Source organism: Eptesicus fuscus, chromosome 3 (assembly GCF_027574615.1).
Source record: "Eptesicus fuscus isolate TK198812 chromosome 3, DD_ASM_mEF_20220401, whole genome shotgun sequence".
Classification (NCBI taxonomy): domain Eukaryota; kingdom Metazoa; phylum Chordata; class Mammalia; order Chiroptera; family Vespertilionidae; genus Eptesicus; species Eptesicus fuscus.
This window is the reverse complement of record NC_072475.1, coordinates 107,201,913-107,346,091: the sequence shown is the minus strand read 5'-3', so window position 1 is coordinate 107,346,091 and position 144,179 is coordinate 107,201,913. Positions and strand designations below refer to the sequence as shown.

The following is a 144,179-nucleotide window of genomic DNA, read 5'->3' as shown; positions in this document are numbered from 1 at the left end:
TGTAAATGTTCCACAGCATTTTTATCCATTTATCTACTGATGGGCACTTTGGCTGTTTCCAAATCTTAGCTATTATAAATAACACTGCTATGAACATATGGGTGTATATATTCTTTTTTTATAAATCTTTAATGCTGAGAGTATTACAGATGCCCCCTTTCCCTCCCCATTGCCCCCCTACACTGGGTTCCCACCGCACCCCAAGCCTTCACCATCCTATTGTCTGTGTCCATAAGCAGTGCATATATGAATATAAATTCTTTGGTTAATCTCTTCCCAACCCTCCTCCCCCCTTCCTTCTGAGATTCATAGGTCTCTTCCATGTTTCCATGCCTGTGGTTCTATTTTATTCATCAGTTTATTTTGTTCGTTAGATTCCTTACTCCTTTATTTGGATTTTTAGATTCAATTGTTGATAGATATGTATTTATTGCCATTTTATTTTTCATATTTCTTCCTCCTCCTCCTCCTCCTCCTCCTCCTCCTCCTCCTCCTCTTTCTCCTCCTCCTCCTCTTCTTCTTCTTCTTCTTCCCCTGCTTCTTCTTCTTCCCTTGCTGCTGCTGCTGCTGCTGCTGCTTCTTCTTCTTCTTCTTCTTCTTCTTCTTCTTCTTCTTCTTCTTCTTCTTCTTCTTCTTCTTCTTCCCCTGCTTCTTCTTCTTCTCTTCCTGCTTTTCTCTTGCTGCTTTTAAGATTCTCTCTTTGTCTTTAACCCTTGTCATTTTAATTCTGATGTGTCTTGGTGTGGGCCTCTTTGAGTTCCTTATTTGGGACTCTCTGTGCTTCCTTGACTTGCAAGTCTATTTCTTTTACCAGGCAGGGGAAATTTCATGTCATTATTTCTTCATATAGGTTTTCAATATCTTGCTTTCTCTCTTTTCCTTCTAGCAACACCATAATGCAAATGTTGGTACTCTTGAAGTTGTCCCAGAGTCTCCTTACACTCTCTTCATATTTTTTAGAATATTTTTCTTTATGCTCATCTAGTTGGGTGTTTTTTGCTTCCTCATATTCCAAATAGTTTATTTGATTCTTGGAATCCTCTACTCTACTGTTGAATCCCTGTAAATTATTCTTTATTTGAGTTAGTGTATATTTAATTTCTGACTGGTCCTTTTTCATGTCTTTGAAATTCTAAGATCCTTGAAAGTCTAACTAAATCGTTTGAAGCTCTGATTAAGATAATTGAGCAACCTTATAGCCCTTATTTTAAACTCTGTATCCAGTAGTTTGCCTGCTTCCATTTCATTTTGTTCTTTTTCTGGAGATTTCTTCTATTCTTTCATTTGTAATATGTTTCTTTGTATCCACATTTTTTACTGCTTTCTTGTGTTCGTTTCTATGTATTAGGTAGAGCTACTATGTCTCCTAGAATTGTAGAGTGCCCTTGTGTAGTAGGTTTCCTGTATGACCCAGTGGCTCAGCCTCCCGAGTCACCTAAACTGAGCATTCTAGGTGTGCCCTTGTGTGGGCTGTGTGCAGAGTCTTATTGTAGTTGAGACTTGATTTCTGTTGGCATCACTGGGAGGAATTGGCCTCTAGGCCAACTGGCCATGAGGACCAGCTTCTGTGCAGGAGACAACCCTGTGGAGCAAGACTTGCTTCAGGGAGGCTTTGGTGCTTACTGAGTCTGCCTCTTGAGAATGTCACTCGTGGATGTGTAAAGTTGTAATCTGATATGGTTTGAACTTGTCCACAAGGTGCACTGATTCTGGGGCTTCCTGGGAGGTGCAAAGTCAGCCACTGCCTGGGGCCATCTGGTAGGAGCTACAGAGCTTGGGAGTGCCCAGGCAAGGCCAAGCTGTCTTAGGCCTCTTATTGATAGGTATGGAGTACATTGACAGTAGCTGTTGCTTGTTTAAGAGATTTTAGGAAAGTCTTATGTGAACACCACATTCATTTGCGGCTAGGATTCAAGATCTGGAAAAGGGGCTGTGCACAAATGGATATACTAGACAAGAAATATAAATTTAGAAGGCATGGGGAAGCCAGATGGAGGCTTCACTTTAGTGGAGAAGCTCCCTGAATCTCTGGACCCATCAGCTTTTTACTTACTAGAATACACATTTGCCCTTTAGCAAAGCAAACAGGCATATCAATGGTAAGGTTTGGTAAACAATAAAAGGATTATCAGGTTAGGGAAATGCCTTCAGCCATTCAGCCAGCAACAGGCAATATTATGCTGATTTTCAGCCCTGCTGAATATCAAAGTCCATTAGCCTTCTAAAGGACTTTTTGCATCATATCATGCTAACTACTTGTTGGTCTTAGCCTCAGCAGTCTTAAGCCTGAGCCAGGACAGGCCATTCATATGGAAAAGCCACTGCAAACAGCTTGCCCAGAGCTGAAAATTGGATTTGGGGAGGGAGGGTCTCAGAGAATCACCAGTGTGAGCCAGGCTGATGGAAATTCAGATATGGTTGCCAGCCAGCTCTATGACAGGGGATGTCTTAGGATAGTAACAATGAAACCTGCAAGCACCCCTGTCTGTAAGAAAGCCACTCCTGAGTTATTGCTCTGATGCCAGACAATCCAGTTCCTCCCCATATATCCCTGGATTCTCCCCCTTTCCCCCTCCAAGCCATTGCCTCAGTGCTGGAGCTCAGAGGGTGTGGGTCCATGTAAGTTTGTGAGCAGGCCCTTTAAGAGGAACTGCCTGGGTCTCTCTACAACAGCCTCTGTGTCACTCAGCCAAAATTCCTGCTGGTTTTTACAACCCAAAGTTATGGGGACTTCTCTTCTCTGGAACCCTGGACTGGGAGTCTGGGGATGGGCTGGGACCCCTTGCTCCTCACTGAAGGCCTTCACAGCCAAGATATCCATCCTGATTGAAAAAGATGAGTTCCGAGCTCCCAACCTTCCTACCAACTCCATGTGCTTTCTTCTTTACTTCTCTAGATGTAGGACTTCCTTTCAGGCAGTTCTAAATGATGGTTGTTCTGTATTTTAGTTGTAAATTTGATATGGCTGTGGGAGGTGGTGAGTACTGGTGTTTACCTATGCTGCCATCTTGGTTCTCTGCATATATTGTTTCTGATTGGTTTTTCAGGAATCTTAGGATATATTCCTACAAGAGGGATCAATGAGTCAAACGACAGTTTCATTTTTAACTTTTTGATGAAATGCCACACTGTTTTCCATAGTATTTGTACCACTCTACATTCTCACCAGAAATGTACTTTTCTCCACACCCTCAGCAGCAGCATTTGTTTATTGATTTATTATATATATATATATATATATATATATAGTCTAAAGTTTTACGTATGTCTCCTTTTTCCCTAATTGACCCCCCCCCCCCCCGCAGCCATTCACAAGCAGGCAAGCCCCCACTGCTCCAATGTCTGTGTCCATTGGTTATGCTAATATGCATGCATACAAGTCCTTTGGTTGCTCTCTAACCTAAGGTGACCAGATTTTAACATTGGTAAAGCGGGACACCATTGACCTGGGGTGGGGGGGGAGGGGGGGTTCTTGATTAAAAATTTGGTCTATATGGAGCGACAAAAATTTTCATAGAACGCAAAAATAGTATTTTAATATATTTTTTTAAAATTTCAACATAAGTACAATTTACAAATATAATAAATAAAAAATTATGTATAGTATTATTTTATTCTTTGGCATATTTCTCATTTGAGTGAATTTTTTTTAGTAGATTGCTGTCGTTGTTTAAAAGGTCATGAATTTGCCGTAACGTAATTCGTAAGTGTCACTTTCAAGGCCGGCACTAGACTTTTTGCCGCCACTATAAAATATAAATAATACGAGTACTGTCTGCTAAATTCAAGAAAATTTATGTATTTATGAAATAAATAAATAAATTACTTACCTAAATTATCTGAATAGCTGATTTGTAATGACATCACTTGTTTAACTAGCTTACTAGCACGCAGTACGATGTGTATCGTCTGAGAGACAGTTTCAAAATGTTTTCGTCGTTGCCAATCCCAAAAAAATGCCATTGTTCATTAAGTCCAAACAATGATGGTCGAATTCTAACAACTGATCAACAATGCAAACTTTGATAAGCAGTTCTCGATAATCAGTTCTCAACAATTATTTGTTATTATTAAAGTTTAACATTATAAAATTAACAAAAATAATATAAAACTCATATCCTGGCTAAATAGCCACATGGCTGCTGAAAACTGTATATTCCCTTCCCGTTCTCCCGCCATACCCTAGCTTGTCATGCATTCTTTCCAAACATCGGGACTTTTTAAAAATGCCACGGGACCCGGGACAAATTGTTAAAAATCGGGACTGTCCCGCCAAAAGCGGGATGTCTGGTCACCTTACTCTAACGGCACCTCCCCTGCCATTTGTCTCTGGATCTATTCTTGTTCATCAAATTACATTGATCATTATATCACACATATGAGTGAGACCATGTGGTATTTCTTTTTCTCTGACTGACTTATTTTGCTCAGCATAATGCTCTCCAGTTCCATCCATGCTATTGCAAATGGTAAAAGTTCCTTCTTTTTTATAGTGGCATACTATTCCATTGTGTAAATGTACCACAGTTTTTTAATCCACTCACGGGCTGATGGGCATTTAGGTTGTTTCCAAATCTTAGCTATTGTAAACTGTGCTGTTATGAACATAGGGGTGCATATATCCTTTCTGATTGGTGTTTCTGATTTCTTGGGATATATTCCTAGAAGTGAGATTCATGGGTCAAATGGAAGTTCCATTTTTAACTTTTTGAGGAAACTCCATACTGTTCTCCACAGTGGCTGCACCAGTCTGCATTCCCACCAGCAGTGCACAAGGATTCTTTTTCTCCACATCCTCGCCAAACTTGTTGTTAGTTGATTTGTTGATGATAGCCATTCTGATAGGTATGAGGTGGTATCTCATTGTTGTTTTGATTTGCATCTTTCAGATGATTAGTGACTTTGAGCATATTTTCATATGTCTCTTGGCCTTCTGTATGTCCTCTTTCAAAAAGTGTCTATTTAGGTCCTTTGTGTGTTTTTTTATTGGATGTTTATCTTCCTTTTGTTAAGTTGCATGAGTTCTCTGTAAATGTTGGAGATTAAATCCTTATCAGAGATAGCATTGGCAAATATGTTCTCCCATGCAGTGGGCTTTCTTGTTGTTTTGTTGATGATTTCTATTGCTGTGCAGAAGCTTTTTATTTTTATGTAGCCCCATTTGTTTATTTTCTCTTTAGTCTCCATTGCCCTAGGATCTGTGTCTGTAAAGATATTGCTACAACATATGTCTAATATTTTGCTGCCTATGGAGTCTTGTGGGATTTTTATGGTTTCCCATCTAATGTTTAAGTCCTTTATCCATTTTGAGTTTGTTTTTGTGTATGGTGTAAGTTAGTGATCTAGTTTCATTTTTTTTTTGCATGTATCTGACCAAATTTCCCAGCAACATTTATTGAAGAGACTGTCTTGACTCCATTGTATGCTCTTGCCTTCTTTGTCAAATATTAATTGAGAATAATAGCTTCTGTTCTGTTCCATTGGTCTATATGTCTGTTCTTGTGCCAATACCAGGCAGTTTTGAGAACCGTGGCTTGGTTATATAGCTTGATATCTGGTATTTTGATCCCTCCAACTTTGTTCTTCTTTCTCAGGATTGCTGTGCTTATTCTTATTTTATTCCAGATGAAGTTTTGGAGAGTTTGTTCTAGATCTTTGAAATATGCCGTTGATATTTTAATGGGGATTGCATTGAATCTGTATATTGCTTTGGATAGTATGGACATTTTAATGATGTTGATTCTACCAATCCATGAACATGGCATGTTCTTCCATTTACTTATGTCTTCCTCTATCTCTTTTTTCAATGTCCTGTAGTTTTCCGCGTATAGATCTTTTACCTCCTTAGTTAAGTTTATTCTTAGGTATCCTAATTTTTTTGGTGCAATGGTAAATGGGATTGTTTTTATCTTTCTGTGAGTTCATTATTGGTGTATAAAAAGGCCATAGTTTTCTGGGTGTTAATTTTGTATCCTGCTCCATTACCAAATTCACTTATTAGATCTAGTAGTTTTTTTATGGAGTCTTTAGGGTTTTCTATGTATAGTATCATGTCATCTGCGAATAAGAACAGTTTTACGTCCTCTTTTCCAATTTGGATGCCTTTTATTTTTTCTTCTTGTCTAATCACTATGGCTAGCACTTCCAGTACTATATCGAACAGTAATGGTAAAAATGGGCATCCGTGTCTTGTTCCTGTTCTTAGGGGAAATAGATTCAGTTTTTGCCCATTGAGTATGATGTTGGCTGTGGGTTTGTCATATAAGGCTTTTATTATGTTGAGGTATGATCCCTCTATTCCCACTTTGCTGAGAGTTTTTATCAAGAAAGGGGGTTGGATTTTCTCAAATGCTTTTTCTGCAATTGATATGATTATGTGATTTTTGTCTCTCAATTTGTTTATGTGATGTATCCCATTTATTGATTTGTGGATATTGTACCATCCTTGCATCCCTGGAATAAATCCCATTTGTTCATGGTGTATGATCTTTCTAATGTAATTTTTTTGGTGCAATGGTAAATGGGATTGTTTTTTTCAGTTCTCTTTCTGTGAGTTCATTATTGGTGTATAAAAAGGCCATAGAATGGCCTTTTTATACACCAATAATGCTGAATCTGACTACTTTCACTGTGTCCCAGTAGTCACGTTGAAGACACCACTGACTACCCAAACACGGTCTAGTGTGTTCTTAGGTGCCACACTGACTGGCTCCAGGACAGACTTGTTATTCTATGTCTTGCCATCACTGCTGGCCAAGAGTATGGGTTAGGGTTAGGGTTAGAATTAGGGTTAGGGTTAGGGTTAGGGTTTGGTGCAATGGTAAACAATCCCATTTATCATTGCACCAAAAAAATTAGGATACCTAGGAATAAACTTAACTAAGGAGGTAAAAGATGTATACGCGGAAAACTATAGGACATTGAAAAAAGAGATAGAGGAAGACATAAGTAAATGGAAGAACATGCCATGTTCATGGATTGGTAAATCAACATCATTAAAATGTCCATACTACCCAAATGTCCATACTAACCCTAACCCTCACCCTAACCCTAACCCTAACCCTAACCCATACTCTTGGCCTGAATCTGATTTGCTAGAATTTTGTTGAAGATTTTAGCATCTATGTTCATCAAGGACATTGGCCTGTAGTTCTCTTTTTTGTGATGTCTTTATCTGATTTTTGGAATTAAGGTAACGCTGGCTTGATAGAAAGAACTTGGCAGTGTTCCTTCCTCTTGAATTTTTTGGAATAGTCTAAGGAGGATATGTTTTAGTTCTTCTTTGAATGCTTGGTAGAACTCCCCTGTAAAGCCATCTGGACCAAAGCTTTTGTGTGCTGGAATATTTTTTATCACTGCTTCAGTTTCTTCAGAAGTTATCTGCCTATTCAAGTTTTTTTATTCTTCCTGATTGAGTTTTGGGAGCTTGTATTTTTCTAAGAATATGTCCATTTCATCTAGGTTGTCCATTTTGTTGGAATAAAGTTGTTCATATTATATTTTTATAATCCTTTTTATTTCTGTGGGTCAGTTGTTACTTCACCTCTTTCATTTCTAATTTTGTTTATTTGGTTCCTCTCTCTTTGCTTCTTGGTGAGCCTGGTTGGAGGTTCATCAATTTTGTTTATCCTTTCAAAGAACCAGCTCTTGGTTTTGTTGATCTATTATATACTTTTCTTTTTCTTTTTCTTTTCTTTCTTTTTTTTTTTTTTTGTCTCTATGTTGTTTATTTCCACTCTGATCTTTATTATTTCCTTCCTTCTGCTTATGCTTGGCTTTTCTTGTTACTCTCTGGCTAACTCTTTAAAATGTAGGGTTAGATAATTTATTATAATTTTTTCTAGGTTTTTTTAAATAGGTCTGTAGAGCAATGAACTTCCCTCTCAAGACTACTTTCACTGTGTCCCATAATTTTGGATTGTTGTGTTTTCATTGTTGTTTGTCGCCATGATGCTTTTTATTTCTTCTTTGATCTCATTGGTAATCCAATATTGTTTAATAGCATGCTATTTAGCCTCCAGATGTTTGATTTTTTCATTTTTTTAATTGTAGCTGATTTCTAATTTTATGCCATTGTAATCTGAGAAGATGCTTGATATGATTTCTATCTTCTTGAATTTGAAGAGACTGACTGTGTCCATCTTTGAAAATGACTCATGTGTACTTGAGAAGAACATATATTCTGTGGCTTTGGGGTGAAATTTTCTGAAGATGTCATTGAATTCCATCTGATCTAGTGAATCATTTAGGATTGATGTTTCTTTGCTGATTTTTTGTTTAGAGGATTTGTCCAATGGTGTTAGTGGTGTATTAAAGTCCCCTAATATGACTGTATTGCTATCAATATCTCCCTTGATATCCTCCAGAAGTTTTTCTTATGTATTTGGGTGCTCCTGTATGGGTGCATGTATGTTTACCAGAGTTATATCTTCTTATTATTCTTTTAATATATTTTATTGATTGTTTACAGAGAGTAAGGGAAAGGGATAGAGAGTAAGAAACATCGATGAGAGAGAAACATCGATCAGCTGCCTCCTGCACACCCCCTACTGGGGATGTGCCCACAACCAAGGTACATGCCCTTGACCAGAATCGAACCTGGGACTCTTCAGTCCACAGGCAGATGCTCTATCCACTGAGCCAAACTAGTTATGGCCAGAGTTATATCTTCTTATTGAATTGCTCCCTTTAGTATTATGAAGTGGCCTTCATTATCTCTTGCTATGGCCTTCACTTTGAGGTCTAATTTGTCAGATATAAATATTGCTACCCCAGCTTTTTTATTTTCATTTCAATTCACCTGAAAAACCTTTTTCCATCCCTTCACTATCAGTTTGTGTGAGTCCTTTGTTCTGAGGTGGGTCTCCTGTAGACAGAAGATATATTGGTCATGTTTTCTTATCCACTCAGCTACCCTATGTCTTTTGATTGGAGCATTTAATCCATTTACATTTTAAGTTATTATTGATAGGTACTTGTTTGTTGCCATTTTTATTCTTTATGCCTGTGTTCCTTTTCCCCTTCCTATTTCTTCTTTTTATAGCAGTCCCTTTAGCATTTCTTGCATTGCTGGTTTGGTGGTAATAAACTCCCTTAGTCCTTTTTTGTCTGTGAAGCTCCTGATTTCACCCTCAACTTTGATTGATAGCCTTGCTGGGTACAGTATTCTTGGATTCAGACCCTTGCTTTGCATGACTTTGTGTATTTCATTCCATTCCCTTCTGGTCTGATGTGTTTCTGTTGAGAAATCAGTCGATAGTCTGATGGGAGATCCCTTGTAGGTAACTTTCTTTCTCTCTCTGGCAGCCTTTAAGATTCTTACTTTGTCATTGGTGTTTGGCAATTTAATTATAATGTGTCTTGGTGTCGGTCTTTTGGGGTTCACCTTGTTTGGGACTCTGTGTGCTTCTTGGACTTGTGTGAGTTTTTTCTTCTTCCCAATATCAGGGAAGTTTTCTGTCATTTCTTCAAACAGGTTTTCTATTCCTTGCTCAGCTTCCTCTCCTTCTGGCACCCCTATTATGTGGATGTTGTTTCATTTCCTGTTGTCCTAAAGCTCCCTCAGAGTCTCCTCTGTCTTTTTAAGTAATTTTTCCAGTTGATGCTCTGCTTGGGTACTTTTCCTACCTTGTCTTCTAGCTCACTGATGTGGTCCTCGGCTTCTTCTAGTCTACTGTTGATGCTTTTTATTGTGTTCTTTATTGCAGCAATGTCACTTTTTATTTCTTGGTTCTTCTTCATTTCCTCTTGGTTCTTACACATATTATTGAATTTGTCTTCCATCCTTTTTAGCATCCTTATGACCATTGATCTGAATTCTTTCTCTGACATATTGCTTGCCTTTTGTGTACTTCCTTTTCCAGTGATTCCTCCTTTTCTTTTGTATGCAGTCTGTTTCTTTATCTCCCCATGGTCACGCCTCTCAGGGTGACTGGTTATGTAGCTTTCTCTCTCCTGCGTTGACTTAAAGGCACAAAATACAACATGACAAGACACAACACAGAAGGAACAAAACACAAATGTATTCACAATACCAATAACCCCAAATAAAAGTGACCACCAGAGAAAAGAGAATTAGGGTAGAGAAAATAGTTAAAAAATTATATTGAGAAAAGGAAAACATGTAAGAGAGAAAAGAAAAAGAACAAAAAAGAAGGGGGAAAAATACGCATATGGAGAGAAAACTCCAAAAAACCATCAACTAATCCAAAAAATGGAAAACAACAAATACCCAGAGATTAATGCAAACAACAAACAACAACTAATCCAAAAAATGCAAACAACAAACAACAAACACCCAAACAACAAACACCCAGATGAATCTGAGGAGGCAGAGCTCTCTCTAGGCAATCTCTGACCTTTCTGTCCATGGATTGTCTCACCAGCTGTGTTTAATTCACCAATTCCAGGTGGATATTATTTGATTCAGCTGTTCCTTCTATCTGCTCTGTGAGAAGGCGCAGGACCCATCCTCGTATTCAGCACCACTTTGTCTTCCCCTGGACAAACTTTTTAGGCACCTGCGGCCAGGGAGGCTGGAGTCTCAGTGTTCGTGGGTTCGCAGCTGATGCAGCTGGTCCCTGGGCATTGTGGTTGTAGGATCCCAGGAGGTATCCAAGATCTCCTGGGTTGACGGTATGGCTGGGTTTCCGATCACAGCCGCTCTCCCCTTCACGATGGCAAAGTCTCTGTGGCAGAGCCGGCCACTCCAGGAGAGATTTCACCAGTAGTTGAGGCTGCCTGGCCAGGGGAACCTGGTCTTCCAGTCCCCAACAGACCTGTGGAATATAGCTGTCCCTCACTCGTAAATACAGACACTCCCACACATCCACACACTCTCCTTTTGCTCTCTCACTCACACACTATCTTGCAATCTGATGTCCTGTCAGCCACCATCTTGGATCTTTATTTATTTATTTATTGTAGCCATTCTGGCAGGTGTGAAGTGATACCTCATTGTTGTTTTAACTTGCATCTCTTTGATGATCAGTGATGTTGAGCATTTTTTCATATGTCTATTAGCCATCCATATGTCCTCTCTGGAAAAGTTTCTATTCAGGTCCTTTGTCCATTTTTATTGAGTTGTTTGTCTTCTTGGTGTTGAGTTGTAAGAGTTCTTTATACTTTCTGGAAATTATCTCCTTATCAGATGTATCCTTGGCAAATATGTTCTCCCATATAGTAGGCTCCATTTTCATTTTTTTGATGGTTTCTTTTGCTGTGCAGAAACTTTTTATTTTGGTGTAGTCCCATTTGTTTATTTTTTCCTTTGATTCTCATGCCCTAGGAGATGTATTGGTACATGAGATGTATGAGATTTTGCTCCCTATGTTTTCTTCTAGGATTTTTATGATTTCACAGCACATTTAAGACTTTTATCCATTTTGGTTTTATTCTTGTATATGGTGTAAGTTGGTGATCTACTTTCATATTTTTCCATGTACCTGTCCAATTTTCCCAATACCATTTATTAAAGATTCTATCATTATTCCATTGTATGCTCTTGCCTCCTTTGTCAAATATTAATTGACCATAATGGTGTGGGTGATTTCTGGGTCTCTGTTCTATTCCATTGGTCTATATGCCTGTTCTTGTGCCACCAGCAGGCTGTTTTTATTACAATGGCTTTGTACTATAACTTGACATTTGATATTGTGATCCCTCCAATTTTGTTCTTTTTTCTTAAGATTTCTAAGGCTATTCGGGGTCTTTTTTGGTTCCATATATATTTTTGGAGTATTTTTTCTTGATCTGTGAAATGTCCTTGGTATTTTAATAGGGATTTCATTGAATCTATAGATTGCTTTGGGCAATATGGACATTTTAATGATGTCAATTCTTCCAATCCATGAACATAGTATATGCTTCCACTTGTTTGTATCTTCCTCTATTTCCTTTTTCAATGTCCTATAGTTTTCTGAGTACAGGTCTTTTACCTGCTTACTTAAATTTATTCCTTGGTACCATTTTTGTTGGTGGTGTTGCAATGGTAAATAGGATTGCTTTTTTAGTTTCTCTTTATGAGACTTCATTATTAGTATATAAAAATGCCAGTGATTTCTGGGTGTTCATTTTGTATCCTGGTACATTGCCAAATTCATTTATTAAACCTATAGGTTTTTTGGTGGAGTCTGTAGGGTTTTTTATGTACAATATCATGTCAATTAAATATTAACAGCTTTACTTCCTCCTTTCCAATTAGGATGCCTTTATTTTTCTTCTTGTCTGATTGCAGTGGCTAGCACTTCCAGCACTATGTTGAATATGAGTGGTGAAGGCAAACATCCTTGTCTTGATCCTGATCTTAAGGAAAACACTTTTAGTTTTTGCCTACTGAGTATGATGTTGGCTATAGGTTTGTCACATATGGCCTTTATTATGTTGAGGTTAAAATCCCTCTATTCCTACTTTGCTAAAAATCTTTATCATAAATGGGTGCTGGGGATTTTGTCAAATAATTTTTTCTGTGTCTATTGATAGGATCATGTGATTTTTATCCTTCATTTTGTTTATATGATGTATGACATTTATTGATTTGTGAATATTGTACCAGTCTTGCATCCCCAAAATAAATCCCACTTGGTCATGGTATATGATCTTTTCAATGTATTGCTCAATCAGATTTACTAATATTTTGTTGAGTAGTATAGCATCTATGTTCATCAGGGATATTGGCCTGTAATTTTCTTCCTTTGTAGTGTTTTATTCTGGTTTTGGGATTCGAATAATGATGGCCTCATAAAAAGATATTGTAAGTTGTCCTTCCTCTTCAGTTTTATGGGATAGTTTGAGGAGTATAAGTGTTAGTTCTCCTTTGAATTTTTGGTAAAACTTGCCTGTGAAGCTATCCAGTCCAAGATTTTTGGTTGATGGGAGTTTTCTTCATTACTGCTTCAATTTCATTATTGTTATCAACCTATTCAGGTTTTCTGATTCTTCCTGATTAGATTTTGTAAGATTTTATTTTTCTAGAAATTTGTCCATTTAGCCCAGATTGTCCATTTCATTGGCATATAGTTGTTCATAGTATTTGCTTACAATCCTTTGTATTTGTGATGTCAGTTGTTATATCGCCTCTTTCATTTCTGAATTTATTTCTTTGGGTACTCTGTTTCTTGATGCGTCTAGTTAAAAGGTACATCAATTTTGTTTATATTTTCAAAGAACCAGCTCTTGACTTCATTGATCTTTTGTACTTTTTTTTTTTTGTCTCTATGCCATGTATTTCTGCTCTGATCTTTATTATTTCCTTCCTTCTACCTACCTTGGATTTCCTTGTTGTTCTAATTCTAATTCTTTTAGTTGTAGGGTTAGATTGTTTATTTGAGTTTTTTCTTGTTAATTGAGGTAGGCCTGCAATGCTATAAACTTCTTTCTAAGGACTGCTTTTGCTGTGTGCCATAGATTTAGGATTGTTGTGTGTTCATTTTCATTTGTTTCTAGAAAGTTTTTTATTTCTTCATTGATCTCATTGATAACCCATTCATTGTTTAATAACATGCTATTTAGCCTCCATGTGTTTGAATGCTTTGAGGGGTTTTTTAATTATTATTATTAAAGTTGATCTGTAGTTTCATCCCATTGTGATCTGAAAAGATGCTTGGTATGATTTCTATCATCTTGAATTTGTTATGACTTATTTTGTGTCCTAAAGTATGATCTATCTTTGAAAATGTTCTATGAGCACTTGAGAAGAGTGTTATATTCTGTCACTTTGGGTTGGAATGTGCTATAAATATCTACTAAATCCATCTGATCTTGTGTGTCATTTAAGATTTCTATTTCCTTGTTAATTTTTTTGTCTGGAAGATCTATCCAGTGAAGTCAGTGAAGTGTAAAAATCTCCTATTATGACTGTTTTGTCACTCTCTCCCTTAAAGTCCACCAAAAGGTTGGTTTTTTAAAAATATATATTTATGTGCTCCTATATTGGATACATATATGTTTACAAGTGTTATATTTTCTTGTTGGAGCGATCCCTTTAATATTATGTGGCAAACTTTTTGTCTCTTCTTATAGACTTTTTTTGAAGTTTATTTTGTGAGATATGAGTATTGCTACCCCAGCTTTCTTTATATTTTCATTTCCATTGGTATAGAATATTTTTTCCATCCTTTAACTTTCAGTCTGTGTGAATCTTTTGTTCTGAGATGGATCTCTTGTAGACAGCATATATATGGGTCATGTTTCCTTAACCATTTAGGTACCTTATATCTTTTGGAGCATTTTTATTTAATGTTATTATTGATTATTGATAGGTGCTTATTTATTGCCATTTTTTTCTTCAGACCTGTTCCTCTCTCTCTTCATCTCAATTTCTTCATCTTAAAGTAGTCCTTATATCATTTCTTGCAAAGCTGATTTGGTGGTAATGTACTCCTTTAGGTTTTTTGTTGTTTGTTTTTTTGTTTGTTTGGGTTTTTTTTGTTTTGTGTGTGTGTTTTGTTGGTTTTTGCTGGGAAGCTCTTTATTTCACCTTACTTCATGCCAATCCTTTCTGGCGTGAAGGGTTTTGTTGAGAAATCAGCTGATAGTCTAATGGAAGCTTCTTTGTAGGTAACTTTTTGACTCTCTCTTGCTGCTCTTAAGATTCTTCCTTTGTCTTTAACGTTTGTCATTTTAATTATGATATGTCTTAGGATGGGTCTTTTGGGGTTAATCTTGATTGGGATTCTGTGCTTCCTGTACTTGTGTGACATTTTCCTTCACTGGGTTTAGGAAGTGTTCTGTCATTATTTCTTTAAAGTTTCTCTATTCTTGCTCACTCTCTTTTCCTTCAGATACCCCTATGATGTGAATATTGTTACCCTTCATGTTATCCCAAAGTTCCCTTAAGATATCCCCCAAATTTTAGTTCTTTTTTCTTTCTGCTGCTGTAATTGGGTGTTTTTTCTATCTTGTCTTCTAAGTCATTGTTTCGATCTTCCTTTCAATAAAGTTTTGATTCCAGTGTATTCTTGATATCTGATATGGTATTCTTTATTTATGACTGGTTCTTGTTTGTAGTTTCTATTTTCTTTTTCATGCTATTGTAGATCCCACTAAGATTCTTGCAATTCTCACAAAGTTCCTGAGCATCCATATAACTATTACTTAGAACTCAAGCTGATAAATTGCTTGCCCCCATTTCATTTAGCTCTTTTTCTAGGGATTCCTCCTTTTGTTCATTTTGGAGTTATTTGTATTCCCATTTTAGCTATCTCTTTGTGTTTGTTTCTATGTATCAAATGGAACTGCTATGCCTCACAGTCTTCATGTGGTGGCCTTATGTAGTAAGTGTCCTGTGAGACCCTGTGGAGCATTCTCCTTGCTTTCCTGAGCTGGATGTTCTAAGAATGTTCCTTATGTACATTACATGGGCCCTCCTATTGTAATTGGGTCTTGATTTCTCTTGGCCCATTCATGTGTGGGATTAACCCTCAAACTGGATGTCTGTGAGGCTCAACCTGACCATGCCATTCAAGTTGTTGTACAGGTACTGACAGAATAAAACAAACCAAAAGAAAAAAATGAGACAATAAAAGTAAACTAACAACAACATCAACAAAAAGTGTAATAATAGAAAAATAAAAATAATAATAAAAGTCAAAAAAGAATAAGAGGAGAAAATATATGAAAGGAAAGAAGAAAATAAGAAAAAGAAAGATAATGGAGAAACATATATCTTAGGAAGAGAAAAATCAGGAAAAAAGTATAAGAAAAGAAAAAAGGAAGAAAATGGAATTAGAAAAGAAAAGAGGAAAATGTGAAATATTAAGGAAAAAGAAGAAACGGGGGAAAAAATAACCAACACAAAAAAATAAAATAAAATAAAAATAAGGAAAGAAAAAAGTGAAGCTTATTAGTTCCTGCTCCAATGCTGTCCAAAGCCACCCACTTGGTCTGCAGGTTCCTGGCGTCTAGCAACCTGGCCATGGCTAGAAGCTATCCACAGTATGTTGTTGCCTCTTCTGGGCTTGGCTACACCTGGAAAGAAACAAACTGTACTCCAAGGCTGGTTTTTACCAGCAGAGGGACCAGGAGAGGGTCAGCAAATGTTCCAAAGCTCCCCATGATCTATCTCCACCTGCCTCCCCCTGCTCATCAGTTGCTGGGCTTAGATACTGAAAAGGCTTAGTCTCTGAAAGAGCCTCTGGTGGAATCAGGAATATGGGATTACTAGATTTCCATGAAGGGGGAAAGGAGGTTCAGTTCAGGGAAGATGGTGGGTGCTTTTCCCCACCCTGAGCCACAGGTCTGAGTCTGCCCTGAATTTTTCCCTGACCTCAGCAGGGAAGAGCCCCTAGTAGTCAAGGGAATGGAGCCTATGAAGCCCAGGGGTTGGGTCTGCTGGAGGCTGGTAATGGGAGGGATGTTTCTATTTTATTTCCCATGAGGTTCCCTGGAAAGTGAGGGGAATGGCCACATCCCAAAGCAAGTCACTGACAACCCCTAAGCCTGTCCAGCCTTCTAAGCCCCAGCCTATGCTGCTGCCTCCTCAGCTGGGCTTAAAATGTCGGGTGGGGTGAGGAGGTTTCCAGAGGGCTGGGTCAGAAGAATGCTGGAGGGTGTGGGTAATTCCTTTTCCCCAGGCTGATGCCACTTAGAGTGGATTGATTGTTCCTCCTAAGAAAAAAGGCTGCTGTTATACCTAAGGATGGTCTAGTACTGGGCTCCTGGTGGCTGCTCCCACATGCCTCTCCCCAATGCCAGCCACCCTAGACTCTCCTCAGATGACTCCAGTCCTCACTTCCCTCCCTCTGCTGGCATCTGGGTGAGTGTCTACAAACAAAAGTTTTGCACAGTTCGACCTTTAAGTGGATGGCTTCAACTCCAGTGGACTCCACCTCTCCTTGGCAGATAATAACCCCATCACCTTTCACAGCTGGATGCTACATGGGTGTGTATTCCTAGCTCTAGGAGCTCCAGGATGGTGAACCCAATCTGGGGACTAGTCTTCTCACCTCTCAGAGGTAACCTCCTGCAGCCAAGGTATCCCTCAGTACCCTCAGCCTTCTACCCCTTTTGAGACTCTGCCCTTCCTATCAGTCTCAATGTGGCTTTTGCAGTCCTCGGTTAAAAATCTCCCCTTCAGATAGTCTCCAGTTTGTATTTCAGGGTGATTGTTCTCAAATTTAGCTTCAACTTTCAGCTTGGTTCTGGGGATCACTGTGAGCAAGATACCCCCATTCCACTGCCATCTTGAACCCTTGTACATACGATCTTGAAGTCTAGTGCAGAGAGATGTGCCTATCAGGAAGGATAATGCAAGTCAGGGAAGCATTCATTTTTTTCACCCTTGGATTTGAATAACCAAAAAAATTAATTCATATTTCCCTCAGACCACCTCAGTTATTTATCACCTGGTGTCATAATTTTCTGTTTTCTCATCCATCTTTCCCACCACAGTCCCAGCTCAGCAAAGGCAAGTACTGTATCTTATTTAGGATCGTCAAAAGCCTAGGACAATGCTTGGCCCTCAAGCAATCAATAACCTAAGTAAGTATTCAGTAGAAACAGAGGAATAAAAGTAGTTAACTGTGTTGTATCAACACCCTTACCCTTCAGAGACTTACCCTTCCATGCTTTCAATTGCTGCCATTTGTACCTTTTTCCCAGATCAGTAAAAGGTTAAGTGTAAATCCCAAAGAAAGGCTGGGTCAGAAGATTCAGAGACCATGGCCAAGTGAGGATTAGGACTGAGGAAGAAGGTTCTAGAAACACTGAGTGAAATTAACTTATCCCCAACAACAATATATTTTGCTTTTCTCCTTTGCCAATTTATTTAATGAAGAAGATAGCACTAAAAACATAGTATTGTCAGGGAACTGGCAGCTGAAGACAGACAGGGTGTACCAGAAGAGGCCACTCTCACCACAGATACTTAATTTATTGAATGGATGCCCACAGTGGTGCCAACAAAGAAAGCACAGCATTCTTTCTGAAAGGGCTCATAATTACCCCAGCCAAGCAAGAAGGAAAAGGACAAACACTAAGGGTGAAAAATTAGTAGAGAAGAATGCCCAGGGCAATCACCATGCTCCCTGGCCACTGTGCTCTGGAAGTAGAGCTTTATATTGCTCTTAAAAGATGATTTACCTCCTCACTTAAGCTTTGAAAGAAAATCCTAAAGAGAAACTATACCAGTCCACATTCTGGCCTGCATTAACCCTTCTCTCTGCATTGCCTTTCAACTCTTTTTATTCCCACTGGTAATTTCATTCTAGGGCTAGACCAAACCAGAAGGTTTGGAGACATGTGCCAGAGATCAGTAGTATTAGGAGTTAGCATTATACTTTGTAGGGGAAGAACACTTTTGTTCTCCGTGATACCCCCTGAAGACTGCCTGGGCTTCTGAGCAGTGGAAGCAGATGAACCCTGTCTCTGCCTTCACCCTCCCTTGGGACAGTTAGACTGATGGTCTGAACTGTGGGAGAGGTAGAACTTTGATTCTTCTCTTCTCTGATGGCTGCCACCGCACACAACTGATCAGAGATAGGGGGTGATACCCCATCTCATCGTGTCCCCCAAAGTCCTATCTTCCCCCAGACCAGCTCTATTTGGGGATTTCAAAAATGCACCCTTCTCCTATGTATTACTCTCCAATTCCAACTCCATTGTTCTACCTGGGCTCCTAAGTGTATCCCTGTTCTAGTCCTGGTCCCTTATCAGCCCTGCACATTGTATTAGAGTTCCCTTCCTGGAAAAAGATTCAGCCCCTGACTACTTCAACCTCACTGCCCACCATTCACCCCATTACTTATTCCTGGTAGACTGGCCTCTATGTTGTTTCTTGAGCATTACTGTGCTCCTACTTCATGGCCTTTGCACTTGTGGTTCCCTGTGTCTAGAATTATATTCTCCCAGATACCCAATGATTCATTCTCTCACTTTATTCAGGGTTATGCCCTAATATCATGCCTTCCCTAATCACTAGCACCTGCCACACTGCTCTCTAGTCTCTTACACTGCTTAACTTTCCTTCATAGCACTCATTACTCCCTGATGTAGTTATATAGCTGATGGTTTGTTTTTGTCAGGTACATGAGGGAAGAAACTTACTAGTAGTTCTATCTCATCCACAATTGTATTTGCAGCACCTGACACACTGGATGTTCCCAATAAATATTTGTTTAATTCGATAATTAAAACATAACTTTCATCTGCTTAGTTCCCTCCTCCATCCCCTCAGGTAATTCTTCATTCACTCCAGAATTAAACCAAATTCTATGGCATGACATTCAAGGCTTGTGATTTGAATCTCTCCTCCTTTTCTGGCCTTATCTCCTGTCACACACACATACATACATGCAATGTACCCTAAACTCCAGTCAAACTTAGTAGCTCCTGCCTCTGTTCCATCATCAGTTATTGAAATCTTCCTAACCTCTCCAAAACCTGACATGCTATCTCCCCACAGTGAAGACTGTATTCTCCCTCCTTTCCCAGCCATTGGTAGCTCTCTGTCCTTTGATATCAGTTATGCATCTCTTATATGATGTCCTGTGTTACAAATTATTTCTCCATTTAACTTTCTCTACAGTAGACAAGGTGTAGGAACTGGATATTCACTCTTTTAACACCGATCATAGAACAGGGGTCTCAAACTCAAACACCCACAGAAGCTAGGCACAAAATAGGTGAGGTAATGGGTATTAATAGTCTGCTCGGACTGTCGTAACAAAATACCACAGACTTAACAGAACCTAACTCTCTCATAGTTCTAAAGGTTGAAAGTCCACAATCATGGTGCCATCAGGTGGGTCTTTGGGAGAGCTCTGGTCCTGGCTTACAGAGGGTTGCCTTCTCACTGCAGCCTCACATGGCCTTTCCTCTTCCTCTGTGCACGCATGGAGGGAGAGCTCTCTGGTGTTTATTCCTCTTCTTATAAGAACACCGGTCCTATGGGATTAGGGCTCCCCTTATGACCTCATTTAACCTTAATTACCTCCTTAAAGGCCCTATCTCCAAATATAGTCGCATTGGGGTCTAGGGCTTCAAAATACAAATTTAGGGGGACACAATTCAGTCCATAACAATGGGCAAGATGGTTACTTAGGAGAACCAGAGGGCAGTACCCCTCCATTCAGGGGCACTACACTCAGTCCCAGCACTTGGCCCAGGCCTGGCATGAGAGCCTAATATTCCCCAGAGTTCAGAATCTGAACGAAGCTGGAAATCAGAATAATTTGGGAGGTGAAATCTCTTAATTTTAAAATGTCAGTAATTAATTAAAATATATTTCTAACTACGTGAACAAAACAAACTCTGCCTGCAGGCAGGATTCTGCCTAGGGACCAAGAATTGTCAGTTTCCTGAATTCCAAGGAAGTACTGGGCCCATGCAGCGCCTTATGAAGTGCTCTGTGAGGAAATGGCTCACCAATGCATGTGCCATTGTTTGGGAAACCCTGAAATTAAAATGATATGGTGGGCAAAAGTCAAACTTCTGTCATACAAAGACTCCTATTCCTCCCCTCTCCCCGTCTTGTCCGGCCACTAACAAGCTGCTGCTGTCACTGCCTGCCTCTCTGTTTCCATCTCCCTGACCCAGCTGTGCAGGCCTGGGCTAAGCTTCCCTGCTGCTGGGTCTAGTTCAGAGGTCTGCAATTACTGGGGGACAGAGGGACTGGGTCAATTCAAAGGAAAGCCACAGAGTGGTTAGAGGTCTGAGAAATAAAGATCAGGACAGGTTAAACGAACCAAGGTAATTATGTTTAGAGGCCAAAGGGTTACAGGGTTAGCTAGCAATGGTTTTCAAGTATATAAAGGCTTGTGCCTAGGAAAGTAATGAGCTGTTCTCCTGAGAACAGAACAAACAGACTCCAAATGCAGCATGGGGATTTGTAAGGACTTTATATTTGAATGGAGCTTTACAAGGGAAAGTTTTTTTCATTCATTATCTCTCTCTTCTGCCTGTAACATTCTGTGATTCTAAAGAAAGTTGTGTTAGAAATGTTAATGAAAGAATGAGCTGTATAGCAAAAGACTTGCATCTACATGAGAATATGGTAATGTGATGTTCTCAAAAGAATGTAAATTTCGCCCTAACCAGTTTGACTCAGTGGATAGAGTGTCAGCCTTCGGACTCAAGGGTCCCAGGTTCTATTTTGGTCAAGGGCATGTACTTTGGTTGTAGGCACATCTCCAGTGGGGGGTGTGCAGGAAGCAGCTGATGGATGTTTCTCTCTCATCGATGTTTCTAACTCTCTCTCCCTCTCCCTGCCTCTCTGTAAAAAATCAATAAAATATATATTTTTAAAAGAATGTAAATTTCTGCATTTACCTATGACATTCATTTCATACAGAAAGCAACTGAAACCCAAAGACTCTGGTAACATGCTCAAGGCCATAGAGGGCTATAAACAGCCATATTTTCCCCACTGCACACTTTCCAGTAACATACCAAGAAAGCTAGTTTTTCTCCAATAAATGAGGAAGGATGATAAACATATAATAATTACATAGTTATTATATATAAACAAACAACCTCTCCCCTTTCTATCACTTATCAAAATTATTTCTTTATTCTAATATCACCTAATTATATTTTTCTTTTTGTTGAACTTTTAAAGGCTCTTAGTATCACAGTTTAATCAGACTAATTATTATTAATAAGAACAAGAATAATTGGTAACATTAAAAAAAACAAACTTTATCAAAATGGTTTAAAAAGGGGAGGGTAGCCCATTAAATTATAGGCCATAAATTGTTACTGGATATCTGGAGTCAGGGATGTCCAGGAATCATCAAGGCTGACACATGTGAAGAGGATTTACTGGAGACCATGACTTTGGAAATAGCTAAAGGGGCAACTTATCTTCTTGCTATTGTTTCTTCTAGTGCTTTATGCTCAGTGCTGTCAGTCATGCTCAGTGCTGTTGGTAATGCTCAGAACCTTCAGTAATGCTCAGTGCCATCGGCCATGCTCAGTGCTGTAGGTCATGCTCAGTGCTGTAGGTCATGCTCAGTGCCATTGGTCATGCTCAGTGCTGTAGGTCATGCTCAGTGACATTGGTCATGCTCAGTGCTGTAGGTTATGCTCAGTGCTGTAGGTCATGCTCAGTGCTGTAGGTCATGCTCAGTGCCTTCGGCCATGCTCAGTGCTGTAGGTCATGCTCAGTGCTGTAGGCCATGCTCAGTGCTGTAGGCCATGCTCAGTGCTGTAGGTCATGCTCAGTGCTGTAGGTCATGCTCAGTGCTGTAGGCCATGCTCAGTGCTGTAGGTCATGCTCAGTGCCATTGGCCATGCTCAGTGCTGTAGGCCATGCTCAGTGCTGTAGGTCATGCTCAGTGCTGTAGGCCATGCTCAGTGCTGTAGGTCATGCTCAGTGCCATTGGCCATGCTCAGGGCCTTCGGTTATGCTCAGTGCTGTAGGCCATGCTCAGTGCTGTAGGTCATGCTCAGTGCCATTGGCCATGCTCAGTGCTGTAGGCCATGCTCAGTGCTGTAGGCCATGCTCAGTGCTGTAGGTCATGCTCAGTGCTGTAGGCCATGCTCAGTGCTGTAGGTCATGCTCAGTGCTGTAGGTCAAGCTCAGTGCTGTAGGTCATGCTCAGTGCTGTAGGCCATGCTCAGTGCTGTAGGCCATGCTCAGTGCTGTAGGTCAAGCTCAGTGCTGTAGGCCATGCTCAGTGCTGTAGGTCATGCTCAGTGCTGTAGGCCATGCTCAGTGCTGTAGGTCATGCTCAGTGCTGTAGGTCATGCTCAGTGCTGTAGGCCATGCTCAGTGCTGTAGGTCAAGCTCAGTGCTGTAGGTCATGCTCAGTGCTGTAGGTCATGCTCAGTGCTGTAGGCCATGCTCAGTGCTGTAGGCCATGCTCAGTGCTGTAGGCCATGCTCAGTGCTGTAGGTCATGCTCAGTGCTGTAGGTCATGCTCAGTGCTGTAGGTCATGCTCAGTGCTGTAGGCCAAGCTCAGTGCTGTAGGTCATGCTCAGTGCTGTAGGCCATGCTCAGTGCTGTAGGCCATGCTCAGTGCTGTAGGCCATGCTCAGTGCTGTAGGTCATGCTCAGTGCTGTAGGTCATGCTCAGTGCTGTAGGTCAAGCTCAGTGCTGTAGGTCATGCTCAGTGCTGTAGGCCATGCTCAGTGCTGTAGGCCATGCTCAGTGCTGTAGGCCATGCTCAGTGCTGTAGGTCATGCTCAGTGCTGTAGGTCAAGCTCAGTGCTGTAGGTCATGCTCAGTGCTGTAGGTCATGCTCAGTGCTGTAGGTCATGCTCAGTGCTGTAGGTTATGCTCAGTGCTGTAGGCCATGCTCAGTGCTGTAGGTCATGCTCAGTGCTGTAGGTCATGCTCAGTGCTGTAGGTCATGCTCAGTGCTGTAGGTCATGCTCAGTGCTGTAGGCCATGCTCAGTGCTGTAGGTCATGCTCAGTGCTGTAGGTCATGCTCAGTGCTGTAGGTCATGCTCAGTGCTGTAGGTTATGCTCAGTGCTGTAGGCCATGATCAGTGCTGTAGGTCATGCTCAGTGCTGTAGGCCATGCTCAGTGCTGTAGGTCATGCTCAGTGCTGTCAGTCATGCTCAGTGCCATTGGCCATGCTCAGTGCCTTAGGTCATGCTCAGTGCTGTAGGCCATGCTCAGTGCTGTAGGTCATGCTCAGTGCTGTCAGTCATGCTCAGTGCCATTGGCCATGCTCAGTGCTGTAGGTCATGCTCAGTGCTGTAGGTCATGCTCAGTGCTGTCAGTCATGCTCAGTGCCATTGGCCATGCTCAGTGCTGTAGGTCATGCTCAGTGCTGTAGGTCATGCTCAGTGCTGTAGGTCATGCTCAGTGCTGTAGGTCAAGCTCAGTGCTGTAGGTCATGCTCAGTGCTGTAGGCCATGCTCAGTGCTGTAGGCCATGCTCAGTGCTGTAGGCCATGCTCAGTGCTGTAGGCCATGCTCAGTGCTGTAGGCCATGCTCAGTGCTGTAGGTCATGCTCAGTGCTGTAGGTCATGCTCAGTGCTGTAGGTCATGCTCAGTGCTGTAGGTCATGCTCAGTGACATTGGTCATGCTCAGTGCTGTAGGTCATGCTCAGTGCTGTAGGTCATGCTCAGTGCTGTAGGCCATGCTCAGTGCTGTAGGCCATGCTCAGTGCTGTAGGTCATGCTCAGTGCTGTAGGTCATGCTCAGTGCTGTAGGTCATGCTCAGTGCTGTAGGTCATGCTCAGTGCTGTAGGCCATGCTCAGTGCTGTAGGTCATGCTCAGTGCTGTAGGTCATGCTCAGTGCTGTAGGTTATGCTCAGTGCTGTAGGCCATGCTCAGTGCTGTAGGTCATGCTCAGTGCTGTAGGCCATGCTCAGTGCTGTAGGCCATGCTCAGTGCTGTAGGTCATGCTCAGTGCCATTGGCCATGCTCAGTGCTGTAGGTCATGCTCAGTGCTGTAGGCCATGCTCAGTGCTGTAGGCCATGCTCAGTGCTGTAGGTCATGCTCAGTGCTGTAGGTCATGCTCAGTGCTGTAGGTCATGCTCAGTGCTGTAGGTCATGCTCAGTGCTGTAGGCCATGCTCAGTGCTGTAGGTCATGCTCAGTGCCATTGGCCATGCTCAGTGCTGTAGGTCAAGCTCAGTGCTGTAGGTCATGCTCAGTGCTGTAGGCCATGCTCAGTGCTGTAGGCCATGCTCAGTGCTGTAGGCCATGCTCAGTGCTGTAGGCCATGCTCAGTGCTGTAGGCCATGCTCAGTGCTGTAGGCCATGCTCAGTGCTGTAGGCCATGCTCAGTGCTGTAGGTCATGCTCAGTGCTGTAGGTCATGCTCAGTGCTGTAGGTCATGCTCAGTGCTGTAGGTCATGCTCAGTGCTGTAGGCCATGCTCAGTGCCTTCGGCCATGCTCAGTGCTGTAGGCCATGCTCAGTGCTGTAGGCCATGCTCAGTGCTGTAGGCCATGCTCAGTGCTGTAGGCCATGCTCAGTGCTGTAGGTCATGCTCAGTGCTGTAGGCCATGCTCAGTGCTGTAGGTCATGCTCAGTGCTGTAGGTCATGCTCAGTGCTGTAGGTCATGATCAGTGCTGTAGGTTATGCTCGGTGCTTATGTTTTGAACTGGCTTGAACAGCATAAAAATGGGGATGAGGACATTGAATCCATGTTTTATGAGTAGAGATTAAATTGCTTATTAGGAATTCTGTCACAGAAATGTGGTACCAAACAAGCTTAAGTTCAACTCGGACCTGCCACTTGCTGTGAAAACTTAGCCAAGAAATGCCATCCCTAAAATAAGGATAAGAATATCAACCCCCAATGTTTTTGTAAGAATTAATTTACATAAGATGCATAACACAAATAGTAACTTTAGTACATATTAAGTTTTTGACAGGTGGTAACAATTATTACCATTAAAATAACAACAACATTTTCACTCTCTGTAATCTTCTCAAATGCACATCTCTACATTCCAGTCAACCAGACTTACCTTGGAAGGGTGTCGACATCTGCAACCTGGAATACTGTGGCAAAGGCAGCCCAGGAACTAACTCAGAGATTGTCCTTGCAGCGTCTTCCACTGAGACACAGAGGTGTGTTCAGTGTATCCTGAGCAATCTGCTCTTTCTATCTCCTCCCACCACTTGGTGTCCTGAGTCTTCCTCCTACTGACAGCAAACCCACTCACCTGCACCATCCTCTGCCCCACACCAAAGTTACTCTTCTCACCCTCTCCTCTTTAATCAAAACTCTTTTTTCTTTCAAGATTGGGATATTTGCTTTGTGCTAAGACAAAACCATCAGCAGTTTTCACATCAGTCAACTGAGAGAATGAATGAAAAGCTCCTAACTGTACTAGACACTCAGGAGGCCTCAGTTATGGGAGTTCTCAACCCTCACCTGTGAAATGAGAATTCTGAACAAGGTTACCTCTAAATTCCTGGGATTCCACAGAAATGCATAGCCTAGTGCAGGGGTGGGGAACATCCAGCCCTTGGGCTGTATAAGGCCCACAAAATCATTTGGTCTGGCCCTGCTAAGGCATTAGGGGTGAGTTAATTAAATGTTTGACCAAATATAGCAGGCTAATTTTTAAGTTGATAATTTTGTATGGCCCTCAAATGATGTTATAAATATCCATATGGCCCTTAGCAGAAAAAAGGTTCCCCACCCCTGGTAGTGTAAACCCAGAGTATATTTGCATGCTGGTAGGACAGCTTTTGTAAGCACTCCCACACCTACCCAACTCATCTCCAAGTGATAGACCAGGTGATACTTAAAGATACTGGGGAAACTGGACCACCACCCCAGTGCATACCCAAAGGCCAAAACAATATGAAGCTCCTTAACACCCACAGCTGAATGGTGGCTGGCCCTGCCCTGCACACAAACATGGCGAGAGATTTAAAATTAGGTTTACTGCTGCTTAAGAATGTTTATGGACAGTCTCAGGAATCATCGGTCAAAGTCATCCTGGAGGGACCCTTTGATCAGCAGCTGTACCTTGAGATATCAGAGGCATGATGGGCTTTTTGAGAAAACTCTAAGAATAGCCCAGGCACCCAGGCTTCTGGTAGCACCTGCTGTGCTCAGGCTGCATGGCCCGACCTGCAGAGGGCACTTGCCATGAAGGTACGTTTGGAATGTGAGGTTGGTTTGTCAAACAGAGGACTGTCCATAGGACTGATGGCTCCATCAGAGCCCAGTAATGGAATTATGTGCCCCGATACATAGCTGGTAATTATACTCTCTATGGATCACTTCAGGCAGCAATAAGACAAAATGCTTTATAATGTACTCATTCATTTCAATACAGTCAGTAGTGATGTTAGAAAGTGCTTCATATCAAGAAAAACTGAACTGCATTTGAAAAGGAGAAAGTGTTTTCTTACAGGGATTATTTTGGAGAAGCAAATGAATGTGCATGAGACACTTCACTAAATCATAAGTCAGTTTGGCAGGTGATCCTCAGATGCTCCTGCCAATAATGGGGATTGGAGCAACTGAAGAAGTGGAAACAAATGAGTTACAGGTGAGCCTTATTTTTATATCTGGTCTCATTTGCATTATTACAGGCTATATCAAATATATTTCAAAGTGTGTAGTAGGTCATCTAAATAAATAGATTTAGAGTTTCTAGAAAGAATCAGGTATTTATTTGATGGGCAGCTTAAGGGAGAAAAGGTGGTTCCCAGGTTGTCCTCTCAGAGACTCGGCAGGTTCCAGGTACATCCCTCTGATCCAAAGCTGTTTTGCTCCTCTCTCCCAGAGAAAAGGTAAGTCACATGAGGTTGGGGGTGGTGGACTCCCAGTAAGGTCGACAACACTGAGACAACAGCACAGAGAAGGGGGCTGTCCTAGAAGAGGCTGCTAGGATGCTTGTATAGAAGGTAAACACATGAAGGTTCTGAGCTAAATCCTGCCAGTCACCATCAAGTGTGTCTCTTCTAGATGATCCATGTTTAAAACTAGCTCATCACATTTCTCCTTCTCCTTTCCCCAAATTAGCTACTTGTTTTAACCTTCCTGTTTCATTCATTTCATTAACATATATTTATTTGAAAACCTACTATGTGCCAGGTACTATATTAGGTGATGAGTTAAAAATGAAAGAGTCTTGGTCCATATACCCTTACATTCCTGGAGAAAAAAAGAACCAAACAAATAACTAAATACATGATATACTGTCATTGAGGAAACATGCAATGAAGGTAAACCAAGCAGGTAAGGGGAAAAGAGGGATGGACTAGTCAGAAAAGGCCACTCTAATGAAGCTACTTGAACAATCTCTATAGCTTAATCCTTCTGTCTCTGTGTACCTACAAGAACTTTGGGAGAGAGCAATATTTTCATAGTGTATTGATTGAAAATCCCAATGTTTACAAAGGTAGCATAAGTAAGCAGGGAGGGACAAGTAGGGACTGAAAGTGAAGAAGCAAGCCAGGTAGATACCAGGGGAGGAATGTTTTGGACAGAGGAATTGGCAAGTGTATAGGTTTTGAAGTGGGATTATGCGTCTTGTTCCAGGATCAGCCAGGAGATATGTGTGATGGGAAAAGAGTGGGCAAGATATGTGAGGGGCAGGGCACGTCCCTCAGCTCTTCTTCCCTTCCAGGTTGGAAACTGCAGTTAAATGCAGTTATCTTTTACTCCTCCCATACTTTCCTTGATCCAGCTATACTCAGTTATATTTTCTAAAGAATGATTCTCTGAAATCACTCTCCCTGCTTCTCCCTCCTCTCATCTGAATTCAGGCTCCACTCACTTGATGCTTGGATTACTCAAGAGCCTCCTAACTGGTCTTTCAGCCTGTTGCAGCTTCTATTGCTTTAATCGCTTTACTCTGAGTTCCCAGATTAATCTTCTTAGAGCATTGCTTTTATCATGCCTTTTTCTCCCTCGCATAAAAATGGTTTAGCATTACCTGTAGGTTAAAGCAGAAGCTCCTTAACCTGTGCCTCACCTATCCCTGCATCAATCTGGCCTAAACTCCATTGTTCTGTAACTCTGTCCCACCCTCTCAACATCCACCCATTCTGCCATACTCTATGTCCTCGCTCTCACCCTTGAAGTCCAGCCCAAGACCCATGTTAACCTACTCTGAGTGGCCCAACCCAAACCAAATGTCTCCTCTGTTGAACAGCTGGTGGACTAAGTCATTTATATCTCCATCCAATTTAGTGCTTATTATATAGCAATATAGAAGGCCCACTGTTCTTTCTTTAGTCTTGGCTCACCAATTAGTCTAAATTCATTGAGGGCAAGAACCACATCTTCTACATCCTGTATATCATTTGATGCCATTTACGTACCAGCCATAACTCATACAATATGTGAACAATATATATTAACAAAGAGGGATTTCTGGGTTGTCAGGAATTGAACTGGGTAAGAAAAATGAAATACAATTGATCATATTGTATCTACAAAGCCCTCCTTTTTCTGCAGACAAAACGTCTTTTCAGTGCAAGTCATATTCTTCTTTCTAGGAGGGATGGTAAGCTCAGCCACATGGTCACAAAAATCTTACTTTGTTCACCCCCTATATTCAGTAACTGGCTATCTAATCAGGTATCTCACATATTTATGTTAAGCACTGAGTGTATGTAACTACAAACTCTCTAGAGAAACACCATCAATGTGGTAGACCAAATGTGAGAAATGTGCACATCTCCATGGGCCAACAACCGCTAATGCTATTACATCTGAGGAGCCAATGTCAAGGCTGGGCAGCAGCAATGTTTTGGCTACATAGAAAGCTCACATGGGTGCCAGTGAAAACACAGGCAAAGTTTATAAAGCCTGCATGGTTATGGGGAGAATTTAAAAACACATTCTTAAATAGAAAGTTTTCCAACAAGAAGCTAAAATGAAATTATTTTCACCTTTAGGTGCCTGATGGCCCTGCAGAGTTTTGTCCAATGGAACTGAACTATCTGGACAGTGCTTTATATGCATTCTTTGAAGTTAATACCTGCCAGCTCCTTTGAAGTCCTATCCTTCAAAATAATGGTATTTCCTTCTTTTGTACCACAATGTACCAAATGTACCAAAAAAGGTGAAGGGATAAAGGAAAAAATAACTCCTATCCTTCAAAATAATATTATTTCCTTCTTTTTTATGGCCAAATAGTATCATTGTGTAAATGTACCACAGACGGTTTTTTTTATCCACTCATCTACTGATGGACACTTGAGTTGCTTCCAAATCTTAGCTTTTGTAAATGATGCTGCAATGAACATAGGGGTGCATGTATTCTTTCGAATTAGTGTTTTGGATTTCTTCAGATATATTCCCAGAAGGGGATTCACTGGGTCTTAAGGTCGTTCAAATTTATTTTTTTTTTTTTGAAGTAACTCCATACTGCTTTCCACAGTGACTGCATCAATCTGCATTCCCATCTACAGTGCATATGGGTTCCGTTTCTCCACATCCTCACCAACACTTGTTTATTTATTGATGATAGTCATTCTGACAGGTGTGAGGTGATATCTTATTGTGGTTTTAATTTGCATTTCTCTGATGATTAATGATGTTGAGCATATTTTATATGTCTATGGACATCCGTAAGTCCTCTTTGGAAAAGTGTCTATTCAGATCCTTTGCACATTTTTAAGTTAGATTGTTTATTTTTAGTGTTGAGTTTTGTAAGTTCTTTATACATTTCGTATATTAACCCCTTACCAGATATATCCTTGGCAAATATATTCTCCCATTCAGTGAATTATCTGTCATTTTGTTGATGGTTTTCTTTGCTATGCAAAATCTCTTTAGTTTGATGTAGTCTCATTTAACAAACAAAATAGAAATAGGCTCATAGAACAGAGAATAGACTGACAGATGCAACAAGAGAGGGGATTTTGAAGGCTGGGTAAAAAAGGTGAAGGGATTAAGGAAAAAAACAAAACTCATAGACACAAACAACAGTATGGAAATTACAAGAGGAAAAGGGGGAGGTAGGAGAGGGTAAAGGAGAGATAAATGGTGGTGGAAAAGACTTTTTGTTTGTTTATTTGTTTCTATTATATCTATTCCATAATTCTCATTACATTTACCACTCACTCTATACCACAACTATGAACTTTTCCACAGGCATTTAACATTGATTTTGCACCATATTTGGATAAAAACATCCTCATTCCCCAATTACTGAAGTTAAGACTATTTTTTTTACTTTCTCCTACTTGCTCTCTCAGTTTTATCCCACGTCTATCTCCATTTCTACATACAAACATATGCCCTCCACCCTGAACACAGATCCTCAATAGGTTGACAAGATAAGTCATAAAATGTAGGAACTTCTGGGAAAGCTATCCACTATTCATAGCTAGCAAGCAGTTTTAATTTTAAAAAGTTGATTAGTCTCAACTATTCTTAAAGTCCTGGTTTCAGCAACTCTTCAAAGAACTTGCTTATAATCAGTCTGTTTGGCAGGAAATTATGAAGAGAATTTGTAAATTTAATTGCTGTTATTGGTAAATGTGATAACATTTAAACACCATAAAATGATGTGACTAAATATCTTAATATTAAAGTATTAATAGTGGGAAGGCAAGTTTAGCTCTAAGTTATCTGAAGCAATCCCAAAATGGTACGACTAAAATGCCAATAGGAAAATTGGAATAAATAATTAAGAATATCTTCCACAAGTGAGATTCAGAAAGAGTAGGCCATTATTTATGTCAAGATTTTTGGAGTAAAAATATCTGATCAATTCAGACACTTTCAGATTATGTACCTGCAAAGTCCAAGTCACTTATAAAAACATTTCCTTACTAATAATCATCCCTTTCTTTTTTTAAAATAAATCTTTATTGTTCAGATTATTACAATTGTTCCTCTTTTTTCACCCATAGCTCCCCTCCACCCAGTTCCCTCCACACCCTCTGCCCTTACTCCACCCCCCCCCGCACTGTCCTCAACCATAGATGTACGATTTTTGTCCACTCTCTTCCCGCACCCCCACACCCCTTTCTCCCGAGAATTGTCAGTCCACTCCCTTTCTATGTCCCTGATTCTATTATATTCACCAGTTTATTCTGTTTATCAGATTTTTTATTCACTTGATTTTTAGATTCACTTGTTGATAGGTATGTATTTGTTGTTCATAATTTTTATCTTTACCTTTTTCTTCTTCTTCCTCTTCTTACAGAATACCTTTCAGCATTTCATATAATACAGGTTTGGTGGTCATTAACTCCTTTAGCTTTTTCTTGTCTGTGAAGCTCTTTATCTGACCTTCAATTCTGAATGATAGCTTTGCTGGGTAGAGTAATCTTGGCTGTTGGTTCTTGCTATTCATCACTTTGAATATTTCTTGCCACTCCCGTCTGGCCTGCATAGTTTCTGTTGAGAAATCAGCTGACAGTCGTATGGGTGATCCCTTGTAGGTAACTAACTGTTTTTCTCTTGTTGCTTTTAATATTCTCTCTTTGTCTTTTGCTCTTGGCATTGTAATTATGATGTGCCTTGGTGTGGTCCTCTTTGGATTCCTCTTGTTTGGGGTTCTCTGCACTTCCTGGACTTGTAAGTCTATTTCTTTCACCAGGTGGGGCAAGTTTTCTGTCATTATTTCTTCAAATAGGTTTTCAGTATCTTGCTCTCTCTCTACTTCTGGCACCCCCACAATTCTGATGTTGGTACGCTTGAAGTTGTCCCAGAGGCTCCTTACACTATCTTCATATTTTTGGATTCTTTTTTCTTTTCCACTTGGGTGTTTTCTGCTTCTTTGTATTTCAAATCTTTGACTTGATTCTTGGGATCCTCTAGTCTGCTGTTGGATCTCTGTACATTATTTTTTATTTCATTCAGTGTATGCTTAATTTCTAGTTGGTCCTTTTTCATATCCTTGAGGGTTTCGCTAAATTTATCGGCCTTTTCTAGAAAATTCTTATAACCGTGGTTTTGAACTCTATATCGTCGTTTGCTTTCCTCCATTTCTGTCATTTGTGACTTGTTTGTCTCCGCATTTTGGCTGCTTCCCTGAGTTGATAGAGTGACTTTGTGTGCTAGGTGTCCTATAGGGCCCAGTGGCTCAGCCTCCCCAGTTACCTGAGGTGGACACTCTTGGTGCACCCCTTTGTGGGCTGTGTACACAGTCTTGTTGTAGTTAACCCTTGATTGTTGTTGGTATCACTGGGAGGAATTGACCTCTAGGCCAATTGGCTGTGAGGATCAGCTGTGTCTACACTGGGAGAACTTCTGTGCTGGAGACAACCTTATGAGACAAGACTTGCAAAATTGCAAAAGCCTCTGTGCTCAGCTTGGATGGGGCGGAGTCTCAGGGTGGAGCAGACAACAATGGCTTCCTATCAGCCCTGCCCTATGAGGCCCCTGGGTCTTAGTGTCCCGTGGTAATCGCTGCAAGCACCTCTGAGAGAAAGCCGCCCTGGAGTTTCACACTGCCAGACAGTCCAGTTTCTCCCCAAATGAGTCTGGGTCCCCAGAGTCTCACCTGCAACTGGAGTTCAGAGCAGCCGGGAGCTTTTGTCTCCCTCCCGATTGAGAAAGCCAGCCACGTACTCAGTTGCCAGCCCTCTCTGCGCGCGCGCCTCCATACCTCTGCCTTCCACAGTTCCTCTGAGTTTCAGTGTGCTTTTCTCTTTCCTGACAGTCCAGTTTCTCCCCGAATGAGTCTGGGTCCCCAGAGTCTTGGCCAGAACTGGAGTTCAGAGCAGTTGGGAGCTTTTGTCTCCCTCCTGATTGAGAAAGCCAGCCACGTATTCAGTTGCCACGTACTCCGTGTGCGCGCCTCTGTACCTCTGCCTTCCACAGTTCCTCTGAGTCTCAGTGTGCTTTTCTCTTTTCTTCTAGTTGTAGAATTTCTACTCAGCCAACCTCCTGTGGTTCTGGATGATGTCCATTTTGTCTTTTAGTTGTAGTTTTGAAATTGTTGTGCAAGGCAGCAGTTTAGGTGTTTACCTATGCCACCATCTTGGTTTCTCCAGAAGGAGACTTTGATGAGACTTGACTTGGGGTGGTGAACACACAATACAATATACAGATGTCATATTATAAAATTGTACTTGAAACATATATAATTTTATTAATCAATGTCACACTAATAAATTCAAAAAGAAAAAAGGGTGATAAATTAAAAATAAAAGGCAGAATACTGTGACACCATTAACATCACTAGAACATGAACTATATTAACACATGGAAAAACAAAAATTTTAATGACAGTAACAAAATATAGAATGTACAGGGATTTTAAGAATATCAAAAAGACTATATATACTTTGAGAAAAAGTAGGATGTAAAACCTGAATACTATAAACTTGTCCTTATTTTTACCCTATCAAGCATTTTATTTTGAATTAAAATTCAATTCAAATAAAAAAGTTTTTCTTTAAAAAATAAATTAAAAATAAGAGATGCAGGAGTCCTGTATTCCATTCATATTTTACCTAGTTTCAGCAACATCAGGCACTTGAAGGAAAGTGGAGGGTGGAGTTGGGTGGGTGCAAATCAACTTCCAGCTGGTTGTCCTGCCTCATTTTCCACCTCCCTTTATCCCTAAAAAGCCAGGCTGCCCTGGTTACACCATGCATGAGGTGACACAAATAAACCCTGCTCATATGGAAAGTAGGCAAAGGCCTCACCAGCCCTGGTATACTTGTGCCTGATATCCTCCAGGTATTCCCACTGGCTAAAGCCTGCAATTCCATCATCACAAACTGTATAATCTCCATAGTTTCCTTCCTTTTCTGTGAACCTGTAAGGATTTTTGAGGAAACATAATACTTTAAGCTGTCATTTATACCTTATGCAACGGTTGAAATGCTAGTGTTCACTGGGACAGGCAGGGCTAGGAGGGGACTGAAGCAAATAGTTTTCCTCAGTCCCCTGCTGAGTGGAATCATGCAACATGGGCCCAGAGCTACCCGACTTCTGATTTTCCAAGAGATGCCAGAACTCCAGATTTTAAGTAAAATCTCCCAGTTTCTTTTTAATGTTGGCAACTAACTCTGATTTGTTAAAAATTGTACAGAGCAGACCAAACCCACCTGCAGGCCAGAGGTGAAACACATTAGCAAGCTTGCCTCATTACAGTGCATAAAAGGTAAGCCAGGTAACCTGGTGACTAAGGCGAGAAACGATGGGGTGGCTTCACGGAGAAAGGTCTGAAGTGAGAAGCTTTGCCTAGGTGGGCTCTGCAGCCACTCACCTGGGCACCAACCTGCAGAGAGAAGGAGCCTCAGAAGGGCCTCTAAGCAGCAGCTTTGTCCATCCCCAGCTACTTCTCTGCCCTCCAATCGAGGCACATAATGATGTCCCTGAACACATTTAAACATCTATAAACTATAAACTCCAGCTATAACAGTATAAAGATGAATATGATCCAGGCTAAATGATATTTACATATTTTTTCTGATTTAAGAACAAAACAAAACATTTTCTTGGGCCCTAAAAGTGACATGGTCTCTAGGCCCTGTGCCTAGGATATAAAGCAGGCCCTCCCTCCGGCTCAGCAGCTCTTGGCTTAACCACTGGGTGAAAACACTTGGTGACCAGCTACTAGTGAGAGTCACTATAAAAATGGCAAATCAGTGGTCACGTTGGGAGGTAGTCATGTGGACATTATTGTGGACATTAGCCCAGGCCTTAGAAGCAGACCGCATAGGTTCAAGTCTTAGCACTGCTGCTTACAGTCTAAGTGATGTCAGGCAGGGCACTTACCCTCTCGGTGGCTACATCTCCTCTCCCTGAAACAGGAATATAATAGTAACTACCTGAGGATTGCTGTGAGGGTCAAATGAGGTAATATATGTAAAGAGCTTAGAAAAGTGCCTGGCAAAAGTAAGAAATAAATGTTAGCTATCACCATCACTTTATCCTGTTATGTCCCCACAACTCACTGGTTTTATGGTTGTGAATATTGATAACAATTATCATTAACATGTAAAAACTCTTGAAGAACCAAATACTGTCGAGTCAGAAAGCAATAGCTTCATCATGAATTCCTAAAGGTGCTTAGCTGCTGAAATTCAAGAGACAGATTACTGTCTATGGAGGCTTGTCTTGACTCGTTTTTATTTATGTCTTATGTTCCTTCTATCAGCTGATGTCCTCCTTTTGTCTATAAAAGAAATTCAAAGTTGAGACTGGAGATTAGAAACTTATCCATGGATTATGTTTTATATTCTAACTAGAGGCCTGGTGCACAGATTCGTGCACCGGTGAGGTCCCTCAGCCTGGCCTGCACCCTCTTGCAATCTGGGACCCCTTGGGGGATATTGGACTGCAGGAATCAGGCTGAAACTGGCAGTCCAACATTCCCCAAGGGATATAGTAGTGTTTAAAGTGGCAGGCTGCTGGGGAGGAGGCCACACCACTCTGGTCATTCCGGCCCCACTGCCCCTGCCACTGCTGCCGTACGGCAAGCTTGCTGCATTGAGTGTCTGCCCCCTGGTGGTCAGTGCATGAACAACTGGTCAACCGGTGGTTCAGTCGCTTAGGCTTTCATATATACAGAAGATATGTGATATTTTAATAAATATTCCTTGCATTCATCAAGGGCATAGCAGCTTTCACAGCACTGGACCATTATAGAATGATATAATATACATTAGAAGAAGCTGAAAACAAGAAAGAATTTTAGAAAACTTCATTCCACTGGGAGGACCAAGTGTCAATCTTTCTTTCCATACTGGGATAATTATCCACAATAATTTCTGTGTGACCCTCAGAATTGTAGAGCAAGAAGGAGCCTCTCAATTGTCCTTATTTCAGAAGACACCAAGGCCTAGAGAATTCAGTCGTTTCCTTGAGGTCATGTTGGTTAGTCTCAGCTCTTTCTCTGTTTGCCCCTGCACCTGTCATCATTTTGCATATATTGTTTATTCTGAGTTCTTTTGGATGAGCCCATGTCTCTAATGCTAGAATTGTTGCAGCTAAAGACAGTTATAAACTTTTGTGTAAATTTTATATTTCTTTTGGTAGAAGAAGAAAATAGTTGGTGCCCCAAAAATGTTGTTGAATGAATGAGTTTTTTAAGCTTTCACTTCATACAATCTTGTGACCTCACTGTTAAATTTTTCACCATTTTATAATGTAAAAGAGAAGGGAAACCCTCACATACTGCCATATTCTCAGCCTACATAGAGTCCATATGGTTCATGACCACATGTGGTCCATGTGTTATAAAGACATGAAGTATTTCTATTTCTAAGTATTTAAAGGTTATATTAAAATGAGTGTTGCTTAATTTCAAAAGAGCTGACAAAGATGTATCCAAAGCCACATGATTTGATGATTCCTGAAGACAAGATGAGGGAGGTCCTGTGGAATTGTGGGCTAAGCTGAGCCTGTATTCCTTCCTCTCTCTACAGAATATAGTTTTAAGGCTCAAAACTGCAAAAATACATATTCTCATCTAATCTGGAGGTAATAGCACAACTTTAAATCTCCTACATCAGCCAAGAACAAATTCATTTTTCTAGACACATCTTTACTATAGCATAATAGTCCCCTTTCCAAAAAATCAGCAAAAATCTCCTGAACACTTGCAAAATACTTTATAATCAGTAATTCCTCCAAATGCACTGTTATCTCATTTTATAATAAAGATACTCAATAAAGTTAGAGGTATATTATGGACTTTTATATAACTCAAGTTATATTCTGTTATTGAGTCCAGTGAACCATGCTGTGTTCCTAATGTTCAAATAGACATCTGGATCTTTCTCTGGGACAAATAAACCAATTGGTTGCATCTAAAATAGCTGCTTTGTTAAAAATCAGAGTCATTTATAGACAGAATGGTTATTTCCTTATAGCAAAAGAACAAAACCTATTCCTAACCTATGCTCACATATGCCGTTCAGTGCTATGGCTCAAATGCAATTCCTGAACATAAGCCACGTCAGCATTAAATGTTGAATACAGGCTAATATATTGGCCCTTTTAACTGGATTATTAAGTCCATTATCATTTAATGAAACAATTTTAACTTTAGCCACAAAAACACTCACAATGCCTTTCCATCAACTCCCTAAAGGCGAAACAACATAAATGCAAAAGAAAAGTAACTGAAGCTTCGCTAAGTGCAGATGATTTTCAAAGGACAGGTTAAGTCCTGAATTTCTGTCTCAGTGCAGTCCACATTTGAATTTTTACTACAAAGATAAATCCAAACTGGCAATTACCCTTTGCTAACCCTACCAAATAATGTCAGCATGAAAACACTTGCATTCTTCTTACTACAATGTAATGTATATAGACTTAACTAACATAATTTTACAAACAGTCTTAGTAATCCATTTCAAAATTATACTGTGAAATATTATATTTTAAAATATCATGTTAATAATTTTCTCTTTACAGCAGTCTCAAGTAAGATTATATCTACTTTGGCTTGAATGATTAAGATACAGAAACCAAAGTCCCTTACAGAGATCCAACTGTCACATTGCCAGAGAGCTACATATGAAACACAAATCAGATTGTTCATTCAGTGGTTTTTTTTTACTTCAACACATACACTAGTTTAAACTTAGGTTTGTTCTGAATCTTAAGCCTGAATACTTTAAAAATGTATTTTTCCCCAAGGCCTATTTTAAATATTCTAAGAAAATTAAAATTGACTCCCTTATCAAGATTTTTAAAAATTAGCATATTTTTATTCATGTTTCTTAGTGTGATGCTACTATCTAGACAACTGTATTGATTTAACAATTCTATATCTACTAGAGGCCCGGTACACAAAAATTCGTGCACTCAGGGGGTCCCTCAGCTCAGACTGCGCCCTCTCGCAGTCTAGGACCCCTCAGGGGATGTCCAATTGACGGCTTAGGCCCGCTCCCCTAAGCACTGCCACGGAGGCGGAAGAGGCTCCTGCCACTGCCGCTGTGGTGGCCAGCCATGAGCCAGCTTCTGGCTGAGCAGCCCTCCCCCTGTGGAAGCGCACAGGGGCAGCTCCTGCATTGAGCATGTGCTCTCTGGTGGTCAGCTCACGTCTTAGCAACTGTTAGTTCCCTGCCATTAGGGTCAATTTGCATATTACCCTTTTATTATATAGGAATCCTCCCAAATCTGATCCCTTTGAAAAAAGCTCTCCCTCAATATATATTTTTTAAGCTACAAACATCCATGATTTATAGTCATGTTTTTGGTAAACTTACTTAATAACCTAATGATTAAAAATAAGTCATATTTTTTAAACATCTTTCTTCAAAGACCTCATAGAACAGCTTCAGGGATTTGGATACCTTTGAGAAACCTGCACATCTAAAGGAGTTAGTGGGACTGTAGTCGAGGCACTGAACACCTGCCCGGCAGTTGCAGAAGTTGTAGATGTACCACAGTGGGAAGCAGCTTTCCTCGGACTTCAAAGCAAACAGCAGTTAATTATGCGGCTTTCAGGAGCAGCATGGACTTACTATTAGGGGAGTATTCATGGGCATCTCCACAAGTAAACATCAGCTTATGTCACTGTTTAGCTTGGATCGCATTTTAAAGAAATGCTTAAGGTCTCTGCTTGGTTCAATTCAAATTAGTCTAAGAGTTTTCCCAGATGGTTTCTCAGCACAAGCTTATTTCTTACCCCAGAGCCTGAGCTTAGCCCTCACCTCAGAGCATGCTATTTTCATATATGCAAGCTCCACTTTTTTTAAGTTACATTTATTTAATTTTATTGTTTAAAGTATTACAAATAGTAGTACATATATCTCCTTTTTCCCCTATTGACCTTTCCCCGACATCCACTACCCACCAGCACATGCCCTCACCCCTCCCCCCGCCAGTGTCTTGCGTCCATTGGTTATGTTTATATGCATGCATACAAGTCCTTTGGTTGATCTCTCACCTCCCCTCAACAATCCTCCCCAGCCTTCCCGATGTAGTTTGACAGTCTGTCCGATGCTTCTCTGTCCCTGTATCTATTTTTGTTCATCAGTTTATAATGTTCTTTTTTATCCATTGAGTGAGGTCATGTGGTATTTTTATTTCACTGACTGGCTTATTTCACTTAGCATAATGCTTTCCAGTTCCATCCACACTGTTGCAAATGGTAAGAATTCCTTCTTTCTTATGGCAGCATAGTATTCCATTGTGTAGATGTACCATAGTTTTCTAATCCACTCATCTGATGTTGGGCACTTAGGCTGTTTCTAAATATTAGCTATTGTAAATTGTGCTGCTATGAACATTGGGGTGCATATATCCTTTCTGATTGGTGTTTGTTTTCTTGGGAATTATTCCTAGAAGTGGTATTACTGGGTCAAATGGCAGTTCCATTTTTAATTTTTTGAAGAAACACCATACTGTTTTCCACAGTGGCTGCACCAGTCTGCATTCCCACCAGCAATGAAGGAGGGTACCTTTTTCTCCTCATCCTCTCTAGCACTTGTCGTTTGTTGCTTTGTTGATGATAGCCATTCTGACAGGTGTAAGATGGTACCTCATTGTTGTTTTGATTTGCATCTCTCGGATGATTAGTGACTCTGAGCATGTTTTCATATGTCTCTTGGCTTTCTGAATGTCCTCTTTCGAAAAGTGTCTATTTAGATCCTTAGCCCATTTTTTGATTGGATTGTTTCTCTTCCTTTTCTTAAATTGTATGAGTTCCCTGTAAATGTTGTAGATTAAACCCTCATCGGAGATAACATTGGCAAATATGTTCTCCCATGCGTGGGCTTTCTTGTTTTGTTGATGGTTTCTTTTGCTGTGCAGAAGCTTTTTATTTTGATGTAATCCTATTTGTTTATTTTCTCTTTAGTTTCCATTGTCCTAGGAGCTGTATCATTAAATATATTGCTATGACAAATGTCTGCTATTTTGCTGCCTATGGCTTGTTCTAAGATTTTTATGGTTTCACGTCTTACATTTAAGTCCTTTATTCATTTTGAGTTTATTTTTGTGCATGGTGTAAGTTGGTGCTCTAGTTTTATTTTTTTGCAAGTATCTGTCCAGTTTTCCCAACACCATTTATTGAAGAGACTTTCTTGACTCCATTGTATAGTCTTTCCTCCTTTGTCAAATATTAATTGAGCATAATGGCTTGTGTCGATTTCTGAGTTCTCTGTTCTGTTCCATAAAAACAATATAATCATATCCATTGATGCAGAAAAAGCGTTTGACAAAATCCAACACCCTTTCTTGATAAAAACTCTCGGCAAGGTGGGAAAAGAAGGATCACACCTCAACATAATAAAAGCCATATATGACAAATCCACAACCAACATCATACTCAATGGGCAGAAACTAAAACCATTTCCCCTAAGAAAAGGAACAAGACAGAGATGCCCACTTTCACCACTCCTGTTTGACATAGTACTGGAAGTACTAGCCATTGTGATCAGATAAGAAGAAGAAATAAAAGATATCCAAATTGGAAAAGAAGAAGTAAAACTGTCCTTATTCACAGATGACATGATATTGTACATAGAAAACCCCAAAGACTCATAAAAAAAACTACTAGACTTAATAAATTAATTTGTCCCTAGCCGGTTTAAGGTCGCAGGTTCAATCTGGTCAAGGGCATGTACCTTGGTTGCAGGCACATCCCCAGTAGAAGGTGTACAGGAGGCAGCTGATGGATGTTTCTCTCTCATCGATGTTTCTAACTCTCTATCCCTCTCTCTTCCTCTCTGTAAAAAAAAAGCAATAAAATATATTTTTAAAAAATCAATGTAATAAAAATTTTAAAAATGATAAAAATAAATGAATTCGGCAATGTAGCAGGATACAAAATTAACACCCAGAAGTCTATGGTTTTTCTGTACACCAATAATGAACTCACAGAAAGAGAAATTTAAAAAGCTATCCCACTTACCATTGCAACAAAAAAATTAAGATACCTAGGAATAAACTTAACTAAGAAGATAAAGGACCTGTACTCAGAAAATTTCAGGATGCTGAAAAAAGAGATAGAGGAAGACATGAACAAATGGAAGAATATACCATGTTCATGGATTGTTAGAATCAACATCATTAAAATGTCCATATTACCCAAAGCAATCTATAAATTAAATGCAATCCCCATTAAAAGAGATTACTTCATACTTCAAAGACCTAGAACAAATTCTCCAAAAATTCATCTGGAATAAAAAAATAGACCCCGAATAGCTGCAGCAACCATGAGAAAGAACAATGTTGGAGAGATCACAATACCATATATCAAGCTATACTACAAAGCCATTGTTCTCAAAACTGCCTGGTACTGGCATAAGAACAAAAGACTTTCTGCCTAAAGCCTAAGGTGAGATTTCTTGAGTGTTCTCTGTGGCTGGTGAAATATAATGCATCCAACAATTATTTGACTTGCATGAATCCTAGTAGGGCTGGCTCATCCATAGTTTCCCAGAGCATCAGCTTCTATCTATAACCTCAACAGGTTCCAGATCAGCCACAAACAATGCTGAGAATGACCAAGTTCATTCTTGGTCTCCCTGAACACCACCTTCCAACTGGGAGTTGTGGTCACAATTGTGCACTTTGCTGTACTGGGCACCTTTTTTAGATACAGAATTCATCCTTCTTGAACAATGTCACGTGGTCCCTAAATAAAAGAAATAATCCCTCAAGGAAAGAAGACAAAAAGAAAGTACTCCTTTGATTACACCTGCTGGAGATAGGAAGGATTAGAATTTGAAGGGGGGAAACATGAGGGACAGAATTACAGGGATCAGAAAGCTAATTTAAAAAGACTTGAGAGGAAGAAACTTTTTTTAAAAGCAAAAGAAAATTGATGTACCAAACTATTTGATATTACCTAAACTCACTTCATCCCTTCTAGAAAATGTCTGCCATCAAGCATTCTAAGTTAGTGAGATCTTGCTCTTACCATAAATTTGCAATATTAAAAAAAAAAAAAGCACTTGAACAAAACTCGTGCATTTGCTGACCTCTTGTTGCCATTCACTTCAATCAGCCCCATAGTGTTCCTCAACATGTCCAAATCCCAAATGAGGCCTTGCTGATTGGGAGCAGTTGGTGCCTATGTGCAATATATGCAGAATCATTTCCTAGAGACTTCAAAATCCAGGGCTCTTATTCCTCCACATACTCTAGGACATGCTTTTATCTCTCTAGTGTACAAAATGTTCCCAAGCTGCCTGTGAAATGTGTGATGTGAGTGATTTGACAAAAATATTATAAAAATGTATTAATTATCTTTAAACATGTTTCTTTGCAGTTTTAAGTTCATCTTATATTATGTGCTGAACAGAAACTGGCTTTGTTTCTTGCAGTCAAATTACACAAAAGGCCTAAATCATTAATGTACTTGGTTTCCTTTAATGACTTTGCTTTCTTTTAAAGGGGTCTGAATATCTCTGAAAAGCATGCTGGATAAATTCCCAAGGTGCTAGCCTGTTGGCCAAAATACTCAAAGGTAATAGGCTACAGCTGCTTCCTTATTTTTAGGGGGAAGGGTGCAAAGGTACAGGTCACTGGACACTTGACAAATGTGTGATTGCCAAACATTCAGGATCTGTCCTCTAACGAGATGCTGAATAGACTATGTTAAAATAACTTGTTTTATATGGAGACCTGGATTTTTCTATTCTAAAAAAAGCAATGTTTAATCAATGAATCCTAAAAGCTGAAAATGGAAATGTACTTTAAAAATTATAAGATGATCCAAGAGTACCTGCTATAATACTCCTACCAAGTGATGATGTGTTTGAACACTTCTGGGGCAGAGAATCTACTTTGTATTAAAATAGTCCATACACATACACAAAATTTTAATTCATACCAAACAAATGGACACTCTCCATAATATGTAAGGAGCTACCATACCCTATTAAGAAAAAGACCAATAGAAAAATGATCAAAAGATGTAGAAATAAAATAAATATAGTTAATGCAGCAGTAACAAAGAAAGACATACTGAATTTATATGGAGTGACTTTCTGAATATATTGCTAAGTAGGAACACCAAAGTGCAAAAGAGCATGTACAGAGCATATGTGGTGTGCTACCTTTAATAAAGAATGGGGAGTTTTACATGTACTAAAAAATAATAAAAAATAAATAAATAAATAAATAAATAAATAAATAAATAAAGTTATCCTATATAATAAAAGCCTAATATGCTAAGTGTCTGACCATTTAACTATTCAATCACTCGCTATGATACACAATACCAGGGGGCAGACTCTCTGATTGGTAGTTTTGCTTGCTGCTGGGGTCTGGCAGATCAGAACTGGGTGAGACAGGCTGGACACAGCCTGGAGCCCTCCCACAGTCCTTCCCCGGCCCCAATCGTACATTGGTGGGGTCCCTCAGCCTGGCCTGTGCCCTCTCACAATCTGGGACCTCTCAGGGGATGTCAGAGAGCTGGTTTCGGCCCAATCCCCACAGGCCAGGTTGAGGAACCTCATTGGTGCACAAATCCGTGCACTGCGCTTCTAGTTAAATATAAAAAATGATATATGATATACTCAACCTCACTATAGTAAGAGAAATGCAAATCAAAACTCACTGAGCCCAGACAGCATGACTCAGTGGTTGAGTGTCAACCTATGAACCAGGAGGTTCTGGTCAGGGCACATGCCACTTTTCAGGCTTGATCCCCAGTAGGGGGCATGCAGTAGGCAGCCTATTGATGATTCTCTCTCATCATTGATTTTTCTGTCTCTCTCTTCCTCTCCCTTCCTTTCTCTGAAATCAATAAAAACATATTTTTTTAAGAAGAGAGAAGAACAAAGTGGGCGGACTGACCCTACCTGACTTCAAGACTTATTATAAAGCTACAATAATCAAAACAGTGTGGTAATGGCAAAGGAATAGACCAATAGATCAATGGAACATTAGAGAGCCAAGAAATAGACCCACATAAATATAGGCAATTTATCTTTAATGGGATGAAAGGCATTACAATGCAGAAAAAAAATAGTTTTATCAATAAATGGTGAAAAGTAAGTGGACATCTACATGCAAAAAAATGATTCTAGGTACAGATTTTGCACCTTTCACAAATATTAAGTCAAAATAAATCATAGACCTAAATGAAAAGCACAAAACTATAAAACTCTAACATAGGAGAAAATCTGGATGCTGGGTTTGGCAATGACTTTTTAGGTAAAACATCAAAGGCATAATCTAGGAAAGAAAGAACTAATAAGCTGGACTTCATTAAAATTAAACATTTTTGCTCTGTGAAAGATACTGTCAAGAGAATAAAATGATAAGCCATAGCCCTGGCCATTGAGGCCCAGTTGTTTGGAGTGTCATCTCATGCACCAAAGTGTCTCAGGTTCGATTCCCAGTGAGGGAACATACCTGGGTTTCGAATTTGATCCCTCGTCAGGGTACATTCTAGTACAGGAGGCAACCAATCCATATTTATCTCTTTCTCCCTCTCCCTTCCTCTCTCTCCAAAATCAATAAAAAACATATCCTCACCTGAGGATCCAAGATGGCGGTGTAGGTAAACACCTAAACTTCTGCCTTGCACAACAATTTCAAAACTACAACTAGAAGACAAAACGTCTATCACGCAGAACCACGGGAAAGCTGGCTGAGTGGAAGTTCTGCAACTAGAAGGAAAGAGAAAAGAGCACAAGTGCTGAAAATCTGAGGTACAGAGGCGTGCACGAACCAGGCTGGCGGCGGGCACTGCTTTCTTCAACCCAAAGGGAGACAAGTTCCCGATTTCTCTGAAATCCAGTTTCTGGGGAGATGAGGGGGACCCAAACTCCTACGGGGAGAAGCTGGACTGTCTGCCATCGGGTCGGAAAGTGAGGCTGGCTTGCTTACAGAGCTGCGCACAGGAACAATTGCTTGCTGCGCTGGGGCGCGGGACACGGGGACACGGTTGGAGGCGCGGGGACGGCTGGCTGGCAGCCATCACTGTTTGCCATGCCCTAGCCTGGTGACACCCTGAGACCCTGCCCCACACAACCTACAAACCCACCCAAGCTCCAAGCAGCGGCTTTTGCATATGAATGGCCTTCCCTATCGCAGCTTAACCTAGCAAATTTGCAACCCAGGTCTGACAGCTCCAAAACCTCCAAACCCCAAGCAAAGAGGAGAAAACTGTAGTTCTTGCTGTAGCTCCTGCAGGGTGGCCTCAGACAGTAGCTGACCTGCACCCCATTGGAGATCCAGAAGCTAGTGTATCTAGTGGTCAGTGTGAGACGACACCAGATTTCAACTACTCACATCCATAAGTGACACATTCAAGAGGCAGACTCAGTAAGCACCAAAGCCACACTGAAACAAGTCCTACACCATAAGCGTGTCTCCACAGCGCAGCAGTTCTTCCATTATAAACACAGCAGGTCCTCACAGCCAATTGGCCTGGAGGTCAATTCCTCCCAGTGTACCAATAGCAGTCAAGGCTTAACTACACCAAGACTTTGCACTCAGCCCACAAAGGGGTGTACAAAGAACGTCCACCTTGGGTGATTGGGGAGGCTGAGCTACTGGTCCCTATAGGTCACCTACCACACAAAGCCACTCCATCAACACAGGGAAGCAGCCAAAATGTGGAGACACAGAAACATGTCACGAATGAAAGAAATGGAAGAAAGCAAACTACTGGACAACATAGAGTTCAAAACCACATTTATAAGGTTACTCAAGAATCTTCTAAAAACTGCTGAGAAACTTGATGAGACCTTCGAGGAGCATAGTGAGACATTCAAGGACCTTAATGAGAATGCCAAAAATATGGAAAAGGACCAGTCAGAAATTAAGCATACACTATCTGAAATAAAGAATATACAGAAACTCAACTGCAGATCAACATACCCCAAGAATCAAACCAAAGATCTGAAATATGAGGAAACAAAAAACACCCAATCAGAAAAACAAAAATAAAAAAGAATCCAAAAACATGAAGATAGTGCAAGGAGCCTCTGGGACAACTTTAAGCGTACCAACATCCGAATTTTTAGGGTGCCAGAAGAAGAGAGAGAGCAAAATATTGAAAACCTATTAGAAGAAATAATGACAGAAAACTTTCCCTAGCTGGTGAAAGAAATAGACTTACAAGTTCAGGAAACGCAGAGAACCCCAAACAAGAGGAATCCAAAGAGGAGCACACCAAGACACATCATAATTAAAATGCCAAGGGCAAAAGACAAAGAGAGAATCTTGAAAGCAGCAAGAGAAAAACAGTTAGTTACCTACAAGGGAGTACCCATACAACTTGTCAGCTGATTTCTCAACAGAAACTATGCAGGCCAGAAGGGAGTGGCAAGAAATATTCAAAGTGATGAACAGCAAGAAACTACAACCAAGATTACTCTACCCAGCAAAGCTATCATTCAGAATTGAAGGTCAGATAAAGAGCTTCACAGACAAGAAAAAAGCTAAAGGAGTTCACCACCACCAAACCAGGATTACATGAAATGCTGAAAGGTATTCTTTAAGAAGAGGAAGAAGAAGAAAAAGGTAAAGATAAAAATTATGAACAACAAAATGACATCAAATACATACCTACCAACAAGTGAATCTAAAAATCAAGTGAATAAAAAATCTGAAGAACAGAATGGACTGGTGAATATAATAAAATCAGGGACATAGAAAGGGAGTGGACTGACAATTCTCAGGGGGAAGGGGGTCTGAGGGGTGCAGGAAGAGATTGGACAAAAATCTTACACCTATGAATGAAGACAGTGGTGGGGGGTAAGTGCATGGGGTGGGGTGGGAAATCCGGTGGAGGGGAGCTATGGGGGGGAGAGAGGAACACTTGTAATAATCTGAACAATAAAGATTTATTTAAAATAACAATAAAAATAAATAAGTAAATAAAAAACATATCCTCAGGTGATGATTTAAAAAAAAGATAATCCATAGAATGGGAGAAACTATTTGCAAAAGACATATTTGGTAAAGGACTGTTATCCAAAATATATAAAGAACTCTTGAAACTAGACAGTAAGAAGATAAACAACCCAAATCAGATGTCATCAGAGAAAGGCAAGTTAGAACCACATGAGATACACATTTATTAGAATGGCCAAAATCTGTATCACTGACAACAAATATTGGTGAGAATGTGGAGCAACAGGTACTCTGATTCATTCTTGGTGGAAATGCAAAGTGGTACACACATTTTGGAATACAGTTTGGCAATTTCTTACAAAAGTAAACATACTCTTACCATATAATCCAACAATTGCTTGCCTTGGTGTTTACGCAAAGGAATTAAAAACTTATGTCCACACAAAAACCAGCACATGAAAGTTTATAGCAGCTTTATTCATAATCGCCAAACTTGGAAGCAAACAAGGTATCTTTCAGTAGGTGAATGGACAAATAATCTGTGGTACATCCAGACAATGAACTATTATTCCGTGCTTAAAAGAAATGAGCAGAGAGACAAAATGGCGGTGGAATAGATGGATGTGTCCTGAGCCTTGTCCCAGAGCAAATAGAATGAGCAGCTGAAACAAATAACATCCAAACCAAATTGTTGAAGGAGACTCAGCTGGTGAGACAGTTTGCAGCCGGGAATGGCAGAAGACCCCTGGAGAAAGGTAAAATCAAGGATCTGGGCAGGAGAGTCTGCCAGACCTCTGAGCCCAGAGGGAATCCGCACAGCACCGAGCCGCATCCCTGGGGACAGGCACAGCCTCTGACTGTGGAAAGGAGGTCCGCAGGACTGCTGATGGCAGGGGATTCTAGATCTGGGTCCACAGTCACAAAAATGCTAAGCCCAGAGAGGGCAGCCTGAAGGACTGACCAGACTGCGCAGTGCCAGCAGGAGAGGAGCTCGCAGAGGTGCAGTCCTTTCTCTCCCTGTGGCCTGTGCTTTTCTTCACTGAACCTAACTCATAGAACCTTCAGGATACAGACACTTACCCATGGCTGAGGTGCGGGAGAAGGTGCGGACTTGTGGAATCTGGGGAGAAGTAGGGGTCCAGGAGAAGTGGCAGCGAGTCTGGTGCTGAATCATACCTGAGCCTGAGACCTGGGCAGCCATTTTGTCCTGAAGAGATAGCCCCTTCCTCCAGTCTCCAGGCAACCAATACAGCCACACCCAGATTCCACCCTGAATGGTACAAAGGATTTTTTAAAAATCTGAATAGTCCTTGAGAGTCCACAGGGACTGGCTTAAAGAGAGACCTTTAGTCCCAGCAATAGGAAACTGAAAAACAGTACAGTACAGAAGACTGGGAACTTAATCCAGCCAAAGGAATGACATTTCACTTTTTCATTTTTATTTTTTTATTATTATTTTGTTATCTCTTTTTTCTCTTCTTTTTCCTTTGTTTTCCTGTTTTTGTTTGTTACTTTATTTTCTATTTCTTTTTGCATTATTTTCCATCACTCTATTTTATTTTTATTTGCTATTTTTACTTTTTGAAATCAATTTTTTGTAAATTTATTATTATTATTTTCTTCTCGTTCTCTTTCTTCCTATCCACTCATGTACTTCCTCTGTACTGAATTGAGGTCCTCCCCATATTCATCCAGTTCTTAACCTTATGTTCTGTATATAAGCTCAGCCTCTACAAATTCTGCCCCCACCCTCTTTGCTGGGTGTTTGTATTTTTTTTTTGTTTGTTTATCTATTGGTTTATAGATAGGCCATATATATGTGTGTGTGTGTGTGTGTGTGTGTGTGTGTGTGTATGTATATTCTCCTTTTTCTTCCTTTTTATTTTCTCTCATCATTTTCTCTCTCTTTGATATAATTTTTGCTCTCTTTTCTCTCCCCTAATTCCCTTTTCTCAGGGGATCACTTATATTGGGATTATTGGTGTTGTGAGTATATTCATGCTTTGTTCCCTTTGTGTCATGTCTTTTCAAGGTGAATTTTATACTGTCTGGCCAAGGTGCTGGAGAGTGAGCCACATAACCAGACACCTGGAGAGGAAACTCCAACCACGAACAGGTCAATAACACCCCAGACCCAACTACAGAGGCAGGAAGAAGGCAGCAGTGAGGGAGAGAGCATGAGTGAGGGAGCAAAAAAGGACTGTGTGGTCATGTGGGGTGTGTTTGAGTGTGTGTGTGAGTGAGGCACAGTTAGATCCCACAGAACCTTTGGGGGCAGGCTAACTGGGCTCACCTAACTAGGCAGCCCCCTCTACCATTGAAAACAGTACCGAGAAGCTAGCTCATCTTCAGAGGCCTAGCCTTTTTGAAAGGGGGAGCTGCTGTGACTGGGAGCCCAGCCTCACCTCTACCCAGGGTGCCCTCAGATAACACCTGGTACTCTCCAGCCACCCCTTCCAGGGACCTGCTACCTTGGCTGTGGTTCCATGGTCAACAAGACTCCAGCCACACCAGGTGCAGGCTCCTGTGAGTCCTGAAGCGCACTCCCCACTGACCAGCCCAACACTTTAGCCTAGAGCACTGCAACCATGCGAGCACCAGACACGTGAGCAGCCTGCTCCCGTCTGAGGAGCAGCTGCCCCACGAGCAGGCTTCCCCATCCAAGGAGCAGCAGCGGCACACAGCTCGCACCCTGCAGCTGTCCTAGGAGCCACGGCTGTGAGAGCAACCTGTCCCATCCGAAGAACATCAGTGCCGAGAGCAGCCTGCCCTCATTCGAGGAGCAGCAACCGCCTGAGAAGCCCACCCTGGTCCAAAAAGCAGCAGCTGCACAAGCAGCCCACACCAGTATGAGAAGCAGTAACCCTGCAAGCAACCTGACACTGTCCAAGGAGTGGCAGCCTCACGAGCAGCCCACCCCATCTGAGGAACAGCAGCAGTGCACACCCAGCCCTGATCCAAGGAGCAGCAGCCACGTGAGCAGTCGGCACTGTCTGAGGAGCAGCAGCCGTGCACAGCCTGACCGATCCAAGAAGCAACAGCCTCTTGATCAGCCCATCCCTGTCCAAGGAACAGCAGCTGTGCAAGCAGCCTCCCCCACCAGCCAGAGGAGACACCACTGCTATGAACAGCACCCACCAGACGAGCTGCTGCCAACTGAGGAGCAGCCACTACCATGACTGCCTGAGGAGCACTGCAGCCCAAGGAGCCACTGCCACCCAAGGAGCAGCCCCTGCACGACTCGACATCTAGATCAGTCGGTAAATGGGTAGACAAAGAAACCCCCAAAGGAAAGAAGGAAGAATCACCAGAAAAGCAACTAAGTGAAACAGAGGCATGGAATATATCAGAAAAAGAATTCAGAATAAGGGTCATACAGTTCATAAACTGGATGGATGAAAAAAATCAACAACTTATGTAAGAATCAAGAAGAAAGGAAGAGTGATATCATTGCAATGAAAAACACCATGGAAAGTTTCAACAGTAGACTAGAAGCAGAGGACCAAATTAGCGAATTAGAAGACAGGGAAGCAAAACACACCCAAACTTAACTGCAAACAGAGAAAAAAATTAAAAGACAGGAGGAGAACCTAAGGGAGCTATGGGACAACATGAAACGAAGCAACATATGAATAATAGGGGTGCCAGAAAAACATGAAGAGGAACACGGGTTAGAAAACCTATTTGAAGAAATAATGTCAGAAAACTTCCCTGATGTGGGGAAGAAAAAAGTCACACAAGCACAGAAAGTCAAAACAAGATGAACCTGAAAAGACCCACACCAAGACACATCATAATTACGATGGCAAATGTTTAGGACAAAGAGAGAATCTTAAAGGCTGCAAGAGAAAGACAGAAAGTTATGTATAAGGTATCTCCCATTAGATTATCAAATAATTTCTCAACAGAAACACACCAGGCCAGAAAAGAATGGAAGGAAATTTACAAAGTGATGCAAAGCAAGGGACTGAATTCATGAATACTCTATCCAGCAAGGTTATCATTCAAAATTGAAGGGGAAATCAGGAGCTTCACAGACAAAAAAAAAGGCTAAGAGAGTTTATCAATACCAAGCCAGAAATGTAAGAAATGCTAAAGGGACTGGTGTAAAAGGAAGAAATAAAAAGGTAAAAAGTAACACAGGCACAAAAAATAAAAATGGCTACAAACAAGTACCTTTCAATAATAACTTTAAACGTAAACAGACTAAGTGCTCCAATCAAAAGACATTGAGTGTTTGAGTGGATAAGAAAACATGATCCAGAGGACGCCGCCGCGGTCGTGGGTGCTCGCCGCGCCGCCCGGGCCGTCACCATGGTGAAGCTGAGCAAAGAGGCCAAGCAGAGGCTGCAGCAGCTCTTCAAGGGCGGCCAGTTTGCCATCCGCTGGGGCTTTATCCCTCTCGTGATTTACCTGGGACTTAAGAGGGGTGCAGATCCTGGAATGCCTGAACCAACTGTTTTGAGCTTACTTTGGGGATAAAGGACTGTTTGGTCATCTGGATTTGGAAGCAATCAATGGACAGTAACAACATGGAAGGTGTGCCCTCTGGCAGGCATAAGAGATGGGACATCGTTCACACGTTCACCAATGGAATGGCACAGGGCTCTTCTCAGATGCATCTGTGGCAGAGTGGAACCTCTACTGACTTATTTATGGTAGACTGTATCAAAATAAATGTTTTTTAACAAAAAAAAAGAAAACATGATCCATATATATGCTGTCTACAAGAGACCCACCTCAGAAGGGATGAAAAAATATCTTTCAGGCAAAAGGAAATGAAAAAAGCTAGGGTTACAATACTTATATCAGACAAAATAGACCTCAATGTGAAGGCCATAACAAGAGATTTTAAAAAAGGCCACTTCATAATACTAAAGGGATCAATACAACAAGAGGATATAACCCCAGTAAACATATATGCATCCAATGCAGGAGCACCCAAATACATAAAAAAAACTCCTGGAAGATATCAAGGGAGAGAGCAACAAAAATACAATCATAGTAGGGGATGTTAATACACCACTGGCATTACTGGATAAATCCTCTAGACAAAAATTCAGCAATGAAACAGCCATTCTAAATGACTCACTAGATTAGAGGGACTTAATTGACATCTTCAGAACATTTCACCCCAAAGCTGCGGAATATACGTTCTTCTCAAGTGCACATGGAACATTTTCAAAAATAGACCACATACTGGGTCACAAGCAAAGTCTCCAAATTCAAGAAGATTGAAATCATATCAAGCATTTTCTCAGACCACAATGGCATAATATTATAAATAAACTACAATAAAAACAATCCAAAAAACTCAAACACTTGGAAACTGAATAGCATGCTATTAAGCAATGATTGGGTTACCAAAAAGAACAAAGAAGAAATTAAAAACATCCTGGAAACTAATGACAATAAAAACACAACAATCAAAAACCTATGGGACACAATGAAAGCAGTCCTGAGAGGGAAGTTTATAGTTCTACAGGCCTACCTCAAAAAACAAGAAAAAATAGGAGGGGCAAGATGGTAACAGGCAGGAAGGTAGGGAGGGAGAGTGTGTGAGAAAGTAAGGGAGTGATAGAGGAGTGTGTGGATGTGTGTGTGTGTGTGTGTGTGTGTGTGTGTGTGTGTGTGTGGATGTGTGTGTGTGTGAGTGAAATAGGGACAGTTAGATCCTGCAGGTCTTCCAAGGGGCTGCCAATCTGGAAAGTCTTAGACGGCAAAACCCCGCTGCCACAGCAAACACTCCAGGGAGGACACCTGTGGCACAGAGACCACGCCATCTTGAAGAACAGAACTGCTTGAGACTAGGATCCTAGCCTCGCCACCACCCAGTCTGGTCTCAGAAGCAAACCTGGACCCTACAGCCGCTCTGGTAGAAGACCTGCCACCACAGCTGCAGACCCAGGGACACCAAGACTCCAGGCAAACGGCCGGCCACAGATTTCTGTGAGTCACAAAGCCAATCCCCCTCCTCTGCCGCCCCTGCGGCAGTGGCATAGGATCTGCCAGACCCTGGCCACACAATAGGGCTTCCTGCACACACACAGCAGCCGCAGCTTGACCTGATTTTGAACCTTGGTGTTTATTTTCTGCAACCAAGCTCCATGCCCAGGCAGGGAGACTGCTGAATTTGACCCTAAGTGCACATCTTTGGGGAGATTGCTTTCTGCGACCAGATCCCGTGCCCACACAGGGCAGGGAGACAGTGCTGAATTTGAGCCTGGACTTGCGAACTCGGGGAATTTGTATCCTGTGACTAGTCCCCGCGCCCAGACAGGGAGGCAGCCCTGAATTTGAGCCTAGCTCCGCATCCCTGGGAAGATTGTTTTCTGTGATCAGATCCCGCGCCCACACAGGGCAGGGAGACAATGCTGAATTTGAGCCTGGACTTGTGAACTCAGGGAATTTGTTCCCCGCGAATAGGCTCCACGCCCAGGCAGGGAAACTGAGCTGAATTTGAGCCTAGCTGCGCATCCTCAGGGAGGTTGTTTTCTGCGACCAGATCCCGCGCCCACACAGGGCAGGGAGACAGCGCTGAATTTGAGCCTGGGGGTGCAAACCTAGGGAGTTTGTTTCCCATGAGCAGACCCTGCACCCTAGCAGAGAGGCTGAGCTGAATTTGAACCTGGATGTGCGAACTCGGGGAGTTTGTTTCCCTCGCCCAGGCTCCGCACCCAGGCAGGAAGGCTGTGCTGAATTTGAGCCTAGGTACGCGACCTTGGGGAGATTGTTTTCTGTGACCAAATCCCGCACCCACGCAGGGAGACAGCGCTGAATTTGAGACTGGGGGTGCAAACCTGGGGAGTTTGATTCCCATGACCAGACCCTGCACCCAAGCAGGGAGACTGCACTTAATTTGAAACTGAACGTGCGAACCCAGGGAGTTTGTTCCTCACAACCAGACCCCGTGCCCACACAGGAGGGCAGCGCTGAATTTGAGCCTCGGTGCATGGACACGGGGAGTTTGTTTTCCACAGTGCACACCCGTGTGACTGGACACCACACCGACACTAAGCAGCAGTTCCACCTGACTTAATTCAGGGCAAGCGCACACAGAAGGCTTAATATTGCAGGGCAGAAGTGAACCTCCTGCAAACACAGTGCGACTATGCAACCCAGTCTCCCAAGCATATTGGGGATCCTGAATCTCCATGCAAGAGGCAGCAATGAGCACCAGTAACTAGACTGTTCCTCATGGCATGTGCCTGGGATCCCTGATTCCCAGTACATTCACACTAAGAGCCAGCGACTCCAATTCTTGGCACATGAGCACACAGGGACCCTGATTCTCAGCACGAGGTAGCACCAAGCAACAGAGACTCTGATACTCGATTTTTGGCACAGACACAGGGAGCCTCTGACTCCTGACACACACTAGGAGACTTTGATTTTTGGCACATGCCAGAGGGTTCTCTGTTTCAATGTGGCGCAGGCAGGGTCCCTGATTCTAGGTGCGCACATGAGGCCACACTAAGCACCTGTGACTCTGACCCAGGGTGAGCGTGGCTCCCACCAATGCACAGCAGCCTCAGGTCTTGGTGTCAGAGCTCTTCAGTGACACTTGGGGGGTGCAAAACTCCCACTACACATGGCACAGGCCCCTGCAACTTGACACTTGAACCTTCTGATTATAGTCAGAATGGGGAGACAACGAAACAATGCCCAGAGGAAAGAAAAGTAGGAATCGCCAAGAAAGGAAATAAGTGAAATGGAAGCATACAACATGACAGAAAAAGAATTCAGAGTAATGGTCATACAGTTCATACACCGGATGGATGAGAAAATCAACAACCTATGCAAAAATCAGGAAGAAAAGAAAAATGATACAGCTACAATCAAAAATACCATAGAAGGCTTCAACAGTAGACTAGAAGAAGAGGACCGAATTAGTGAGTTAGAAGATAAAGTACAGAAACAAGCCCAATCTAAACAGCAACTAGAGAAAAAATTTAAAAAGCAGGAGTAGAGCCTAAGGGAGCTTTGGGACAATGCAAAACGAAATAACATACATATAACAGGGCTGCCAGAAGGACAAGATGAGCAGCAAGGATTAGAAAATTTATTTGAATAAATAATGACAGAAAACTTCCCTGATATGGGGAAGTAAAAAGTTACACAAGTACAGAGAGTCCCAAGCAAGATGAATCCCAAAAGACCCACACCAAGACACGCCACAATAACAATGGCAAATGTTAACAACAAAGAGAGAATCTTAAAGGCTGCAAGAGAGAGACAGAGAGTTACCTACAAAGGATCCCCCATCAGATTATCAAATGATTTCTCAACAAAAACACATCAAGCTAGAAGGGACTGGAAGGAGATATAGAAAGTGATGCAAAGCAAGGGAGTGAATCCAAGAATACTCTAACCAGCAAGACTATCAATCAAAATTGAAGGGAAAATCAGGAGCTTCGCAGACAAAAAAAAAGGCTAAGAGAGTTTATCACTATCAAGCCAGCAATGCAAGAAATGCTAAAGGGAATGCTGTAAAAAGAAGAAACAAATACGTAAGAAGGAACACAGCCTCAAAAAATAAAAATGGATACAAACAAGTACCTTGCAATAATAACTTTAAATGTAAACGGACTAAATGCTCCAATCAAAAGACATCAAGTGGCTGAATGGATAAAAAAAACATGACCCATATATATGCTGTATACAAGAGACCCACCTCAGAACAAGGGACTCACACAAACTGAAAGTGAAGGGATGGAAAAATATCTTTCAGGCAAATGGAAATGAAAAAAAGCTGGGATAGCAATAGTTACATCTGACAAAATAGACCTCAAAGTAAAGGCCATAACAACAGGTAAGTAAGGTTGTTATGGCCTTACTTAATACTAAAGGGATTAATACTAATCCCTTAATACTAAAGGGATCCCTTCATAATACTAAAGGGATCGATACAACAAGAGGATATAACCCTGGTAAACATATATGCATCTAATGAAGGAACACCCAAATACATAAAAAAAAAAAAACCTCCTGGAAGATATCAAGAGAGATATCGACAACAATACAATCATAGTAGGGGACTTTAATATACCACTGACATCACTGGATAAATCCTCTAGACAAAAAATCAGCAAAGAATCAGCAATTCTAAATGACACACTAGATCAGATGGACCTAATTGACATCTTCAGAACATTTCACCCCAAAGCTGCGGAATATACGTTCTTCTTAAGTGCAAAAGGGACATTTTCAAAAATAGACCACATATTGGGTCACAAGCAAAGTCTCCACAAATTCAAGAAGACTGAAATCATACCAAGCATCTTCTCAGACCAAATGGCATAATATTAGAAATAAACTACAATAAAAACAATCCAAAACACTCAAACACTTGGAAGCTGAATAGCATGTTATTAGATATTGATTGGGTTACCAATGAGATTAAAGAAGAAAGTAAAAACATCCTGGAAACTAATGACAATAAAAACACAACAATCCAAAACCTATGGGACACAATGAAAGCAGTTCTGAGAGGGAAGTTTATAGCTCTACAGGCCTACCTCAAAAAACAATAAAAAAATGGTAGTAAATCATCTAATGCTACAACTCAAAGAATTAGAAAGAGAGCAACAAGAAAAGCCCAAAGTGAGGAGAAGGAAGGAGATAATAAAGATTAGAGCAGAAATAAATGACATAGAGAACAACAACAACAACAACAACAACAACAAAAAACAATACAAAAGATCAATGAAACCAAGAGCTGGTTCTTTGAAAGGATAAACAAGATTGATGAACCTCTAGCCAGGTTCACCAAGAAGCAAAAAGAGAGGACCCAAATAAACAAAATCAGAAATGATAGAGGCAAAATAACAATAAACCCCACAGAAATACAAAGAATTGTTAAAAAAAAAATACTATGAACAACTCTATTCCAACAAACTAGACAACCTGGAGGAAATGGACATATTGCTAGAAAAATACAACCTTGCAAAACTCAATCAGGAAGAAACTAAACAACTCAATAGGCCAGTAACTATGGAAGAAATTGAAGCAGTCATCAAAAAGCTTCCAGCAAACAAAAGCCCAGCGCCAGATGGCTTCACAGAGGAGTTTTACCAAACATTCAAGGAAGAACTAAAACCTATTCTCCTCAGACTATTCCAAAAAATTCAAGAGGAAGGAACACTTCCAAGCTCATTCTATGAAGCCATGATCACTCTAATACCAAAATCAGATGAAGACAACAAAATGAAAGAGAATTATAGGCCAATATCCCTCATGAACATAGATGCCAAAATCCTAAACAAAATTCTAGCAAATCAGATCCAGCAATATATCAGAAAGATCATACACCATGACCAAGTAGGATTTTTCCTGGGGATGCAAGGATGGTACAACATCCACAAATCAATAAATGTGATACATCACATAAACAAATTGAGAGATAAAAATTACATAGTCATATCAATTGATGCAGAAAAAGCATTTGACAAAATCCAACACCCTTTCTTGATAAAAACTCTCAGAAAGGTGGGAATAGAAGGATCATAACTCAACATAATAAAACCCATATATGACAAACCCACAGCCAACATCATACTCAATGGACAAAATCTATAACCATTTCCCCTAAGAACAGGAACAAGACTGAGATGCCCACTCTCACCACTCCTGTTTGACGTAGTGCTGGAAGTACTAGCCAATGCAATCAAACAAGAAGAAGAAATAAAAGGCATCCAAATTGGAAAAGAAGAAGTAAAGCTGTCCTTATTTGCAGATGACATGATACTGTACATAGAAAACCCTAAAGACTCCATCAAAAAATTATTAGACTTAATAAATGAATTTGGCAATGTAGCAGGATACAAAATTAACACCAGGAAATCTATGGCATTTCTATTCACCAATAATGAACTTACAGAAAGAGAGACTAAAAAAGCAATCCCATTTACCATCGCATCAAAAAAAATTAAGATACCTAGGAATAAACTTAACTAAGGAGGTAAAAGACCTATACGTGGAAAACTACAGAACACTGAAAAAAGTGATAAAGGAAGACATAAACAGATGGAAGAACATACCATGTTCATGGATTGGTAGAATCAAGATCATCAAAATATCCATACTACCCAAATCAATCTATAAATTCAATGCACTTCCCATTATAATACCAACGATGTATTTCACAGATCGAGAACGAACTTTCCAAAAATTCTTCTGGAATAAAAAAAGACCCCAAATATCTCCAGAAATCCTGAGAAAGAAGAACAAAGTAGGTGGGATCTCAATACCAGATTTCAAGCTGTATTACAAAGCCACTGTTCTCAAAACAGCCTGGTACTGGCACAAGAACAGACATATAGATCAATGGAACAGAATAGAGAACCCAGATATCGACCCAAACCACTATGCTCAATTAATATTTGACAAAGGAGGCATGAACATACAATGGAGTCAATACAGTCTCTTCAATAAATGGTGTTGGGAAAATTGGACAGATACATGCAAAAAAAATGAAACTAGACCACCAACTTACACCATAAACAAAAATAAACTCAAAATGAATCAAGGACTTAAACATAGGATGGGAAACCATAAAAATACTAGAGGAATCCACAGGCAGCGAAATCTCAGACATATGCCAAAGCAATTTATTCACTGATACTGCTCCTAGGGCAATGGAAACTAAAGAGAAAAATAAACAATGGGACTACATCAAAATAAAAAGCTTTTGCACAGCAAAAGAAACCATCAACAAAACAACAAGAAAGCCCACTGCATGGGAGAACATATTTGCCAATGTTATCACTGATAAGGGTTTAATCTCCAACATTTACAGGGAACTCATACAACTTAACAAAAGGAAGATAAACAATCCAATAAAAAAATTGGCAACAGACCTAAATAGATACTTTTTGCAACAAGACAGAAGGAAGGCCAAGAGACATATGAAAACATGTTCAAAGTCACTAGTCATCTGAGAGATGCAAATCAAAACAACAATGCAGTACCATCTCACACCTGTCAGAATGGCTATCATCAACAAAGCAACAAATGACAAGTGCTGGCGAGGATGTGGAGAAAAAGTGCACTGCTGGTGGGAATGCAGATTGGTGCTGCCACTGTGGAGAACAGTATGGATTTTCCTAAAAAAACTAAAAATGGAACTCCAATTTGACCAAGTGATCCCACTTCTAGGAATATATCCTAAGAAACTAGAAACACCAATTACATAGGATATATGCACTCCTATGTTCATAGCAGCACAATTCACCATAGCTTAGATTTGGAAACAGCCTAAGTGCCCATCAGCAGATGAGTGGATTAAAAAACTGTGTTACATCTACACAATGGAATACTACACTGCAGTACAAAAGGAGTTCTTACCATTTGCAACAGCATGGATGGAACTGGAGAGCATTATGCTAAGTGAAATAAACCAGTCAGAGAAAGAGAATTATCACATGATCTCACTCATTTATAGAATATAATGAACAACATAAAGTGATGAACAAAAACAGATCCAGAGACTGAGGAGCATCAATCAGACCGTCACACCTCAGAGGGAAGGTAGGAGAAGGTGGGGGTAGGGGGAGAGATCAATCAAAGGACTTGTATGCATGCATATAAACCTAACCAGTGGACACAGACAACAGGGAGGTGAGGGCATGAGTGGGAGGGCTAGGAGGGTAATGGGGGGTAAGGACACATATGTAATATCTTAATCAATAAAGAAATTTAAAAAAAAAGAAATGAGCTATTGAGCCATGAAAAGACATGGAGGAACCTTAAATATATATTACTAAGTAAAGGAAGCCAAATCTACATATTGTGTGATTTCAACTATATGACATTCTGGAAAAAGCAAAACTATGGAGACAGTATAAAGATTTGTGGTTGTCAGGGGGAAGGGAGAATGGAGGATAAATAGGCAGAGCACAAAGGAATTTTAGAAAAGTTTAAACAATTCTGTATGATACTACAAATTATACATTTGTCCAAACTCATAGAATTTACAACACCAAGTATGAACTCTAAGGTAAACTATGGACTTCGGGTGATAATAATGTGCCAATGTAGATTTATTGATTGTAATAAATGTACCGCAGAGGATAACCAAGATGGTGGCAAAGGTAAACACCTATACTTGCTGTCTCTCACAACCACATCAAAATTACAACTAAAAGGCAGAATAACTACTACCCAGAACCACAGGAAAGCTGGCTGAGTAGAAGTTCCACAACTAGAGAGGTGAAGAAAGTGCATTGAGACTGGTAAGAGGTGCGGAGGCACAGAAAGTGCTGGCACCTGGATGTGCTGCTCTTTTAATCGGGAGGGAGAACAAGCTCCCACTTGCTCTGAACTCCACTTCCGGGCGAGAGTCTGGGGGACCTAGACACATACAGGGAGAAACTGGACTGTCTGTCATCGGGACAGAAATGCGAGGGCGGCTTTCTCTCAGAGGTGCTCACAGCAATCATTGTTCCTGCATGGGGGGCGGGGGGTGCAGGACACAGAGACCCGGGGACCTCTCAGGTGCAGAGCTGATTGGCAGCCATTGCTGTTTGCTCCGCTGAGGTGATTCTCAGAGACCCCGCCCCACCCAATTTACATCCTTAACCAAGCTATGTGCATTGGCTTTTGCATATGAATGGCTTGTTCTTTCTCTGCCTAAAAACCTGTCAAACTACAGCTGGGTCAGAGAGCCCCAAAGCATACAAAAGAAGGCCCAAGGTCCGGCAGCAGCAGCGGCCTTGCTTCACAGCTGGGACTTGTCTGGGCAATTCCAAACCCCATAAAAAGAGGAGGGATCTGCAGATGTCTCTGTAGCTCCTGCTGGGCAGCCCCAGACAGTGGCTGACCTTGCACCTCTTTGGAGATCCAAGAGCCAACACCCAGTGGTCCAGAGTGAGACCATACCAGATTACAACTCTTCACATCCATAAGACACACACTCATGGGGCAGACTCAGTGGGCACCAAAGCCCCACTGAAGCAAGTCCTTCCCCATAAGAGTGTCTCCTGCACAACAGATCTTCCAGTGTAGACACAGCTTGTCCTCACAGCCAATTGGCCTGGAGGTCAATTCTTCCCAGTGATACCAACAGCAATCAAGGCTTAACTACAACAAGACTGTGCACACAGACCACAAAGGGGTGCACCAGGAGCATCCACCTCAGGTGACTGGGGAGGCTGAGCCACTGGGCCCTATAGGACACCTAGCACACAAGGCCACTCTATCAACTCAAGGAGACTTATCAGCTACCCAGTACATAGAAACAAATACAGGGAAGCAGCCAAAATGCGGAGACAAAGAAACAAGTCACAAATGAAAGAAATGGATGAAAGCAAACTACTGGATATAGAGTTCAAAACCATGGTTATAAGGTTACTCAAGAATCTTCTAGAAACCTCTGAGAAATTAAGTGAGACCCTCAAGGATATGAAAAAGGACCAACCCAGAAATTAAGCATACAATGACTGAAATAAAGAATAATATACAGAGATTCATCAGCAGACTAGAGGATCCCAAGAATCAAGTCAAAGATTTGAAATACGAAGAAACAAAAAACACCCAACTGGAAAAACAAAAAGAAAAAAGAATCCAAAAATATGAAGATAGTGCAAGGAGCCACTGGGACAACTTCAAGCATACCAACATCCAAATTATGGGGGTGCCAGAAGAAGAGAGAGAACAAGATATTGAAAACCTATTTGAAGAAATAATGACAGAAAACTTCCCCAAACTGGTGAAGGAAAATGTCACACAAGTTCAGGAGGCACAGAGAGTCCCAATTAAGATGAACCCAAGGAGAGCTATACCTAGACTCATCATAATTTAAATGGTAAATATTAAAGATAAAGAAAGAATCTTAAAGTCAGCAAGAGAGAGACACAAAATTAACTACAAAGGAGTTCCCATTAGAATGACCGCTGACTTCTCAATAGGAACATTTCAGGCCAGAAGGGAGTGGCATGAAGTATATAAAGTAATGAAAAGCAAGGGCCTAAATCCACGACTACTGTATCCAACAAGGCTATCATTTAAAATTGAAGGTAAAATGAAAAGCTTTCCAGACCAAAAAAAAAGTGAAATGAGTACATTACCATCAAAGCACCAATGCAAAAAATGCTAAAGGGACTGCGAGAGAGAGGATCATAGATATAAAGAAAATAAAAATGGCAATAAATAAATATCAATAATAACCTTTAATGTAAATGGATTAAATGCTCCAATCAAAAGATATAGAGTGAGTGCATGGATAAGAAAATATGACCCATATATATGCTGTCTACAAGAGACCCATCTCAGAAGAAAAGATACACACAGACTGAAAGTGAAAGGATGTAAAAATATATTCCATGCAAATGGAAAGGAATAAAAAGTTGGAATAGCAATACTTATATCAGATAAAATAGACTTCAAAACAAAGGCCATAACAAGAAACAAAGAAGGCCACAACATAATACTAAATGGAAAGATTCAACAAGAAAATATAACCCTTGAAAACATATATGCACCCAACATAGAAGCATCCAAGTACATTAAAAAACAAACAAAAAAAAAAAACCTCTTGATGGACTTTAAGGGAGATATTGACAGCAATACAATCATAATGGGGCACTTTAACACCCCATTGACATCACTGGATAGATCTTCCCCACACAAAAATCAACAAGGAAACAGAGGCCTTAAATGACACACTAGATCAGATGGATTTAATTGATATTTACAGAACATTTCATCCAAAGTGGCAGAATATACATTGTTCTCAAGTGCACATGGAACATTCTCAAAGATAGACCACATGTAAGGGCACAAAACAAGCCTATACAAATTCAAGAAGATCAATATAATACCAAGCATCTTCTTGGATCACAATGGTATAAAGTTAGAAATCAACTAAAAAACAAACAACTCAAAAACACTCAAATATAGGAAGGCTAAATAGCATGTTATTAAACAATGAATGGATTACCAATGAGATCAAGCAAAAAATTAAAAAATTCCTGGAAACATCTAATCTAATAATAGACAAATATGCAAATTGACCGCACCTTCGCTACACCTAAGCCACGCCCACTAGCCAAGTCACGCCCACCAACCAATCAGGACGAGTATGCAAATTGCCCCAACAAAGATGGCGGCTAATTTGCATATCAAGACAGTGTCGAAAGAAGCCAAGAGCTGCAAAGGGGAGTAAAGCTTCGAAGAAGCAAGCAAGCCAGGGGGGCGGGGGGAGGAGAAGGGAGGAGCGAAGTCAGGGCCGTAGGCGAAGGGAAACGAAGGCGGGCTGGAGGAGAAGGCGGGGCCGGTGACAAGGGCGGGGCGGAGGCGGGGCCGGGGGTGAAGGGAAACGCGGGCGGGCTGGAGGAGAAGGCGGGGCCGGTGACAAGGGCGGGGCGGAGGCGGGGCCGGGGGTGAAGGGAAACGCGGGCAGGCTGGAGGAGAAAGCAGGGCCGGTGGCAAGGGCGGAGCGGAGGCGGGGCCGGGGGTGAAGGGAAACGCGCGCAGGCTGGAGGAGAAGGCGGGGCCGGGGGGCGAAGGGAAACGTGGGCGGGCTGGAGGAGAAGGTGAGCCGGGTGACAAGGGCGGAGTGGAGGCGGGGCTGGGGGCGAAGGGAAACGGGGGCGGGCCGGAGGAGAAGGCGAGGCGGGCGGCAAGGGAGGAACGGAGGCGGGGTAGAGTGCAGCAGGAAATCCCATTGCAGGAATTTTCCTGCAACGGGAAAGCTAGTATGAAAATAAACACACAAACACCTAAAACCTATGGGACATGGCAAAAGCAGTCCTAAGAGGGAAGTTATAGCATTACAGGCCTACCTCAGGAAACAAGAAGAAGCACTAGTAAACTATTTAACCCTACAAACTAAATGAATTAGCCCTAACCGGTTTGGCTCAGTGAATAGAGCATCGGCCTGCGGACTGAAAGGTCCCAGGTTCCATTCCGGTCAAGGACATGTACCTTGGTTGAGAGCACAATCCCAGTAGGAGGTGTGCAGGAGGCAGCTGATTGATGTTTCTCTCTCATCGATGTTTCTAACTCTCTATCCCTCTCCCTTCCTCTCTGTAAAAAATCAATAAAATATATTATAGAAAAACCTAAATGAATTAGATAACAGCAAGAAAGTCCAGATGAAGTAGAAGGAAGGAAATAATAAAGATCAGAGTAGAAATAAATGACAAAGAGATTAAAAGAACAGTACTAAAGATCAATAAATCCATGAGCTAATTCTTTGAAAAGATAAACAAGATTGAAGAACCCCTAGCCAGACTCATCAAGAAATAAAGATAGAGGACCCAAATAAATAAAATCAGAAATGAAAGATGCAATATAACAATGGACACCACAGAAATACTATGAAGAACTATATGCCAACAAACTGGACAACCTGGGAGAAATGGACAAATTCTTAGAAAAATACAATATTCCAAAAATCAACCAGGAAGAATCAGAAAACCTGTGTAGGCCAATAACAACTGTTGAAATTGAAGCAGAAATTAAAAATCTCCCAGCAAACAAAAGTCCCAGACTGGATGGATTTTCAGGAAAATTTTACTAAACACTCAAAGAAGAACTAACACCTATCCTCCTCAAACTATTCCAAAAGATTCAAAAGTAAGGAACATTTCTGATACCTTTTTATGAAGCCAGCATTATCCTAATTCCAATACCAGATAAAGACACTCCAAAGAAATGAGAATTACAGGCCAATATTCCTGATGAACATAGATGCTAAAATCCTCAACAAAATATTAGCAAATCAGGTCCAATAATATATTAAACAGATCACACAACAAGATCAAGTGAGATTTAGTCCAGGTATGCAAGGCTGGTACAATATTCACAAATAAAAAAGTGTTATACATCGCATAAAAAAATTGAAATATAAAAAACACATGATCATAACAATAGATGCAGAAAAAGCATTTCACAAAATCCAGCACCCTTTTTTGACAAAAACTCTCAGTAAAGTGGGAATAGAGGGATTATACCTCAACATAATAAAGGCCATATATGACAATAAAATACTCAATATGCAAAAACTAAAATGTTTCCCTCAAGAACAGGAACAAGACAAGGATGTCTGCTTTCACCACTTTTATTCAACACTAGAGGCCTGGTGCATAAAAATTCATGCACTGGAGGGAGATCCTTCAGCCCAGCCTGCCTCCTGTCACAGTCCGGGAGCCCTCAGGGGCAGGAGGTGACCCAGTGATCAGGGGAAGGCTACGCCCCATCACACCTCTGCTGCTGCCACTGCCGGCAGCGCAAGCCTCGGCCAGCCCTGGTTACCTGAGCCTCAGGTGGCCCTAGGCAGCTGGGCAGCTGCTATTTGAGGGTTGCCTGCACTTCGGGCCAGCCCTGGGCAGCTGGACAACCAACATCTGAGGCTTGCCTACGCCTCGGGTGTCAGCTAGACAGCCGCCATCCGAGGCTTGCCTGTGCCTCGGGCCAGCCCTGGGCGGTTGGGGGGTTGAGGGGACTGGGGGACTCCGGAGGAAGGCTCTCGGAGCAGCTGGGCCTGCCTGAGGGCGAGCCCGACCTTGCCACGTGCCTGCCGCCCCAGCAGGGCTGAGCGGACTGGGCGCTGCCATCTTGTGGCTGTGGGCACTGCTATCTTTGAGAGTAGGGCAGCCAATTAGCATATTCCCTCCTTCTTGGCTGTGGGCGCCACCATCTTTGTGGGTGGGGCAGTCAATTAGCATATTCTCCCCTTATTGGCTGTGGGCACCGCCATATTTTGTGATGGTGTGAAGGTCAATTAGCATAGTCCTTCTTTATTAGATAGGATAGTACTGGAAGTCGTAGCCACACCAATTAGACAAGAAGAAGAGATAAAAATCATCCAAACTGGAAAGGAGGAAATAAAACTCTCATTATTCACAGATAACATGATATAGTACATAGAAAACCCTACAGACTCCACCAAGAAATTACTAGACTTAATAAATGAATTTGGCATGGTAGCAGGATACAAAATCAGCATCCACAAATCAATGGCATTTTTATACACCAATAATGAACTATCAAAAAGAGAAATTAAAAAAATAATCCCATTTACCATTGCTACAAAAATAAAAAATAAGATACCTAGGAATAAACTTAACTAGGAGGTAATAAACTTGTACTTGGAAAACTATAGCACATTGAAAAAATAAATAGAGGAATATACAAACAAATGGGAACATATACCATGTTCATGGGATTGGAAGAATTAACATCATTAAAAGGTCTATATGCTACCCAAAGCAATCTATAGATTCAAAAAAATCCCTATTAAAATACCAGTGGAGTACTTCACAAGAGCTAGAACAAATACTCCAAAAATTTATATGGAACTATAAAAGACCCTGAATAGCTGTAGAAATCTTGACAAAGAAGAATGAAGTTGAAGGGATCACAATAGTGGATAACAAACTATGCTACAAAGGCATTATAACCAAAACAGCCTGGTACTGGCACAAAAATGGATATACTAGTATGGATCAGAACAGAGACCCCAGAAATTGACCCATACCATTACAGTCAATTAATATTTAACAAAGGAGGCAAGAACATACAATGGAGTCAAGACTGTCTCTTCAGCAAATGGTGTTGGGAAAACTGGATAGACACATACAAAAAGATGAAACTGGACCACCAACTTATGCCATACACAAAAATAAACTCAAAATGAATAAAAGACTTAAATGTAAGGCATGAAACCATCAGAATCTTAGAAGAAAACATAGGCAGTCAAATCTCAGACATCTTACATAGCAGATACATATCCTAGGGCAAAGGAAACAAAAGAGAAAATAACCAAATAGGACTACATCAAAATAAAAAGCTTCTGCACAGCAAAAGAAATTGCCATCAAAATGAAAAGGGAACCCACTGTATGAACATATTTGTCAATAATATATCTGATAAGGAATAATATCCAAAATAAATAAAGTACTCATACAACTCAATAAAAGAAAGAGAATCCAATTAAAAATTGGGCAGCCCTGCTGGCTTGCCTCAGTGGTTTGGCATCAACCTATGAACCAAAGGTCATGACTTAATTCCTTAAGTCAGGGCATATGCCTAAGTTGCAGGCTAGATCTCCAGTGAGGGATGTGCAGGAGGCAGCCAATCAGTGATTCTCTCTCATCATTGATATTTCTATTTCTCTCTCACTCTCCCTTATTGTCTGTAATCAATAAAATATATATATTTTTTTAAATGGAAAGAATACCTGAGTAGACATTTCTCCAAAGAGGACAAATGGCCAAGAAACATATGAAAAAAAATGCTCAAAGTCACTGGTCATTGGAGAAATTCAAATTAAAACCACAGTGAGATATCACCTCACCCTGTCAGAATGGCTATCAACAACAACAAAAAACAAATAACAAGTGCTGGTGGGTAAGAATGCAGATTGGTGCAGCCACTTTAGAAAACATAATGGAGTTTCCTCCAAAAAATTAAAAATGGAACTGCCATTTGGTCCAGCGATCCCACTTCTGGGAATATATCCTAAAAACCTAAAAACACCAATCAGAAAGAATATATACCCACCCCCGCCCCATGTTCATAACAACATTATTCACAATAGCTAAGATTTGGAAACAGCCAAATTGCTCATCAGTAGATAAATGGATAAAAAAGCTGTGGGACATTTACACTGTGGAATATGATACAGCTGTAAAAAAGAGGGATCTCTTACCCTTTGAGACAGCATGGATGGACCTGGAGATAATTATGCTAAGAGAAATAAGCCAGTCAGAGAAAGACAAGTATCACATGATCTCACTCATTTGTGGAATCTAATGAACAAAATAAATTGACCAACAAAATAAGACCTGAAGCATGGAGGCATGGAATAGACTGACATCCCTCAGTGTGGGGATGGGGGTTGTGGGGGGAGATAAAACGAAGAACTTATATACTTATATGCATAGCCCATGGACACAGGCAATAGGGTAGGGAATACCTGGGGAGATGGGTAGGGGTTGGGAGGAGTAGGGGGAGGCAAAAAACATGGGAGATATCTGTAATACTATCAACAATAATATACTATATAATAAAAGGCTAATATGCAAATTGACCGAACAATGGAATGACTGGTCGCTATGACATGCACTGACCACCAGGGGCAGATGCTCAACTCAGAAGCTGCCCCCTGGTGGTCAGTGTGCTGCCACAGGGGGAGCTCCACTCAGCCAGAAGCTGGGCTCACAGCTGGTGAGCACAGCGGCGGTGGTGAGAGCCTCTCCCACCTCCATGGCAGCGCTAAGGATGTCCAACTGATGGCTTAGGCCAGTGATGGGCAACCTTTTGAGCTTGGTGTGTCAAACTTCGCAAAAAAACTGAGCATAACTCGGGTAGTGTGTCACTTTGAGGAAAAAACATTATTTCGCAAATGTTTCATCCTCAGGAGCAGCAAATGTTTCATCCTTGGCATGCGGCCGCCTCAGCAGCCGTGTGTTATCAGAAATGGCTATGCGTGTCAGTGCTGACATGCGTGTCATAGGCTCGCCATCACTGGCTTAGGCCCACTTCCCGGGGAGCGGGCCTAAGCCGTCAGTTGGACATCCCCCAAGGGCTCCCAGACAGTGAGAGGGTGCAGGCTGGGCTGAGGGACTCCACCCCCCCAAAAGTGCACAAATCTTGTGCAAGGGCCTCTAGTACATATATAAAAGAAAGTGCTCAGGAATGGGGGTTGCGATTTTAAGTAGGGTAGACAGAGAAGTCATCATCTAAAAGGTGGTATTTGAACTAAAAGAGGTGAGGGAGTAATCCATGTGGACATCTAGAAGAAAAATGTTTCAGTCAGAGGGAAAGGCAAGGGCAAAGGCACCCAGGAAGAAGAATGGCTGGCAGGTTTGAGGAATTGCAAGGAGGTCTGGAATAGTAAACTGTACTATCAATACGGTAGCCTCTAGCCACTAGCCACATGTGGTTACTGAGCCCTGAAATGTGCCTGGTTCAAATTGTGTGATTATCTTAGGGTTGGAGAGTAAAATAGAAGGACTGTGTTAACGGCCCCAGTTCCTTATTCTTCCTAGTAACCATGCCCTTTGCGAGGTGACTTTTCAAATCATCCTAGGAAGAGGTGGAACCTTTTTTCTGCCCCTTGATTCTGAGTTTCCCATATAGACATGCTAGAACTCAGCCAAACTCAGCTTACATCATTGTCCCTCAGGCTCACAAACTCAATAAATGCTTGTTATCTAAAAAAAACCACCAACAACAATAAAACTCAATCATCCAACAGTACAAAACCTGAAATATTTTTGGAAGCAAACATTTATCTGGTCATCACAAGAAAATTCAAAAATAATTAACTTGAAACTTCATTAAAGCAAAAGTGAAAACCTGAAGCATACAGGGTGGGCAAAATTAGGTATACAGTTGTGAACACGTGAAAGAGTTTATTCTTGTATTATTAATTAATTATTACTAAAAGCCTGGTGCACAAAATTCGTGCACAGGGGGGGGGGAGGTGTCCCTCAGCCCAGCCTGCACCCTCTCCAATCTGGGACGCCTCTCCAAAGTGGGATCGGGCCTAAATGTGTGGTCGGACATCCCTCTCACAATCCAGGACTGCTGGCTCCCAACTGCCCTCCCCTGCAGGCCTGGTCCCCCCCAACAGATCTCCCCTGCAGGCCTGGCCCCCCCAACTTCCCTCCCCTGCTGGCCTGGTCTCCCCCAACTTCCCTCCCCTGCTGGCCTGGGTCCCCCCGAACGGTCCTCCCCTGCAGGCCTGGTCCCCACCCAACTACCCTCCCCTGCAGGCCTGGTCCCCCCAACTGCTCTCCCCTGCAGGCCTGCTCCCCCCTGCAACTGCCCTCTTCTGCAGGCCTGGTGCCCCCTAACTGCCCTCCCCTGCTAGCCTGGTCTCCCCAAACTTCCCTCCTCTGCTGGCCTGGTCAACCCTAACTGCCCTCCCTGCTGGCCTGATCGCCCACAACTACCCTCCCCTGCAGGCCTGGTCCCGCCCAACTGCCCTCCCCTGCAGGCCTGGGTCCCCCCGAACTGCCTTCCCCTGCAAGCCTGGATTCCCCCCAACTGCCCTTCCTTGCTGGCCTGGTCACCCCCAACTGCCCTCCTCTGCTGACCTGGTCCCCCTGCAACTGCTATTCCCTGCAGGCCTTGTCCCCCTCCAACTGCCCTCCCCTGCAGTCCTGGTCCCCCCCAAGTGCCCACCCCTGCTGACCTGGTCTCCCCAAACTGCCCCCCTCTGCCAGCCCAGTCACCCCTAACTGCCCTCCCTGCTGGCCTGATCGCCCACAACTGCCCTCCCCTGCAGGCCTAGTTCCCCCCCCCAATTGCCCTCCCCTGCAGGCCTGGTCCCCCCAACTGCCCTCCCCTGCTGGCCTGGGTCCCCCCCAACTGCCCTCCCCTGCAGGCCAGGGTCCCCCCCAACTGCCCTCCCTTGCTGGCCTGGTCACCCCCAACTGCCAACCTCTGCTGGCCTGGTCACCCCTAACTTCCCACAACTGCCCCCCCCCCTGCAGGCCATCTTGTGGTAGCCATCTTGTGGTGGCCATCTTGTATCCACATGGGGGCAGCCATCTTTGACCACATGGGGCGGCCATCTTGTGTCTTGGTGTGATAGTCAACTTGCATATTACTCTTTTATTAGATAGGATGCTATTTATTTGTATCAAAACTGTAAACATACTTCTGCTCACCCCTATATATTTAAGAGCCATGTTATGGAAATCAGAAGTAAGGAAATACTTCAAAGTCCAAGGGCCATATTGATGTGTGTGGAATAATAAAAAGTCACTTGTTCTCTCACTTTACCTTACAAAATCCTGAAAATAGCTGGGCCAACGTGGCTCAGTGGTTGAGCATCAACCTGTGAATCAGGAGGTCACGGTTTGATTAACAGTCAGGGCACATACCCAGGTTGCAAGCTCAGACCCCAGGGTGGGGAATGCTGGAGGCAGCCAATCAATGATTCTCTCTCATCACTGAAGTTTCTAGCTCTCTCTCTTTCTCTCTTCTTCTCTGAATCAATAAAATATACTTTAAAAAAATTTTAAATGCTGAAAATACATATGGGGCAAAAACTGTAAACAACCCTTAAAAAGTTTAAGTGCTAGGACTAAGTAAATTTCTACTTCTATATAAACACCTCTTCAATTCATTAATGATAACACTACTAGGTATTCATGGTTCCAAGAATTATATGTTACTCCTAGAGGCCCAGTGCACAAAATTCGTGCACGGGAGGGGAGGTTCCCCTCAGCCCAGCCTGCACTGTTTCCAATCCAGGACCCCTCGGGGGATGTCCAACTGCCGGTTTAGGCCCGATCCTGCCTAAACCGTCAGTTGGACACCCCTCTCACAATCCTGGACCACTGGCTCCTAATCGCTCACCTGCCTTCCTTCCTGGTTGCCCCTAACTGTCCCCCACCCACCGACCTGATCACCCCTCACTGCTTCAGCATGCTGGCCTGATCACCCCTAACTGCCCCCCTCTGCTGGCCTGGTCGCCCCTAACTGCCCCCTGCTGCCAGCCAGGTCACCCACAACTGCCCCCTCTCTGCCAGCCTGGTTGCTCCTAACTGCCTCCCCACTGGCCTGGTCACCCCTTACTGCCCCCCTGCCAGCCTGGTTGCCCCCAACTGCCCCCCTCTGCCAGCCTGGTTGCCCCCAACTGCCCCCCATGCCAGCCTGGTTGCCCTCAACTGCCCTCCATGCCAGCTTGGTCACCCCCAACTGACCCCCTCTGCCAGCCTAGTCGCCCCCAACTGCCCCCACCACCAGCCTGGTTGCCCCCAACTGCCCCCATGCCAGCCTGGTTGCCCCCAACTGCCCTCCATGCCAGCCTGGTTGCCCCCAACTGACCCCCTCTGCCAGCCTAGTTGCCCCCAACTACCCCCCCCCGCCAGCCTGGTCACCCCACGCAGCCTGCTTGTTCAGTAATTTGGTCGTCCCTCACTTAACGCCCCCGCCAGCCTGGTCACCCCACGCATCCTGCTTGTTCAGTCGTTTGGTCGTCCCTCACTAACCCCCCTGCCAGCCTGGTCACCCCACGCATCCTGCTTGTTCAGTTGTTTGGTCGTCCCTCACTAACCCCCCTGCCAGCCTGGTCATAGGCAGCCATCTTGTGAGGGTGTGAGGTTTAATTTGCATATTACATCTTTATTATATAAGATAATTGCTCAATGTGCAAAATAATGATCCCTCAATCAATGTACCTTCTGAAACCATGTTGCTTTATTAAGAAGTTTATTTTCAAAAATCTTCAGTAATCATTTCAGGGAACACTATATCTACATATGTATGACAAAAATACCTCTGGACACAGAGGCTATTTACTGGCTCTTAAAAGGCATATTCACACGTTGAAGGTAAACAGTTTCTTAACCTCTCAGTTTTGTCATTTTTGTGTATACAATGGAGCTAGTAATATCTCCTGCACAGGGCTTTTGGAAAGACTAAATGAGATCATATATATAGTACCTATTCCTTACTGTGCCTGATACTCATTAGCTCTTAAAATAAATGTCTTTTCTCCTTCAACCAGAACTATGTTTCTAATTGTAGGTGAAATATTTTGTCCTCTGTTAAAGGAATTTCAGACACGTGGATGATATTTCAGGAGTTTAAGACATTCCAAGGAATCATTGATTATTTGTCAGACGACATCTCCCTGTAACCAGGTGTAAAGGGTAGGGCCTTTTTCAGGGGCTTCTCAGGAATTACTGGGAGTGAAGCAACACATCCTTTGACACCAGATTTTTCAGGCACTTTGAACTCTCTTTGCTGTATTTCACTCCCCCCCCCACACACACACACCTTTTCTGCCTACCCATGGACTAGTAGTCTCAGGCTCCTTCTAACATTCACCTATCTTCTACTTTCTGCTCCTTTTTCTCTTCTTATATATCCTTCTTCAAAAATCCAATACCTCATTTATTCTTCAATTTCCTCTATATCAAAAGGAGAAGCAGATGGTGGGAGCTTATTGACATACTGACTGCCTTGTGAAAATATCATGTGTCCAGCTGGGTTACCTGATATGCTGTTTTAAAGATCAAATGAGATAATCCACAGGAGAATACTTTCTATGATAGATGTATTATGACCTAGAGAGTTGGTGACAATGATGTTTTCTGCTCTTTAGGCAAAACCCTTTCAATCATTAAATCACTAAGACTCTGGATTGTGATGAACCTTGGAGTCCTCTTTTCTAATCCTTCCCAATGAGGCCCTGAGAGTGCATGTGCTAGAGCCCAGGAGAAGCAGATGGCACTGGCATGCTAAAGGAAAGCAATTCCCCAGTAACACTCTTGAGGATTATGTCCCCTTCTCTCTCAATGTATGCTGAGCAGACATCAGATCATCTTAGGCCATAAATGATTTTATATAAAAAACTATAACTTCCATTCTTAACAATCTCAGCTACATTTAGCCATCCTTATAAAGTTAAATATACCATACTATATAATCCAGCAATCCTGCTTCTTATACTCAAATATTCATGGCAGATTTATTCATAAAACACCTCTGCTGGCAACCCAAATGTCCATCTGCTGCTAAATGGATAAATACATTGTAGTACCTGCATGCAAAAGAATTCCACTCAGCAATAAAAAGGAATGAACCACTGTCACATTAAACAACATGAATAAATATTAAAAGCATTATGCTAAATGAAGCCAGACAGAAAAACTGCATATTACATGATTGCATTTTTTATCAAACTAGTGGCCTGGTGCATGAAATTCGTGCACGGAGGGGGGGGGGTTCCCTAAGCCCAGCCTGCACACTCTCCAATCGGGGACCCCTTGGGGGATATCCGATTGCTGGTTTAGGCCACAGGGATCGGGCCTAAACCAGCAGTCAGACATCTCTCTCACAATCTGGGACTGCTGGCTCCTAACCACTCACCTGCCTGCCTGCCTGCCTGATCACCCCCAGCTGCCCTCCCCTGCCAGCCTGATCTCACCCCCAACTGCCCTCCTCTGCTGGCCTGATCTCACCCTCAATGGCTCTCCTCTGCCAGTCAATTTGGTTCTGATTGGTTGGTTTCTATGCCAGTCAGCATCAAAATCTCTGCCTCCTAGACAGCCATTGGCTCCTCACAGTTCACCCGTATTTGGTTCTAATTGATCAGTTTCTATGCCAGTCAGTGTAAAAAGCTCCACCTCCTAGGCAGCCATTGGCTCCTCACACTTCACCCAGATTTGGTTCTGATTGGTTGGTTTCTATGCCAGTCAGCAACTCTGGGCCTATCAACGGGGTCTGATCAGAAAGGTGGGGCTGATCAGCAGCCCCGGTGGAGGCCTTGAGAGAAATGGCAGTGCAGCTGCTAGCCAGGCCCAGAGAGAAAGAGAGAGGCAAGTGCTGATCAACAGCGGCCACAGAGGCTACAGATTAGACCCTGCTTCTCTCTTCAGGCCTCTCTCTGGGCCTGATTCACAGCCCACTCAGCAGTCAGTGCTGGGTCAATGCGCCTGCAGCCACAGCAGCTAGTGCTGGGTCACCACAGCAACCCAGTGCTGACTGCAGGACTGACTTCCAATTTGTCGAGCCTCCGGTCATTGTGGATGTGACGGACCCAGGGTTTTTATATATTAGGATTCTAGGAAAGGCAAATCAGAGCTGCAGTTGCCAGGAGCCAGTGTAAGGGGATGGGATTCACCACAAAGGCCCAAGAGAAAAGTTTTTAGGAGATTGTAGTGATGGTTACGTGACTGTATATATTTGTCAAAATTCATTAAATTACCGTATTTTTGCCATGTATAAGGCATTTTTTTCTAAAATCGTTAGACTGAAAATTGAGGGGCGTCCTATACACGGAAGTCAGCCAAGGAGGGAGCCAGTTGGGTGCGTAGCTGCCCGTACCTTGTCAAACAGGCTTCCTCCAATCATGAGCCTTATTGTTACTGATGTCAGTTGATGCTGTAATTGGAGGTGGAGGTGGAGAGTGCACAGATGCAACAGGGACCAGAGCATTCTGAGCCCATAAAGATGTCAAAAAATAAGAAGATAAATACTGGTAAGTGATTGTCTTACTCTGCAAAATTCATATTGAATGTAACCAGCTATGCAAAAGAGTATGGTAACAGAGCTGCAGAGAGACAATTTAGACCTCCTCCCACTGAGTGTATGATCAGACAGTGGAGAAAACAGGAAGAACTCCTTAAGATGCCAGAAAAGAAGAAGGCCTTAAGAGAAAAACCAGCAAAATATTTAAGATAATTGATTTCTTAATTTTGGTTTGGAAAAGTGGGGGCATCTTATACATGGAAAAATACGGTATATACTTATAAAAAGTGAATTATATTGTATATAAATTATGCCACCATAAAGCAGATTTTAAAGAAAAGATAAATGCCAAAGAGATTCTCTTAATTTTTAGTCATATAACTAGATAATTTAAATGATTTAACCACCAATTAAAAGGTCACAAATATGGTAACTAACATTTGAAAGGTGAACTGTATTTGAAATGTTCAGAGTTAAAAATCTTAGACAACTGTCTTTTTGGTCACTATCATGTTGTTATTATGTAGAATAAATAATAAAAAAGCCCTAACCAGTTTCGCTCAGTGGATCGAGTGTCGGCCTCTGGACTCAAGGGTCCCAGGTTCAATTCCAGTCAAGGGCATGTACCTTGGTTGCGGGCACATCCCCAGTAGGGGATGTACAGGAGGCAGCTGATCGATGTTTCTCTCTCATCGATGTTTCTAATTCTCTATCCTTCTCCCTTCCTCTCTGTAAAAATTAATAAAATATATTTTTAAAAATTAAATAAATAAATAAATAATAAAAGAAAAATTGAAAGATCACACAATTACTTTGTCTTTTCAAAATTTTAAACTAACTACAGAAGGTTATTCCCTTGTCTGGATCAGTACCCTGCCTCTCTAATTTATGAAATCTTCATTTTACTGAGAAATCACTATAAAAATCTCCAATCACCCTAAATTGAGCTGAAATTTTATCTTTATCACTCCCACTAGAAATGTCTTCTCATTTAATTATTTACTAATTAATTCACATTCCTTCCCCACTTTCAAAGGATCTCAAACAACTTCAGTCAGGCAAAGGTAATAATGGGATGAAAAGTTAAAGCACAGCGTGGAGACTTAAATAACTAGGGCTGCAAATTTTCCCTAAAGTTCTAAGTGCCCCTCCCAAAGGGAAACACTTATTGCTATAGACTCACAATATCTATCAGACACAGAAAAATTAAATATTATGGAGATGCAACCTTTCTGATTCCAAGGCCAATATGAAAAATTTCTCATGGATTCTTCAAAAGAGGAAATTGTGTGTTGTAGCAAGTAGCTTCAACATCACACAGGAAAAGCCACAGCAGTTAAGTTTTCTGTGGCAACCTTAGAGCCAAAGACAAATTCAAGAACATAAAGCCACTCTAGGGAAGGGAACGAGTTAGCTGAGGGGAAAAGTGGTAAGGGAGAATTACTTTTCACTGTACACATATCTTTTCGCAGCTTTTGATAACTTCACAACCTACACACATTACCAAACAGTGGTTAGAGTATAGACTAGTGAGGCAAGCAACCTGGTTCAATACCTAACTCCACATATTATAAGCTGTATAATGTTGGGCAAGCTTTGTGCCTCACCTTTGAAGTCAGGATTGCAGAGATTATCTACCTCATGAGATTATTGGGAAGGTTCCATTTCTGGACTCAATTCTATTCCATAGATATATACAGGGTGTCCCAAAAATGTATACACACTTTAACCACTGATAGCTCAATTTTGAAAATGAAATGTATTTTAACCATCTGTATGCCATAAGCATCTATAGACACAAGCAGTGGACCTGTTTTAATTAAATTCAAAATATCGTGGCAGTTAACTGGTAAATAAACACTACCTTTATAATTATTCAAAGTGTGTGTATAATTATTCAAACTGTTACTTTTATAGTCAAGTAATTTTCAACAATGGTGCAAGACAAGGCAACAAATGGTGCTGGGACAACTCAATATTCACATGCAAAAGCAGGAAATGGAGCTTGACCTCACACCATACACAAAAATCAACTTAAGGTGGATTATAGATTTAAATTTAAATCTAAAATGATAGAAATCTTAGAAGAAAACACCTTGGTTGGGCAATGGTTTCTTAGATATGACACCAAAAGCACAAGAAACAAAGAAAAAATAAATAAATTGCACAATATAGAAATCTAAAACTTTGGTGCTGAAAACAAAAATACTATAAAAAAAGTGAAGCCTGACCAGTGTTGCTCAGTGATTGAGTGTCGACGCAGGAACCAGGACCTCACAGTTGGATTTCTGGTCAGGGCACATGCCTGGGTTGTGCAGGAGGCAGCCAATCAATGTTTCTCTCCCATTGATCTATCTATCTATCTCTCCCTCTCCCTTCTCACTCTGAAATCAATAAAAACATTTTTTTAAAGTGAAAAGTCAACCCACAGAATGGGAAGATATATTTACAAATCACATATATGTATGTCATATATATCTGATAAGAGACTTATATTCAGAATATATAAAGAACTCTTACAACTTAATAATAAAAAACTAACCTAATTTTAAAAAATGAATAAAGGGTTTGAATAGACATTTCTCCAAAGACGATATTTAAATGGCCAATAAATAAGCATACGAAAAGATATTCAACATCATTTGTCATTAGGTTGATGCAAATCAAAACCACAATATGCTATCTCTCCAAACCCTTTAGGGTGGCTATTATAAAAAAGACAGTTACAAGTATTTGCTAAGAAATAAGGAAATTGCAGCCCTCATACTAGTAGGAAAGCAAAATGATGCACACTTTGAAAAACAGTCTGACAGTTCTTGAATTGTTAAATATAGAGTAACCATCTGATCTAGCAATTCCACTCTTGGTATATATCAGGAGGAAAAACAGTATACATACATGTAAAACTTGGACACAGATGTTCTTTGCAATATTATTCATAGCAGCTAACAAGTAGAAACTACCCAAAAGTCCATTAACATGTTTATCCATGAAACGGATAACCAAAATGTGGCATATCTGCCTACTATAATAAAATGTTATTTGGCAATTAAAAAGGAATGAAATACTAATACATGCCACAACATGAAGGCGCATGAAAATATTATATTAACTGAAAGAAGCCAATCACAAAAGACCATATATAGGCAAATCTCTGCAGACATATCTAGAGACAGAAAGTAGTGGCTGAGAGCTGAGGGAAAGAAGAGAATGAGTGATTGCAACTAGGTATAGGTTTCTTTTGATAAAAATGTTAAACTTAGATTGTGATGATACTTGTACAACTCTGTGAATGTCTCAAGACCATCCTAATATGTAAAAAGCCAGCGGTCATCACGACCAAAACAACCGGACGGGTGACAGAACGTAGGGAGACCAGGCTGGCGGGGGGGGGGGGGGGGGGGCAGTGAGGGACAACCAAACCACTGAACAGCAGGCTGTGTGGGGCAACCAGGCCAGTGTGTGTGTGGCAGGGGTTGGGCAGGGAAGAATGACCAAACCACTGAACAGCAGGCTGCATGGGGCGACCAGGCCAGCAGGGGGGTTAGTGAAGGACAATCAAATGACCGAACAGCAGGCTGTGGGGGGCGACCAGGCCGGCAGGGCGGGCAGTGAGGGACAACCAAACAGAAGGCTGCGTGGTGCAAACAGGCCGGCACGGGGGGCAGTGGGGGAGACCAGGCCGGCGGGGGGGCCAGTTGGGGGCCACCAGGCTGATGGGGGAGGCAGTTGGGGGCAACCAGGCTGGCAGGGGTGGCAGTTAGGGGTGACCAGGCAAGTAGGGGGAGGGGCAGGTGGGGGCAATCAGGGTGGCACGGGGAGCAGTGAGAGAAGACCAGGCTGGCAGGGGTGGCAGTTAGGGGTGACCAGGCTATCGGGGGGGGGGGCAGTTAGGGGTGACCAGGCCAGAAGGGGGGGCAGGGAGGGGCGACCAGGCCAGCAGGGGGTCCAGTGAGGGGTGACCAGGCCAGCAGCAGGGGGCAGTTAGGGCTAAACTGGATGGCAGCAGAGGGCAGTTACGAGCAACCAGCCAGGGGGAGGGGGGCAGTTGGGGGCGAACAGGCCAGCAGGGGGGGGCAGTGAGGGGCGATCAGACCAGCAGGCAGGTAAGCAGTTAGAAGCCAGCAGTCCAGGATTGTGAGAGGAATGTCTGATTGCCAGTTTAGGCCTGATCTCCGGGATCTGGCCTAAATTGGCAGTCGGATATCCCCTGAGGGGTCCTAGATTGGAGAGGGTGCAGGCTGGGCTGAGGGAACCCCCCCCCCATGCATGAATTTCGTGCACCAGGCCTCTAGTTTAATTATAAACTTTAAATTGATGAATTTTATGGTATGTAAATTATCCTACATAATAAAAGGCTAATATGCAAATAGATCAAATGGCGGAACAACCGAACAACCGGTCACTATGATGTGTGCTGACCACCAGGACACATGAGTGGAACATGGTGGGTGTCAGCAGCAGGCAGCAGAGCGTGGAACATGGCAGGCAACAGCCACGGCAGGATGGTGGAGCAGGTGAGCGGGGGTGCCAGACAAAGGCAGGGTGCCAGTTGCTGTCATCGGGGCAAACCTCTGGTAGTTACTGAAAATTCTTTGCTCCTGCATGCCATAGTCCCACCCGGAGCTTGCACCCCTGCTGGCGCCAGAGCCGCTGCTGGTACCCACTGCCAGCACCCGGTGCCAGCACCAATTGCCCCCTGAGGGCTTCTCCACCACCCCTGCTCCTGAGGGGCAATCAGGGCAGCAGCCGCGTCTCGCACCCACTGACGGTGCTGTTCCCAATTGCTCCGTACCATCAGCAGGTGCGAGTGGGGCCGGTACCGTCAGCGCATGGGAATGGAGGTGGTGGGAGCAGGGCTGCTGGCAGACAGGGGACCAAGCAGGGGGAGGGGCCGGGCGGGGGCACGAATGATGGGCCATGACCCGCCCCTGTGCCCACCGCAGCCTCACAGCCCACAGTTCCTTTCAAGGTGCTTGAATTTGTGCACTGGGGCCCTAGTATATCCATAAATATTTTTAAGGCAATATAACTAGTGACAAGGCCTCTGCAATTTGTGGAGTTTGTGACTTGAGCTCTCAATTGAAGAATGAGCTATTTAGGCCTCCAAGGTTAATACTTCTTGAAACAGAGCTTCTGATTAAAATTGGACTGGGTTGTGATCGCTGGGGACAATTATGTGTACAGATTTTGTGTGTTCTCGATTAAGGGTAAAAGTTTAAGTCATTAGTTTACCAGTTAGTTCCTGTGTCTAGCCAATTGTGATTTATCTGTTTCATGAACTATCCATGGGAACTGTTGGCGTCTTAGGCCAGCAGATTGCCCTCTGCTCTGGAATATATTTCCAGGTCAGTTGTTCCCACCATCATTTAGTTTGTGTGCTCAAGGGAATGCAAACTGATTTCGGCATTATCTTAAAACATAATTAGGAGGTAACTATGCTGCCAAAAAGTTACATAATGCATTCCAAAGCCAATTAAAATTTAATTTTGGACCAAGCATGCTGAATATACCCTTTTAGCACAGGTTTAAATGGTTGAGTTATGGGTACTCATGTAGAATAGTTTTTTAATGTAAATCTTTCTTTCAGGGCTCAGAAATTCTGATAGTTCAAATTTCATGGGGGGAAAATTTAAAAATTACAGTCTCAAACATTTGTCTCACTACAACAGGTATGTCTATCCACTATCTTAGAAGCCTTAAAATCCAGAATGTTTGAACATCTCAATATTCAAAGTTGGTCCACAGCCTGAGAGATCCACCCCAAAAATCTGCATTTTAACAAGATACCCCAGGCAACTTGTGTGCACATTAAACATTGAGAGGCCTTGTTCTCATACCTAACTGAAGCTCACTGCAGAGCAACCTCAAGAAAACTGGGCAGTGCGTCATTATTGGAAATGTCAACTAACACAACATGTAAGGATGATTCCTAGGTATGTCAATAAAGCAACTGAATGGTGGTGTGTGATTCACTCGGACAGGGACTATGGAATGAAGATGATGAATAAAAAATGGTAATAGGAGAAATATGGGAGAATATTCAGATTTTGGCAACTGGTAAATAATGAATAATTACTACTTGGAACTCTGAAATTAAGACAATTTTTCTAATTTAGAGTAGAATATTCTCATTTCTATTTCTGAAACCCAAACATTTTAGTTTTTTGTTGTTGTTGTTGTTGTTTTTGTTTTTTTTTTTAATATATGTTATTGATTTTTTACAGAGAGGAAGGGAGAGGGATAGAAAGCTAGAAACATCGATGACAGAGAAACATCGACCAGCTGCCTCCTGCACACCCCCTACCGGGGATGTGCCCGCAACCAAGGTACATGCCCTTGACCGGAATCGAACCTGGGGCCCTTCAGTCCGCAGGCCGACGCTCTATCCACTGAGCCAAACCGATCTTGGCAACATTTTAGTTTTAATATGAATCTTTTGTAATATATTTTCATTAGTACACTGATTCTTTTTTGCCTTTACTTGATAGATATAAATCTGCTCTACTGGTGTTATTGTTAAAATTTATTTTAAAAACAAGTTGAACATAGATTTTAGCAAAAAAAAAAAAAAAAAAAAAAAAAAAAAAAGGTCCTAGTGAAAACAATACAGTGTTTGGCTATAAAGTAGCCCCCGTGCCGACAATGCAGGAATCCCAATAAGAACACAGTACTGCAGCCCTGCCCTGGCTGGGGTGGCTCAGTTGGCTGGAGCATTATTCCATATACCAAAAGGTTGAAAGTTTGATTGCCAGTTGGGGTTGGGAGGCAAACAATCCATGTTCTCTCTCACATAGATGTTTCTCCCTCTCTCTCCTCCTTTCCTTCTCTCTAAAAATCAATAAGCATATCCTTGGGTGAGGATTTTTTAAAAGAATATACTACTGCACAGCCTATAGTTACAACTATTTCCTCCTAGTAAAGACTTCTGAACAATATGCTTTAAAATTATTTGAAGTTATTTTCTGTTAGGAAGCATTAAACTTCGAGTTTTCATCTTTCTTTTTTTTTTTTTATAAATATATTTTATTGATTTTTTACAGAGAGGAAGAGAGAGGGATAGAGAGTTAGAAACATCGATCAGCTGCCTCTTGCACAACCCCTACTGGGGATGTGCCCGCAACCAAGGTACATGCCCTTGACCGGAATCGAACCTGGGACCTTTCAGTCCGCAGGCCGACGCTCTATCCACCGAGCCAAACCGGTCTCGGCTCATCTTTCTTTGGTTCCCAGTCATCCATAAGATGTTTTTGCCTGGTTATGGGTTAAGGGAAGATGAAGATATTATAAAAAGTTAGCATCATATATGTAACCATTGCTGATTCATGTGCTCTAATAAGACCACTATTCACGAATCAGTTCCTACAATTAATTCATGTTCTCTGACATGATTCCTTGGAAAATAATGCAGATCTTCTGTTCAATTATTAAGCATGTTACAGAATCACTGCACTTTAATTTGGGGTGGCATTTCAAAATGTTATTTGTGATAGTTCAACCTATTTCATAGTCAGCCTTTTTAGCTAAAAGTATTATAAGCATACTCAACTGTCCTGAAAGTAAAAACAAAAGACACAAAGAGTAGACTGTAGCAACCTTAAAATGTTCCTAATTGATTCAAAGTGTTTCTGTAAATATGAGTGAAATTAGAAAGAAGGTTATGTCGCCAACTTTTACTTAAACCCTGGGGGTGGAAAACAGAGAACTTGTTCCTAAGGGAAGCTTCTGCTGCTCTAGCTGTCCTTACCTCTTAGCTTTGCCCTTTGGCTCCAGCACCACACCCTGCATTAGTCCAGCCTAGACCCTGAGGCTTCAAGCAGCAGGTGGTTAAGGGTCACTGATGGCAGTAGGGTTCCTGGGTGAAAGATGGAAACCTTACTCTTCCAGGTCCGCCTATCTGTATGGAAAGGAGCAGTTCAGACCAGACCCAGAGACACCTTCCTTCTCTGCAGGTAGGTACCATTCAAGTATAGCCCTTATATTCCTTCAAGAGCTCCAACTCTCCTAAGCCTACAGCGTTGGATAAGTGGAAACCCATCCATTGCAGCTTTGCCCCCACATTCCCACTTCCTGCAAAGGTGGTTTATAATCCAAGTAACCAGGAGGTCTTCCCAAGTAAATCAGTGGTCTCCATGCTATGGTGAGTTTGGGAGGAAAGGGAGGGAAGGACCAAGAAAGTCTCCTGGAGAGTGATATTTAAAATGCTAAATAGTTCTTGGTTTCCACCCTTAAGATTCTGATTCAGGAGGTCTGAGCTGAGGACCAAACTATTTGCATTTTATAAATTGCCCCAAGCAATTCTGATGTAGGAAAAAGTGATATAATTGGTTTGAGAATAGCAATTACCACCTTTGCAAATAAATCACTTATTCTTAAACATTTATTTCATGTTCTTTATTGATTTCAGAGAGGAAGGAAAGGAGGAGAGATTGAGCCTACAGCTTGGGCATGTGCCCCTGACTGGAATCGAATCCAGGACCCTTCAGTCCGCAGGCCGAGGCTCTATCCACTGAACCAAACCGGCCAGGGCATCTATTTCATATTCTTTTTTTTTTTTTTTTAATTTAATGAATCTTTATTGTTCAGATTACAATTGTTTCTCCTTTTTCCCCACATATCTCCCCACCACCCAGTTCCTACCCCCCCTCTTCCCTTACCTCCCCCCCCCGCTGTCCTTATCCATAGGTGTATGATTTTTGTCCAGTCTCTTCCCATACTCCCCACACAGACACCCCTTTCCCCCTGAGAATTATCAATCCACTCCCATTCTATGCCTGATTCTATTAAGTTCACCAGTTTATTCTGTTCCTCAGATTTTTAATTCACTTGACTTTTAGATTCACTTGTTGATATATATGTATTTGTTGTTCATAATTTTTATCTTTCTTCTTCTTTTTCCTCTTTTTAAAGAATACCTTTCAGCATTTCATATAATGCTGGTTTGGTGGTGATGAACTCCTTTAGCTTTTTCTTATCTGTGAAGCTCTTTATCTGCCCTTCAATTCTGAATGATAACTTTGCTGGGTAGAGTAGTCTTGGTTGTAGGTTCCTGCTATTCATCACTTTGAATATTTCTTGCCACTCCCGTCTGGCCTGCATGGTTTCTGTTGAGAAATTAGCTGATAATCGTATGGGAGCTCCCTTGTAGGTAACTAACTGTTTTTCTCTTGCTGCTCGTAAGATTCTCTCTTTGTCTTTTGCTCTTGGCATTTTAATTATGATGTGTCTTGGTGTGGTCCTCTTTGGATCCCTTTTGTTTGGGGTTCTGTGCGCTTCCTGGACTCGTAAGTCTATTTCTTTCATCAGGTGGGGAAAGTTTTCGTTCATTATTTCTTCAAATAGGTTTTCAGCATCTTGCTCTCTCTCTTCTTCTGGTACCCCCATAATTCTGATGTTGGTTCGCTTGAAGTTGTCCCAGAGACTTCTTACACTATCTTCAACTTTCTGAATTCTCTTCACTTCATGCTTCTCTGGAGGAGTGTCCTTGGCCTCTTTGTATTCCAAATCTTTGAGTTGATTCTTGCAATCCTCTAGTCTGCTTTTGGGTCTCTGTATAATATTTTTTATCTCAGTCAGTGTATGTTTAATTTCTAGTTGGTCCTTTTTCATATCCTCAAGGGTCTCATTGAATTTATCGGCCTTTTCCATGAAATTCTTGAAAAACCTTATAACCGTGGTTTTGAACTCTATGTCCAGTCACTTATTCTCCTCCATTTCTTTGGTTTGTGATCTGTTTCCTTGCCTTCTCATATTCTCTGCTTCCCTGGGTTGGTAGGGTAGTTTTGTGTACTAGGTGTCCTATTGGTTCAACGGGTCAGCCTCCCAGTTACTTGAGGTGGACACTCTTGGTGTACCCTTGTGTACTGTGTGTCCCCCAGCAGGAGCTACAGCAAGGGCTAGTTTTCTCCTCCTTTGCTTGGGCGGTTTTGGAGCAGTCTGGAGCTGTAGTTGGTTAAGCTGCCACAGAACAGGCCATTTATATGTAAAAGCCGCTGTGTGGAGCCGGGGCGGGTTTGTAGAATGTGCGGGGCGGGGCCTCAGGGCGGGGCCTCAGGGCTGGGCGGGGTCTCAGGGCGTCACTAGGCTGGGGCGTGGCCAACGGCAATGGCTGCCGTCAGCCGTCTCTGCCTTTCCACGTTTCCAAGTCCCTGCGCCCCGCGCTCCAGCGCAGTAAACACTGATTGCTGGGCGCACCTCTGCAAAAAAGTCACTCTCACTTTCCGACCCGATGGCCGAGAGTCCAGCTTCTCCCCGTAGGCGTCTGGGTCCCCGAGTGTCCCCAGAAACTGGATTTCAGAGTGATCGGGAGCTTGTCTCCCTGCGGGTTGAAGAAAAGCCGCGCACCCAGCCGCCCGCCGCTGCCGGCCCGATTCGCGTGCCTCCGTACCTCAGCTTTTCAGCGATTGTGCTCCTTTCTGTTCTCAGCTGTAAATCTTCCACTCAGCCAGCTTTCCCGTGGTTCTGGGTGGTAGACGTTTTTGTCTTTTAGTTGTGTTTTTGAAATTGTTGTGTGAGGCAGCAGATTAGTTGTTTAACTATGCCGCCATCTTGGTTCCGGCATCTATTTCATATTCTTAACTGATGTTGTTAACTTCCTGTTTGGTTCCATTCAACATTTACTAAGCAACTATTGTTTGCAGAGAATTGTACTACTTTCTGCTTTCCTGGTGTATTTGGACTGTGTGGAAGGGATGAGGAGAAGAGGATGTGACCACATTAGAGAGCTATTTCTCAACTTCCTAAAGAAAGACTGATTCAGCCTTCCATGATTTGTGAAACAGATTAACCAGAACAAGCACATTACCCAACCACAGTTGCTATCATTTTACTAACCTTTTTAGGGTACCAGTGTACCAGAGATGTCACAGCCTTGCCAGTGGGAGGGGCAATTCTGTAAACCAAACTGCCACAGTTCAAATTCTACCTTTTCCACTTACCTGAGATGACCATAGATGAGTAATTTAATTTTTCTGTGCCTCAGTTTCCTCATCTGTGAAAATAAGGACATAACCCTCACTTCAGTGAGTTTCTATGAGGATTGAATGAAACACTTGAATATCTCATTGACGTAGAGAGCGCCAAGAATCTAAATAATATTCTTAAAATTCATTGCATTTTTCTGTCAAAGCCACCAAGCCCTCGTGAGAACAGTAGGAAATGCTTCCGGGCTGATTTGGACAGTGGAATTAAAATGTATGTGTAGTTCAGATGAATTACTATAACTACAGTGACCTTGTTATTTGCTCCTTTATTTTATACGGTTTCCTCACCCTTGACTTCTTGGAGAGTTTGTCCCGCTCATGCCACCCTCCGCCCGAAAGTCTCCATCCCAAACCCCGACTGCCGGGGGCACGGAGGCGTCCGGAGGCGCGCGGCCCCAGGCGGGCGCCCCGCGGGGCCAGCACCAGGGCGGCCGGCCCCGAGCCCAGCCCGGAGGCGGAGGAGCGCGGACCGGCCCCGCCCCGCAGGGCGCCCCACCCCCGGGCCGCAGAGCGGGCGCGGCCTGTGGGCGGGGCGTGCGCAGCCACGTGACCGCCGCGATAAGAGCGCCCGGGCGGACGCCAGCCGCCGCGCCTCCCTGCAGCCGCTCCGCCGGCCCGGCTCCCCCGCCACCCACCTGCGGCCGCGGTGCCCCCGCCCCAGGCAGCACCATGGCAGGTACGCCCCGCGCCGCCCACGCCCCGCCGGCCCCGCCCCGCCGCCGCCCCGCAGCCCTGGCCCGGGAGTTCCCGGCCGGAGGACCGCCGCAAAGTTGCCACAGGCGGCCGCCTGGCCTGGCGCTTCCAGCCCCGGCGGCCGCCCCGCCATCCGGGGGCGCGGAGGTGGGGCCCCCGGCAGAGTCTGGTCCCGCGGGGCCCCGTCTCCTCCGTCCTGCCCGCCGCCGCGGGCTGGAGCCTCCGGAGGGGCGTCCGCGAGGCCGGGACGCCGGCGGCCAGGCCCGGCTCCCGGCCTCCCGCCCCGGCTGGCGGGCACGCCGAGCCTATTTTTAGGCCCTCGGGGCCGGTTTCGGGAGGCCGGAGCCGAGCGGCGGGAGGGCGCCGGCCCACTTGTTGCCGGCTGTCCGGCCGCCGGGCCCCGGGGTCCTCCCGTGTCGAGGCTGATGGCGGGGATGTTACTGCGGGAAGACTGCAGGTGCGGCGCGTCCGTGGGAGGGGGCCCCCCACCACCTCCCCGGCCTTGACCGTCCCCGGTAATGTTTGCGAGGGCTGCTGTTGGAGCCCACGTTCCCGGGCGTTGGTCCTGCCCCGAGCTGCGTCCTGGAACCCACCCGCACCGTGTTTCCCGAAGCCTTTGGATCCCTCCTCCCTGAATTAAACTTTCCTTCCGGATCCCCTGGGATCTGCACGCTCTCGAGCGGAAACATCCCTCCTTGTGCCCACATTAAGTCCCCCTGGGGCAGGCTGGAACGTTCCTTACTGTGAGGGATGGTTGGACGAACAGGTAGAGGGTGACGGGCATGACAAGGGACAGGTGTCACCGGCTGGGACGCCGGCACCTCCAGGGATGGGGAACACCCGTCTTCCTAGAGCGGAGCAGTGGGCTTGCCCGGAAGAGAGCCCGGCACCGTGCGTGAAGATGGCCCTCAGGTCAGAGCCCGGGGATGCACTTTCCTCTCACCCCTCCGTGGAATTTCCACTGCCTTCTGCCTCCACATTGGAAAATGGGCAAAGGGAGAATGAGGAAACCTAAGACAGAGAGTGGCTTTGTGACAAAATGTCCCAGCTCCCTGTCTGGGCAACAGTGACCCCAAATGACCCCTACCAGGGCTTGATCCTAAGTATCCTGTACACTTGGGTGCCCACCAACTTACTGCAGTTAAAATCCCCTCAGAAACAGTGTGTCCCAGAATCACTGCAGGGAAGGACTGGGGGAATCCTAAGGCATGCTGGTGGCCTTGGCAGGGTGGGGTTTGTTGAGCAGGAAGAATAATCCGTCTGTTTGCCTTTGGTCCCCGCAATTAGGTGATTATTGGAGACAGTTTGTGTGTGTGTGTGTGTGTGTGTGTGTGTGAGAGAGAGAGAGAGAGAGAGAGAGAGAGAGAGAGAATGAGAATGAATATGTTGGGGGAGCAGAGTGCAGGGTAGGGGGTACTGCTTGCTTCTCCAAGGAAAACAAAGCACCTTCATGAGCTTGTGAGGTGATTCTTAAGTCAGTTTAACAGCCATTGGCCACTGTTTAGATAGAAGCATTTAGGAGGCAAAGCCTCTCTGAAGAGCTGACATTTGAGCAGACACTCAGAGTGACCCTGGAGGGGTGGTGGGAGGCCTTTGCTCCAGGTTGAGAAAACGGTAAAAAGCCCAGGGCCTGGCAGAAATGTGAGCGCCAGAACGAAGAGTGTGGCCTCTGCTCTCAGATGCTCTCAGCTCTCAATTGGAGTTGTTAGTTGGATTTATCCTTGGCTGAAAATACTGGCTATGGTACCTTCCAGGAGAAACAGAAATCACACTTCTGGTAGCTTCATCGCCATCTGTTAATTGCCTCTGAGTGTTAAGCTAGTCTGAGAATTTAGCTTGTTTGGATTCTAAATTAGGACAGATTGAGAGAGGAACTGGTTTTTACCAAATTATTGGTTGCGATGGGTCCTGGGGTGGCTCTTGTAATGAGTGTTGTTTTTTCCCTCTTTGTATTAAGATCAGGCCTTTGTTACTCTGACCACAAATGATTCCTACACCAAAGGAGCCCTGGTGCTGGCCTTGTCTCTCAGACAGCACGGGACCACCAGGAGGCTGGCGGTGCTTGCCACTCCGCAGGTCTCGGACTCCATGAGGTGAGGACTGCGCTGCCTGTGTGTGGTGGTGCTTTGACGCCCCTCTCCCATTGCTGGCATCAGTGGGCACTGAGGCCATACCCTTTACAGGGGGTGAGCACCCGGGGGAGGAAGATTCAAGTTGATGAGTGAAGGATTTCAGGGTATGAAACCTCTGTCTAGTTTTCGGGAGATATTCCAGCCAAGCTCCCTTCTGTGACGTGAGGAGTAGATTGATTCCCCCTTAACAAGTTCTCAGGGTGTGGGTTTCCATACAGGCATTCCCTTCCTGTAGTCACACTTCACATGCACTCCGTTCCCAAAATGCAGCAGGGGCTGTTTGGTTTCCTGTTTCAAACCAGGGAAACCTCAGGTGACTTTCAAAGAAAATAGCAGTTTTCTCCACTGCCACTGACATTTGTAACCTAAAGATCTTTATTTACAGACTAATAAATGGGTATAGTTGCCAAAGGACTTTCTGAATTTGGGGTTGTGCTAGGAGAGCAGCCCAAGGCCCACAGCCGCTTGTTGTTTGGGTTATTCACTTTGATTTGTTGGAATTAAATTTTGAGTATCTGAATGAACTACCCACTTCCTAATACTAACTTTAAAAATATCTGGGCACACTAGCTACTCTGTATTGTGTTTATTTTGGCATTCTTTTATCCCTCTTAGAAATTGAAAACATCTTTTTGTGACTTTTCAAAATATGTGATCACATGCTAAGGATCTCTGAAAAGGAGAATATATATATACACACACACACACACACACACACACACACATACACATACATGTACACAAGCAACCTTGTTTCTAAAGGGTACTTCAGGGAAATGCAAGGAAGTTTATCTCCTAGCCCTGGCCTGGTGACTCGGTTGGTTGGAGCGTTGTCCCATACATCAAAAGGTTGCGGGTTCCAGTCCCAGTCAGGGCACATACCTAGGTTGTGGGTTCGATCCCCAGTCTGGACGTGTACAGGAGGCAACCAATTGATTTTTCTCTGTCACATCAATGTTTCTCTATCTCCCTCTCTCTCTCAAAATCAATTAACAAAAACAAAATTTATCTCCTAATGTGTATATCCTAATTTGTAGTTTATTTATGGGGATGTATATAAGAGGATAGATGTAGTCTTAGTATCCCCACCTCCCCCAACTCCATACCCACGCCTTTACTGTGGTAAATGGTACCATTGACCATTTCTTTTCAATAAGATCAAGTTTACTGTGCAAAATAGAACATATTCTTGGACAGTTCTGGAGACAAGTAATACAGTATCAGTTTTGTTGTGCATGTCTGATATTATAAACTCTGTTATGATCTGTCTTTATCGTGTTTTAACTTAGGTTGAGTTTAGTGTCTTACTAAGTATACTCCTCTCACCACTTTCGGATTGCTTCCTAAAATAAATCTTTAATTAATTGGGGACATGGAGAAGTGTTGTACTTCACAAACCAAAGTGAGTCTCTTTATGCCAGGAGTGGTAAGCACATCGTAAATGCTGGTTGCATTCTATTCTAATACAGCAACGGAATAACTGAGCCCTTGCACTTCTTTTGAGACAGGTTCAGGCCATCCTCTGTTAACTTCTTTAGCAAAGGTTATTAGTTACAGGATTCATTGCAGACATTATATGTACTTCACTCAGCATCATTTGTAAAAATACGTGATAGTCGGAAAGAATCAGTTCTAATAAGATATTGTAAATACGTAGGCTGTTGCAAAGATGCACTCTTACCACATGTGAGTCACTTTCACAGCTGTTGCCGCAGTTTGCCTGATGTTTGGTGGTATAATAAAAAATAAGAAATTTCTATAGTAGTGTCTTAAGACAAGTGCTTCATGCTCACCATAAGCAGTTATTTTAGTGAAGTTAATTGCACATGCAAAATAACATAATTTGTCCTGAAGTAAATGAGGACATATTTAAGAGATTGTGCTATGCCAAAGTAATAGCTTGCCCTAGTAGTGCATGGATTGGCTAATAAGAATGCAGTCTTATGGTAGATGTGACTTGTTCTGAAAAGATGCTAAACACTGGTTTTGAATTTTATTTTGACAGGAAAGTTTTAGAGACAGTCTTCGATGAAGTCATCATGGTAGATGTTTTGGACAGTGGCGATTCTGCTCATCTGACCTTAATGAAGAGGCCTGAGTTGGGTGTTACCTTAACTAAGCTCCACTGTTGGTCACTTACACAGTATTCAAAATGTGTGTTCATGGATGCAGATACTCTGGTGAGTGTGGCTTTGATAGCTAACAGGATGTATATGGTAGCTGCGGTCAGTTAGGCATTAGCAGAACGCTGCCAAGACTTCACAGTAAAGTTCAGATTAAAACAAGTGTCAGGTGATGAAGAAAAGCAGGCCCAGGCTGCCTCACAGCTGTCATCTGAACAGTTAAGACCAGCAACAGATTGCATCTTTTGTGTTGGATGATTTAGAGCTTAAGAACATTTTTGTAATGCTTTCCCTCCCCATCTTTGAATCAGGTCCTAGCAAATATTGATGATCTCTTTGAGAGAGAAGAATTGTCGGCGGCTCCAGACCCTGGGTGGCCTGACTGCTTCAATTCCGGAGTCTTTGTGTATCAGCCTTCAGTGGAAACATACAGCCAGTTGCTGCGCGTTGCTTCCGAGCAAGGTAGTTTTGATGGTAAGTATATCTCTTTATCATGTTATCTCTTTATCTGATCAGCTGTTAGTAAATTCTAGGAGCTGCTCTTCTCAGGGATATAGTTGTTGTGGTTCCTTGTGCCTCAAACACAGCATTACATGAGGTGTAGCAAGCTTTTTATGTTGTGCACTTTGGAAATACTAGTGTGTTTGTGTGTGCACCTGCGTCTTTTTTCTATAGGTACATAAGAGTATCCTAACCTAGGACAGGCAGTTTACAGACTTACCTTTATTGGTTTTCCTGTGTCTAAATTAGAGTATGATAAATGAGTCATGTTTATTCAAGAATTCAAAAGAATCTGAGGCCAATAAAAAACTTTAACAACTATCTAAACCCGAATAAACTTACATGCAAGACCTAACAGGACCAAGTGTTGTCTCCATGGAAATTGCAGGAATAAACCTAATAATTTGGCTCTATCCTCTTAGGAGACATTAAAAAAGAAGATAGGGCCGGAGCCGGTTTGGCTCAGTGGATAGAGCGTCGGCCTGCGGACTGAAGGGTCCTGGGTTCGATTCCGGTCGGGGGCATGTACCTTGGTTGCGGGCACATCCCCGGTAGGGGTTGTGCAGGAGGCGGCTGATCGATGTTTCTCTCTCATTGATGTTTCTAACTCTCTATCCCTCTCTCTTCCTCTCTGTAAAAAATCAATAAAATTTTAAAAAAATAAAGATAAAAAAAAAAATAAATAAGAAGATAGGCAGTTTACATGAATAATCTTTGTCTCCATATTCTTATTCTCTGTAAGGCTTTGCATCATATAGAGTGGCATCTGTAAGGCTGAAGAGTGATCACTGGCGAAGTCATCATCCATTTTCCATAATGATAAGTGTATACAGTACATAGAAAGGTTCTGACTACTTGTGAATTAGGGTCTCACATTCTTTGGAGACTTTTGATCAAATGAATTAGTAGGTATGCTTCTATTTCAGGACAGTCTCTGAAATAAAAAGCTGTGTGTGTGTTTTTTAACGACAAAACCATACACAATAAGACAAAACAAGTAGTTAAATGCAAAAGCAGCTTTTTAGAAATTAATGTTGATGAACCTTTTGAATAAAAGAAAGACCCCGTGTATCCAGGAAGAAAGACATGCCTCAGGAGAAGCCCTCTCAGCAGTGACTCACTGTCAGATACTTGACATTGTGGCAAAAGCCCAGGCCAGGAACTCAGGGCTGGTCCAGGGCCTGAGCTCTGCAGCAGACCAGGCCCCAGGGGCTTTCTCCTCCTTACTTCCCTCTTAGAGCAGACTTGAGATTTTCAGTGAGTAGATCTTTTGAACTAGCAGAAACAGCTTTCCTCAGGGACATAAGGTTCTGGCCTCAGTGCAGATATGATTGATTTCCATTAACTAGTTATAAATCTAAAAATCAAAATCTCAAAATTAGACTTTCTAAATAAAAAAATTAAATCGGAAAGTTTATCTGAAGTTAAGAGATTGGAAGTGAACCATTTTAAATTATACATAACACTGAAATTGTGTTTTTTTTTTAAATAAATCTTTATTGTGCAGATTATTACATTTGTTCCTCTTTTTTCCCTCCATAGCTCCCCTCCATCCGGTTCCCATCCCACCCCCTGCCCTTACCACCCTCCCCCCACTGTCCTCGTGCATAGGTGTACGATTTTTTTAAAAAATATATATTTTATTGATTTTTTACAGAGAGGAAGGGAGAGGGATAGAGAGCTAGAAACATCGATGAGAGAGAAACATCGACCAGCTGCCTCCTGCACACCCCCCACGGGGGATGTGCCCGCAACCAATGTACATGCCCTTGACCGGAATCGAACCTGGGACCCTTCAGTCCGCAGACCGACGCTCTATCCACTGAGCCAAACCGGTTTCGGCCAGGTGTATGATTTTTGTCCAGTCTCTTCCCACACCCCCCACTCCGCCTTCCCCCCAAGAATTGTCAGTCTGCTCCCTTTCTATGCCCCTGATTCTATTATATTCACCAGTTTATTCTGTTCATCAGATTATTTATTCACTTGATTTTTAGATTCATATGTTGATAGATACGTATTTGTTGTACTTTGTTGTTCATAATTTTTATCTTTACCTTTTTCTTCTTCTTCCTCTTCTTAAAGAATACCCTTCAGCATTTCATATAATATTGGTTTAGCAGTGATGAACTCCTTTAGCTTTTTCTTACCTGTGAAGCTCTTTATCTGACCTTCAATTCTAAATGATAGCTTTGCTGGGTAGAGTAATCTTGGTTGTAGGTTCTTGCTGTTCATCACTTTGAATATTTCTTGCCACCCCCTTCTGGCCTGCATAGTTTCTGTTGAAGAATCAGCTGACAGTTGTATGGTTACTCACTTGTAGGTAACTAACTGTTTTTTTCTTGCTGCTTTTAATATTCTCTCTTTGTCTTTTGCTCTTGGTATTTTAATTATGATGTGTCTTGGTGTGGTCCTCTTTGGATTCCTCTTGTTTGGGGTTCTCTGCACTTCCTGGACTTGTAAGTCTATTTCTTTCACCAGGTGGGGGAAGTTTTCTGTCATTATTTCTTCAAATAGGTTTTCAATATCTTGCTCTTTCTCTTCTTCTGGCACCCCCATAATTTGGATGTTGGTACGCTTGAAGTTGTCCCAGAGTCTCCTTGCACTATCTTCATATTTTTGGATTCTTTTTTCTTTTTGCTTTTCTGGTTGGGTGTTTTTTGCTTCTTCGTATTTCAAATCTTTGACTTGATTCTTGGGATCCTCTAGTCTGCTGTTGGATCTCTGTATATTATTCTTTATTTCAGTCAGTGTATGCTTAATTTCTAATTGGTCCCTTTTCATATCCTTGAGGGTCTCACTATATTTCTCGGAGATTTCTAGAAGATTCTTGAGTAACCTTATAACCGTGGTTTTTGAACTCTATATCCAGTATTTTGCTTTCATCCATTTCTTTGATTTGTGACCTGTTTCTTTGTCTCCGCATTTTGGCTGCTTCCCAGAGTTGATAGAGTGGCTTTGTGTGCTAGGTGTCCTATAGGGCCCAGTGGCTCAGCCTCCCCAGTTACCTGAGGTGGACACTCTTGGTGCACCCTTTTGTGGGCTGTGTGCACAGTCTTGTTGTAGTTAAGCCTTGATTGCTGTTGGTATCACTGGGAGGAATTGACCTCCAGGCCAATTGGCTGTGAGGACCAGCTGTGTCTACAATGGGAGAACTTCTGTGCAGGAGACACCCTTATGGGGCAGGACTTGCTTCAGTAGGGCTTTGGTGCTCACTGAGTCTGCCCCCTGAGTGTGTCTCTTATGGATGTGAAGAGTTGTAATCTGGATGGTCTCACTCTGACCACTGGGTACACTGGCTCTTGGATCTCCAAGGAGGTGCAAAGTCAGCCACTGCCTGAGGCCACCCAGCAGGAGCTACAGAGAGATCTGCAGATTCCTCCTCTTTGTTTGGTTTTTGGAGGTGCCCAGATGAGGTACAGCTGTGAAGCAATGCTAGCTGCTTGGAGCCTTGAGCCTTCTTTTGGAAGCTCTGGGGCTCTCGGACCCAGCTGCAGATCCTTTTAGGCGAAAGAACAGGCCATTCATATGTAAAAGCCAATGCGCACAGCTTGGGTGGGGTTGTAAATTGAGTGGGGCGGAGTCTCGGAATCACCAGGCTGGAGCAAACAGCAATTGGCTGCCAGTCAGCCCTGCCCTGAAGAGGCCCCTGTGTCTCTGTGTTCCTCGGCACTGTGCAGGAACAATGATCGCTGCAAGCACCTCTGAGAGAAAGCCGCCCTCGTGTTCCGGCCCGATGCCAGACAGTCCAGTTTCTCTCTGTATGAGTCTGGGTCCCCAGAGTCTCACTCGGAAATGGAGTTCAGAGCAGTCAGGAGCTTGTATCTCCCTCCCGATTGAAAAAGACAGCAGTGCACCCAGTTTCCATCCCCTTTTGTGTGCACCTCAATACCTCAACACTTCTATGCCTCCGCACCTCCTACCGGACTCAGTGCGCTTTTCTCTTCCCTTCTAATTGTGGAATTTCCACTCAGCCAGCCTTCCCATGGTTCTGGATGATACTCGTTTTGTCTTTTAGTTGTAGTTTTGATGTGGTTGTTCAAGGTGTTTACCTATGCCGCCATCTTGGTTGTCTTGAAATTGGTTTTTTGATGTTGCTGTTCACTGGAATTGAAATCTTTTTAGTCATTTGAGGATTTGGAATATGCAGCTATTTGAAATGTTATTGAAAAGACTAAGGAAATTTAAGTCTTAATCTTATTTCACTATTTGGTTTGTTTATATTCTGTGCCAGTAGTTCTCAGCCTAGGGTGATTTGGCAACGTCTGGAGACATTTTTGGTTGTTGCAGCTGAGTGGGGAAGATGCCACTGACATTCAGTGAGTGGAGGTTAGGTGTGCTGCTGAATATCCTACAACATACAAGACAGTGTACAGCCAAGAGTTTTCTACCTAAAATGTCAGTAATGCTAAGACTGAGAAACTGCTCTGTACAGGACATTACATGCTCTAGGCCAGTGGTTGGCAAACCGCGGCTCGCGAGCCACATGCGGCTCTTTGGCCCCTTGAGTGTGGCTCGGCGTTAGAACCACTTCTTCAAAATAGTCTCGCCCAGGCCAAAAATCAACCTCTGAGCTTGGGCCACGAAGTTTCAATAGCACTGTACGTGCACGCCCGCACGTGGTATTTTGTGGAAGAGCCACACTCAAGGGGCCAAAGAGCCGCATGTGGCTCGCGAGCCGTGGTTTGCTGACCACTGCTCTAGGACAATGAGCAGAACTGTCTGGACCATAATAAATGGCAGCATCTTACATTAATCAGTCTTGAGTAAGAAGCAATGTGTTGAGTGCTCATTGTAGGCAGGGCCAAGTGTAACTTCTTCACTTTACTGACTTATTTTTTTAGTGCCTACTGTCTCCCTTTCATATAAAGAATGAAAGCTGTATTAATATTTGAATTCAAAACATGTATTCCTTATTTCTGCTGCTTATGCTAAAAGTTGCTTTTGCATAAAAGGAAGGTGAGAGTATATTTAGCAGAAGTCCACTGTTTGTCTTAACCTTCCTGCAAGAGTGTAGCTTTCTTTACCTCTCATCAAATTTGAAGGAAATAATGTCAGAAATTCAGTGTAAATTCTCAATTCCAGTAAATGAATCACATTCTAAAGTAGACCCAGTGGCCTGAAATCTACATGATTATAAAGAGCGTAAAGAGAATTCTATTCTAATGTAGAAGAGCATGAGATGGTGATGTTGGGAGAGAAGAGTTTGGATACCAGATAGTAGTAGTGTGCCATGGTGATAGTTTTAAAATGTAAACTAATTACCTGGTAGAGACCAACCTGGATTATCTACGTTATTCTAAAACCAAGAGGTGCTCACCCGGACAGTGTTGCTCAGTGGTTGAGTGTCAGTCTATGAACCAGGAGGTCACAGTTCAAGTCTCAGGGCACATCCTGGATTGTGGGTTTGATCCCCAGTAGAGAGCATGCAGGAGGCAGCTGATCAATGATACTCTCTCATCATTGATGTTTCTATCTCTCCTCCCTTCCTCTCTAAAATCAATAAAAATACATTTAAAAAATCCTATCTAATAAAGAGGGAATATGCTAACTGACCCTCATGCAGTCACAAAGATGGTGGTGCCCACAGCCAATAAGGAGGGAATATGCTAATTGACTCTCCCTCCCTCAAAGGTGGCGGTGCCCACAGCCACAAGATGGCAGCGCCCAGTCCCCTCAGCCCTGCCAGAGCAGCAGGTGGGTCCAGCTGCTCCGCATGCCTGCCTCCAGAGTACCCCAGTCCCCTCAGCCCTCCAGCCACCCATGGCTGGCCCAAGGCGCAGGCAAGCCTCAGATGGCGGCTGCCCAGCCACCCAGGGCCGGCCTGAGGCACAGGCAAGCCTCGGATGGCGGCTGCCCAGCCACCCAGGGCCGGCCTGAGGCGCAGGCAAGCCTCAGATGGCGGCTGCCCAGCCACCCGTGGCCGGCCCGAGGCGCAGGCAAGCCTCAGATGGCGGCTGCCCAGCCACCCAGGGCCGGCCTGAGGCACAGGCAAGCCTCGGATGGCGGCTGCCCAGCCACCCAGGGCCGGCCTGAGGCACAGGCAAGCCTCAGATGGCGGCTGCCCAGCCACCCAGGGCCGGCCTGAGGCACAGGCAAGCCTCGGATGGCGGCTGCCCAGGGCCGCCCGAGGCTCAGGTAACCAGGGTCGGCCAAGGCTTGCGATGCCGGCAGTGACAGCAGCAGAGGTGTGATGGGACATCGCCTTCCCAATTGCCGGGTCGCCTCCTGCCCCTGTGAGCTCCTGGACTGTGAGAGGGGGCACTCCGGGCTGAGGGACCCCCCTCCAGTGCATGAATTTTCATGTACTGGGCCTCTAGTAAATAAATAAAATCAAGAGGTGCTAGAAACAAAAGTAGATCTAAAATTTGGGCCCAGTATCAGAACCCAAGTTCAGACTTCTTTCTATCAGTACAGGGTTGTTTTTCTGGTGGAAAGAACTCTGGATTTGGAATCAGGGCCAATAGTAAATTGGAAGGGGGCTTAAAAATGGTAGAGGAGTACAGTGGAAGCTACACTGACATTCTCCCAGGACCAAACTGGAAATACAACTAAAATAGAGAAAAACCACCCTGAAAAATTGACTGAAGAATAGTTGGAGAGAACCCTAATAACCAAGGATGGAAAGTGGAGATGCATAGAGACTGGTAGGAAGTGCAGAGGGCAAAAGGGCTGGACATACAGATGGCCAAGAGACATGAAAAATGCTCAAAATTACTGATCTTCAGAGAGATGTAGATCAAAATGACAATGAGGAATCACCTTACACCTGTCAGAATGGCTACCATCAGTGAATGACAAGTGCTGGTGAGGATGTGGAGAAAAGGGAACCGTAGTACATGCTGGTGGGAATGCATGCTGATGTAGCCATTATGGAATGCAGTATGGAGTTTCCTCAAAAAATTAAATATGGCACTGCCATTTTATCCAGTAATCCCACCTCTAGGAATATATCCTTAGAAATCTAAAACACCAATCACAAAGAATGTATGCACCCCTATGTTCATAGCAGCACAATTTACAATAGCTAAGATCTGGAAACAGCCCAAGTGCCCATCAGTAGATGAGTGGATAAAAGAGCGGTGGTACATTTTACACCATGGAATTCTATGCAGCAGTAAAAAAGAAGGGTCTCTTACTCGTTGAAACAGCATGAAGGGACCTGGAGAGTATCATGCTAAGCAAAATAAGCCAGTCAGAGAAAGATAAGTATCACATGATCTCACTCATATGCGGAATCTAATGAACAGAATAAACTGATGAACAAAATAGATCCAGAGACATAGAAGCATGGAACAGACTGTAGAATCTCAGAGGGAAGGTGGGTGGGTGGGAAGAGATCAACCAAAGAACTTGTATGCATATATGCATAACCTAGGGACACAGACAATAGTGTGGTGAAGGCCTGGGGCGGGGGACGGGGGCGGGCTAGAAGGGGTCAATGGGGGAAAAAAGGGAACATATGTAATACTTGCAACAATAAAGATTTAATTAAACATAAAATAAAAAATGAGTACATTGGAAGGAGTATATTTTCTTATACTTTGTGCTGCAAGAAAAATAGCATGAACAGTGTTCCTGGGGTGCCCCTGTGAAAGTCCCTTTTCTATAGAATTAAAATAAATTATAAAATTAATCTAAGAAAACAAAAATAAAAGGTTAAAAACCATATTGAATTAGTTGTAAAAAAAACAGATGCTAGAAGGGTAGGTGAATTTATTGAGAAGCAGGGACATGTAAAAGTGTTCAACTAGACAGTACGTTCTGCTTTTGCAGCCAGAATCTGAACCCACTGAGAGGTTTCCTGTGCCTGCAGCATGCTTCCTTCTCAGCTGCAGTGTTCCAGAAGCCGGCCTTTCTGAAGGTGTTCCACGCACTAGCTCTTGGTGGTGAAGGGTTGAATTTTCTCTCTTAATAAAGCTGCTTAATTGACAGTTGAAATTTTAACGACGCAGATGGAATATATAGTTATTCTCAATATGTTGTTTAAATTAATAGGAGCTCCCAACTGCAAGGCTGTTTTCACTGAATGTGTTGATAAGCTTTACTTACCAGAGCATGTTCACGCGTGTTGTGGGAGCCTGCTCCTATCTGGAGGGGTTTGCAGTAGTCCCCCCCTTTTCCACACTTTGGCTTTTGGGTTTGTTACCTGTGGTCAACCGTGGTCCAAAAATAGTAAACATGGAAAATTTTAGAAAGAAACAATTTATAAGTTGTAAATTGTATGCCATTCTGAGTAGCATGATGAAATCTCATACTGTTCTAGTCCATTCTGAGTCATCCCTTTATCCAGCATCTCCCCATTGTATATGCTTCCCTCCTATTAGCCATCTTGGTTATCAGATTGACCGGGTGTTGCTGTGCTTGTATTCAAGTAACCCTTATTTTACTTAATAATGGCCCCAAAGTGCAAGAGTAGTGAAACTGGCAATTCAGAAATGCCAAAGAGAAGCCATAAAGTGTACGTGTACGTATGCATGTATGTATGTATAGGAAAAAACAGTATATAGGGTTTGGTACTATTTGCAGTTTCAGGCATCCACTGGGGGTCTTGGAATGTATCCCCTGCAGATAACGAGGGACTAGACTACACTATCTTATTGAATCCATACCTGTGTGACATAAAGACTTATTGGACTTATGCTTAATATTAATAGAATATTTCTTTGTGAGCTACATCCTGTTTAATGGCAGTAACCTTGTTGTGCCTCAGGTTTTCCATACAGTGCCTAATTTTGTTTAAGTGTTATGCCACAGGCGAGATGAACATTTTCAGACTTTTCACTGTGCCATACATTTTCTAACATTCACAGGTATCTGCCCAGCCCCTCTCTCCCCGTTTTCCTGAACAGGGGCCTTAAGCCCACGAATTTTGAGGCTGGTATTAAAGGAAACTGGTTTGCACATGGCTGTATCTCAGTCTGAACATCTTGCAGGTCTTGCTTAATTTCTTGCATACATACAACAAAAAGTGGTGGGCCTGGTGTCCACTGGCAAGGCTGCTGCTGACCGAGCGTTCGCCGCTGCTTTCTTGGCTCTTCTGGTGGGAAAGAATGTAAAGAATGTGGCTGCCAAGCTTCCAGTCGCTGGTCCTCAGTCACACCTCCTTACCCCCATCACCAGTGCTGGCCAGAGAATGACTCTGATATGGCAAATCGTGCTAGGTACCTGGACTTCTTTCCTCCCAGAATCTAGAGGATTAGAATGTAGAGCCAGTGACTACATACCTGATTCATGACTGGCTGGCACCTAACTTCCCATAGCGAAGTGTCTTAAGTTCCTATACTGGTGTTTGTATTTGCAAACTGTCTTGCCATTTACTTCACAACTGAAGTTACACGTTTCCTGAAAGTTGAACAATAGCTGTTGTGAAATAGCTGTAAACTAAGATTTTATAAAATTGACAAGATAAGGTTAACTTTAGGACCTGTTAGCAGTGAGAGGGAGAGGTCATGATACCATAGATACTAATCAGTAGTTCTAGCTCCACACACTCAGGTGTGATGAAACTTATGCACTTGATGCTTAATTTGAAGAAAGCAGCCTTAATGCAATTTGATGTTTGTGGAATAAAGTCGTTCATAATATATATATATATTTTTTTTTTTCATTTTATTTATTTATTTTTTTACGATCCTTTGTATTTCTGTGGCATCAGTTGTTACTTCACCTCTTTCATTTCTGATTTTGTTTGTTTGGATCCTCTCTTTGTTTCTTGATGAGTCTGGCTAGAAGTTCATCAATCTTATTTATTCTTTTGAAGAACCAGCTCTTGGTTTTATTGATTTTTTTTTTTTTTGGATTTTGTTTGTTTGTTTTTGTCTCTATTTCATTTATATACACTCTGATTTTTGTTATTTCTTTCCTTCACCTTCTGTAGAAGGCCTTTTCTTCTTGTACTCTTTCTAATTTTTTAAGTTATAGTGTTAGATAACTTATTACAATTTTTTTTTTTTTGCTTCTTGATGTAGGCCTGTAGTGCAGTGAACTTCCCTCTCGGGACTACTTCCAATGTGCCCCATAGATTTGGGATTGTTGTGTTTTTATTTTCATTTGTTTCCAGGATGTTTTTTATTTCTTCTTTGATCTCTTTGGTAACCCATTCATTGTTTAATAGCATACTATTAGCCTCCATATGTTTGATTGTTTTTTAGCATTTTTATTGTATTGATTTCTAATTTTATGCCATTGTGGTCTGAGAAGAAGCTTGATATGATTGCAGTCTTGAATTTATAGAATCTTATCTTGTGTCCTAACATGTGGTCTGTCTTTGAAAATGTCGCATGTGCACTTGAGAAGAATGTATATTCTGTAGCTTTGGCGTGGAATGTTCTGAAGATGTCAATTAGTTCCATCTGTTCTAGAATGTCATTTAGGATTGCTGTTCTTATTGATTATTGTCTAGAAGATTCATCCAGTAATGTCAGTGGGGTATTAAAGTCCCCTACTATGATTGTATTGCTGCTGATCTCTCCCTTGATATCCTCCAGAAGGTTTTTTATATATATTTGGATGCTCCTGTATTGGGTACATGTGTGTTTACCAGAGTTACAGCCTCTTGTTTAATCGATCCTTTTAATATTATGAAGGGGCCTTCCTTATTTCTTTTTAGGGCTTTCACTTTGAGGTCTATTTTGTCAGATATAAGTATAGCTTTTTTTTTTCCACTTCCATTTGCCTGAAATTTTTTTCCCCATACTTTCACTTTCAGTCTGTGTGAGTCCTTTGTTCTAAGGTGGTTCTCTTGTAGACAGCATATATATGGGTTATGATTTTGTATCCATTCAGCTACCTATGTCTTTTGATTGGAGCATTTAATCCATTTACATTTAAAGTTATTATTGATAGGTACTTCTTTGTCACCATCTATATTCTTTATGCCTGTGTTCCTTCTTCCCTTTCTATTTCTTCTTTTTACAACAGTCCCTTTAGCATTTCTTGCACTGCTGGTTTGGTGGCAATAAACTCCCTTAGCCTTTTTTTTGTCTGCATAGCTCCTGATTCCCCCTTCAATTTCGAATGATAGCCTTGCTGGATAGAGTATTCTTGGATTCAGTCCCTTGCTTTGCATCACTTTGTATTACTTCATGCCATTTCCTTCTGGCCTGATGAGTTTTGTTGAGAAATCAGTTGATAGTCTAATGGGAGATCCCTGGTAGGTAACTTTCTGTCTCTCTCTTGCCGATTTTAAGTTTCTTTCGTCTTTTACTTTTGCCAATTTAATTATGATATGTCTTGGTATAGGTCTTTTTGGATTCATCCTAATTGGGTCTCTCTGTGCTTCCAGGACTTGTGTGACTTTTTCTTCCCCAAGTCTGGGAAGTTTTCTGTCATTATTTCTTCAAACAGGTTTTTTTTTTTTAATCCGTGCTCAGCTTCCTCACCTTCTGGCACCCCTATTATGTGGATGTTATGTCACAAAGCTCCCTTAAACTCTCCTTCTGCTTTTTAATTTTTTTTCCAGTTGCTGCTCTGCTTGGGTGTGTTTTTTTCTCTATCTTGTCTTCTAACTCGCTGATTCAGCCCTCAGCTTCTAGCCTACTGTTGAAACCTTCCATGGTGTTCTTTATTGCAGCTATGTTGTTCTTCATTTTCTCTTGATTCTTACTCCTTATAATTCTCATTGATTTGCTTGTAATTCTCACTCAGATGTTTGAATACCCTTATAATCATTACTCTGAATTCTTTCTCTGACAGATTACTTGCCTCCATTTCATTTATTTCCTTTTCTGGTGATTCCTCCTTTTCTTTCATTTGGGGGTTGTTTCTTTGTCTCCCCAATTTTGCTGTTCCTTTGCATTTGTTTCTATGTATTAAATCAAACTTTGCATTTGTTTCTATGTATTAAATCAAACTGCTATGCCACCCACATTTTTTGGGTTGGTCTTATGTAGTAGATGTTTTGTGGGACTTAGTAGTGCAGACTCTCAGGTCTCCTGGGCTGGGTATTCTCATGCTGTAGAAAGGCCCTCTACTTGGGATATTTGTGTTTTTCTGTTGTAGTTGGGTCTTGAATGTTATTGTCCCATTTGTGGATGGAGTCTCCTCTCAGAGTGTCTGATTATGTGGCTCACTCCCTACCATGTTGTGCCAGCTGTTGTGGAGTTGCTGACTGAATCGCACAAAATACAACTAGACGAGACACAACACAGAAGGAACAGAATAAGAATGTACTCAAGACCTCTATAGCCCCAGCAAAAGTGACCACCAGAGGAAAGAGAATTAGAAAAGAGAAAAGAGAGCAAGAACGATAGAAAACAAAAGAAAGATAAAATATGGGGAGAAAACACAAACAAACTAAAAAGCTCAAACAAAAACCACCCAGAAAAAAAAGGAGATGGGGGCAGGATCTGTAGAAGCAGAGCTTAAATAAGGTGAAAGAATTGAGGAATGGTCGTAGCCTCTTTGCTCACTGGATAGAGCATCAGCCTGCAGACTGAAGGGTCCCAGGTTCGATTCCAGTCAAGGGCACGTACCTTGGTTGCAGGTTTGATCCCTGCAAAGCTCAAAGTCCAGGATGTGGCAGGCTGTATCACCTAGGGCAGAGGTTTTTTGTTTTGTTTTGTTTTGTTTTGTTTTGTTTTGCTTTTTCCATTACCTGCCATCTGAGTGTTGCGAGCAGGTAGCTCCTCCCAAAGAGAATGGCCATTTCTGTTTGGAAGTGTATGAACAGCCCAATGTAGGATTTCTGTCTACTGCTTTTCCAACTCTCTCTGCCCTGCTTTCCAACCCTGCCTGTCCTCGGGCACCTCAATTCTGTGCCTCCCTCCCTGCACCAATACCTCGGTTGTGTAGTTGCAAATGAAAACTCCTGTGCTCTGGGTTTAGAGATTAAAAAAAAAAAAAAGCAATAGAAACTGCAGCTCTCTCCCACACTGGCTCTGGCCTGCTGGGTATACACTCCACTGCTGCCAGTAGTCCTGCTACCTTTCACAGCTGCTTGGATGATACAGGCACTTCGGGTCACACCGCCATGAGTCAGGAAGCACCCCTAGTCAGGTTGCTGCCACTGGTGCATGGAGCCCTGCTTGTGCTCCTGGAGCAATTCTTCCCGTAGCTTAGCTCCCTCCTCTCTGGGCTTCCCTATTTTCTCAATCTTGCCCTTCCTACTGGTCTTAAATGCCTTCTGTTTTTCCTTGTTATAAGTCACCTCCTCGGCTGGACCACAGTTGGAAATTCTCGATGAATATTCTCCAATTTAGTGGTATTTTCAGCCTGGCCCTGGGTTGAGGTACCTGACAGGCCTTCTTATTCGGCTGCCATTTTCTCATCTATCTGGGGATTTAATTGTGGATTCTGATTCTGTAGTCTGGGTGGAGTTTAATATTCTGCAATTCTCTTAAGCTCTCAGGTGATTTTCATGCTGCTGGAATCTGCATCACACTTTGAGTAGCATGATTCTAGGGGGAACATTCCTGTGGCTGAAATACTGGAGTTCAAGTTTAAACCAGAATCGACCTGCCCTTCCTGCTATTCATAGTGGGTAGCCCAACGAACTTTGGAAAACCACACAAATTACACAAGCATTAAGCAAGTGCGCTCACTGCCATTCCTGTCTTATAAAACAATAGGTCCAGTTTCTGACAAATGCTGTAATATGTCCATGGTGACCAGGTTCAAAAGACCTGGAAAATACCAAGTGGTTGAGGGTTATTACTGGCCCTTGGGCAACCTGGGAATGATGATACAGAATCTGATACTTGCTTTTGTTTGCAAGATGGGTGTGTCCCTTGTTCCACGTCCTTCGCTCACTCTCTCCTACCTGTGTCGCCATGCACTGGCCTGCTGGATCCCAGCTGCTGGCAAGCCTGCTAATCATTTTTGTCTGCACTGAGATGGTTGAGGTTGAGGTTAAGTATGTCTGAACCTGTCAGAGTAAAGAAAGTTGCCTCTGGAGTCTGACTGAAACAGGTGTTGGTAGTGGAAATTCAGCAGTCTTCATGGCATGCTTTTGGGTTTTGTAGCACAGACCTTCTTGGATTTGCATTCTGCTTTGAACTGTGCTCTAGTTTAGGGACTTCTAAAGAGAGGGTATTGATAACTTTACACATGGATTTTTCTGATGAAGCTAAAACATTCATCTGACTGAAATGTGGAAAGAGATGATTAGTGCTAAATTTAAAAATTACTTAAGAAGCCACAGACTTATAGGTGGTGTTTAACTCTATTTTTAATTCACAATTTTTGGCAGAAAGGTGACCCCTTATCACATAATGAGGTCAGTGGCCTTGGAAGTTTCATTATCTGTAGTGCCTTGAAGGAAAGGTTCCTGTTGAGTGTTTAAGGATTTGCGAATTGAATGAGCTCCATTGATCACAAGTCTCCTGCCCTGCCTTTTCCCCTTCTAGCTTGTATCCTGTTCCATCAGTGCTTCTCAGCCCTGCTGTGGCACACTGCTCTTTGCAGGGCATTCAAGGGTGAATGGAAACAGCCTGTGGTGTCAAGAGGCAGGGTGAATGGAAATAGTCTGTGGTGTCATGGGCTCTAAGAGACCAGCAGCTCTGACTCCTCTTTCCCAGGCTCACCCTATGGGATTGGGAATCTCTCTATTACAATTGCTATTCTGACTCCTTGGAATTAGATGGATTTCTTCATTACATTACATGTAGAAAATAGTTTAAGTGGAATTGCTTAACAAAAGTATTATAGTATGGCATAAGAAAACAAGAAGTAGAAAAAATATGATATTCAGTTTCACAGAGTTCATGAACCAACAAAACTGCATATGTTGTCAGATTACATACATGTTGGTAAAATAAAGGAAATCAGGACAATTCTGGAAACAAAATTCATGATTAGTGGTTACTTCTGGGGTTGGGGACAGTGAAATTGGATTGGGGAGTCCACGTAGAGAACTTAAACAATAGTGGTAATGTTTCAGTTCTTAAATTGATGTTGGGAGTATAGAGGTTTATTATTAATATGCTTTATAACATATACATATATTTTTTCCTTTGATAGTATCATGCTTTATAACAAAAAGAAATTAACAAGCAAAGAATGTTTAGAAAGAAAATATCTTAACGCAATTCAAAAAATTCTCATTCTTGCCCCTAATTGTTATTTTAAAATTACAAAAATATAACAGTATTAAGAAAAAGTCAGGGGGAGGGAACATCTGTAATACCATTCTTCTTACATAGTAATTAACTTTTTTTTTTCCCCGATATGAATGTTTATGTTCTTAGTTATAATCACGATGTATGTCACTGTATTTGTTTATATTACACGATGGATGGTGATCTTTATAGCCATTAGTTTTAATGGCTGAATAATATTGTCATGAATGGCTAGCATAACAGTGTACTAACCATTCCTCTATGGTGGAATATTTAAGTTATTTCAACTTTTCTGCTGTTACAGAACATCTTCAAGGTTCTTATATTCATTCCACAAATATTTTATCTATGTGTAAGGCATTCTGCTAGCTGCTAGAATTTACAGTGCTGAGCAAAAAGAGCCATACACCCTGTCCTTGGGAATTTAGAATCTAATGACTAACAGTTCTTGATTGTATTTTGCATTTTAACCACATAACTCTTAGACTTACAAGAAAACCAAAAACTTTTGAGCAAATTGTAGATTTACATGTAGTTGTGAGAAACAATATAGAGATCCCATATACCCTTCACCAGGTTCCCCTAGTGGTAACAACATCTTGCATAATTATAACTCCAGAACAGGAATTTGACATTGATACAATCCACCAGCCTTATTCAGATTTACCAGTTTCGCATGTATTCATTGGTATGTGTACACAGGTGCTTCTGTGCACTTTTATCCTGTGTGTAGATTTGTGTGACACCACCACAGTCAGGGTACAGAGCAGGCTCATCACAGGATTCTTCATGCTCCCTGCCATCCTCCGTAACCCCTCGCCACCTTGCATCTGTTCTCTGTCTCTGTAATTTTGTCATTTATGATGATCATGTGTTAAAGGAAATGAGTAAGACTTGAGGCCTCTGTACCTCTTTTCCCACATTCTGGGAATCTTTGTAGAATCCAAAGTGAGCCTCTAGTGAATATGGTGTTTTGGCCTTAATATTTTATTTCTCAAAATATGTTAATTTGTCTATATATCTAAAATCTTCTTTTGTTCTGATAACAAGTGAGCATATATCCTGATGCCATCTTTATTATTCTTTAGAAGTTATAAGGGCAAAACTAGTTTTCTGTTGAGCTGTCTGTCTCTTGAGGAATGAGGACCTGTGAGAACCTCCTCATACAGAGAGGTTGCTCCATAGACATTGGTTGAACAAATGCTCTTCATCCAGAGAGCTGACTCAGGGCATTTGGAAAAGATGGAACACTCAGAGGATGGGTAAGGGACAGTTGGACTTTAAACCTAATGCCCTGGTCTTATTACTTAGCTCCAAGAATTAAATAAATCTCATTATTTAAAAGTTTCTTTCAAAACCAAGAAAAACCAAATAGTGATGCCAGCCAATTAGACCAGCTGTGTGTTTAGAAAGAAAACTGGGTCTCAGGGCAAAGCATTCTGAGGAGGGAAATAACTGTTCAGTGCACCAGCCTCAAACTTCAAAAGAGCAGTATTCTGTCCTAACCAGTTTGGCTCAGTGGATAGAGCGTCGGCCTGTGGACTGAAAGGCCCGAGGTTCTATTCCAGTCAAGGGCATGTACCTTGGTTGTGGGCACATCCCCAATATGTGCAGGAGGCATCTGATCGATGTTTCTCTCTCATTGATGTGTCTAACTCTCCATTCCTCTCCCTTCCTCTCAGTAAAAAAATCAATAAAATACGTTTTAAATAAATAAATAAATAAATAAATAAATAAATAAATAAAATACAATAAAATACAATAAAATAAAATAAAATAACCATCCATGAGAGGGAAACAGTGATCAGCTGCCTCCTGCACACTCCCTACTGGGAATGTGCCCACAACCAAGGTACATGCTCTTGACCGGAATCGAACCTGGGACCCTTCAGTCCGCAGGCTGACCCTCTATCTACTGAGCCAAACCTGTTAGGCTTAATAAATCTTTATTGTTCAGATTATTATACTTGTTCCTCTTTTTTCCCCCATAGCTCCCCTCCACCCAGTTCCCACACCATGCCCTTACCCCCCACCCCAGTGTCCTTGTCCATAGGTGTAAAATTTTTGTCCAATCTCCTCCCGTACCCCCCACACCCCTTCCCCCTGAGAATTGTCAGTCTGCTCCCTTTCTATGCCCCTGATTCTATTATATTCACCAGTTTATTCTGTTCATCAGATTATTTATTCACTTGATTTTTAGATTCACTTGTTGATAAATATGTATTTGTTGTCACTTTGTTGTTCATAATTTTTATCTTTACCTTTTTCTCCTTCTTCCTCTTCTCAAAGAATACCCTTCAGCATTTCATATACTGTATTTTCTGGCGTATAAGACGACCCCCAACTTTTCTAGTTAAAATATAGAGTTTGGGATATACTCGCCATATAAGACTACCCCTCTTCCAACGCACACCAAATAAAAATTAAAAAAACATCAGATTTTATTTCAATATGGTAATTTTAATTCAAATGCTTATGACATGCAGGTACTTAGCAGGAAAACTGTCACTTATAAACATAAGGCTGTTTGTCATCAAACATGTAAACATAAAACAATGCAAGTGGATTAAACTTTTCCTAATTCACTCTAAAGCTGAAAGGAAGGATAAGACAATAAACCCATGGGAGCTGCCATGCTGTTTGTTTTCTAAGCTGTCGACCAAACTGGAACTGATGATGATAGGAGGAAGATAACAAACAATAGAGAGAGAGCAAGTGCCGGGCAAGTCCCTGGCGAGTTAGCAATGCCGCTTCACTGCAGTCCTCAGGAGCAAGATCTGAGAGGCAGAGAAGGAGGTACGGTAATAGGATACAAGGGCAGGCCAGATGGGTGAAAGAGGCGTGTTTTTCTGGGCACAGCTCTATCTCTTTTTTCCATACCCCGGGCGTCCCGGACCCCTGCAGCTTGCTCCGCCCTTCACTTACACCTTCCCGGTGAGGCGCCCCCTCACCTTGTCATTGGGACAGCGTTAAGTCACTTCTTTCCACGAATCCTGGTGAGTGGATTTTCTTCTACCATACTTGTACAGTGCTGCCCTTGCTGCTTTCATATGGTCACCGCATACGGTCGGGGGGAGCTCAAAAACGGCCGCGGCCGCATCCCCGCCGTATGCGGTGAGCTCCCGGCCGCACTCCATTCATTTCAATGGAACCAGACAGAGACCGTATGTGGCACAAAAAGGAGCCGACCGACCGGAGACACTTGCGGTCTCCGTCCAGCTCCATTGAAATGAATGAAGTGCGGCCGTTTTTGAGCTCCCCCCACCGTATGCGGCGACCGCAGATTCTCCAGTCTGGCTCGGAAGTTTCAGCACCCACCCTATAAGACAACACCCGGCGTATAAGACGACCCCCGACTTTTGAGAAGATTTTCCTGGGTTAAAAAGTCATCTTATATGCCGGATAGTACGGTAATACTGGTTTGGTGGTGATGAACTCCTTTAGCTTTTTCTTATCTGTGAAGCTCTTTATCTGACCTTCAATTCTAAATGATAACTTTGCTGGGTAGAGTAATCTTGGTTGTAGGTTCTTGCTGTTCATCACTTTGAATATTTCTTGCCACCCCCTTCTTGCCTGCATAGTTTCTGTTGAGAAATCAGCTGACAGTTGTATGAGTACTCCCTTGTAGGTAACTAACTGTTTTTCTCTTGCTGCTTTTAGTATTCTCTCTTTGTCTTTTGCTCTTGGCATTTTAATTATGATGTGTCTTGGTGTGGTCCTCTTTGGATTCCTCTGGTTTGGGGTTCTATGCGCTTCCTGGACTTGTAAGTCTATTTCTTTCACCAGCTAGGGGAAGTTTTCTGTCATTATTTCTTCAAATAGGTTTTCAATATTTTGCTCTCTCTCTTCTTCTGGCACCCCCATAATTTGGATGTCGGTATGCTTGAAGTTGTCCCAGTGGCTCCTTGCACTATCTTCATATTTTTGGATTCTTTTTTCTTCTTGCTTTTCCGGTTGGGTGTTTTTTGCTTCTTCGTATTTCAAATCTTTGACTTGATTCTTGGGATCCTCTAGTCTGCTGTTGGATCTCTGTATATCATTCTTTATTTCAGTCAGTGTATGCTTAATTTCTAGTTGATCCTTTTTCATATCCTTGAGGGTCTCACTAAATTTCTCGGTGGTTTCTAGAAGATTCTTGAGTAACCTTATAACCGTGGTTTTGAACTCTATATCCAGTATTTTGCTTTCATTAATTTCTTTCATTTGTGACCTGTTTCTTTGTCTCCGCATTTGGCTGCTTTCCTGAGTTGATAGAGTGGCCTTGTGTGCTAGGTGTCCTATAGGGCCCAGTGGCTCAGCCTCCCCAGTTACCTGAGGTGGACACTCTTGGTGCACCCCTTTGTGGGCTGTTTGCACAGTCTTGTTGTAGTTAAGCCTTGATTGCTGTTGCTATCACTGGGAGGAATTGACCTCCAGGCCAATTGGCTGTGAGGACCAGCTGTGTCTACAATGGGAGAACTTCTGTGCAGGAGACACCCTTATGGGGCAGGACTTGCTTCAGTGGGGTTTTGGTGCTCACTGAGTCTGCCCCCTGAGTGTGTCTCTTATGGATGTGAAGAGTTGTAATCTGGATGGTCTCACTCTGACCACTGGGTACACTGGCTCTTGGATCTCCAAGGAGGTGCAAAGTCAGCCACTGCCTGAGGCCACCCAGCAGGAGCTACAGAGAGATGTGCAGATTCCTCCTCTTTGTATGGGGTTTGGAAGTGCCCAGTTGAGGCCCAGCTGTGAAGCAATGCAGGCTGCTGCTGCAGGGCCTTAGGCCTTCTTTTGGAATCTTTGGAGCTCTCTGACCCAGCTGCAGTTTGTTAGGTTTCAGGTTGCAAAAGGATAGGCCATTCATATGCAAAAGCCGCTGGGCACAGCTTGGGTGGCGTTGTAGATTGGGTGGGGCGGGGTCTCAGAATCACCAGGGTGGAGCAAACAGCAGTGGCTGCCAGTCAGCCCTGCCCCGGAGAGGTCCCCAGGTCTCTGTGTCCCCCGGCCCCATGCAGGAACAATGATGCTGTGAGCACCTCTGAGAGAAAGCCGCCCTCGTGTTCCGGCCCGATGCTAGACAGTCCAGTTTCTCCTCATATGAGTCTGGGTCCCCAGAGGCTCCCCCGGAACTGGAGTTCAGAGCAGTCGGGAGCTTGTATCTCCCTCCTGATTGAAAAAACAACAACAGTGCACCCCGTTGCTAGCCCGTTTAGCGCGCCTCCGTACCTCCGCACTTCCGCACCTCCTACCAGTCTGTGCTTTTTTCTTTCTTTCTAGTTTTAGAACTTCCACTCAACCAGCTTTCCTGTGGTTCTGGATAATATTTGTTTTGTCTTTTAGTTGGAGTTTTGATGTGGTTGTGAGAGGCAGCAAGTACAGGTGTTTACCTATGCCGCCATCTTGGTTGTTTCTTCCTCCCCGTTTCTGATGGTGTTTATTGATTCTTCGTTTGCTGGTATCGGTATCCCTGACCCCACCAATTCCAAATCCTGGTGAAGATAATGACTCTCCAGTGCCTGCTGCAGTGTCTGGCTCATAGTAGTTGCTCAGTAAATATTTGTTGAATTAATGAATTAAGTCAGAGAAATGACCACTCCCTAAAATGTTCTTAGGTTTAACACAGAATTAGTACCTGTTTTTAAAGGTCTATGTATATATCAGGTGTACTGGTTAATAATGTGGATTTTTTTTCAATAGATGGAGTTACACATATGTTGATATATATGCGATTTGATATGTATGCTATTTTGTTGTATTGACAGCAAGCTTCAAAACTTCATATGTCAAGTTTTCTGAAAGTGTTAACATTATAGATATTTTTATGCTTAAAAATGTTAAATTTCATGCCAAAAAAGCATTTGCGGAAAGTTTTAATTCATTATTTTGAAGAAAAGTGCTGCTGAAAGTTATTGTATACTTTGGGAAGCTTATGGTGAACATGCTCCATCTCAAAATACTTGTGTACACTGGTTTAAACGCTTTAAAGGTGATGATTTTGATGTGAAAGACAAAGAACCTCCAGGTCAACTGAAAAAGTTTGAAAACCAACAATTACAAGCATTATTGGATGAAGATGCACATCAAACTCAAAAACAACTTGCAGAAAGATTAAACATTGCTCAGCAAACAATTTCCGGTCGTTTATAAGCAGTGGGAAAGATTTTAAAGGAAGGAAAATGGGTGTCACATCAACTGAATGAAAGACAAATTGAAAACCGGAAAGTCATCAGTAAAATGTTGCTTCAATGGCAAGAAAGAAAGTCTTTTTTGCATTGAATTGACTGGCAATAAAAAGTGGATTTATTTTAAGAATCCCAAATGCACAAAATCATCGGTTGATCCAGGTCAACCACCAACATCGACTGCAAGGCCAAATCGCTTTGGAAAGAAGACAATGCTCTGCATTTGGTGGGATCAGGAAGGTGTGATGTATTATGAGCTTCTAAAACCAGGTGAAACAATTAATATGGATCACTACCAACAACAAATAATCAATTTGAACCACGCTTTGATCATGAAACAACCAGAATGGGCCAGAAGACATGGCAAAGTAATTTTGCTTCATGATAATGCACCATCATACACTTCAAAACCAGTTAAAGACACGTTAAAAGATCTTGCCTGGGAAGTATTAACCCACCTACCATATTCACCAGACCTTGCTCCTTCAGATTACCACGTGTTCCGATCGATGGCACACGTACTTTCTGAGCAGCACTTTAAAACGTACGAAGAAGTGGAAAATTGGGTCTCTGAATGGTTTGCCTCAAAACAAGAAAAGTTCTATTGGGACGGTATCCACAAATTACCTGAAATATGGGGACAATGTGTAGCTAGCGATAGACATTACTTTGAATAAAGCACTTTTCATGTTTCTCTTGAAATTATCGTGTGTTTTTTATTACAAAATCTGCATTATTAACTGGTACACCTAGTAGTCCTATAAAGTTATTGAACTGTCCTTGAGTCTGTGACTTTAATTTGTTTTTGTTTTATTTTTCTTTCAGGTGGGGACCAGGGTTTACTGAACATGTTTTTTAGCAGCTGGGCAACAACAGATATCAGGAAACACCTGCCATTTATTTATAACCTAAGCAGCATTTCTATATACTCCTACCTCCCAGCATTTAAAGCGTAAGTGGAAACTGTTTTACTGTTTTTGGGGATGGTGAGGGCAGGGGAGTAGATTTAAGATTTTATGGTGCATTGTCAGTCTAAGGGCAATAACAGATGGGAAACTTTGAGGGAAGTCTTTTTCTTGCAAGAAGCATGGCTGTGATGGGGAGAGGCCTTGATGATATCGATCCCTATGCCTTTCTGCTTAGGATAACCTTCAGGGCATTTAGCTGCCTATTGGGAAAGGGCCCCATCAGTTCCTGGGTTACCTGGACCTCTGATAAACCATCTGTATGTCATGGTCAGGAACAGATTGGCTGCAGACCCAACTTCTGCAGCTAGCTTAGTTTCTGGTTCCTCTTTTGTAAATGAGGGTCTTAACAGCTCCTTCCATGTGGTGCTGGGAGTTAAGCAAGATGCTAACAGCAGTGTGGTGCCATGGCCAAGAGTGGGGGCTGTGGAGCTGCACTCCCTCAGTTCACATCCTGGAAAAGCCACTTCCTGGATGATTGATGGTTACTGAACTTGTGGTTCAGCAGAAGTTAGACTTCTCTGCCTCCATGTCCACAGAGGGTACTGGGAGCAGTATGAGAGGTAATCATGTAAAGTGGGTGGACAGGCCTGACCTGTCTGAGCACTCAGTAAACATTCGACGGTTATTCCTTTCTGTTTGAGAGATGGAATAGTGTAAGTAATAATCTCTGAAGCCAGAAAGGTGGGTGTGTGGCTTACTCTGCCCTTACCTGCTGTCTAGCTTAGGCTCTGTGCCTCAGTTCCCCATATGCAAAACAAGGAGAAAAATACCTACCTCAAAGGGTTGTCATGAGGATGAAGTGAATTCAGTCGTGTAAAGTACTCAGTGGGGGCCGTTGTTTCGCCAATGTGCTTGTTTGGCACTGTCCCTGGTGCTGTTCTAATTCAGCAACCAATGCAGCCAAGTTGCAACACTTGACTCACTGTGAGTGCTTGGGTCCCATCCTTCAGCCTCTGACTCATTGTGTTGAACCAGAAAGATGACTCAGGTTTCCTGAGCAGAGGCCAAGCTGTCAGGTTGATCCTGAAACGTAGCCATGAGCAGCTGAGCTCCCATTGAGCTGGGCTTGGCTCTCCAGTCTGTCGCGCCAGGGCATTCCTGAGTGAGCAGAAAACATGCTCTTCTTGGTGCCTTAGCCAAAGTCCTCCCGGTAGTCTAGCACAGTGATGGGCAACCTTTTGAGCTTGGTGTGTCAAACTTCGCCAAAAAACTGAGCATAACTCGGGTAGTGTGTCACTTTGAGGAAAAAACATTATTTCACAAATGTTTCATCCTCAGGAGCAGCAAATGTTTCATCCTCGGCAAGCGGCCTCCTTAGCGGCCGCGTGTCATCAGAAATGGCTACACGTGTCAGTGCTGACACGCGTATCATAGGTTCGCCATCACTGGTCTAGCACCACAGGAATGAGCATGGACTTTGTGGCAAAAATGTTTCCTTTTCTGGGCAGACTCTGTCATGGCCCCAGATAAAGATTATAAGTATGCTGTGTGCTTTCCTCCCTATTCTCTTGGCATGTGTCTCCAACATACTGCAGCCTCTTGATTCTCTCCCCTTTCTAGCACAATACAGGCAAACTCACAAATACACCAACTGGTTTGAGGAAAGCAAACAACAGGAATCATTGTCAAGGGATAGAATAAGAGAAGCATTAATTGCCTCTCAGTCCTTGGCTTTATGAAGTAACCTGTCTTGCTTGACAACGTGGGCCTGATTCATTTTAATCCTTACTGCTTCATAACCCTGCCAGTTTGAACCATGTTCCGGAAAACCATGATAGCTGACCCCTAGAACTGAATTTGTGTGTAATAGGGCAGTGGCTTAATTTGACTGGATCCAGCTAAGCAAGCAAGAAGATGAGAGTCAAAGGCGAAGTAATCGTTAATAGTGTGAGCAGCCAGGCTGGCGCAGCTCAGTGATTGAGCGTTGACCTATGAACCAGGAGGTTACGGTTCAATTCCCGGTCAGGGCACATGCCCTAGTTATGGGCTCAATCCCCAGTGGGGAGCATGCTGAAGGCAGCCAATCAGTGAGTCTCTGTCATCGTTGATGCTTCTATATCTCCCTCCCTTTCTCTTTGAAATAAATAAAAATATATTTTAAAAAATAGTGTGAGCAGCCCTAGCCAGTTTGGCTCAGTGGATAGAGTGTTGGCCTGCAGACTGAAGGGTCCCAGGTTTGATTCCGGTTAAGGGCACATGCCCGGGTTGCAGGCTCGATCCCCAGTAGGGGGCATGTAGGAGGCAGCTGATCAATGATTCTCTCTCATCATTGATGTTTCTATCTCTCTCTCCCTCTCCCTTCCTCTCTGAAATCAATAAAAATATATATATTTTTTAAAAAGAAAGTATTATTTAAAAAAAAAGAACAGTGTGAGCAGTTCTACCCACCATCCCACTGAGTTCTGCAGAGTGAGCACTCGTCCTGGGATAAATATGTGAAGACATGAGAATCTGACATCCTGCCAATTGGTTTCACTTCTCAAACAGGGTCATCCTAGTGTTTAAAGATTCATGGTTTTCTTGTAACATGGTCCCCAGTGCCAAGAAATTCCCCTTGGTTCGTTGGGATTCTGACTTTCACCTTACTACCCAACTGAGCACACTGTCCTTTTCAGTGATAGCCTGGTTTGCACAGACACTGCTCACATTTGTTTTATTTGACAAAGAAAAACAAGCAGGTAGAGCCCAGTTAGTTTTTAGGGGGAAGATAGACTTGTTTGCTAGCCCTTGGCCCCTCTCTCAGGAACCCAGTTTTTTTTGGTGTGTTTTTTTTTTAATATTCCCTAAGTACATTTCTCAGAAAAAGTTTGAGATCTAAATTACCAAAATGGTTAGGATGGTCCTGTCTTCCTCACACAACAAAACAGTGCTCTTTTGGAAATCTCCTTAGTTTATCAGCATAGCCATAGAGTGTGTGATGCAGGGGGAACTGGGGAGCAGCTCCACAGTTAGTCAGTTGGCCTGCAGCCTGGCAGGAGTTAGTGCTGTGTCCTTGCAGCTCACCCCTGGGGGTAGCAGGTCTGTGGTTCTGTGGTAACACTGTTCCAAGTGATGCCTTCTCTCAGCCCTTTGCCGCCTGTTCAGGAATGCTGAAACCAGATCAGAGAGCTCATTTTTCCTCCCCTCTGCCAGAAAATGCTTTTGGTGGGGTTTTCTGTTTGTTTATTTTTTGTGGGTTGTTTTCTGATTTTTTTGCAGAGATCCATCTCTAGAAACATTTTTTTTTTCCGTGCAATTAAGAAGGGCTGAAAATTCAGGCAGATAGTTAAATTTCTTTTTTGTTTCAAGTTCGTGTAAAATTGTGATCCATATTTTTAAGCTGAAATAGACTATCCTGAACATTCAGGCCATTATACTCCCCAAAGAGCCTGTGGGCGTCTGGGAGCTCAGCATGAATTAAAATCCCTCTGCTGGGCTCAGAACAACCTTGGTGGTCTCCAGACAGGCAGCCCCAGGGTTGGCTGGCCTTCCCTTTCACAGCAGGGTGATGGTAGGTACAGTGATGGTAGCCGCGGAGTGGCCTCTGTTGTTCCTTTCACTTAGGTGTTTTGTTTTTCGTGAGTTGTCAATGCTTAAAAATCAGGGAATTTCACATGAAACCCAGATTTCCAGCTTGTTGTGAAAAAAAATCAGATATTCAGTGGGACGTGGGAGAAAGATGTCCAAGATGACTTTTATGACTTGGGGCCTAAACAGCTGGAACAAAGGAGTTGCCATCTCCTGAGATGGGACAGACCGTGGGTGAATCAGGTTTGTGGACGGATTGCTAGAGATCTATTAAGTGTATTAAATTTTGGATATATTAAGGTGGAGGTACATATTAAACATCCTGGTGAAAATGTAGAATAAGTAAGTAGATGTAAGAGTTGGGAGATAGGAGAGGTCTGGTGAGATATAATTATAGGAGTTGTCAGCATATAAGTGATATTTATAGCCATGAGACAAGGTGATATGACCAGGAGAGTGATTATGAGGAAAGCCCTGAAGACTGAGCCCTGAGGCAGGAGAATTTGGAGGAGTAGGGACAAAAGTCAGAACGGCACAGCAGAAGCCCAGCAAAGTGAGGTGTTGTCCAAGCCAAGCAAAGAAACCCTGTGGAGGAGGAGGGGAGTGATGCATCTGTGTCAGGCTGTGGCAGGTCAGGCAGAGGATAGCTGAGGACTGGCACTGGACCTGGAATGTGGTGGCCACATCTGTGTCGTGGCAAGAACTCCTCCAGTGGACCAGTGGAGCGGGAAGCCTGCTGAAGCGGGTCCCAGAGAATGGATAATGGGAGATCCTGAATGTAGACAGCTCTGCTGGCATTTTCTCTAAAAGGGAGCAGGGAAATGTGTTGGTAGCTGGATAGGGATATAGGAGCCAGAGAGGGTGATTTTGTAAAGAGGAGAAGTTACAGCATGTTTGTGTTTGGTGGCAGGGATCAAGGAGGGAGAGAGAAACACTAATCTTGCAGAAAACTGAAGGGAGACTTGCCAGAGTGATATCCTGAGTAGGTGAAAGGGGACATGTCCTTGTGCACAAGTGGAGAGATCAGCTTCAGATAAGAACTGGGACGATACTGTGAAGGAAGGCAGAGTGTGTTGGTTGAATGAAAGAATGAATAAATGAGTGAATGCGCAAGCAATCAGCCAGGCGAGACCAAAGATCACATACTGTGCCCAGAAAGTCTGCCGGGGGCCTGCCCCTCGGGGCTCCCGGGCCTACTTCGTGAAGAGTGACCAGCTGAGAGGTAGTGTGGATAACTGGGTCCTAGTCTGGGTTTGAGTACCGATGTTCTGATTTCCAGAACATGATTCGGAGTTTTATTTAGCTTGAAAGGCAAGGAAAAATTGGGTGTATTCCTGATGGCCACAGTTGTTTGCTGGGAAGCAGCTGTCTTCAAATGATGGGACATGTGCTCGCTCATGGTCCCCAGTCCTACACTACCAGGTCTACTCTTCCACACGACCAGCCCAGCCCTTGGGCACTCGGATTTATGACTTTGGATTTAGACTAAGTGGATAAGAAGAGACATTTTAAGGATAGAGAAGAGGTGGCTAATTTGTTGTGTGTGAATCAGTCTAAGAAGTTGCAAGAGTGGCCGTGCACCAGAGAATATGCATCGCTGAAATGGGTGCAGGGTGGCCACCTGCCTCTGCGCTTCCAGAGAAGGCTGCCCAAGCTGTACTTTCTCTCTCATGCCTAATTGAGCACTGCTGCACATATGAGCTCCACATGGACTCGCTCCTGTGGGCACTGTGTGGGTTAGTTCCTTTTCCATTCTGAATAGTTCTGTAGTCTCGTCCACACGTTACCAGCTGCATTTCTCAACTGCTAACTAATCATGAAAATTCTGTCTGATCTTTTGGTAACATCAGGTCATTGGGATTATTTTAACGGCTAACTTAAGCAGTATTATTGCTGGCTTGGGTTCAGGCTGTGTCTTGTGATCTGGAGGTCTCTTTTGAGATCCCAGCTGGTTAAAATTAGAACACTTATTTTAAGAGATGCATGCAAGCTGAGACAAATCCCCACTACTGGGTCAGAATTAATGCCTCTCAGCAATTTGGAGACAATTGTGATATGTTCCCAACTTGTTTATTGTTCCTGGCTGGTATTTTGATGGCTAAACAGCAGTGAGTCAGTGAATCTTCTGGTTATCCTTGCTCTGGGTCGAGGTTAGGTAAGACTATCTTGTGCCATCAGCATTTCCCCTTCTTATTCATCAGTTCTTTTGGTTTTAGCCAGGCAGCATAAGTTCCAGCAGATACTTGATTGTTGCCTTTGATGAGCAAGAGAATTCCAGAAAATTATCACGGCTTACCCTTCTATAAGGAATACTCCCAGATTTGTATTTAGGCTAAAATATTCTTTTAAGTAAGAAGTAATTTCCTCTTATACTTATGATCTGAGCTCTTATTTTATTTTGACATGGTCATTTTGGATTTTCATAAATGACTAAGGAGTAAATTGATTAAAATAATAGAAAATGAATTTTTAAAACATTCCTCAGGCAACATAATTGAGACGTAAAAATGATTACATGAAATTTATATCTACTTCATTGAAACCCTAGATTCAAAAACAGTATTTGAGACCTTTTGCTCATCATGTTTGCTAAGTGTTTTATTATGAAAGCTAAGAGAGCTAGCCCTCCAGGCGCCTTTACCGTGTGAATAAATACTGTTCTGTTTGTACCGTTAGTACCTAGTGAGTCTTAACTGTATAACCACAAACTTCACGTAAGGTAGCCAGCGTCAGGCCTGCCAGTCCCCCTCATGTTCCCAGGGATCTGCTGTGGTGACTGCCTTGTGCAAGACCTCAGAGTCTGTCTCCACTCCCCCCCACCTTCCTGACCCATGTTTCCCGTTTAGCAGCTGCCTCACTTCTCACCCTTCCCCACTCCTTTTACTCTCAAAAGGCCCTGGTTTGGTGGTTCGCCCAGGCCCTTTCTATAGAGTCCTTGCTCCAAAACCCGTTTTCCTCCTATCCCCAATCATTTCTGTAGATCTGTTAGATGTGTGGCGGTAATACCTCCATTCCTCAAAACAGAGATCCCGTCTCTTACTGTACGGAAATAGGGCCGACAGAGGCCGATCCAGAACATTGAAGCTGGTTCGTGATTGCTACATGTCCTAGTACCTTCCTTTCTTCCTCTCCTACATCTCTGCCGTCACACTCTGGGTCCTCGTGAGTGCTTTCTGGTCTTCCCGTTTTTTCAAGAAACCTACTCATGTCGTGTATTTGTGATTTGTTCTGTTGCTGAGTTTGGGCAGCTGTTGTGAGGGTACTCACGCTGTGCAGCCTCCCACAGTCCTGCTTGCCTCTTGTTCCTCCTACACGTCCCCATCTTGCTAGCAGCCAAGGAATTCCTCACCTATGGGCAGAAAGGGCAGTTCCAACCACATTTAGGGCCCCTTAAGATCTTGGTTTCCGTGTCAAACAGGCTTATTAAGAACTTTCTTAAAACTAGGACTGCCCTGCCTATGAAAGGTCTATCTAGTGCAGGCCTGTCAAACTCACGCCCGGTGGGCCGCAGGCCTCGTAGCAGCCCGCCGGCCGCAGGTTTGACATGCTTGATCTAGTGGATACAATGTTTCACATTGTTAGGGTAGAATGGGTAAAGAAGGTAATTTTGAAGAAGGAGGGTCCTCTCTCTGGCCCCAGAGGACAACAGTGATTTATCATTAAAGAGATGCTTGAAGATTCATGAAGGTGGAGCCCAGGCCTGAGCCACAGCAAAACCCAGGGTGTGGACTGTCTCCAAATGGCATTCCGGTTGATGTAGGGGAAGATGGGCCACATGAGGAGGTGTTTACCAGCATGCAGCTAGTGTTCGGTGAGGTTGCAGAAGCACCTGGGACCCTGGGGGTACAGAAGGAGCCCAAGGCTGAGGTAGGCAGTCCTGCTCCCAGCAGAGACTGGGCAACCTCACTGTGTAGGGTTTGCGGCATCACAGTAGCATTCTTGGGTCTTGGACCACGTGCCTGTCCTCTCCATGAACTCTGAAGGCCAGTTCACAGAGCGAGGGGCTTCAGAGGCCCTGAGATACAGTCCACTTAAGGGGAAGCACCATCTATTTCTTGTTTGTTCTTCCCCTTCCTCTGAATTTTATGCATAGTGCATCTTCTGAGACCAGCCATTCTTCAGACCGTACTAACTGGATTTCTTTGTAGCTTTCTTTCCTATGGGTTACCTTCTGTTGCTCTGCCAATGACTATATTTGGGGTGTTTTCAGGATTCATTAGGCATACTTTTTCCAACTTTTAGGTTGATCATCAGTAGGCAATGAGCTAATGCATGGAGTAACAAATGTTGTATCCTCAGACAATCGTAATAATAAAAGGCCAAGAGGTGTCTCGACCTAAATGGCCAAACAACCGGTCACGGTGAGGGAACCCCCACCTGGATCAGGGGAGTGGCCAGCCTTCAAACCGCTGATGGCCCCTAGCCCAGGCCAGCCCAGTGCCCCAGAGAGGACCCCCACCATGATCGGGGGCGTGGCCAGCCTTCAAACCGCCAGTGGCCCTAGCCCAGGACAGGGTGGTGCTGGGGGCCCTGCGTACAGTGCAGTCTTCTAAAAATAAAGACCCGCTGGCACTCCGAGGCGCCTCCCGGCACTGGCAGCCCTGCCCCCACCACCACCCAGTGTGGAGCCCCTGGTGGAGCAGCTCGGGTGGGTGTGGGCCGCGGCCTTAGGCCCCAGACCCCGTGGGGGTGGAGAGGTTCATGCCACAACCAGTGTAGCAATGCAGGTTAACTTTGCGGGGAGTCCGAATTGGACTGAATGGACTGCAGCTGGCGGTGCTGGCCAGGTTAAGCTCCAGGAAGATGTTTTGTAAGAAGAGTGGGCAAGCCTATTCTCCCAGTAAAGTTCTGATCACAGAGAATGATGTGAAGGGAGGCCTCCAGAAGTCTCACATGTTATATGACCGAGCAGGAGAAGAGCACTACAGCTGCATCTCTGCTCCTCATCAGTCGATGTGTGGCTCAGACCCGAGCGCCTCCCTCTACTGGCTGGCACGCATGCTCGAAGGAGGAGAGGACCTGCTGTATGTGGCAAGGAGGCTGGTGAGGTTTGCCAGTGAAGACATAGGTCTGGCAGACCCATCCGCATTACCACAAGCAGTGGCCACCTACCAGGGCTGTCACTTCATAGTCATGCCTGAATGTGAGGTGCTTCTGGTCCAGTGTGTAGTCTATTTTGCCAGAGCCCCAAAGTCTGTTGAGGTGTACAGCGCCTACAACAATGTCAAAGCCTGCCTGCGGAACCACCAGGGGCCTGTGCCCCCGCCCGCTGCACCCAAGGAACTCACCAACCCGGCTTGTGAAGGACCTGGGCTATGGCAAAGGCTACAAATACAACCCCATGTACAGCGAGCCTGTGGACCAGGAATACCTGTCCGAGGAATTGAGAGGAGTGGATTTCTTTTTTTTTTTTTAAAATTATTGTTATTTTTTATTATCTAAAGTTTTACATATGTCTCCTTTTTTCCCAATTGACCCCCACCGCCAGTGTCTGTGTCTATTGGTTATGCTAATATGCATGCATACAAGTCCTTTGGTTGCTCTCTAAACCCCCCTACCCCACCACCAATTGTCTCTAGATCAATCTATTCTTGTTCATCAAATTATATTGGTCATTATATCCCACATATGAGTGAGATCGTGTGATATTTATCTTTCTCTGACTGGCTTATTTCGCATAGCATAATGCTCTCCACTTCCATCCATGTTGTTGCAAAAGGTAAAAGTTCCTTCTTTTTTATAGCTGCATAGTATTCCATCGTGTAGATGTACCACAGTTTTTTAATCCACTCAACTGCTGATGGGCACTTAGGCTGTTTCCAAATCTTTGCTATTGTAAATTGTGCTGCTATGAACATAGGGGTGGATATATCCTTTCTGAGATTTCTTCAAGCAGAGGCGATGCTGACTCTTTGAGACTATTACTTTCTTTTCTTCTTTCTTCTTCTTTTTTAAATAGGAATGGCCAGAAAGAGAGTAAATGGATTGTGAAGTTGGTTTCCAGGTAAAAGTTAAAACAGCCCAACTTTTTGTGCCAGAAATTTGAGAGTTTAAGTGGAGGCACAGCTACTTCAGCTAAGTGTGTGATGTTGAATTGTGCTCATTTGCACTCTTCAATGGTTATGCATATGGAAGTGTCTGGCAGCTTTGTGCAATAAATTAATGTTATAAGGAATTATCTATTTTGTCACAGTATTTAAATCATAATGTCATTTCAGAATTCAGTTCTGGAGGATTTTTTTTCCATTTAAAATGTATATTCTGGGAAGTTTTAATTGGTAAAAAAATGTAATTGTGATTTAATACTGCATAGTGTTCTGGGTATTTTTTTTTTATATGCAGAAGTCTTATGAGCCAATAAAACTATTTCAAAGTAAGTTAAAAAAAAAACTTTGCTGGGGAGGCTGGCCAGGCTCTGGCGTGTTCGGGGGCAGCCTGTTTATGCCGGAACCGGGATGCATGGCTGCACACACGCAGTGGGCATGTGCTGGGAGCGTGGTGCAGGCATTATATGGACATTTGTGTGTGAAAAGGTGTGCACACACCTTTGTGTGCATAAGTGCATCTATTTCTCAGAAGAGTACCTGGAAAGGTGCTTTAACTGTAATAGGTGGTTTTCAAAATGTAATGCAGAGCAAGGGATCTGTAGCGAAAACACGCACACAAAAGGTTTTTGATACTAAACACAAAGCTGTAATTGAAGTGTTTATGCCCAAATGTACTGTGAATCAAACATATGGTGATATTTATCGTCTGTTGGGTCTGTTTGAAAGGTTTGGTCAATCAGTTCTCATTTCATAAAAATAAAATAATGTAACTAAGTCATTACTAAATATATACTTCTAAGGCAAAGTAGTTTACCCACTTTATGTACTTTTTGCATGTGTGTAACACATCAAGTCTGTTTATAAAGTATTAGAGGCCTGGTGCACGAAATTCGTGCACTGGAGGGTCCCCTCAGCCCAGCTTTCACCCTCTCACAATCTGGGACCACTGGCTCCTAACTGCTCACCTGCCTGCCTGCCTGATCACACCTAACTGTCCCCCCCCCCCTGCTGACCTGGTCACCCCCAACTGCCCTCCCTGCAGGCGTAGTCGCCCCAACTGCCCCCCTCCCCACCGGCCTGGTCACTCCGCCAGCCTGGTTGCTCCCAACTGCCCCCCCCCCCCCCGTGGGCCCGGTAGCCCCATGCAGCCTGCTGCTCAGTTGTCTGGTCGCCCCTCACTAACCCCACTGCCGGCCTGGTGGCCCCACACAGCCTGTTCAGTCGTCCGTTCAGTGGTTTTGGATGTGATGGTCACTTAGCCTTTTATATATATAGATAACTTGGATGATGTGACAATATGATTGAGGAAGGGGGTATGGCCGGTTGTTTCTAAAAATTAGGCATCTCACAGTTTTTAAGACAAACGTGTTAACCTAAAATCTCCAGAAGGCAGGGTCAAGGGTCTTTTAAGACCTTTGTATAGGCCTAAGACATATAAAAGCAACTACCTTTTTATGATGTGGCCTGAAAGAAACCTGTTATTTTCAGTTATTACTGTCTTCAAAGTGAAATAACATTTTTGCAGCCTTTTTGTGTGAGGGTTTTTTCCCCCATATTTCATTACAATATTTAAAATAGGTGTTGTGATTATTTTAAAGCAATAGTTTTTTCCTCTCAATATCAAGAGACCTAAATTTTCACACACACTCCAAAAATGTTTATTTGAAGTAACTTATGCATCTGAACTCCGGGTGGCCTAATTCAACATTATACACTTAGCTGAAGTAGCTGTGCCTCCACGTAAGAAACTCTCCAGGTGCTGGCAGGGGAGGGCAGTTGAGGGTGATCAGGCCTGCAGGGGAGCAGTTAGGCATCAATCAGGACCGCAGGGGAGTGGTTAGGGGGCAATCAGGCTGGCAGGCAGAAGTGGTTAGGGGCAATCAGGCAGGCAGGCAGGTGAGTGGTTAGGAGCCAGCGGTCCTGGATTGTGAGAGGAATGTTCCCCAAGGGGTCCCAGATAGGAAAGGGTGCAGGATGGCCGAGGGACACCCTCCCCACCCCCCCCACCCCCCGTGCACAAATTTTGTGCACCAGGCCACTAGTATCCTTATAACTCTGGGAGTTCCTTTTAACAATAGCCTAGTTGTGGTTAAGGGCCTTGGCTTTGGAGCAATGGCATGGGTGGGATCCCAGCTCTGCCACTCACCAGCTATGTGATTCTATACAAGCTACTCATTCACACTCTGGTTTCCTCACAAAGCTGATTTGGAGGTTAACTGAGACAAGTCATACAAAAGTTAGCAGTGCCTGGCATGTGTGAGGCACTCTACAGGGCAGGCAGAAGTAGGTTTGCAGTCATGAGTATGCAAAACTGATTATTCTTATACTAGTGGCCCGGTGCACAAAATTCGTGCACGGAGGGGGTGTCCCCTCAGCCCAGCCTGCACCCTCTCCAATCAGACATCCCTCTCACAGACTGGGACCACTGGCTCCTAATCACTCACCTGCCTGCCTGCCTGATTGCCCCTAACTGCCTCTGACTGCCTGCCTGATCACCCCTAACTACCCTCCCCTGCTGGCCTGGTTGCTCCCAACTGCCCTCCCCTGCTGGCCTAATCTCTGGCCTGCCCTCCCCAATTGCCCTCCCTTGCTGGCCTGATCTTGCCCCCAACTGCCCTCCCCTGCCAACCTGATCTCACCCCTAACTGCCCTTTCCTGCTGGACTGGTTGCCCCCAACTGCCCTCCCCTGCTGGCCTGATCTTGCTCCCAACGGCCCTCCCCCTCCAGCCTGATCTCACCCCCAACTGCCCTCCCCTACTGGCCAATTTGGTTCTGATTGGTCGGTTTCTAGGCCAGTCAGTGTCAAAAGCTCCGCCTCCTATGCAGCCATTAGCTCCTGACAGTTGACCCAGATTTGGTTCTGATTAGTCAGTTTCTATGCCAGTCAGCGTCAAAAGCTCCACCTCCTAGGCAGCCATTGGCTCCTCACACTTCACCCAGATTTGGTTCTGACTGGTCAGTTTTTATGCCAGTCAGTGTCTCTGGGCCTATCTCCAGGCCTGATCAGAGAGGCAGGGCTGATAAGCAGCTCCCACGGAGGCCCAGAGAGAAACAGGCACGGCTGCTGGCGAAGCCTGGAGAGAAACAGAGAGGCAACGGCTGATCAGCAGCTGCCACGGAGGCTGGAGATCAGACCCTGCCTCTCTCTGGGCCTGATCCGCAGCCCCCTCTGCAGTCAGTGCTGGGTCGCCGTGCCCGTACCAGCGGCAGTCTGTGCTGGGTCGCCACGGCAACCCAGCACTGACTACAGGACTGACTTCTGGTGTTCGGTCGAGCCCTTGGTCGGTTGTTATGGACCCTGGGTTTTTATATATTAGGATTACTTATTAATTATTGTGTTATGTTCAATACAAACAACTGTAAACCTACTTTTGCCCCACCCTTTTGTTAGCTTTTACTGTTACTACTGCTTAATTATTTTCGAAGTGTCAAGAAGAACAGACTAGAAAGGAATAGAGTTTGTTCTATATTTATGTTTTAATGAGTATTTCTACATCTCATGTAATGACTATGTGACATTTATATTAGCTTTAAGAAAATAATGGGGGTAGACTTCCTGGTCAATTAAGACAGGAGGAGCAGACAGATGGGACCTTGAGTCAGGACTGAAAGTCTGAGAAGGTGAGCGAGCACCACCGCTTCACCTGTGCACTGTCTGGTTTCAGTTAAGTGTTTGTATTGCTGGGATGGTTTCCCCATCACCATTGGGGCACTTGTTGAAGGCAGTTATCATAATCCTGCATATCTTTCCCCGGCCTTGTCTGGCCACTTCTGCACAAAACCTCTTGTGGAAATGCCCGCCTGCTCTGGCTGTTCTGGAATCCCATGGTTCCAGTGTTGGCACCGCCCTGGCCCTTTATTATTTTTACTAGAGGCCTGGTGCATGAAATTCGTGCACGGAGGGGGGTTGTCCCTCAGCCCAGCCTGTACCCTCTCCAATATGGGATCCCTCTCACAATCCAGGACTGCTGGCTCCCAACTGCTTGCCTGCCTGCCTTCCTGATTGCCCCTAACCGCTTCGGCCTGCCAGCCTAATCACCCCCTAACCACTCTGCTGCCAGCCTGTTTGCCCCCAACTTCCCTCCTCTGCCAGCCTGGTCACCCCTAACTGCCCTCTCCTGCAGGGTTGATCACCTCCAACTGCCCTCCCTTGCAGGCTTGGTCCCTCTCAACTGCCCTCCCTTTCAGGCCAGGTGCCTCCCAACTGCCCTCTCCTGCTGGCCATCTTGTGGTGGCCATCCTGTGTCCACATAGGGGCAGGATCTTTGACCACATGGGGGCAGCTATATTGTGTGTTGCAGTGATGCTCAATCTGCATATTACTCTTTTATTAGATAGGATAGAGGCCTGGTACTGGGGTGGGGGCCAGCTGGTTTGCCCTGAAGAGTGTCCCTGATCAGGTGGGGGTTCCCTTGGGTTGTGGGGCGGCCTGAGCAAGGGGCCTGTGGTGGTTTGCAGGCCGGCCACGCCCCCTGGCAACGCAAGCAGAGGCCCTGGTATCTGGAATTTATTTTCCTTCTACAATTGAAACTTTGTAGCCTGGAGCAGAGCCAAGCCTGGGGCTCCCTCCGAGGCCCGCAGCCATTTGTGTTGGGGTTATAATTGAAACTTTGTTGCCTTAAGCGGGTGGGCCCGGCCAAGGTGTGTGGAAAGCTTTGCTTCCCCTGTTGCTGCCTGCAACCCTGGCCTGCTCTCTCAAGCTCCATTCTGCCGCCATTTGTTTGAATTTGTTTACCTTCTGTAATTGAAACTTTGTAGCTTGAGTGGAGGCTTAGGCCTGCAACGGCTGGCAGAAAGCTTGGCTTCCTCTGTTACCTAGGAAACCTTGCTCTCTGTGGCTGTAGCCATCTTGGTTTGGGTTAATTTGCATACTCACTCTGATTGGATGGTGGGCGTGGCTTGTGGGTGTGTCGGAGGTATGGTCAATTTGCATATTTGTCTATTATTAGATAGGATTGGATGACTCATCTCCCTGTTTGGACAAAAGCTTCTTGGGACCACGCACTGAGCATAGTGCCTTACACATACCTAATTTGAGCATTATTATTTCTGTCCTTTTAAGGATAGAATTGCAAGTACTTGTGTGAGTTTGAGTGAGTGTATGTGTATGTAAAATACTCTGTGTGTATAAAATGAAGAGTTAGCTTGGGGATGTCAGGTATCTTTCATTTTCAGAAGAAATGCACGGTGGGATAGTCATCCTAAGAGGGAAATTGACAACAGCCTCTATTTTTCTTAAGTAGTTTGGAATGAGAGCATGGTAGGTTGGGGAGAGCTCAGGCATAGGAGAGATAGAACTGTGCCAGATACCATCTCTACCACTTAATAGCTGTATGGCTCTAGGCAACTCACCACTAGGAGCCTCTATTAACACTAGGAAAATCTACCTTGCGGACTGTTATTTCCAGTCATGTCCTTACATAATTTGGGCCTTGAATATAGTAAACTCTCAGATAATCACAGCTATATAACAGGTATCCGACATTTTAAAAAAATCTTTAGGCAGTAGGATAGCTTACATGGATAGTTTGCATTGTTTTGATCTGTGTATTATGATCAAATCCTTTTGTTGCCTGTAGGATAAATCCACTAAAATCTAACACATGAGCCCAGCACTCAGGGATTCTGTCCCATTTTGTCTTTTGCTATTAAAGCTTCCTCCTGTTGTAAAGTTGTACAAACTTCAAGTCACATCCACCATCTCAGCACCTCGGCCCAATGCCTTAGCTTGCAGTGACCTCCTGCCCCTGAATTCCTAGAGCACCCCTTCCTTTGCCACCTGTTGTATTCACCTGCATTATTTAGTTTTATAGTCATAGATTTCCTCTAAGCCCGTGGTCGGCAAACTGCGGCTCTCGAGCCATATGCGGCTCTTTGGCCCCTTGAGTGTGGGTCTTCCACAAAATACCACGGCCTGGGCGAGTCTATTTTGAAGAAGTGGCATTAGAAGAAGTTTAAGTTTAAAAAATTTGGTTCACAAAAGAAATTTCAATCATTGTAATGTTGATATTTGGCTCTGTTGACTAATGAGTTTGCCGACCACTGCTTTAAGCCAAAATAGAACCACTCTTAATTCTTACTGTGAAATATAGTGTATATACCAAAGAATATTCAAAAATGTAGTTTTCTAAAATACCCACTACCCAAGTTTATGGGACATAACCAGTACCTTAGAAGCTCCTTTTGGCCCCTTTCCCATCACAGCTTCCCTCTCTGCCAGAGAACCAATATGAAATTTTTATTGATTATAGTCTTTTGTTCTTTTAATAGTACTTTTTGTTTTGCCCTAATAAAAGTGGATTCATATGTATTTCTATTTGAATTTGTATGTTTCTTTTTGCAGCATATTTTAAAAAATCATTTTCACTGCTGAATTGTATTCAATGATATAAATGTACCTGAAGTTGTCCTTTAAAAAAAAAAAAGGATATGAAGGATCGGATCAGATCATATATCTTGGACTTTATTACACAGGACAGGTTTGTTTTAAAGTGAAGGGGTGATACTTGCTTTTGAAATTGCAAGGGAAAGTCTCCATGGCTAATTTTTTTGCCAGAGAAAGAAATGGGAATGCAGGTATATGAGCCTCCCCTTCTCTGTCCTCCCCTTTCAACCAGCTGAGAATGTGGGTCTGTTTCTAGAAGAAAAAAAAAATGATGGAAGCCTCCAAAGTTGAAAGAGCAGTTATAAAGTGGGAATACTTAATGAACTGACATTTAATAAATATTTTTAATGAAAAAAATATAGAATGGGTATAAATAAGCATAAGATCTCAGTGACATTCAGCATTAAGCACACATTTCTTGCTCATGTGTTGGTGGGTAGGCCCGGACAGCTCTGGTCACTGGGTTCAGAGCCAGGCCACAGGCTTGATCCTTGTCTGCTCCAAGCGTCTCAGTCTGGAACCTGCAGGCTGCCCAGGCCACATTCTCTGCTGTAGAAGTGGCAACTTCTTAGGGTGAACAAAAACAGTTCACTGCTGCCCACATTCAGTGGCCCAAAGCAGATCATCTGAGCATGCCCAACATCAGTGAGGCAGGGACATGTACTCCTCACAGAGGCTGGGAAACGGAGTGAACACGCTCAGCAATCATCTCACCGAACTTATGGTCATCCAGTTGTTTCCAGCTCACACCTACCTCCCAGTGCTGCTGCTGTGAACATTTTGATTATGTCTCCTGTCACACATCTGTGAGAGTTTCTTTAGGGTACATGCCCAGAAGCTGAGCATTTTCAACTTGAGTAGCTAATATCACATGGTTTTCTAAGCAGCTGTACCTTTGCTGTGCACAGTGAATTGTGTTTTGGTTGTTGCACTGAACTACTGATACTTTTGTATTTTGTGTCTATTTAACATACAGTTGAATAATTTAAAAAGCATGCCTAAGTATTTTCCAGGGAACTCAATTTCCTTTCCAGCCACTACTGTGGGATGGAAGCTGCACTATTAAGTCTGCGAACAAAGTGCTGCTTATCTGTTTGTTGGCGCTCAGAATCCACTAACCATTTCAACTGTGTTCACTTGGCAGGTTTGGTGCAAATGCCAAAGTTGTGCATTTCCTGGGACGAATCAAACCGTGGAATTATACTTACGATCCTAAAACAAAAAGTGTCAAAACTGAGTCCCATGATCCCACCATGACTCACCCTGAGTTTCTCAGCTTGTGGTGGGACATCTTCACCACCAGTGTTTCACCTCTGCTGCAGCAGTTTGGCCTCATCTCAGACACCCACCCACACCTCAATGTGGTAGGTTCTGTTTCTTCTTTCAGGTGATTTAATGCTGTGGTTTTTATTTTACTTTTTTTTAAATATATTTTTATTGATTTCAGAGAGTTAGGGAGCGGGGGAGAGAAATAGAAACATTAGTGATGAGAGGGAATCATCGGTTGCCTCCTGCACCCCCCCTCCCACCCCCACTGGGTATTAAGCCCACAACCTGAGCATGTGCCCTAACTGGGAATCAACTGTGACCTTCTGGTTCATAGGTCAAAGCTCAATTACTGAACCACACTGGCTGGGCAATGCTGTATTTTTTAAAGTTTTGTATATCAGTAGACATGGAGTATTTGGTGGTATGTTAACAAAGAGATAAGATTGTGTGGATAGAAAACTGTTCATCTTAGAAGGGAGAAATGTTATCAGCGAAGACGAAAGTGGAAGTAGAGTTTCTGGCAAATTTCCTCGAATCAGAGAACATAAGAAAGGGTTTTAGAGGTTTTACTATATTCCCACATATTGTAACCATAAGCCTCTTAGTCCAACTGTCCTATGATTATTCCTAAAACAGTGAATGCCATGTTTCATGTTTTAGAAACTGCATACATTTAAACATAGTGATTTTATTTTTGCCATTTGCTCAGAAGAATGTATTTTCAGTGAAAATTACAGCATGGACATATAAATAAATACTTTTTCAGGATTATTTTGATATACTATGTTTGTACTCCTATGTGGTTATATAGGATCTTAAAAAAAAATCTTGTAAGAGGAAATGACATATTAACATTTACAATAAAAAAGTGCTTAGCATCTTTTCTGACTTTAAAGTTCTTCCTCTAAGGTTTGCTCTTTTGGAGGAATTGGGAAAGGATGAGAAATTAAATATTTGGGAAGTAGATGTGGGTAAAGTGGGGATAAATGGTGATGGATGTAGACTTGAGGTGGTGAACACACAGTACAAATGGTGTATTTTAGAATTGTACATCTGAAACGTATTTAAGTTTATTAACCAGTGTCACCCCAATAAATTCAATAAATTAAAAATAAAGCCTGTATGTTACAAATTAAGTTATAAAAAATAGAACTATGGGTGAGTTACAATCAACTCTAAGTGATCAGTTAATTGCCTTTCTATCCTTCCTATATAATAAAGAGGTAATATGCAAATTGACCATCACTCCAACACACAAGGTGGCTGCCCCTATGTGGACAGAGATGGATGCCACAAAATGGCCAGCATTGGGTGATCAGGTCTGCAGGGGAGGGCAGTTAGGGGTGACCCGGCCGGCAGGGGAGGGCAGTTAGGGGCAATCGGGCTGGCAGAGGAGCAGTTAGGCATCGATCAGGCTGGCAGGCAGAAGCATTTAGGGGCAATCTGGCAGGCAGGCAGGCGAGCGGTTGGGAACCAGCAGTCCTGGATTGTGAGAGGGATGTCCCCCGAGGGGTCCCAGATTGGAGAGGGTGCAGACTGGGCTGAGGGACACACACATGCGCGCGTGCGCGCGCACGCACACACACACACACACACACACACACACACACACACCATGCATGAATTTCATGCACCGGGCCTCTAGTTAAGGTTATAAGAGACTAGTGGCCTGGTGCACGAAATTCGTGCAGTGTGGGAGGGTGTCCCTCAGCCCAGCCTGTACCCTCTCCAATCTGGGACCCCCTCGGGGGATGTTTGTCCCATAGGGATCAGGCCTAAACCGGCAGTTGGACATCCCTCTCGCAATCTGGGACCGCTGGCTCCTAACCGCTCACCTGCCTGCCTGCCTGATCACCCCTAACCATTCTGCCTGCTGGCCTTCTCACCCCCAACTGCCCCCCCTGGCCTGATCTCCCCCAACTGCCCCCCCTCTCCCCCCCGCTGGCCTGTTTGCCCCCAACTGCCCTCCCCTCCTGGCCTGATCGCCCCTAACTGCCTCTGCCTCAGCCCCGCCACCATGGCTTTGTCCGGAATGTCTCCTGGTCTAATTAGCATATTACCCTTTTATTAGCATAGATACTTCTCTTTGCTCTGGTATAGATTTTAGCCATTTCACTTATTAGCACTTGTAACAAAATATGAAAAGGAGAATGGGAAAAATAACTCACCGCTTACATTCTTACTCTAATTGCTTTGTATGGGTCATGAAATAACACTTGTACAGTACTTGGAATATTGCCTGGCACATAATAAGTGCTCAAGAAAAGTTAGGTATTTTTATTTAACAGTTAAACTAGTCTATCAAGTAAGTATTATTGTTAATATCTCCTCTATAGATATTAAAATTAACAGAAGTGTAAAGAAGTTACATAACTGCTCTTAATTATGTAACAGACTAGTGAGTGGGAGAACAGGGACTCAAATCCAGGTCTGAGACCGTTGTTATCCTTAATGAAAAATACAGTGAGGAGAGGACTCTGGAAGAGCCTCCCTAAATCATTCCTGTTGCAAATGGAAGGCAAAGGCAGAACTAACCCAAGGGAAGGACTCACGTTGCCTCAGTTGTAATACAATCCCATGGAATCCACTCACGTACCTTGGAGTTCCAGTATATTTAAATGCATTCATATGCATTTACACATGCATGTAGATATAGCAACAAGAACAAGAAATCCAGAAGTTTTGTTCTTCCGGTTTCTGTTAAAAGCAATACCTACATGTATTCATCCGCCTTGCTTTTTCTCTACCAAGATTTCCTGTACCTTCTCACCTTAGAGTTTTTTGAAGGATAGCTTTGATATGCCTTTATGGTACAATTGAAGTTAATTGTGTCTCTATATGTAATAAGAATCTAATATAGAGTAGGTTTGCTCCATTTCCTGCACATTCATTTTGTTCCTTTCGCAACCCAAGGACTAAGAATTATGAACCAAGAAAAGTGATGCTGGGAATTGAAACAGTAGTTCAAAACTAAGCTAATTAAATGTACAGAAGCTCCAAGATTAGATGCTACATGGTAATAAGCTTGAATAAGCACATGAGTTTGGTGCACGGTCTCAAACCATTCAGCTCTCGCTTTTATGATGTGACAACTTGTGTATGTGGTGCAGCTCTCTGGTTAGGTTCTTTCTGAAACTTAGCCTCTAAGGCAGTGGTTCTCAACCTTTCTAATGCCATGGCCCTTTAATACAGTTCCTCTAACATGAGGAACTGTATTAGAAAGGTTGAGAACCACTGCCCTAAGATATAATTTTGTTTAAGTTCTCAACCTTTCTGAGCTGACAGATCAAGACTTATGTATCATGAGACTGTGTTCCCTTGTCCATCATCTTACACTTTCTAATGAACTGTTTGCAGCTTTCAGACTTGGTCTATACACTACACTGGCTTTCTCTTGTGGCTTCTCTAGAAAGGTATGCAGAACTTAAACATTGACCTTAATTACTTTGTTCTCTTAAATGTTTTCACTGAGTCAAGAAGTCTTCATTTTGTTAGGGAAAAAATCATATGACCCTTGTATTTTTGTGTCCTTTTTTGTTTGTTTCACGTAATACTTTTCAGTTTTTGCTACTTTGCATGATAATTCATCCTGGCTTTCCTTACCTTCTTCAGTTTATTGCATTCTCTAAAACTGATTTTCAGCTCTCACGGAGTCTCTGATTATGCTCTCCTTTCTAGGAAGATGTCTCCGGAGCCATGTCACATTTGTCCGTTGGAGAGACCCCGGCTGCGGCACAGCCTTTTGTATCCTCAGAAGAACGGAAGGAGAGGTGGGAGCAGGGCCAGGCTGATTACATGGGAGCAGATTCCTTCGACAACATCAAGAGGAAACTTGACACTTACCTCCAATAGAAACACTGCCACTTTTCCATGGACACATCCACTCACAGGCACTTTTTTCTCATGCTTATTACCTAGAGCGGGTCTGTTACAGTTGCTAGACAAGGCTTTCACTGAAATTCATCAGATAAGGGGTTTTTGTAGGACAACAACTGATAACAGCAGAAGTTATGAAGTAGCAATTGTTAAATAGAGAATGAAGTAGCAATTGTTAAATGGCCTGTTTTTTAAAGCTGGACTTATTCAGCTGATGTTTCAGAAATTCTGTTATGCTTATTGCCAACGTATGTGGTAAGGGAAACTCAAATGATTAAGATGGCTGTATCAGCTCTTAAAACGGGCTGAGCCAGGGGCCAGATCAGTCTCTCTTCAGAGCGGGACATGGTATCTGTCTCTGGCTTGCTGTTACACCTTCGTAGACATGCATTTCAGAATTGTCCAGGGCTGCCCGAGTGATTACAGTTCTGCTTTCAGGTGAAGACAGCCTGTAATGCTGCTGAGTGAACCCATCAACAAATGGCATTAGCCCATTTTCCTCCCCAGCTTTAGTGTCTGAAGATGCCCCAGTTTTCCATGTACAGTGAGGCAGCATGCTAAAATGCTTCTATTCAGTTCTGTATATCTGAAAAGAGCAGTGGCACCTTATATGAAAAATAAAGACTTATTGCCATATCTTATTATCTAGTTTAATTAAGGATTCCTACCCCTTGAAAAAAAAATGTATTGGGGGATTTTTCATAATTTGTAGAATGTCAGTGGTTTTAAAACCAGTGTAAAACTTGGTACTAGAATATATGCTTTAAAATTGGTTTGCAGATAGTGAAATATAATTAAATCTAGAGTTCTGCAGTGGTGGGATGGATCTGATAGATGCAAGTGAGATCAAGCTCATCTAATCTGTGACCCACATTGCATCTCCATAGGAAATGAGTATTCAGATTTAGAATGCTGTGACCTTAAAATCATCATGGGTTCATTGTCAGTCTCGGAACATACCCAATAATCTTCTAGGACTGTTAGAATCAATACTGGACCCCAGTGTCTTCTGGTGTTTTTATCCATGGCTTAAAATGATAGAAATGTGAAGAATATTTATTAAATGTACAAATGATTATAGGTTGTAAGGATGGCAAGCTAGGGAAGAGTAGGATGCAAAATGAACTTTTAAAACTAAAGTGAGTATTCAGAAATCATTCTATTGAAGAAAACAAGGGAAGACCATTCACAAAAAGAAACGAGGTTTAATTGGGCAGAAACTTTGAATGGTTTTTATGACCTAAACTTCAAGGTCACCCTTCTTTATTTCCACAGTATCCCACTGGTTACACAGGTTAGCCCTATCAGATATCAGTGTAGATGAATACACACTGGTCTGGAATTCTATAGGCAAGAATGACTGGAGACCACCGTGGAGGCTGTCTACCACAAGAGCTCAAGAAGAACATGTGGATTTACCCAAAATTGTGAAATATTAAATTATTCCTGAAGGAAAAATAAGCAACAATTATTTGGACTGGTGGAGAATTGAGTTGCTAAGTACATAAAGCACTGTCAGGTGCTGTGCTCTGAAGTCTCTCAAGATACTCCAAGTCCATGGATCTCTGCATCAGGGGGTATGAGCTAAACTCTTCCCATGAGAATCCAAAGCACAGAGAAACATGGCTAAACGGAAATTTAATTTCTTTACAGTGTAACTTGCAAGTCATACAAATGAGCCTTTATTTCTGGACAATACGTATAATTTCAAAGCTCTGTGTTGCTTTCACAGCCCCAATGATCAAAGATAATTGTCCGGTTTCAAGAAAACACTTGAGCGTATTCCAGAAATAACATCTGCCAAGTATTTATCTAGTACCTACAATATCACACATGTAACAGGCATTATAAATATAGGACAAGATATAGTTCCTTATAGTCTAGTAGGGAACAGACCAAAACAGAAACTAACAAATATAATTACAAATATGCTAAAGTACACTGACAACATTGACAGGCAAGATCCAACCTTAGGGTGGTCAAGAAAGATTCTGTAAGATCCTGATTAAGCCAGAAAGAGAGGTACTGAGGTAACTAGAGAGAAGGGAAGACTATCCCCTTAAAAGGGAAACGTGAGGAAAGGCCTGGAGCAGGCAAGAACTCGATGGAAGGAAAGGATACCAAGACAGGATAGAGAGGTAGGAAGTGGCTTCATAGGACAAGGTGTGGGCTTTGGATTTTATTCTAATTCAATAGCAGTTGATTGAAGTTTCATTCATATAATTTAGATCTAATTTTTTGTATTAAAGAGAAATTAGAGATGCACACAAAAGTAAGCAGAAGAGTTTAAAGAACCCCTATAACCCAGCTTCAACCATTGTTTAATCTATATCCCCACCAACTCTTTCACCTCCTCACACACACCAGCCTATTTGGAGGCAAATCCCATATAAGAAATTTCATATGAAATATTTCCATATATATCTTTAAGATGTAAGAACTTTTGAAGATCACACCAAAAAAATGATTATTTCCAAATGTCTCCATTGTTTTATTTCCACTTTGTTCTTATCAGGATCCAACTAAGGTTCATACAGTATAATTGGTTGATACCTCTCTGGTAGAATCTTCTATTTCTATACCCTCCCTTTTTGTTCATTTTTGTCTCCTTGCAATTTATTTATGGAAACCAGATTATTTGTCCTGTAGTCCCCCACATACTGCATTTTGCTGATTGCAGTTTGACATGTTCGCCTGTGTTCTATTGACAGTACTTTAGAGTGGTGTTAGCAGCTTCCAAATCACTGGTTACCTTCATATATAAACTGCTATTGGTGATCATTACCTAGATACATTATTTCATTAGGGATTTCAAAATGGTGATACTCTTATTAGCTGAAGTATTTCCATATACTTCCATTCATCGATAATATGGTTATCCTGAGTTTAGATTTATATATATATATATATATATATATATATATATATATATATATATGTGTGTGTGTATATATATATACATACATACATACATATACACACACACACACACTAGTGGACTGGTGCACGAAATTCGTGCACATTAAAAGGGAATTAATTAGAGGAAATATTTTAATACTGCTATTTGCCCTTTCTCTATAATAGAAGTGACAGAGATGAAAGAAAATTAGTAAAATATAAATGAAAATCTTCTTGTCAGAGTCTGGGGTGCACTACAGGACCCAGAGTCAAGTCCCCACCCACCCGCGCCTCGAAATTGTGTGAGACCTAGACCCGGCCAGCCCCACCCCCGTCAAGCCCCGCTGTGTGGGGTGCACCCTCAGGTCCCCTGGCGCTGGGGCAGGGGGTGTGGCCTGAGGTCCCCCAGGGCAGGAGGCACAGCCTCAGGCCCCCCCGCCTGTGGCAGGGGGCGCGGCCTGAGATCCCCGGTCAAGCCCCACCGGGTGGGGGTCGTGTCCTGTATCCCGTCAAGCCCTGCTGGGTTGTGGGGGCGCAGCCTCAGGTCCCCCAGCTCAGCACGAGGAGGGGGGTGCAGCCTGAGGTCCCCTGTAAAGCCCTGCTGGGCGGGGGGTGCAGCCTGAGGTCCCCTGCCCCGGCCCAGCGCCAGGCAGCCTCAGGTCCCTGCTGATTGCTCATTAAGGCTCATTATGGGAACTCGACCTCTGCTGTGAGTCTAGCCATCTTGTGTTATGGAAACCCCACCTCCTCTGTGGGCGCAGCCATCTTGTGTTATGGAAATCCCACCTCCGCTGTGGGTGCCACCATCTTTGTGATGGTATAACGGTCAATTTGCATATTCCCTCTTTATTAGATAGGCTGTATATGTATACATATGGCAGGATAAATGCTTGATTCTTTCCCTTCATTCCCAAGTATGCAATATAAGGACTTAGTTTCCTAGCATACTCCAAAGTTGACCATGGGGGTTTTATTATAGTACCAGTATGGATTAATAAATTTTAATAATAGTTTTTGTTTCAATCCATTGCAGTTATTCTTAAAGATGGTCTTACTGTCTTACCTATGAAACTTACATTTTAAAAACACTCTATTTGCAGCTGGTAGGAACTAGTTTGAATGAAGCTATAGAGTTGATGGGAAGGCCAGTTTATTGTGTTGGTTCTGGCAAGAGACAATGGTAATTAATCCACCACAGTGGATTTCACCAGGGTGAAAGCAGCGATGTTGCTGATGGACTGGATGTGAAGAGTCATGAAAAAGGAGTAACTTTTCCTGAGCAACTGAGTCTCTACCTGGATGCTCCTGAGAACACCAGGTTTAATTATAAGTACAGTTTCTTGGGCCTCATCACTACAGATTCTCATTCAATAGGTCTTGGGATAAAGCTGCAGTATCCCCACTCTAAGTAACAAGCACTGCAAATGACTCTGACCTAAATGACATTTGAGAGAACCACTTGATATGTTAAGGAAACATTTACACTAAATACAATGGGGAGTCAGGTTTATAGCAGATGTATGAAAAGGTGAGGTAGTTGGTTGTTGCATAGCAGAGACTACTTCCAACTAGTGAAGGCTTTACAAAAGACAATCTCAACTCCTTGAGTGATATAGGAAACATCATAAAAAACATCTATAAATATAATTGTGTCCTGTTTACCTTTTTAGTGTCCCTAAGACTTGGGGCATTAAGCTAAATAAGTAAGACTTGCCTTAAATAGAATGGTTTGTTTTTTTCTCTACTGCTTATTATAAATACCAAAATGGATCACAATCTACGTTTGTATTTGGGTACATTATTTGATAAATGATTTCTCTGAATTTCAGATAGGGAAATTCACTCCTTTAAGTAAAAACAACCAGTAAGAAAGAAAAAAAGACAGTATTATTTATTTACACCTCAATTCTATCAATCCTATCAACACTGTTCTCATTTTGCAGATGATCAGAGACTAAGAAAGATCTGCAAGACTTTCCAAATTCCAAAGCTGGTAAAGCTCTGCATTAAACAAATGTATAGTCAAAACAGACAGTGAGATCAAAGATCTCTGTATATAACCAGAAATGCAAATGCCAGAAATCTGGGGAGTAATACAGTGTAATAATGGAAAAACTTGCATTTTACTAGCTATTTAAGCAGTAAACGGCAGTTGGGGGCGAGCAGGCCATCAGTGGGGGTCAGTTGGGGGCAATCATGCCAGAAGGCAGAGTGGTTAGGGGCAATCAAGCAGGCAGGAAGGTGAGCGGTTAGGAGCCAGCAGTCCCGGATTGCAAGAGGGATGTCTGACTGCCGGTTTAAGGGATTGGGCAGTAGCCTTGAAATAGGACTTGGGAAATACCTTTTACTAGTCTTTCTTAAATAGGCTGCCTGAAATCTATCCTATATAATAAAAGGGTAATATGCAAATTGACCCTAACAGCAGAACAACTGGTTGCTGTGATGTGTACTGACCAGCAGGGGACAGACGCTCAATGTAGGTTAGTGTGCTCCCACAGGGGGAGCTCCGCTAGGCCATAAGCCGGGCTGATGACTGGGCAGTGGCGGCTCTAAGGATGTTCGACTACTGTTTAGGCGGACATCCCCCGAGGACTCCTGGGCTGCCAGAGGGATGTCTGACTGTCAGCTTAGGCCTGATCCCCCAGGGAGCAGGCCTAAGCTGGCAGGTGGACATCCCCCGAGGGGTCCCGGACTGTGAGGGTGCAGGCTGGGCTGAGGGACCTCCCCCCAGTACATGAATTTCCATGCACTGGGCCTCTAGTCCACATTAATAAAAGATAAATATGTAAATTGACCGTCACTTCACAACACCCACCAGCCAATCAGGGGTGAGTATGCAAATTAGCGGGACAAAGATGGTGGTGGGCACGGAGCCAGCCAGAGCGGGTGGGAGGCTTGGGTCGCCCCTGGCAATGGAGAAAGCCAAGCTCTGGCCCGCCTGGGCTGGCTGCCGAAGGAGAAGCCTGTGGGCAGTAGCCACAGAGCCAGCCTGAGCGCACAGGAGGCTTGGGTTGCCGGGGACAACCCAAGCTTCCCACCTGCCCTGGCCAGCTGCTGAAGGAGGGGCCTGTGGGTGGCGGCCATGGAGCTGGCCTGAGCGTGGGAGGCTTGGGTCGTTCGGGCCAGCCGCCGAGGGAGGGGCCTGCAAACGGCCTTCAGCCCCTCGCCCAGGCTGGCCACACCCCCATGGGGTGAGGGTCCCCGTTGGGGGTCATAGCCAGCCTGCAAACAGCCATCAGCCCCTCACCCAGGCTGGCCACACACCCCCAGCGGGGACCCTCACCCTGTGGGGGCATGGCTGGCCTGCAAACTGCCCCAGCCCCTCACCCAGGCCGGCACCATCCCCAGTGAGGACTGCCACCCCAATGGGGGTATGGCCGGCCTGCAAACCACCACAGGCCCCTTGCTCAGACCCCCCCGCCCCCAAAGGGAACCCCCACCCTGATCCGGGACATTCTTCAGGGCAAACCAGCCGGCCCCCACCCATGCACCAGGCCTCTATCTATACTAAGAAAAGGGTAATATGCAAATTAGACTGAGAGAGCTTCCAGGAGACCTTCTGGACATTCTTCTGGACAAAGCCATGGTGGCGGGGCCGAGGTAGAGGTGGTTAGGGGCCAAGAGGGGTGGGCAGTTGTGGGTGATCAGGCCAGGATGGGACGTCAGTTGGGGGCGAGCAGGCCATCAGTGGGGGTCAGTTGGGGGCAATCATGCCAGCAGGCAGAGTGGTTAGGGGCAATCAGGCAGGCAGGAAGGTGAGCGGTTAGGAGCCAGCAGTCCCGGATTGCAAGAGGGATGTCTGACTGCCGGTTTAAGGGATCGGGCCTAAACCAGCAGTCGGACATCCCCAGAGGGGTCCCAGATTGGAGAGGGTGCAGGCCAGGCGGAGGGACACCCCCCTATGCACAATTTCATGCACCAGGCCACTAGTCTATATATATAAAAGCCTGAGTGACCATTGCAACCGAATAGGCTATATGAGGCAACTAGGCCGGCAGGGGGATTAGTGAGGGGCAACCAAATGACTGAACATCAGGCTGTGTGGGGTGACCAGGCCTGCAGGTGTGGCAGTTGGGTGTGACCATGCTGGCATGGGGGGCAGTAAGGGGCGGCCAGGCCAGCGGGGGCAGTTAGGGGCAACCAGGCTGGTGGGGGAGGCAGTTGTGGGCGACCAGGCTGGCAGGGGGGGCAGTAAGGGGTGACCAGGCTGGCGGGGTGGGGGCAGTTAGGGGTGACAAGGTTGGCACGGGGGGCAGTTTAAGGGCGACCAGGCAGTCAGCCAGGTGAGCAGTTAGGAGCCAGCTTTGAGAGAGGGATGTCCGACTGTCAGTTGAGGCCTGATCCCAGATTGGAGAGGGTCCAGGCTGGGCTGAGGGGACCCTCCCCGCACGAATTTCATGCACCAGGTCTCTAGTATATATAGAAAAGGCTAATATGCTAAGTGTTCAACCATCCAACCGGTCACTATGACACACACTGACCACCAGGGGACAGATGCTCAATGCAGCAGCTGCCGTGACACACATTGGCACCGTGGACCTGGTGCCCACAAAGCAACACTCAGCTTCCCCCAAGTGGGACATAGGCCCTGCCACCACCCCAGAGCGACAGCCCACCAAATTGCAGCCGACACTGCAAAGACCCCATGGTGCATAATGAAGCCCACAGCCTAGCCCAGCCTGGAACTGGTTGCTGTGGGTACTGGGTAATAACATCACGTAGCAACACCCGGCTTCCTCTCCCTAGCGACAACTAGCCTCCTTGCAGTTTCTTCAGCCCAGGCACGCGACTTGCTTTATAGCCAGGTGCAAACATTTCACACTTTAACCAAATGTCTGTGAAGCGTTTTCCCATGCCTCATCTCATTTGATCCTCACAGAAGTCCTGGAGTAGGAAGATGGGAGACACAGTGGAATCCTATTTTTATTAGCCAGAAAATGGAGATTTAGAAAGCTTAGAAACTTGACCCGACTGAAAAGAGGTAAGAAATGATGGACCTTGAAAATGACTTTAGGTTTCCTCTCTGCTCTAGGAAATAGAATACATATTTAACAACTAGAGGCCCAGTGCACGAAATTCATGCACGGGGAGGTGTATGTGTCCCTCAGCCCAGCCTGCACCCTCTGCAATCTGGGACATCCCTCTAACAATCTAGGACTGCTGGATCTCAACTGCTCGCCTGCCTGATTGCCCCTAACCGCTTCTGCCTGGCAGCCTGATCACCTCCTAACCACTCCCCTGCCAGCCTGATCAATGCCTAACTGCTCCTCTGCTAGTCCGATTGCCCCCAACTGCCCTCCCTTGCAGGCCTGGTCACCCCCAACTGCCCTCCTTTGCAGGCCTGGTTGCCCCCAACTGCCCTCCCTTGCAGGCCTGATCGCCCACAACTGCCCTCCCCTGCTGGCCATCTTGTGTCCACATGGGGGTGGCCATCTTGTGTGTTGGAGTGATGGTCAATTTGCATATTACCTCTTTATTATATAGGATATACCTCTTTGATGACTCTTAATATCACTTCTGATCACATTGAATACTGTCTTGAAATAGTGCCAAGACATGCCCTAGAATCTGTTTTATCCACCAGCTTAATAAGTCACTTTGAATCTGCTCAAAATGTGGAGGTCTCAGTGCAGCCTAGTTAGTATAAAATTTTGGATACCTGGTTCAGGTTAATGGAGATGGCCTGTGCCACAGACATTAAATTATATATGTTATTAAAGTTACTAGAGTCCCAGTGCACGAAATTCATGCATGGGGGTGGAGGGTGTTCCTCAGCCCAGCCTGCACCCTCTCCAATCTGGGATCCCTTGAGGGATGCTCGACTGCCCGTTTAGGCTCAATCCTGGTGGGATCAAGGCTAAAACGGGCAGTCGGACATCCCTCTCACAATCCAGGACTACTGGCTCCCAACCACTCTCCTGCCTGCCTTCTTGATTGCCCCTAACCACTTCCGCCTGCCAGCCTGATCACCCCCTAACCACTCTCCTACCAGCCTGATCGACGCCAAACTGCTCCCCTGCTGGCCTGATTGCCCCTAACTGCCTTCCCCTGCTGGCCTGGTCACCCCTAACTGACCTCTCCTTACAACCTGGTTGCCCCTAACTGTCCTCCCCTACAGGCCTGGTTGCCCCCAACTACCCGCCCCTGAGGCCTCCTCCCCTCCTAATTGCCCTCCCCTGAGGCCTGGTCCCCCCAACTGCCCTCCTCTGCAGGCCTGGTCTCTCCCAACGGCCCTCCCCTGCCAGCCATCTTGTGGTGGCCATCTTGTGTCCACATGGGGGCAGCCATCTTGGACCACATGGGGGTGGCCATCGTGTGTGTTGAAGTGATGGTCAATTTGCATATTACTCTCTTATTAGATAGGATATTTTCATATGGAAATTTACAAGTTTAAAAGTAGAAATGGGTTTAAATTTGTCAGACCATTGATCAGGAAGGTTGAGTAAGGAGAACAGAGAGAAAAAATATCCCATTTTTACCATTAAAAGATCTGATTGGGAATAAGAAATTACACAAAAGGAGTAAATATATATAAAAGGAGTAAATATCATGGCTTTATATAGAAGACTGCTCCC

The 144,179-nt window shown here is 43.2% G+C and overlaps 2 protein-coding genes across 2 annotated transcripts; both read left to right on the top strand.

Moving 5' to 3' along the window:
* Nucleotides 1–51,335: 51,335 nt before the first annotated feature.
* Nucleotides 51,336–51,763, top strand: LOC129148069 (mitochondrial import receptor subunit TOM7 homolog). The gene has a single exon (XM_054712451.1). It carries the CDS (start codon nucleotides 51,381–51,383, stop codon nucleotides 51,546–51,548), a length of 168 nt encoding a protein of 55 aa, XP_054568426.1. The 5' UTR covers nucleotides 51,336–51,380; the 3' UTR covers nucleotides 51,549–51,763.
* A 34,781-nt stretch (nucleotides 51,764–86,544) lies between these two features.
* GYG1 (glycogenin 1) lies at nucleotides 86,545–135,347 on the top strand. The gene is made up of 7 exons (XM_054714113.1): nucleotides 86,545–86,663; nucleotides 88,638–88,773; nucleotides 90,818–90,992; nucleotides 91,247–91,409; nucleotides 113,479–113,605; nucleotides 130,706–130,925; nucleotides 134,509–135,347. The coding sequence occupies exons 1-7, from the start codon at nucleotides 86,657–86,659 to the stop codon at nucleotides 134,680–134,682; spliced, it is 1,002 nt and encodes a 333-aa protein (XP_054570088.1). The 5' UTR covers nucleotides 86,545–86,656; the 3' UTR covers nucleotides 134,683–135,347.
* Nucleotides 135,348–144,179: the final 8,832 nt, after the last annotated feature.

Coding starts and splice junctions, on each gene's coding strand:
- LOC129148069 (XM_054712451.1), top strand. CDS start 51,381: ATGGTGAAGCTGAGCAAAGAGGCCAAGCAGAGGCTGCAGCAGCTCTTC.
- GYG1 (XM_054714113.1), top strand. Junction 90,993..91,246: donor TCATGGATGCAGATACTCTG/GTGAGTGTGGCT, acceptor TCTTTGAATCAG/GTCCTAGCAAATATTGATGA. Junction 91,410..113,478: donor CGAGCAAGGTAGTTTTGATG/GTAAGTATATCT, acceptor TTTTTCTTTCAG/GTGGGGACCAGGGTTTACTG.